Raw genomic sequence first — 126,891 nt, 5'->3', positions numbered from 1 at the left:
ATACACCTCTCACAGAAGGTTCAACATTATTTAAGTTTAACTACAACTGGGAAAAAGAAACCATTAGCTATCACAGAAAATAGGTTTCTAAAAATGATTATATTTGTATTATGAAAAATGTTATTTATTAGGATTCATATACGTTTTGCCAGTTCTTAATTCTGATTATTAAATTTGCTTTGTTCCCATTTACTGATCATTTACGGGTCCTTTTATCAAGGCGCGGTAGGGGGTTTAATGTGCGGAATACAGCGTGTTAAACCACCTGCCACGCTAGTCGCTAATGCCTCCATTGACGAGGCGTTAGTATTTTAGCTTGCCGCGGGGGTTAGCGCGTGATGAAATGTCCGACGGGCTAACATCCGTAGCGCACCTTGATAAAAGGAGCCCTTAATATACACCCTTTAAGCTCACCTCTATTTTGAGGGTAAGAAATTCATTTTACAAAGCTCAGGGGCTTTTTAACTAAGCTGCATTAGGTGCTAATGTAGAAAAATGGCCTAATACCTGATACACTAAAGCGTACTATATATATATTTTAACAATCTAGGGTGTAGGTGATGTATAAATTTTAAAAAATAAAATAATAAATAAATTTTTGCCCTCTGTATGCTAGGCACATGATAATTTTCTAAATTTTGTTCAAGGGGGTGTGTCAGAGATGGAAAATGGGCATAGATGCACTAATCCACTAATATGCTGATATCACTATTGTGCAAATTGCTTAGTATATTCATAATGTGGGAGCCCTTACCAACTCCTAAATAGGAGGCAGTAAATGCTTGCGTGGTAATTTATTATTTTTTTCTCTCCAATAGCTGTGCACTAAGGTTGCGTAAAACCCATTTCTTAGTGCAGCTTAGTAAAAGGAACATTCAGTTAGTAACATTAAAAATAATATTTACCAAATGCTGAAGGCAAGGCACAATATATAAAACCTTAAACTGCACTGTAATCAAAAATATAAAAACACCACAAATAAAGACAATTTGTACATCGGCAAACTAAGGGCTCCTTTTACGAAGCCGCGTTAGCGGCTTTATCGCATGCAACTTTTTAGCGCACGCTAACCCCCGCGTTAGCCGAAAAACCACCGCCTGCTCAAGAGGAGGCGGTAGCGGCTAGCGCAGCCGGCAAATTAGTGCGCGCTATTACGCATGTTAAACCTCTAATGCAGCTTCGTAAAAGGAGCCCTAAATTAAAACAGAAAGCTCAAAGCAACAATTCCAAGTACTCTGCATTAGAACATAAGAAGTTGCCTCCGCTGAGGCAGACCAGAGGTCCATCTCGCCCAGCGGTCCGCTCACGCGGCGGCCCATCAGGCCCACTGCCTGAGCAGTGGTCCCTGACTAGCTCTATAACCTATCTCTACTCCTATTCCTATACTTACCTCTACTCCTATCCCTACAACCCATATCTACACCTATCTATACCCCTCAATCCCTTTGTCCTCTAGGAACCTATCCAAACCTTCTTTGAAGCCCTGTACAGTGCTCCTGTCTACCACGGGCTCTGGAAGCACATTCCACGTATCCACCACCCTCTGGGTGAAAAAGAACTTCCTAGCGTTTGTTCTAAACCTGTCCCCTTTCAATTTCTCCGAGTGCCCCCTTGTACTTGTGGTTCCCCTTAGTTTGAAAAATCTGTCCCTGTCTACTTTCTCTATGCCTTTCAGGATCTTGAAGGTTTCTATCATGTCTCCCCTAAGTCTCCGCTTCTCCAGGGAGAACAGCCCCAACTTTTTTAGTCTGTCAGTATATGAGAGATTTTCCATACCCTTTATCAGCTTTGTTGCTCTTCTCTGGACTCTCTCAAGTACTGCCATGTCCTTCTTGAGGTACGGCGACCAGTACTGGACACAGTATTCAAGATGCGGCCGCACCATTGCACGATACAGTGGCAGGGTGACTTCCTTCGACCTAGTCGTGATACCCTTTTTAATGATACCCAACATTTTGTTTGCTTTCCTTGAGGCTGTGGCGCACTGCCACAATAAAAGCACTAAAATATTAAGTGGCTCATAATCGAAAGAGAAAAACGTCCAAAAACCGGCCTAAGTCGGCACTTGGACGAACATTTCTCAAAAACGTCCAAGTGCTGATAATAAAACCGGGTATTGGGACGTATTTCTAAACGACCTAGGCCTTAATAGTGCCGCTCAACGTCCAAAGCTAAACGCGGCGTTTCGGGAGGCGTGTCAAGGGCGGGAGTTGGGCAGGACATGGGCCGGCTTAGACTTAGTCGTACAGCATGTAAAACCGAAAGTTTAACAACAGAGCCTAGACGGAACTTGGACGTTGCGACTTAGACCATGTAAAACATGGTCTACGTCACAAAAACCCACCTAAACTCACCAGATAAGCACTTCAAACACATAACACAGACCCCCACACACTACCCCAGTGATCACCGACCCCCCCCCCCTAAAAATTATATTCACAACTTTAAATTTCAGCCTCCAGACCATCATCATCTGGCTGCCTGACATAGGAAAGCCTAGTCGTCCAGCCCAGAGGCAGCTTAAGTCATCTTGGGGGTGGGTTAGGGACCCATAGAGAAGAGGACTCATGCCCATAAGCCCCTGTAATCACTGCATTGATATTGAAACATGTGCACTGCCCTATACACCCTCTTTTTGACTGGCATATAAGTGGCTCCTGTAGCCATATGGGCTATTGGGGTGGTAGATAAGTGGGTCTAGGGGATTCTGGAAGTGGTTTGGGGGGCTCAGTAGTGAGGAGAAGCCATGGCATCCTTTTTGTGAAGTTCACAGCAGTACCCTGTAAGGTACCCCACTATTTAGGTGGCATGTCTGGGTGTTTAGTCCATCACTTTGCAGACCCCTCCCACGTCCAACAGGGCTTGTTCTAGGCGTTTTGGACCTGGACGGAAAGTTGGACAGAAATGTGGTATAAAGATGGACGATTTAGCGGCTTGGACGATCAGATCGGCAGGACGTATAATTAGACGATTTTTGAAAGTCAAAAAAAGTTGGACGTCTCTTTCGAAAATGTGTCTTAGGCTCTTTTTAACTTTGGACAACTTGCGAGATGGACTTAAATGGACTTAGACGTCCCTTTCGATTATGCCCCTCAAAGTGGTTGTTTTTTTTTTTTACACACTGCATAATTAAGCTGTGGAATCTGTTGCCAGAAGATGTGGTCAAGGTGACTAACATAGTAAAATTCAGTAGTGATTTAGATAAGTTCTTGGAGAAAAAGACTATAAAAATAATTAGCCAGGGAGACAAAAGAGTCATAAGACCATAACACTCATACTGGGTCATACAAATGGTCCATCTAGCCCAGTATCCTGTTTCCACGGTGGCCAATTCAGGTCACAAGTTCCTGGCAGAAACCCAAATAGTAGCAACATTCCATGCTACTGATCCCAGGGCATGCATTGGCTCCCCCCCATGTCTGTCTCAATAGCAGACCATAAATTTTTCCTTCAGGAACTTGTCCAAACCTTTTTAAAATCCAACTATGCTAACTGCTGTTACCATATCTTCTAGCTTAACTATTTTTTAAGTGAAAAAAACTTTTTGCTTCTGGAACAGTGCTGTCCGTCCCCTCCCACCCACCCACCCCCGACTTACTCAAATATCAAATACCTAAGCTGGTGAGGATCCCCAAGCACCATCAAAGACATTCCAACTCCTCCAGTGCAGCTCAAGTCAATTGCAGCTAAAGTGAACTGCCGGACACCAGAACCCAATGGATGCTCAGTTTTTGAGCTATGAGAAATAGATTCTGTTATGGGGCTATGGTGATGACTCAGACTGAAACCGTCAGAAACAGGATGATGGGTTTGATGGACTTTGGTGCCTTTTCGTATGCTCACTCTTCAAAAACCTGGCTAATATGTTTTAACAAAATTCCTAAATGCTAACCAGTTATGAGCTTCTTTAAGGAGATACTACAATATAAATCCATTTTATCACCAAAACAATGGTGCCTTCCCACTAATCCATTTTTTTTTTTAGTCCCAGGGTTTCAGACAGATTTTTGTCAACTGAACCCAGGTTCTCCGGAACACATACCGTCCATCATAAGTGACTTTTTACAATGTGGCCCATTATCTTTTAAGGCTTTAAAGCAGGGGTCTCAAAGTCCCTCCTTGAGGGCCGCAATCCAGTCGGGTTTTCAAGATTTCCCCAATGAATATGCATGAGATCTATGTGCATGCACTGCTTTCAATGCATATTCATTAGGGAAATCCTGAAAACCCGACTGGATTGCGGCCCTCAAGGAGGGACTTTGAGATCCCTGCTTTAAAGGGTACTGACAGTACCTTAAAGTGGGTTCAAAAATTAGTCAGTAGCTACTATAGACTTCAAAACTGGTTTGATATGCTTACAGAATTTTACATTATAGGTGAAGCAGGCCACAATATCTAATCTAATCTTATACACAATTTATTAATCGCACTATACCAAAAAGGTTAAAGGCAATTTATTTATTATTTTAAAATTTTTTATACCGTTTACAACTAAACGGTTTACAAAATTTACATACATAGGGCTCCTTTTATCGGACATTTCATCACGCGCTAACCCCTGTGACCGGCTAAAAAACTAACGCCTGCTCAATGCAGGTGTTAGTGGCTAGTGTGCCAGGCGGTTTAACGCACGGTATTATGCGCATTAAACCCCTACCGTAGCTTGATAAAAGGACCCCATAGTTTTAAAACAGAAACATAATAAAACAGACATAAAAACCAACCTTAAAAATCATGGCTATAAAATCATGGCATAACTTTGCATAATAACAATTATAAGCAGTTTATCAATTCTACCAGAGAAGAAAAATTATGTCTAGAAAAAGACATCTACAAATAACTGCGTTTTAAGTAGTTTTCTAAACATACCCTTTACATTCGAAGAGGCCGTCAAATCTACAGGAACATACAAAACCAATAATTTAAAATATCATCATAACAGGAATATTACAAGTCATAAAAAAGTTTTCAAATTTTTATGAAACCTTAAGTAATTGATATCCATCCTAATGTAAACAGGAAGATTATTCCAAATTGTAATGGCAGTGTGAGCAAAAGAGGAGTTGAGCTGTTGTTTATGGCTAACCCGTCTAATCTGTGGAAATGTAGTAATAAAGTACCACATAACCTGGTGGAAGAATAATGCAAATGAGAAGAAAGCATAATCAGATTATCTGAAGGGTCAGTCTGTAATATACGATGAGCTCTGCAAGCTGATTTAAGCTTAATTCGCCTCTCAACTGATAACCAATGAAGATTTTTATATGCTAATGCAACACTTTCATATCTTTTTAGACCAAAAATTAATATAACTGCAGTTTTCTGGCGTAACTGCAATTTTATGATCAGTTTTGGTGTTAAATTCCAATATAAAGAATTACAGTAATCAAGCTGAGGTAACACCAACATCTGAACCAACAGTGCAAAATGGTGTTCAAAAAAGCACGACTTCTGTTTCCTCATAATATATAAAATCTTCCTTCATAAATTAGAAATTTGTCTTCAAATGTAAGAGAAGAGTCTAAGAGAATGCCCAAAACTTTAGACGTTTTATCTACTTGCAGGGTTGTACTCTACTGATTATAGAGTAAGAAATGAAGGAACAGAAGATACGTAGTATTAACTGCAATTTCCAATTTGATTTTTAATGGAAATACATTTACACTTCTCCCTCCGTATTCGCGGTGGTTAGGGGCGGGACATAACTGCAAATAAGGAAAAACTGTGAATAACGCATAGTGCGTCAGAGTAGTGACCACCACTGCTGGCGCTAAAACCCACGCTATGTGTTAATAAAGGAGGGGGATAAGTATTTGTGGATCACTAATATTCCCCATAAGGAGTTCAATGTGATTTACAGGGTAAGAAGAGACTGGTCATATTCAGGAATTACAACTGTACATTTGGGCATACCTCAAAATTACAATCTTACATTAGTGGAAGAAACACTTTTAAAACAGAGAATAGTGATATCTCTGGAATCCAGTGGATTACAGGACCTGAGGCAACATGGATTTACTAGAGGCAGGTCTTGTCTGACAAATGTGATCAATTTCTTTGACTGGGTGACCAGACAATTGGATAGAGGGAGTGCACTATATGTGGTGTTTTTAGATTTTAGCAAAGCCCTCGACAGTGTTCCTTACAGATGTCTAATAAATGAGTGAAAACCAAAAAAAACTCTGTGGAGTGACGATGTTCCCAAATGGACTTTATTTGAAAATATCAAAGTTCCAAAGGTACACTGAAATCATCCACATAAAATAATTCCATCCACATAAAAGTAAAACATCCACATAAGAGCCTTAAAGGACCTAGTCCGCTAGGGATTCAGGACCCAACACGGTCCGTGTTTCGACAAAAAGTCTTCTTCAGGGGTCCCTGGGGGTCTTATAAAGGTGAGTATGTGGGAAACAATTGTGTGGTGAACCGGAAGTGAGACACTGCTAGCATTTGCAATATAGGCGCCAAAGTGACAGACTGGTTCAGGATGTTTCCAGTGGTATGCCTCACGGTTCAATTCTTGGGCCTGTTCTTATTAACGTTTTTGTAAGCAATATTGCTGAAGAGCTGTCGGGTAAGATTTGCCTTTTTGCAGATGATGCCAAGATTGGCAATAGAGTAGACATCCCTGATGGTGTGGATAACATGAGGAACTACTTAGTAAAGCTTGAAGAATGGTCTACAATTTGGCAGCTAAGATTTAATGCTAAGAAATGCAAGGTCATGCATTTGGACTGTAAAAACCCAGTATAGGGGGTGAAGAACTTTTGTACACAGAAGAGGAGCAGAATTTGGGAGTGATAGTATGTGGTGATCTTAAGATGGCTAAACTGGTTGAAAAGGCAATGGCGAAAGCTAGGAGGTGCTAGGGTGTATAAGAAGATATATGGCCAGTAGGAAAAGGGAGGTATTAATTCCCCTGTATAAGACTCTGGTGAGACCTCCTTTAGAATATTGTGTACAATTCTGGTGACTGAACCTTCAAAAAGATATAAACAAGATGGAGTCAGTCCAGAGGAAGGCTACTAAAATGATTGGTGGTCTTTGTCATAAGGAATACGGGGACAGACTTGAAGATTTCATTATGTATACTTGGAGGAAAGGCAGAGGAGGGGAGTTATGATAGAGACGTTTAAACACCTATGTGGCATAAATGAGCATGAGGCAAATCTCATTTGAAAGGAAGCTCTGGAATGAGAGGGCATAGGATGAATTTAAGAAGTGATAGGCTCAGGGGTAATCTAAGGAAATACTTTTTTACAGAAAGGATGTTAGATGTGTAGAATAGTCTCCCAGTAGAGTTGGTGCAGACAAAGACTGAATACAATAAGCATGGGGCAAGCACATGAGATCTCTTAGGGAGAGGAGGAGATAGTGGATGTTGTGGATGGGCAGACTGGATGGGCCATTTGGCCTTTACCTGCTATCAAGTTTTCGTTGGGTGGGATATTTATTGGGGACATAGCCTCATCTTCTGCTAAAAGGCATCATTTGGCTTGTGTGAGGTATTTTGAAAAATAGATAGGTTTTCAGCTCTTTGCAGAAGTTTTTGTAGAGGTCCTTAGTTGTGTTGGGAGAGAATTCCACCATTTTGCCGCTAGATATGGAAAGGTTATTGAACGTATTGTATTTGATGCCTCTGGGGTTTGGGAATCTCAGTTTAAGGTGGTTCCTTATCAGGTTGTGGTTCTTATTTGGAAGTAATTCTAGTAGGTTCATGAGAACTTGGTGGGCATTAACAAGAAACAAATGAGTCCATTTACAAAGCTGTAGTACCTAGTTCAGGCGTGGGCAACTCCGGTCCTCAAGGGCCATAATCCAGTCGGGTTTTCAGGATTTCCCCAATGAATATGCATACAATCTATTTGCATGCACTGCTTTCAATGCATATTCATTGGGGAAATCCTGAAAACCCAACTGGATTCCAGCCCTCACGGACCGGAGTTGCCCACCCATGACCTAGGGTTACCATATATTGCAAAGTAAAATCCCGGATGCATGGCCCCACTCTGTTCTGTTCCCAGCCCTGTCTTGTTCCACCTCCTGCCCCAGCTCCCCCTCCCCCCCCCCAACAAAGTCTCATCTCTTCATTCCCTACCTCCGGGTCAAGTCTGGAGGGCTTCTGAGCATGCACGGACCCATGCGATATCATCCGCACATGCTCAGAGGCCCTTCAGATGTGGCTGGAGTGTGGGATTTTCTACAACCAGGAAAAATTCTTAAAAGAGGACATGTCCAGGTTTTTCCTGATGCCAGGTAACCCTATGCACTATTGAGCAGTGCATGCTAAATGCCTGAGCCGCCCGTTCTATTCCTATGGGTAGCTCGGCATTTAGCTGTGTAGAAGCCCTGCAAAGTTTGCAAAGGGACAACGTTGTCACTGCATAAAGTGCATGGAGTCTAAAACAGCTCTCAGATGAGTACCTGGTGGGGGCTCAGAATGGTTTTACATGAATTTATTCAGGTACTCACGCATTTTCCTCTGTCTGTCCCAGTGGGCTCACAATCTACCTAATGCACCTGGGGCAATGGAGGGATTAAGTGACTTGCCCAGGGTCACAAGGAGCAGCGTGGGTTTGAACCCACAACCCCAGGGTGCTGAGGCTGTAGCTTTAACCACTGCGCCACACGTTAACCACTGCATCTCTACTCTGCCCTGCCATGTAGGATATCTGAGTTTGTCTTCTGAACTTGGGGAGTCAGGGGTGGTGGTGAACCTCTTTTTAGTTGGAAGGGCCTAACAAACATTATGAGCTTACTAGGAACAGAGAAAATACCTGTATAGAATATATAAACAGCTTTGGTTGTAGCCAATGATATCAAATCTTATTACCCTTCATTCTCCAGGGTCACCCTAGCTCGCTAGTTGCTAAAGCTATGCTAGGCAAATAGAAGGGTCCTTTTACTAAGACACGCTAGTCGATTTAGCGCACATAAACGCTAACGCGTCCATTATATTCTATGGATGCATTAGCGTTTAGCGCACACTAAAACAGCTAGCGTACCTTAGTGAAAGGACCCCCTAGTTGGAGCCATGGTCCTTGTGGCCTGCCTCATTCCCTGCTTATGCTGGGATTTGTACTCCTCAGGCCGTCCATGGATGTACAGCAGCACTATTTTCGTAGGCACTAAACCACTGTACTCATTTGAGAACCTAAGAGGTGCCAAGCTGGTTCTGTAAGGATGATACAAAAAACTGTAGAGTTAGCAAAGTGTGATCTGTTGCTTTTAGCAGGCCCCACATTTAAACACCACGAGTGCCTTCCTTCCCCCATCTTCTCCCTGACCCCCAAATCAACCTGACCCATTTTTTACCCTCTCTAGAAATGTCCAGAGGTCTTCTTTTGTAACCCTCCATCTATAACTCTTTTGCAATCCGCCTTGAACCGCAAGGTAATGGCGGAATAGAAATCTCTAATGTAATTTGCTCTGGCTTTTGCTGCATCAAAGTTGAAAGATTCAGCCAAGTTAGTAGGATATGATTAGATTTTGATATATTCATATTCTTTAACGTATGTAAGGAATACGTGTATTTGTTAGGTTTCTAAAAAAAAATTTCTCTGAGCCATATAGAACATTTGGATATCACAGCTTATAAAAAGAAAGAAACAAAATGGGAACTTCCAATTATATTTAATTGAAAAGCCCTCTTCCAGTGAGCTGCAATCACTTAGAGGTGCCTATCCGATCCCAAATATTAAAGCCTGTTCCATGTTATGCCTTTTCAGCAACAAGAGTTTAAGTAATTAATGCTTAGTATACACCTGTCTAGAAACATGTCCAAGTTATTATTATTTTTTTAATGATTACTAGCCTTGGCCCTGCTCTATGGCATCATATTTCACAGTTCAATTATAGGCTAAATGAAAAACATAAAAATCTTTCTTGAATTTGTTATATTCTGGTATTGTGCAGATGATTGCCCTAGTCTAGGGTCTGCTTGGTTAGAGGTTACTGTTTATTGTGCTACCAAAGAGCTCTCATAATGACAGGTATCAGACACCTGATGCATGGCCCCACCCTATGAGGTTCCTGATTGGTCCTCAGAGGATTCAAAGGGCTGCTGGGAGATCGGGAAGGCGGTCCTGACACTGTAATGGAAATTGAGAAGTGCTCTGGGAGGCTTAAGAAGGTGCACGTTTGATAGTCATTGAGGATGAAGGCTTTGCTACAAGTATGTGTTTTGTTTGTCTAAGGGGAAGCTTATGAGTAATATAGATTTGTGTCTTTGGTTTAGCTTCTTTGAGATAATAAGCCAATATATAACTATATTTGGCTGACTGTTTGGGGCCATGGCTTTAGCATATTGCAAACTACAGAGCAGAGCCTGGACTTATTTCCAAATAGGACTGAATTGCTACCTAAAGAGGTGTCTTACTAGAATGGCCTAGTTTGCTGTGCCATGCCCTGATCAGCCTGGGTCTGACATTTTGTGTCCCATCTTACCAAGGTGGGCTTGTAGATAAAATGCTTATCGCAAGCATTCAATTAATAATCTTGTTAGCTAGACTTTTACTATAGTCCATACTTTATGGGAAACATGAGACCCTGGTTAGGTGGCTTCATTGTGTAAAGCTCCCTAGTGGTAATGTGATACAATTAATTCAGTTAGATGTTTCAATAGGTTTTCCCTTCAATTCATACCAATATAGATATTAAACATTTTTATTTGTTGCAGCTTTAAAAAAATGTTGGACATACTTAGTTTTTTATTCTTTCACTCTTGATCATCAGCTATTTACCTTACCTCAAACTACATTTCTATATAAATGAATAGCAAAGCTAATTTACCATTCACATGTGATCAAATTTACACTGATCATAGCATTTTACTTAATGATGTTTCTGTGTAAACCTCAAACATGTAATACTTTTCAACTTAATACCAACTTGGTTCCAGAATTTCTAGAACCACAGACAAGTATTTGACTAGGTGACTCTTTTAAAATCAGAGTGTTTTTTGGTCCCAAAGTTCAATAAAATACAAAATGTGTGTGTATGCACACAAAACTAAATTATTCAAAGAAACAAAACCTGTCTTCTCACACAGAGCCTGCTAGTATGAGGATTACTGACCAGAAATAGCTCTGCACCACAGAACTTCTCAGAACTCTAAAATAAGAGATTGCTTTTAAGGCTTTAGACCTTCAGTTCTCAAAAACACATTTAGCTTTCAAAAATAATTTGATTCTCCAAACTTCACACAACTGTGCATACTGGTTAAGGTCTCGGCAGATTAATAACTGCAGTAATACACTCTAGCAGAAAAACAGCTGAATACTAAATTAAATAAACATTTCCTCTAAACATCAATATTGGGCAATCTGAGTTAAATTGGTGGTCTTATAAAGTGAAGGGATTAAAATTCTCCATTTCCCAGAACTTTTTTTTTTTTTTTGCAACAGGAATAACAAAAATCATGTTTAAATTCTAAAACGCACTTTACCAAGTTATTATCAATTATCCTTTGAAATTTAACTCCAAAAATTAATTTAGAAATCTTAATAAATCATGAGAACCAGCAGGTATCGGATAGTTCTTGACCCAGAACTCGCACACTTGGCTGTATCCTGTATTTCTTCATATTCACAGCCTTCTCATGACACACCTCAACAGCCCATAAGCAGGTTTAATTTGCAGCATTTCTAATGAAATCAAAAACTTGCAGAAATTTCAAAAATTAATTCCTTCCATACACACAAACTCTAGAGCTGACATACAATGTTTCACTCAGCAGCCACACACCATTTCATCACCAACTCCGTGTGCTGCCTTAAGCTGTCTGCTCTCCTCTAGCTCACAATAATGGTCCTGGGGCTCTTAATGAGAACTGCTATTAAGTGCAGCTTCCTGCCTCACTTGTCTTTTTTATCTACCTGCAGCTCCCAGGCTCTGTGCATGGGCCCAGCCTCTAGGCATCTCATCATTGGGAAATGATAAGTGCTTTAAATTTATTTGGTTTTCTTCCTGTTACACTTACTAAAAGCTATACTAGTTTATGGCAACTCAATAAGAATTCAACGAAGGATATGGCTAGTATTTGGAGTTTGTCTGTGCCTGTCATGAAAATGCTTTGTGCTTCATTTATGGGTTACTTGAAGGAAAAGCTCAAGAGTGGGGCTATCCTATATCACATCAAGAGATACTACTTTAGCAACACTGATTTAAGGAGCCTGAAATGCCACAAGGCCTAACCTTGGTTTTGTTTCTATTGGTAGCATCCTGCTTATAGGAAATACTTCTGTCATACCTGCTCTTCTGACTTGTTAAGCTCTGTAGGTCAGCATAAGAAATACAATGGGGTGGGTGTAACACTTGGCAGGCAGGAAAAAAAAAGTACTGGCCGAAAGAGTCCTAGATTTTTGTCCCTGACAGATTAACCAGTCAGTAGCCACTTTGTACCTTTTTTTTTTTTTGGGCGGGGGGAAGTGGATAGCCTCTATCCAAATGTATCACAAGAGCATCATAGAGGCACTAGCCTAGCCTTATTCTGGCTGATAACTGCTTATCTAAGCATTCTGCTGGCTTTTAACTACCACTATCTCTGTTCATCCCCAACACTTGTTCTTCTGTGCACAGAGCTTTACCTTTTTGCTGTCCATTGAATTTTTACTGTCCTGGCGCATGGCGTTGCATCCCTTAATAGTATACCTTAGCTGACAAAACTTTTGACCATGATTTCAGGTGGTATCATTTCTCCTAGTTGCTAAAAAGCAGTTCAAAAACCCATTCCTCTGATGCAATTCTAAATGCTTCATTTATCATTTCCCTTTGCCACCCATGCAGCTAACTTAGAATCTAGCTGATTACTGCTGGGGCCTTAAGTGCATTCAGTTTTCTTTCCTATATATGGAACAGCCAAAGGTCTCTGGAAATTTTAAGAAATTTCCAAGTTTATTAATTTTTTGATAAAATGCCAATCATAAATTCTAACAATTGGTCATCGAAATAATGCAGACTATATGACGAATCATAAATTCTATGCATTGTACAATAAAGGGGAAAAGTGAAAAAACAAATTAAAACAACAATTGGAAATCAGAGATTCAAGACTACTGTGGTTTAGCCTTGCATTATTTACCTGTTTAAGGGCTTGTTGCCCTTTCAGTGGACAAAACTGAAGAGGAACAATTGTATCTTCTAGAATAGATACTCCCGTGTAGCAAAATGTCTTGAGTTACTCCATCTTAAGACTAGTTTTTCTGGGTTCTAGGACCCTCACCTTAATGAACCATCTCCAATTGTGCTCCAGTACAAAACTAGAATAGCCTGTGCCAATCCCAGATCACTCACTAACGTCATGATCCCCCATTTGCAAGCACCAGATCAATACTGCTGATCATGCATGTTCCTCTAATAGTTCTCCGTATAGGGAATTGGAGCTCCTGCATCTGGGGTGTCCCAACATCTAGCAAATGTGAAATTGCTTATCAATGTGTCTTTCACAGCAACTTCATAAATTTCTTAAATTTTTAAGTCTTTGATCCTTCTTGCTCTAAGCATATAGTGGACTAATTTTCTATTCCCTCTTAGAGTGTAAACCCTATGGGGCTCATAATCGAAAGAGAAATACGTCCAAAAACCGGCCTAAGTCAGCACTTGGACAAACATTTCTCAAATACGTCCAAGTGCCAATACTAAAAATGGGTTTTGGATGTATTTCTAAACGGCCTAGGCCTTCATAGTGCCGCTGAACGACCAAAGCTAAACAGGGCGTTTCGGGAGGAGTGTCGAGGGTGGGAGTTGGGCGGGACATGGGCCGGCTTAGACTTAGTTATACAGCCCAGAATTGACAGAACATGGCCGTTGTGACTTAGACCATGTAAAACATGGTCTAAGTCACAAAAACCCACCTAAAGTCACCAGATAAGCACTAAAAACACATAACACACCCCCACACACTACCCCAGTGATCACCGACATCCCCACCCCATAAAAATATTAATCACACCTTTAAAATTCAGCCTCCAGACCATCATTACCTGGCCGCCTGGCATAGGAAAGCTTAGTCATCCGACAGAGGCAGCTTAAGTCATCTTGGGGGTGGGTTAGGGACCAATGGAGAGGAGAACCCATGCCCATAAGCCCCTGTAATCACTGCACTGATACTTAAACATGTGCACTCCCCTATACACCCCAAACCTTTTGTACTGCCATATAAGTAGCTCCATAAGGGCTATTGGGGTGGTAGATAAGTGGGTCTAGGGGATTCTGGAAGTGGTTTGGGGGGCTCACCATGGCTGGCACCCTTTTTGTGAAGTTCACAGCAGTGCCCTGTAAGGTACCCAACTATTTAGGTGGCATGTCTGGGTGTTCAGTCCATCACTTTGCAAAGCCCTCCCACGTCCAACAGGGCTTGTTCTAGGCATTTTGGACTTCGAAAAGTTGGATGAAAATGTGGTATAAAGACGGACGATTTAGCGGCTTGGCCGATCAGATCGGCAGGACGTATAACTTGACGATTTTCGAAACGAAGAAAAATTTGGACATTTTCCCAAAATGTCTTAAGCTCTTTTATACTTTGGATGACTTGCGAGTTGGACGCAAACGGACTTACACGTCCCTTTCGATTATGCCCCTCCACGTTTCTGTTGCTTAACTTTAAATATAGCACTATTCCTCTCCCCTGTTTTTCTTGAACAGATTACAGCTTAGTATTAACTATATCCCTATAACATAGCTGCCCTAGAAAAATAGAAACATGATGGCAGATAAAGGTGAAATGGCCCATCCAGTCTGCCCATCCACAGTAACCATTATATTTCCCTTCTAAGAGATCCCACATGCCTATCCCAGGCTTTCTTGAATTCAGACACTAAATCAGGAGCTTTATTTCCCATATTATGGTCACCGGTATTCCTTTTTTTTAGATCTATAAAAGTGAAGGCATTAAGGACCAGATTCTGTAAACAGCATCTAAATTGGCAGCGTCTACAAAAATGGCGCCAGCTGCATGCCAAATTATGGTGGACGCTACTTAAGAAAGACATCTGCAATGTACACTAGCGTTTTACTGACCTACATTGCAGGTGTCTAAATTCTTTAGTGAATCGTGCCTAACGGCACCCAAGTCTTGCTCCGCCCCCTAACCACACCCACAGACATAAGGCACCATTGGGCATCCTGCTGTAGATGCATTAACGTTACCTACATTGTAGACTGGCACCTTTTTTAATCTGTTTTAAACACGGTCAATTATCATGCCGATTAAAACAATTGTTAGGTAGTGGCAGGGCGCTTACTGCTGCCTACCTTAAGGTGGCATTTCTAGAATACGGCCCTAAGTGTTTAAAATTACTTACCAGAGGGTTTTGGCCATACACCTGTTGGTCCTAGTTTAAGGTTCTCAGGGTTCACCAGGCTGGTCTGGAAGAAGCTTCTCCCCCTTTTTCAAGAGATTCAATCCATCACTACTCCTTGAAAAAAACCTGTAGTCGAGGAAACCAAAATGCTCTCAACATGGTCCACAAAGCCAGGCATGTGTCTCCAGAATGGGAGCTTGTTTTCTACTTTTATAATATTTCGGCAGCATGGTCTATCCAGTCTACCTAGAAAGTGATCAGGGTTGCACCTTTACAACCCTCTCTTAATTAGAGTATTACCTGGTATTTTATGCAGACTTCACCCCTCCCAATTGTACTTGACAATTTGCTTAGAATGGAAAGACTCTATACTCTAATTCAGGGGTCTCAAAGACTCTCCTTGAGGGCCGCAATCCAATCGGGTTTTCAGGATTTCCCCAATGAATATGCTTTGAAAGCAGTGCATGCACATAGATCTCATGCATAGTCATTAGGGAAATCCTGAAAACCCAACTGGAGTATGGCTCTCGAGGACCGGAGTTCCCTACCCCTGCCCTATAGTACATGCACTGTTATAGATTTATCCCTTTAGTGCAGGGGTCTCAAAGTCCCTCCTTGAGGGCCGCAATCCAGTCGGGTTTTCAGGATTTCCCCAATGACTATGCATTGAAAACAGTGCATGCACATAGATCTTATGCATAGTCATTAGGGAAATCCTGAAAACCCGACTGGATTGTGGCCCTCAAGGAGGGACTTTGAGACCCCTGCTCTAATTCCATCCTTTAGCTCATGTCTTCAATTCCATCAGGTTGTGGGGATTTTTTTTTTTTTTGTCGCCATAGCTTTTCTTGGAGAGCTTTCCAGGCATCTATGTAAGAACATAAGAATAGCCTTACCGAGTTGGATCAATAATAATAATAATAATAATAATTTATTTCTTATATACCGCTATACCGTGAAGTTTGAAGCAGTCCTAGTCCAGTATCCTGCCTTCACAATGGCCAATCCACATCATAAGTACCTGGCAAAACTCATAGTAGCAACATTCCATGCTACAGATCCAGGGCAAGCATTTCAAGAGTAAAACTAAAAACACAAATGTATAATTGAAATCAAATAGGAAAATGAAAAAGGAGGGAGAAAAAAATCAAACTTAACAAAGGAATCTTGTTGGATAGTAAGGAGGTCTCGGGAAAAGTCTGTCCTCAATCTGGTTCAGGACTTAATTATGAAATTAAATGCTATAGGATTTTTCATTTGTTCAACTGTGAAATGTCATGCATGCAAGTTGTTTGCCAAGTGTCGCAACAGAAGAAAGGTAGAGAACTAAAGTGGGGGTGTCTCTTCTTGAGCAATAAAGTCTCTTTCTCTGTCAAGTTTAATTTTAATATACCGACCGTCGATGTGCACCTGGCCATTTTACAATGCTAAAAATGAAAGGTTAAAAAATTTTGTAGGGGGGGAGAGCAAGCACATGTGCAGATCACAACTACAGGCAAAATGGATGGTCTGCTCATGCATCTGGATTGCTCTGCAGCGATCCATAGGGTTGGTGTGGGGCGTATGTCCGATCAAATAATTTGCATGAAGACTGTTTTAGTGACTCGGTCGCCTGGCAAGACTCTGCCATGGATTGCCTAACAATGGCAAGCTTAGTGAATCTAGGCCTAAGTGACTTCTCGGGGTCACATGTGGACTGGTAGAGGAAATGAATACTTGTGGGGAAAAGCAAATAGTAATGTAATGTAATGTAATTTATTTCTTATATACCGCTACATCCGTTAGGTTCTAAGCGGTTTACAGAAAATATACATTAAGATTAGAAATAAGAAAGGTACTTGAAAAATTCCCTTACTGTCCCGAAGGCTCACAATCTAACTAAAGTACCTGGAGGGTAATAGAGAAGTGAAAAGTAGAGTTAGAGGAAAAATAAAAATAAAATAAACATTTTAACAAGACAGCATTGATCTAAATACTTTGGAAGGTAGAAGAGAGGAGAGAAAGGAATAGAAGCAGAAGGGGGAGCCGTTGAACAGTAGAATTCTGCAGCATCCACTATCTCCTCCTCTCCCTATTGGCTAAGGCTCTTAACATTTGCATATCTTCTTCCCATTGGCTAAGGCTCTTTGCCTGCATTGTGATGTCATAGAGCTTTATGGTTATAGAAACCTAGAAACATGATGGCAGATGAAGGCCAAATGGTCCATGTAATGTAATGTAATTTATTTCTTATATACCGCTACATCCGTTAGGTTCTAAGCGGTTTACAGAAAATATACATTAAGATTAGAAATAAGAAAGGTACTTGAAAAATTCCCTTACTGTCCCGAAGGCTCACAATCTAACTAAAGTACCTGGTCAAAAGCAGTAAAAACAAAACACAACCCCAGGTGAGTCTTGCATTCTTGAATTTGGGATAAAATCAACATGATTTCTGGAGCCAGGCACCCTGCAGGCTAGATCTAAACATAGTTAAAACAAAACACCTGCTACTAATTGGCCAACTGTGCTAAGGCAACTAGGGTTCACTTGATATCTCACATTAATTAATTTTGCTACTTTCTAGTACACAGCTTTAATACTTGTATTTCATTAACACTGTGCTCTATTAGAGTATTTCAAAGAGTAGTCCCTGGGGAGGGTGCCCAGAAGTCATGCAGAGGTGGTGGTAAAATGATTCTAGATATAATTTCGGAATCCTTATTTCTACCTATTGTAATGCCAAACAAATGGGAACACATCACCCCTTTCTATCTCAAACTTCATTGGCTACCGTTTGAATCCAGAGTCATATTCAAGTTTGCTTGCTTCTGCTACAAAACAGTACTCTGTTTATCCCCAGCCTACCTCAACCCACACTTCTACCTGACTTGCAACACTAAGAACTCCCGCAGAATTCATCTGTTCGCCTTCCCCTCACTGAAACTATGTCACCTCAAAAGGTTCTTCCACAAAACCTTCGCTTTTCAAGCGGCTAAACTGAACCCATGGCTAGCCCAAATGGTGCTCGAGGCCCCCACCTACCTCGACTTCAGAAAGCTACTTTTCCACGGACACAACCACTGATACCCTGTCCCCCACTACTCCCCCCCCCTCTACAATGCACTGAAATCCCCTCTCTCTCCTTCTTACTGTAATATCCCTTCCCACTACCCTCAACCTTTACTTCCCTTCTCCAGCTAACCTCAACGACATCATTCTATGTCAATTGTTCACTATTGTTCGTGCACTATTTGTAATCTCTGATATGTTTATAACTTTGATAAATTGCTGTGAACCGCCTAGAACTCCCTGGGTATGGCGGTATACAAGAATAAAGTTATTATTATTATTCTCTTATTTCAAGTTTCAAGTTTATTAGGATTTTATATACCGCCTATCAAGGTTATCTAGTGGTTCTACAATTGGGTACTCAAGCATTTTCCCTCTCTGTTCCGGTGGGCTCAATCTAGCGTACCTGGGGCTATGGAGGATTAAGTGACTTGACCAGGGTCACAAGGAGCAGTGCGCCACACACTCCTCCTCCTAATGATATACTGACCTCTAAGATACTTAACATATGTTTAAAAGGTTCTTTTATATACAGCTTCTCAAATATCACAATTCAAACAGATGAGATGTGGGTTTAAAATTTAGGGTAGAAGAACTCTGAACAGTTAAGTGGGAAGGAGTTCCAAAGTGAAGGAACAATGGTGAAGAATGCAGAATGTGGAGCTTCAATGTTTTCTCCTTTTCATCTCTAATATGCAGCATACACTGGCTTTTAGATTTACCTATGAACACCAGTTACTGCAATCTACTTCTAACAGGTCTCGCGCAGTGTCACCTCTCCCCCTTGCAATCTGTGTAAACAGGATGTCATATAGTTAAGGGGAACAGTTAATCAGCTGGCTGGGTTGGTGGGCAGAGAAGTAGGGTTAAGGATTGAAGGCTATATCAAAGATGGGTTTTCAATCTGCTTTTAGAGAAGGGGCTTGGTGGAAAAGCTCAGGTAATTTATTCCAGGCATAGGGGGCAGCTAGATGAAAAGGAACAAAGTCTGGAATTGGCAATGGAGGAGAAGGGTAACACTAAGAGCGGCTTATCTGAAGGAAGGAGTTCACTGGGAGGTCTATAAGAATAGAGGAGAGATTTGAGGGGCAGCAGAATAAACACACTTGTAGGTCTGCAATAGCTTGAACCGTATGGAGTGGCAGGTAGAGAGCCAGTGAAGTGATTTAAGGAGGTACAACATGAGTGTAGCGAGGTTGGTAGAAGTCATGCAGTAGAGGTTTTTTTGCACAGATTGCAAGGGGGAGAGGCAACATTGTGGGAGACTAGTTAGAAGTAGATTGCAGTAATGTTGAGTGTGGACAAGGGTCTGGGTAGTGTGCTCAGGAAGGGTTGAATTTTGGTGATATCGAAGACAGTCTTATTGTACTTGTCAAATCCTTTGTTGCCAGGAAATAATTTGTACATCATAGCTGCCCTTGGCTTTTAATTTGAGGTTCTTGGTAGGTCTTATGAGGCCTTGAGCTATACTTGCTCAGACGCTAGAACAAGAGGCTCCGAAATAAAAGGGTAACAATCTGAGGTTGGCTAATTTTCCCAGGGTTACAATGGTAACCCCCTAGGGATATGATGAAGAGATATCTTAAGGAAATATTAGAGGTCCCAGAAGAAGCTTTACCACCAATTTTGCAAGTTTATTATGTGCCAAGTAAAGTCCAAGGCAATCTAACTAAATAATTCAAGAACCAATGAATGTTACAAATTTATTGGAATCGTCGGACCAGGATTTGGCGACCCCAGCAACAATGATAGTGACTTGGATTTTGAGACTTTTCTTTAACAAACAAAATGTTCTTGGGATATAAGATTTAAATGTATCCCGATTTATCGAAGGAAATCCAAAAGCAGAGGAGAGAGAATGGCTTCATTTGAAGCCAGGAGTTATTTCGTTGGGGGTTACAGTCTTTCTAAGAAACCCAAATAAATGCATTATATAATAACTTTATTGTATACCACAATACCACAGCAGTTCAGAGTGGTTTACAAAGGAAGAGACTCTATAGACAGTGATGTTACAGAAAGACTTTCAAATTACATTAGCAAGCCAAGAGTAATCAAGGTTTATCCGGAAGCATTTCAGAGATACAACAAGGCAGTATATTATCAAACACTCAAGTATGTTTTTTTTGAGCCTTTTCAATTAACAACTTTCCTATCCTTGTCAAGGCTGGGGAAGGAAAAGAAAACCTAAGGCTCTTTAATTAGAAATGTGACACTCTTCCTCAGTTACCTAGTTAATTCTATTTAAATGTCATGGTTTTTTATGTCTCGCTATAGTTATTTTCTTGGATCTTTAAGAGGACTTGAGTTAAGGTATTTATTTTCTATATCTATCTATATAATTCTTTATTTGTTAAGGGAATTTTGTTCCTATGGCTTAAATCCTTGCTGTACAACTATTATGCTTGGTAATGTAACTAAAAATAAATAAAATACAAGGGTTGCATAAGATGATTCAGGTGGTGAGGGGCAGGGAGTGAATTACCATGTCTTTTTTTAGGTGTGGGGTTGGGAGGTACAGTATAACACTAAGGCACCTTTAAGTAGTTCATCCTATGTGAAAATTATGGAGTTTGAAACTGTCCCTAAAAGACATCCCTCTCTCTAAACTCATTTCCCCTCCAGTTAGAGGCTGCAAAATGAAAAAACACCACGAACACCTTCTCTCTCACCAAGCAGTCCTATGGGGCAAAGACCTAGACCAACTGCTTTCGCCCACTACATGCGGGGAATTCAGGAAATGCCTAAAAACATACCTGTTCCAGAAATACCTAAACAATTGACCCGCTCTCCCACTCCCTCCCCCCTCCCTATTCCACCTGAACTTACAGCACTGTTATAAATATAATCTGTTATCTTCATCTTATCGTAACTTTACGTTGCTATTTATCCCCAACAGGTCCTGTCGGACATCACCTACTAAAATGTACATATTACATTTTCGCTCAGCAAATTGTATTTCTATACTATTGCCTCCTGAGGTCTCTGATCTCTGTATTTCCTCTGAATATCTACTTATTGTATTTCGCTGAATGTCCAGCACTCTTGATTGTAAACCGCCTAGAAGTCGCAAGATTGTGGCGGTATAGAAGAATAAAGTTATTATTGTTATTAAATAAGATCTTGCTTTCTCTCTATCATACCTTGCTGGAATTATTTTTTTATTTTTTTGCATAAGAAAATGCATCTTTTGTCCAATAGCAGCAACTTTTTTTTTTTTTTTTTTTGCACATTAATCCGAGGGTCCTTAACACTAACATTGCATTTTGTTAAAGTACTGTCGCTTTATGGCTAGGACAGTCACTTTACAACATCTGGTTTCTGGCATCCAAATTAGCTACACATGAGCTAACTAAGCTTAAAGCCAGTACAAGCTGCAGCTTCCAGGAGCTCAGGAAACACTAGAGGGCACCATTGTTCTAATTTTCTACTTGGGAATATGCAAATCACTTAGTTTTTCTGCAGCTGAATAGAGAATTATTGCCTTAAAGGATTTGTACAGGTCCATAATGTAATGCAAAGAGTAAATTACAAAGAAGTGAATAACCATTTTTAGCTTGCAATGCAGTGGTTGGATAACATACATGTGAAGGTTTTTTTGTTTGTTTGTTTTTTAAATAGTGTTGTGCAAAGGCTGTTTTGTTTCTATGAAGAAACATTTAATCTCATCAGTGCTTGTGCCACCCATTGGACCAACACTTAGGCTGACGAAGAATACAAAATTGAGCTAAATTATCCATTTTATACGGCACCTACAAATTACATTAGCAACATTAGGAACTAAGGCTTAAGGAACTGGGCAGGCTTGCACGGCCTGTGTTCGTATATGGCCATTCAATTGAGGATGGGCTGGGGAGGGTTTCAATGGTTAAGATGGGCCGGAGTGAGCTTTGGAGACTCCAGTAGATGGAACCTAAGCACACTGCTGGGCAGGGCTCTGGGTTTCTGGCCCAGAAATATCTAAGAAAAAGGACCATTTAAACTAAATTTATGGAGCATGTATGGTTGGGCAAACTGGATGAACCACTCGGGTCTTCATCTGCCGTCATTTACTATGTTACTATCGTGTTTCTGTTTTAGGGAACTCCAGCCGGGTCAGGACCCAGAACTGCTCTGAAGGGGGTGTTAAGTCTAAGGCCCCTAATCCTTGGAAAGTGTAGCACCAACTGATCATGCTTGCAAAAAGATCAATCAGCAGATAATGGTATTAGGGATCTTATTCAAGATGATGCCCCTACTATATAAAATCTTAAAAATGACAACTTAACTTATTCTAGTTTCAAGGGGCAGTTTCTTTCCTGGTTTGTTTTACCCATCTCTTGCTCCTTTCCTCTTGTCACGCATTTTGTATGTAAATTTAGGAGCTCGACTACTGAACTTTCTTGATTTTTTATGGCATTCAATTTCTAATCCTATTTTCTGTCCCTGCACCATTAATCCCTTAGACCACCTTTCACAGTTTTTTGTTCCCCACCCCCCATTTATATTATCCTGGGATCCTCATGTGCCATCTTGAGTTTCTTGCATTTCAAATCATTCACATGATCACTATTCACATTTTGTTCAAATTTGTTTTTCTCATCTCGATTATCCTTTCCTGTTTTGGTAGTTTCAGTTTCCTGCACACACGATATATACCTTTCCCCACACAAACACCCACTCATCCTTCTTCACTAATCACATCCTTTTATTGGTTATCTGCATTCATGTCCACATCTTTAGTCTGTTCAGTTCTCCTTTTCCCCCTCTCTCCCTTTCATACCACTCCCACATCCAGTACGTGCCTTTGACGTCGTGCCCGGTTATCCTTTTACAACCTTCTGGTTTCCCGCGGCGTCTCTTATTTCAAGTTTATTAAAATTTTGATAAAATGCAATATCATATTTTCAATGCGTATAACAATAAAAAATTTTGGGGGGGAGGACAACATAAAGATTTAAACAGCCGGACTCACTCAGTGCATCTGTTCAAAAGGAGATTTTTTTCGTATCAGTTTCGAATGTGTTTGTTTAAAATTTTGCCGTTGACATCTTTAAGGCCGCTTGATAGTACTTTATACTTTGCATTTATAAGTTTGATAATTCGGGACTTCCTTTCCCGAATAATGCAGGCTTACTTCTGTTGGCTTAATTTTGTTTCACACCCACCTGTCATCCCACAGGTATGGATTAACCCTAATCGGAGCAGTCACTTTCAAATTAAAGGCTTTCCTCTCAATTTCTCTCGCAATTGGGGCCGTTGTATTTAAAGATAGCCTAGGCCCATGCACTGGCCATCCATTTTCATTTTTAACTAGACTACTCACACAGCATTTCTCTAACTCAAACCCACAGTTCATCTCCACAAAAGTTTTTCATTAATCTTTATTCTTCATGTCAAGACTTTTGATGACCACATGATTTCCGCATCACTCTACATGTGATAGATTGGACATCTCGGTAGGTATTTTACTTTTCCTACACTTCACTCATCCTCCTGGTGTGCCTCTTAACACATCTTGTACACGCACTTTTTCTAAATGCTCACATTCAGTTATCTTACAAATATTCCAGTTTTTGTAATACCACACTTGTTTTGGTCTCATTTCAGTTCTCTGCTTTCCTTTACTATCTATTTACGTCCCCCCCCCATCACCCACCACTCCTCAGTATTAACATCAATCTAATTTCATCTCATTTTATAATTTTTCTTGCTGGTTCAGGTCCATCTTCTTCTTCACACATTCTGTCAGTTTTTATGTTGACACCATTGTCCACTTTATCTTCATACATCACATACACTATTGGTGACACTAATTTCATGTCATTACATTTTACAGTTTTTCTTAATTCTTCAATAGGACCCCTGAGGAAGGAGTGTTCTCTGAAACACGGATTGTGTAGGGGCCACACCATGTATGTTAATAGATTTCTGTCCTTGTACACTTCCATCTGCAGTTTCTTTCTTGTTTTTGGTGTGTTAACTGTAGATTGTTTTTTTTTTTTCTTTGTGCTGTATTTACATGCATTATCAACTTAAATTCTAAGCATGGTAAAGAGAACTAAGTTTATTGTAATTCAATGCAAAAAGTAGTACCCCTTCCTCTAATCTAGATAAAACCTTTTCCCCCCAAAGTCTCATTGTATATTTAACCAAATTGGCACATGGTTATTCTTCAAGACCCAAAACTTTTGATTTACAAAGGTTCATGTACCACTTGGGCTTCAGAAAACAGGGGTGAGGTAGGGTATGGTCATTGGCTATTGCAACCAGTTAGATATATATCTCCTATCTAAAAAAATTCCAACAGCTGTAGAGCTAATAACTAACACTATCGTTGGTCACCTTGTAGTTCCAAACACATTAACTTAAACTGCTACAGTCAGCTGGAGCACCTAGTGAACACTCAGACCCACAACTTTATCCCAGTGAAATCACAGGGTAGCTGTGCAGAGAGACCATCATAGTGGTTCACAGTCTCACCCACCTTAACAACAAAACTTATGCTGCATCACTGTAAACACAAGAAATAACTTATCTTGCAATGGTGGGTAATAATCAATACAGCTACTCCGGGCACCATCTTGATTGCTTCAACTGCATACATACAACTGCATAATAAAGTCATAAGAGGCTTAAAGATCATACTGACACTTTAAAAAGCAGAGTAAGGTTTATTTCATGCAACTTACAAGTTTTGGGCTAAAAGCCCCCCCCCCCCCAAACACTCTTCACTTTAGCTTAAAATGCTACACAGCAGTAATTCAACAATGCAAAACCCAGCTTGAGGCTTACTGAAGGGTCCATGTTTAGTATAAACATGCATTCATAAGTCAGTGTACACTCTGGTGCAGAACATCTTATCCAAAGAGGTGTTGAACATTCAAACATCTTAATACCATTGTTTTAGTTAATGCAATGGTTCCTAAACCTGTCAGAGGTCACTCAAGTTTTCAGGATATCTGCAATAAATACTCATAAGATTGATTTTTTTGCACAGACCGATTCTACTGCTTGCAAACTTCTCTCATTCGGGCCCTGATGATCTAAAACTTACCATTAAAATCTTGTGGGTTGTAGTGCCGGCAAATTTTCCTGATTTTCAAAAAAGACAAGCGATGCTGCAAAAACTGTAAATGAGCTCCGCAGAGGTCCACAGAAATTTCATCCAGTCAGTTGGTGGAGAAAGCGATCGACATGCACAGAATGGTCCAGAGAGGCATGTGTGTGCTTGCACCAAGAAATAGGCATGCCTCATTGTAGTGTAATATGGACATACATCAAATGTCCAGGGGTAGGGAATGGGGGCTGCAATTCAGTTGGGTTTTTAGGATTTCCCCAATGAATTATGCATGAGATCTATTTGCATGCAAATTAATCTCGTGCATATTCACTTGGGAAATCCTGATCTATGCTACAGGTGGAAGAAAGGGGTGGAGAACTACCAGCAAACTTCTGGGGGACATATGCTACCCCATTTTTTAACTTCCTCTCGTACAATTGGCAGCCCAGACAGGCCAGTGTACACTTGATGCACATACAAGGTGCACCTTTAAACACACTTAATACACAACCGGCTCATCAAGATTTGCCAGTAATTTTGGAGCATTAAAGGTCAGTGTTTCATTTTATGCATCAGGCAATAAATATCTGGGTATGGCTTGGGGTGCTCCATTTTAATGACCCCATTGTACTAGATTTTACATAATATCAGAGGATAAGACTAAGCACGGAAAAGCCTGTGCAGAGCTATTACGTATATCGGAAGCTACAATGCTTTTGATGCTAAACTGCTTTAGTGTCAATCATTAAAGCCGCAGTAACAGAAACATAGAAAATGACGGCAGAAAAGGGCCATGGCCCATCTAGTCTGCCCATACTAATGACCCACCCCCTAACTTCCTCGATGAGATCCTACATGCCAATCCCATCTTTTCTTAAAATCTGGCACGCTGCTGGCCTCAATTACCTGTAGTGTAAGATTATTCCAGCCATCAACCACCCTTTCGGTGAAGAAATAATTTCTGGTGTCGCCATGAAATTTCCCTCCCCTGATTTTCAACAAATGCCCTCTTGTTGCAGTGAGTCCTTTAAGAAAAGCGATCTTCTTCCACCTCGATACGGCCCATGACGTATTTGAACGTCTATCATGTCTCCCCTCTCTCTGCGCTCCTCGAGTGAGTATAGCTGCAACTTACCCAGCTGTTCCTCATACGGGAGATCCTTGAGTCCTGAGACCATGCTGGTGGCCATTCGCTGAACCGACTGAACTCAGCACATTTTGATAATGGGGCCTCCAGAACTGTACACAATATTCCAGATGGGGTCTCACCATGGATCTGTACATCGGGGCCTCGGTGTGGATAGCCAGAAAAATCAAATAGGTGGAGTTCTCACAGGACAGGTTTGGCAACCATTCTGTTAATGGATAACCACCACCTTTCAAGGAATGCAATGCCATAAAACTAGTCTTGTCCCTCTCCCCAGCTCACCATTTTCCCAAAACCTGGGATGTATAAGCCTCTTCAGTCGGTAAATATTTTCAGAATCCTGCATGAACTTTCATAGTTAGCCATAAAAATGCCCTGGGCTAAGGATTAAAAAAAAAAAAAAATCCAGTAAAATACAGGACTTAAACCCCAAATCCTCTGCAAAAGTAGAGTTTAAAAGGATAATCTGAACAAATTATATGTTCCTTTGCTAAAACAAGAACTTTCAAAACAGGCACAAGAGAGATGAGGCCTATTCCCTTAACATATAATGTGATAAAGATCTTTAAAGTTACCTCTTTAAAACTCTGAATACAAAATTTAGCTAAAGTGTCGCATTAATATGATTCTGCAATGGAGCTAATTGTACATATAAAAGTACACCTACCTATCCATGGCATTCAACTAAGGACCAGCTAATTTGTTACTCTTAAGCATCATTAATACTACATTACAGCCCTTCAATCAATAAAACTGCTTTCATAGGTATTAAAGCAGCCTTAACTATTTTGGCTAGTATAACTTTTACTGGCCTACTATGAAATAGAACAAGTACATCGGAGAAATGGCAAGCTCTGCCGTAATCCCTTTGAAACAAATGTAACAAGTTACTAATCGCACATCATTCCCAATTACCACTGGATCAAGGAAGTGTTGAAATCCAACACTTGGTTATAGCCCTTGAACTCCCACTACATTAAAGAAGTGCAAAATATTGAATATTAGTTTTAAAAAAAGTTGAATATTGCAGCATTAGCCCTTTTCTGGAGTCTTTAATATACCAGGCAATTAAAGTTAGTTACAACGTAAGCATTAAAAAGCAAAACACAAAACTCTTTATTGTAGTGACTACAGCAATGGTGTGCTAAGCTAGCTTCTCTTCACCCCAAGAAGTAGTCCTTGATCAGAAAGGGATTTTTCACTCTCTGGAAACTCAGATCCATTAAAGCTTATTTCGATACATCGGCATTCAGAACCCTGGTCCAATCCCTCGTACTAAGTCTACTTGACTACTGTAACATTGCCTATTTAGCAATTTTCCAAAAGAACATGCAGCAGTCAAACTGATCTTTGGGCTGAGGAAGTTTGACCATGTGACACCCTACTACCGGCGGCTGCATTGGCTGCCAATGGAGGCGCGCGTAAAGTTTAAATTTGCCTGCTTCAAAGCATTACACGGACTTGCCCCTAAATATATAACTGACCTTTTCGTCTTCTCAGCCAACAGACACAAGAGAAGCTCACATTCCAACTTTGTTTCCCCCCCAGAGAGAGGTTGTAAACTGAAAAAACACCATGAACATCTTCTCTCGCACCAAGCAGCATCATGGGGTAAAGACCTAGAACAATTGCTTTCGCCCACTACTTATGAGGAATTTAGGAAACGTCTGAAAACACACCTGCTCCTAAAGTATCTAGACAACTGATCCTCTCTTCTCTCTCCCCTCTATAGCGATTAACTTGTTCTATTGATCACTCTCTCCTCAAAAATGGATTTCCTGTCCTATTAACCCTCTTTCTTCCTCCCCTCTTAAAGTCAATCAATTTGTACCTTTGCTTAATCTTTGTAAACCGCATAGAACTTCACGGTATTGCGGTATATAAGCTGTTATTATTATTACTTTTTAATACTGTTGGGAGTATCTCTCTATCAGAAAACTGCATCTAATCTACTTTATGTGAAAGCGAGAGCTACCAAAATGGAAAAATCTTGTGGTGGATTTAGCTGAATCAATCAAACCCCAGCTATCTCGGCAGAAGCACAAGATAAATACTCAAACTGAAATTATGAATATCAAAGTTGATTTACAACATTAAAAAAAAATTCAACATTGAATTCTTCCCAAGAAATGAAAGTTTTCTAAACAAATTACAGAAACACGGGTGAGATGTCAATTTAAGGAGACAATTGGAGTCTCTAGAAAATTTTTCCATAATAATCTTAGACTAATTTTCCTAGAGTTGCGGCAGTAACTCCTAGACACATGTTGAAACGTTACATGATGGAGGTGTGAGGAACTGTTACCACCATTCACCCAAGTGTATTTACCTATCAAAAGGGAAGAAAAATTAAGATGATCAACAATTACTTAATATTTCTACAATGTGGAATTCTCGGACAGGGAAGTGGCAACACCTTAGCACCAGATAAGAATTGGCTATTAAGACTTCTCTTTAAAAATAAAACAATTTCTTGGGTATAAAAAACAAATGTTTCCAGATCTGTCACAAGATACACAAACAATGACATGAATTCTTGCTGTTAAAGCCAGGTGTTCTGGTAAATAATGCTTAAGTTTCATATTTTCTATAATAACAGAAATCATCTTAAAATCAACAGTTCAAAGTAATATAAATAAAAAAAGGAAATATAAATTGGGAAATCTAAACATGTGTTAACTGTTTTAATCCACCATAATTGAGGGAGGAGAGTTAGAAAGAAATTGGAGAAAACATTAAGATAAATCCATAGAAAGCCAAATGAACATCCTGAAGTAGGCCTAAAATCTTAACGATGAGCTTATTCTTCCCTATTGGTAGGGGTACTTGCTGTCACAACACCTTGTTAAAGCCAGGTGTTGCTCTTGGGGTGACTCTTTTCCTTCATCACCCATGTAAATGTGTGATATTAAATGCAAAAATGTTTTTTCTTTGATCCCAGCCAACTGACAACCTTCTTGTCAGCGGCTCACCTGAAAAAAGGAAAATCAGGGGCAGGAAACTGCACAGTGACACTAGGCAGTTCTTCTTCACCGAAAGGGTGGTTGATCGCTGGAATAGTCTTCCACTTCAGGTTATTGAGGCCAGCAGCGTGCCAGATTTTAAGGCCAGATGGGACAGACATGTGGGATCTATCTGCAAAGATAGATAGGGAGGGTCATTGGAGTGGACAGACTTGATGGGCCGTGGCCCTTATCTGCCGTCTATTTCTATGTTTCTATGTTATATTCAATTATAAGCTTGTTAATTAGTAAATTGTTCAATTATGGGCTTTAAGTTAGGCACTTATAGAATTCCTCCTAAATGCCTAATGTGGTGCTTGGGAAAGTACAGGAAAAGAAAGCGACAGAGAGAGAGAACCTTTAATGTCAACGCAAGGCCTAGTCCCAACTCAGTCCTATGCTCCAATCAAATGAATAACCAAGCTAAAGTTTGGGCTCCAGCAATACCTACAGTACACTTAACCTTTTCCTATAGTGTGTCCCAGATGACGGGACATTCCAAAAATGTCATTGGCATCGTATGTCCCATACTAAAAGCCAGGAACACAAAATATTTGAATGTACAGACTTATGACTTATTTACATTGTTTACAATAGCTGTAAATGAGAACGGTGAATAATACAAAACTTTAGCTAATTTTCCACATAAAGCAAAATAATTCAACAAACCATTCAAAATGAACAGCGCTTGACTAGAGAAACCATGAACATAAGTGGTGAAAAGAGCAGTTGCCACATTAATAGGGTACATATGCTGCAACTTATAAGCATGAAACTCCACTCATTGACCAAAGTTGTCTCAAAGCAAACTGCTTTTGTGCACGCAGTACTTCTCTTCCCAAGGAGGTCCTGTTCAGCCATTTTCATCACAAAATGCTTCAACAGCTTGCCAACAAGGACTCCGGAAGAGCGTTTCAGTTTTTTTACCACTCTGGATACCTTTTTGGTACTTATACCTGTTTTTACATCATCTAACTCGCAACGTATGTTTTGTCCAGGAAGTCTAGTAAAACATTTAATTATCCCTGCAGGACAACTTAAGTCTAGGTCGGCCCCCATCCCACCCTAACCTCAAAATATGCCCCTTTCAGCTCTGGGCACAGTTTTTCAGAGGCTGAAAAGGTCCCTGCTGTGTAAAAAAAAAATAAAAAAAATTTATAGGCTCTTGGATGGCTTGTCTTATGTTCAAGTGTTGACTTGGGTGGGTTTTTAGACATGTTTAAGTTTTGATTATAAGCCCCATAGGCAACAATCTTTGGGAAGGTTGTACCAAAATTTGGACCCCAGTTCAATTACAAAAAATTGATAACTCAAAATCTAATAGATGCTGGCATTGCCATATTAATATTGGAACATTAGATCATCTGTTATATTTTTGTCCAATGATACTTAGTTTTTGGAGGTCTATATGGGGACAAATTAATCTTATATTAGTCATCTATTCCTTTGTCGTATGAAGTTACATTGTTACAGGTAAAGCCTGTGTTGGATAAATGTAAAAGTCATCTTTGAATTTTGACAGCAATAGCCATTCAAATGCTCACAAGAAATTGGAAATGTCACGATAGACTTAATTACACGTTCTGGTGGGCGAGTGTGTGCAGTACATATAAATATGAAAGAATGAAAGCGGAATGCATAGGTTTGACTAATAAATTTAATAAAATTGACTGCATTTGTTAACAAATAAGGATATTGTAAGTTTGTTTTTTTTCCCCTTAAGATTTCCTTACACATCTGGGGGGGGGGGGGGAAGTTGAGGGATATTTTGAAGGTTTGAAAATAAAAATAGGATTTAATGTATTAATAATTGAATGATAGGGGGAAAATGGTGGTTTCATTTTGTGTATTAAGGTGCATTTTATGCAAGCTTTCTTAATAATTTCTGTAATGCACTGCCATTATTTAAAATTCAATAAAGTTTGAAAATAAGGTTGTACCAAAAGCAGATAGAAACAGAAGGTTCTACTGTATATGTGATTTATGAACAGTTGTAAAGAATAGTCTTTTTAAAAAATGATTTACTTATAAAATCATAAGTGTTTGAGACCTGTACAAATGATAACAGAGCTCACAGGGATATGTCTGTCATTCTCTATACAGTAAAGTCTCTTCTGTTGAAGGGACAAAACAGAAGCTTGTTGGGTTGACTATTTGGCAACAGTTGTGTGTTTTCATGTCTCTCTATTCATCTTAAAAATCTGTTTGTCTGAGCCTGTCTGCAATGAGGGAGGGATGGGGGGGGGGGGAAAAAATCAAACTTATGTACCTATTTCAGATCTGATTTTGGTCTAGGCTTAAGATGATAAACGGATGGCCTGTAAGCCTAAATAGACTACCCCACAAATCGCAATTGGGCAGTAGAAGTATCTATTACCCAGGAGGAAATGGTGTAGATGTGAGCCATATCTAATTCTCTCTACTGTGACTTCAAGAGTTCAGCTGCAAAGGGAGCTGGGCAGTGGCTCTTCCAAATCAGCATGTGCCTCCTTGAAGGCTTCTTACCTTACACAATCAGTTGTACTCTGCACACTTGTATAGTTTGAAGTTAAGGCAGCATGGGTAGATTCAGTAGAAGTTTAAATATAGAACTAAGCACCCATCAGCACCATCAAAGAAACCATATGGTCAATGGTGCTGATCGTTACCGTCCTCCATAAGGACAAATATGACATTACCTTTTCATGTAGATAAAGCCTGTGCTTCAGTTGTGGAGATCATGAAAGGGCTATCTTCTGAAAATAAATCTCAGCACACCACTGTGCAAACCAAGCATGGGGCATCTTGGTTCTTCATTTTATGCACAGAATAAATCGGCCACAAGTAGTGTATGGGTTTGGTTAATGTAGCAGATGAGTTATCTCCATCTGCCAGAGCAGACTCATTCATTCCTGTGATAGAGCTTTCTGGACCTGTTTGTTTATATAAATTAGATAGTTCCAAGTCAAAGACATTGGAACTTTAGACCACTTACTTTACTATTGTCCCTTGATTCTGCAGTTTTGGAGATCTATTTTAAAACTATCAATCTCAGCTTCAGACTGAATATAGAGTGTTAGATTTTCACCCATTCAGGGTTCTTTCAAAGAGAGACATTTCTCTTATTCACATCACTGGCTTGAACCCATCCTCCCTACTTTCTAACATTAAGTATAAATTTTATTTCTTCAATGATTTACATTAAAACTGCTATTGAAGACCAAAGAGACTACATAGTTCATTCATATAAAGACTATTTAGATCTCACAGTTCATTTCAGAGACTCTGGACCGACAAAGTGCACTAGTGCAAAAGTGTACATCATTGAAGAAATAAAATTTATACTTAATGTTAGAAAAAAGGTAGGGAAGATGGGTTCAAGATGTGAATAAGAGAAATGTCTTTCTCTTTGAAAGAACCCTGAATGGGTGACAATCTAACACTCAATATTCTGAGGTTCTTGTCTATAAATAGACAAGAAAAGAGACTATATCCAGTGTCATTTTGGTGGTTCTATATTTTGTATTTATATGATATGTGGGCTATCAATATTCTAGGATTAAAGCTAAAGATGTAGCAATGAATTAAGAGTACACAGTAGATAGGCTGCAAGATACCAGTAGTTCATCATATTTTTAGGGTGAACTTAATTCAGACTAAAGCCTAGATTATGTTACAAGGCTAGTGTCCAAGATCTAGCAAAACTTTCTTGCAATTTGTGGTAAGAGGGTTCTGCTTCTTAGTGTAAAGACCTCAGTCTTTCTTGCCAGCTACTTTTATCGCCTTTCTGTTCTACCATAATTACTTTAAAACACTATTTAGTGCAGTGGACAACTTGCAAAATGTATTGAGCGGTGGTTTTTGGCATTATTAGATAGTGGTAAACAAGAACTTATTTCAGAAACCTATCATTCTGGTTAGCTTTTTCTTTTGTCATTTGGTCAATTATTGGAGGGATGTTAATGTGAATCAACAGGGAGGGGTGGAGCTCTTTCAACAAACTCCAGTTCTTTACTTTTAGGACATGCCATACTTTAGCGAGTTGATACTGGATAACAGTTCCACATTACTATTGCACTCTAAACGTCTCCATTTCAGCAACTAGACTATTAATTCCCAATAAGAACAGCCTTGGGTTCTATGTAAGTATTAGTATCTTTACTACTTTATAAACAACCTCTTGCAGAACCTAGGTTGGATTGCACACCAGGCAGGTATGGGACTGTTGAGTTATCAGCAAAAGAGACCACCATGGAAGGACCATGACTGGCACCAATTGGTGCTGGGGACTCCAGCTAGCTGCAAATAGAGGTTATGCTACTTGGACACCCAAAAGGCAGAGAAGAACATTTCAAAAGCTCTCCTCTAACCCACATGGGAGAAGTTAAAATGGGATGGAAATGCAGTAGCACATCTGTGTGGGTGGGGTGTCAAAATAACAGAAGTACAACCCAAGCAACATTTTAAAAAAGAATTTTACTATTAAAATCCCCTATTTCAGGAGTGAAATTTGGCTAAAAAAAAATATGGGACAAAAACTAAACAAGATGTCTGCTACTCTTAACATAATGGCAACATCTACTACTAATCATTCCTATAGCGCTACTAGACAGCACTGTACATCAAAATATAGAAGAGTCCCTGCTCACAAGAGCTTACAATCTATCAAGACAGACAAACTGATCAAAAAGGTGCATCAATACACAGTGCTCAGGTGGGGGAATTAGAGGAAACGATAAAGACAAATATTGGTGCTTAGAAGGGAGGTTGGAGTTTTCAATTGAAAGCATCTTGAAAAAAGTGGGCTTTGAGTCTGGCTTTGAATACTGCTCGAAACAGAGCATGGTGTACCGAGTCAGGCAGTTTGTCCCAGGCATACAGGATGGAGGCTGGAGATGGTCGTAGAAGAGAAGGGTACAGATAAGAGAGAACCAGAGGAGAGTGTGGGAAGAGAAATATTAGGAGCTGTGGCGCGACTATACATGTAGATCATTAAGAGGAGTTTGAACTGTAAGCAGAAATAGATAGGGAACCAATGAAGTGAAGGGTAATGTAGGCATAGAGACATTGGTGGAATTACGAGGTGGGCAGCAGAGTTCAGAACAGGTTGAAAGGGAATGAGACTGTTTAGTAGAAGGCGAGTGAGAAGCAGTTTGCAGTAGTCTAGGTGAGATGATGGGGCTATGTTTATTTTATTTATTCTTTTCAGGCAGAAGGAAACAAACAACAAACAAAAAAAAGAATATCCCATCAAGGGAAAATATAAGACCAGCCATAACATTATGATAAGTCAATATTAAAACTATCAATCTCAGCTTCAGACTGTTTACTCTTATACTAGTTGATGGCTGTAATCCTAATAGAAACACTACATATTTTGGCAATCTGCTATGCCATGTTAAAAATAAAGGTCCCCCTTTGATGAAGCTGCGTTAGGCTTTTTTTTTTTTTTTTTTTTTAAATCGCTGGCTAGGGTAGTATGAGCATCTGAGCTTTTACTGCCATGGCTGGCGATTAAAAAGCCTTAACGTGGCTTCATAAAAGGTTTGGGGGTGGAAGTTCCTTAAAACATGTGTATATTTTGACACGTGTAGCTATTATTCACCTCTACAATTCAACTTAGCAAGAGCATGATATAATGAATATACAAACACCCTAAATTATCACAGGACTGACTTTAAAAGATCCATGACATAGCCGAGTATATTACATGTGTAGTAAACTACTGCCAAGAAAAACCAGGGAGTAGCTGTTTTCCAAATAACCATGCAACAGGTGAATATTAGCTTCACCACTACTGCTTGCCAAGTAAGAGCTATTTAGAGCAAGATACAAACATCTTTGCAATAGTTGGAACCCAGCACTTTCCCTTGTGATTCTGGGCTTTTATCGCTAGAATAAGCTACAATGCCATGGAGCCTGCATTTCCATCCCATTTTAACTTCTCCCATGCAACTCAGCCCCTGCAGAAATGTTTGCCTTTTTGTGTCCAACCATCAGCCGCCATTTGTAATGCTAAGACCTTGTCCCTGTATCACAATTCAAAGCAGGAGCTCAAAAATCCAAACTTTGGTTTTGACAGAGTTCAGGCGAGTCTCTAATCTTTTCTAAAGTTCCAAAGTTAAGAATTTTTCTGAACTAGAACACATGCATGTTCCATACCAAATGCAAATTTTGTTTAAATTCTATTTATTGATGCAGTAAATGAGACAATGAGCTGGAATTCAGAGGAAGCAACTTTATTCAAAGTCCGGACACAGCCTGTGTTAGGTCAGAATGGTATTAATGCCCAAAGGGGGAAATTCTATAACTTAACTTGTATATTGGCTTCAAGTATGAGCTTTAACCACCTCGTAACTGAAAAAATTAATTGGGAGATAAGCACCTTCTAATGCTATAAAAAACGGGTGCCTTGGAAGGGAGCACCAAGGCTGGCGTGGGCAGCAGGTTTGCACTGTTGCTCATGCCAGCTAAGAGCTAGAGGTAACAGTGGGAGGGAAGTGAAGATTCATGCACAGCAGGGGAAGAGTGGAGGGCAGTGAAGATTCATGCACAGCAGGGGAAGAGTGGAGGGCAGTGAAGATTCATGCACAGCAGGGGAAGAGTGGAGGGCAGTGAAGATTCATGCACAGCAGGGGAAGAGTGGAGGGCAGAGAGGTGCAGCGCCACTGGGCTAGAGTAAGCTTCAACACCAACTCCAATAGTTGGAACCTAAGGACAGTGTCTATGGCCCAGAAAGACAATTTAATCATGAAATTTGTAATGTATGTAATTACAGGGTAGACTGGATGGCTCGTTCAGGTCTTTAGCTGCTGTCATTTACCATGTGTTGCTAGGTGCGATCCACTAAGGGATTTAGGCACGTATAATGTAGACCTTTAAAACCCTGGCCTAAGTTTGTTGGGCACCGCTAAGCGTGATTCTGTACTTGGCGCCTGAGCGTGATCGACATGCAATAAGCACCTATCTTTTTTGGGTGCCAATCTGGCCCAAAGTCTTCCTATGAGCATCCACACTCACTAATAAAACAAAAACCAGCAAGATCCAAAACAGTGCTTCATCATTCTGATCCCTGATGTAGGCATTTGCCGAAAACCGGGCTGTGTCACGGTCAGATTTTGCTCCACTTTGTTTCATCTCTACACTATGACCAGCTTCACGATCACTTGTATCTGCTGTTTCCCTCTGATCTGCTCGTTTAACTTCTAGGTAGAGAATGACATGGGGACTCATTTTCCCATCCTCATCTGCACAAGCCTCAAACACTTTAAAATCATAAGTGTTTGAGGCTTATGCAGTGTCAATCTCTATTGCCATGGTTTTCTACGAACTGAATTGACCCTTCCACAAAAGAAACAAGTTAAAGATACTTAAAACAAGTTACCTTGCTAATATGCAAGGAAAGTGATCAACTTTTTCACCCAACAGGTGCGGCCGATCTTGGGATAAATTGTACATACCAAAAGAAAATCTGAAGGGATTAACTCGAAGCCTAGTTTTTTGTTTTTTTTATTAAGAATTCAAAGGTATTTCACCAATAAATCATGTCAATATCATCTTTCCTAAGGCATTAATTTTAAAATCTGAACAAATGCAATAGTAAATACAAGATGCATAGAATATGCTGTAAGTCATGTTTAAATCTACTGAAGAGCATCTTAAACATATAACAATGTAGTAAGTACACAATGTAGCATCTTATTAGCAGCCTGTTAAAAAAAAAAAAAAAAGCACTATTTTGTATTTAACATGGAACTGCTCAGTCTAGGACAGAGAAGAAAAATAAAACCTCAAGAATGCAAAGAGCAACAGTGAGAGGTGAAGTATTGGTGCCCAGAGAATGGAGCAAAAAGTACACTAAGTGAGCCATCTCCTTTAATCACAATTATTGCCATTAAAAGGGTGCATGCTTGGTAACATGGAAGCTTTCTGAAAGAGGAAAAAAAAAAAATCCTTGTCTTCCATGTGTCAATTCTGCAAAACATCTGATCAGTCCTGGACACTAATCTGGGAGCTATTCCACCCATTCAAGGGGTATAATTCAGTACAAAACTATCTACATGCTTCAGACGTTTACAGACTGGAGGCCCTATTGACATCAGTAAGGTTATGGTTCCTTAGTTCTTTTAAATTGTGACCTAACAAAATTATCAAAATTCTGAAATCTCAAGCATGCATTCATTATACCAGACAGCAAGGAGCTACCTCGTGAACTTATTAAAAACGGTAGCTAGCACACTGCTTCAAATAACTTTTCCGTTAGATATTAAAAAATGCTTTCTTCTCAAAGTTTAGCAGCAGCAGCAAAGCATAATCTTAAGAGCTGCTGAAAAGAGTTAGTTTCTGGTAGGGAGTATATAACTCAAGGTGCTATATAAACAATGTCGACGGTAGAGGAAAACTTTCCAAAGGTTAAAAACTTCCAACCACAAACACCACTCCGCTCAATTGTCCACAAAGAATTCGAAGATAATATGGACCACGTGTTAATGTGGAATCATAGTTGACCAGCTTGGTATTCTGACTAAACAATGCCTAAGCAAGTATAAAAAAAGATAGCAACACACAACTTCCCTACACACCAGAATACGAATCTATTCTAATAGTCAATAGCAAAGGCAAACAATGTTCAATGTATAGCCCCCCCCAAATTAATTAGGAGCTATTTCAGAGTTAACATGTGAGCAGACTGAACATTTAGTGAAACTCCATTTTGAAACCATTGCTAACCTTTATGCAGGTAGAGCCACTGAACAAATGTTGTGTTGGCTGAACTTGTAGTAATATACACCAAGCCTTCAATTATATTTTTAGACTGCATAAGATGTTAAAGGATGAACTGTAAACAGTGCCTAAGGCTTGTAGATTCGCAAACAATCTTTTCAGTATGGCCCGCCCTTCCACTTGATCTCAATAGCAAAACCAAACACACTGGGGAGTCAACATACAAACACTGATAAAAAGCAAATCAGCCTTCTCCAACGCAAAGCATATTTCAGTACCAAGACAGCAGCCCTCATTGCAATAAGAAAGGAGGAGAACATTTTCCAATGTGCTCCTCTAGAAAAATACAAGAGAGCTGCAAATCGACAGCATATTGGCTCCTCTTGATCTGATCGTGTTCTTACTCCATCACATCAAACTTTCAAGCAGTGGTGGACAACACCATAATCTGTACTCCTTGTTATATCTGAACCCTTTTTTCAGAAAATACCCCTTTAGGTGCACCAATTCTACTGAAGGTAGGAAGCACTTCCGATTTAAAACACAGACCCCTTGGAGGCAAAACGAATGCTTTCTTTTGAGACACTCCTAGTAAGATTAACAGGAGCATAGATATCAGCTGCTCAGGAATCAGTTTTGCATACAGGTGTAATACAGTGAGCATTAAAAAACCAAACCATTTAGCTTTTTATTTTGGAGAAGGCATTCTTACTAGTAAACCAGATCCTGTGAGTTTAGAGGCAAGGTTGGTATGATCCTATTCTAACGCTTCTTTGAAATTAGAACAGCATTCCTAGAATCAACAGGAACCCCCCCCCCCCCCCAACTACAGGACCATCTTGTTTTCCTAAAGTTATAAATATTTAGAATTATCAAAGCCAAAGTTGATTCAGCCGTTACAAGCAATCGGGAGAAACGTTTTTGTTCCATCTAGAAGACTGGCATAAGACGGCTTTAAAAATTTGGTTCAGGACATCTTGTTCTATGTCCATAACCAACATCTAGTCTTACCCATCCACAAGCTGCTCTTAAATACTTTACATTTTCCCCCACAGATACTAAAAATACAAACACTTTTAGGCATTTCTTCAAAGTCAAAATTGTAACATTTGGTTAGCTGTAGACATTACAAAAGTGAATGTTGAGTTGCTGAGATTAGAAATTCCGATTTTCAACATCTTGGTTGGGACAAAAAGCTCAATATCTTAGAAGGAGGTGTTTGCACAGGACAGCACTTGAAACACAACCAAGATGGAGAATATACGAGTAAATATAGTCCATACAGCTTCTTTTTATCAACTGTTACTTGTAGTAACCTCAGGCGTTTCAACCCATGCTCCCACTAGGAGAATCGTTTCATTCAGTGTATAAAGCTTTTGTTATGCTTTTGGCCAGCTATTTTTCCGATTTGTTCCCATCATTTTGCTTTTATGGTAAAGAAAAGCTGTATCTTTAATAGAAGTAGGAAGAATGCTTGGCAAAGCTGAGCAGTTGCCATGTATGTCCAAAAATCAACAGAATAAGCCCAGCTGTCTGTTATGGACTCTAAATTTTTACCTGTAGCACCAAGTACATTGTAACCAATTTACAATAACCAATAGTAACATCAGACAAGCTGATCAATATTGGGCGTCAGCCTGCACAAGGTCTACTGTGCAATCTCGCAAATGAAAAAAAGACCCATGACTTACTCATGTGAGTCACATTATCCCAACTCAACAGCATAATCAAACAAAGCATTCTCAAAAGTACATTTTTTTTAAACATGAGCTCTGTCACTTTAAGCTGCTAAATTGCAGCTATTTGTGCCACCTTGCAGGAAAAAAAAAATATTTTAATCCAGACCAATAAGAATGTCTAAAGCAGGTTTCTTCTCGTTGTCGAGGCTTGTCAAAGTGGCAAGTCATTGCATCTTGTTAACTTGGAATAAAACAGTAACAATCTTCAGCATTCAATACTGCATCTTCACATCCTTGAACCCCTTTCTTGCAAGATCTGGAAAACATGAAATCATAAAATAATCTTCTAAATTAGATGGCTCTTGCTTAACTTCAAACATTGGACAGTCCAAAAACAAAAATATCAGCTAAAATGTTGTCTACTATACGGTTTAAAGCAAAATGTTATCCAACCTACAGCCCATGGGTCAAGTACTAAATTTAAGCCCATCATGATGGTCCCAATGTTTTGCATAGTAGCTTCAGCAACACAATATAATGTCCATTTTTGATAACATAGTAGTGGTGTGTCTCAAAAGTGGACTGTTGGTGATGATTAAGTTGGTCAAAATAAGGAGCTGCTCACCACACAGGTGTTGGGGTGGGCAAGGGGAAGAAGAGAAACCCAATTACTACTCATTGGGCAGGTTGGGGGATGTCTGTTCTGGCTGGAACTATTAGGGCCATGGCTTCTAAGATGGCCCTCAGACCAAATTTTTAAACCATGGGCAGGCAGAGTTAGGCAATGGAAATCACTCGATCATCTCTACTTAAGTTGTCCTTTATCTATTAATATTTTTCATTTTTTTTTTATTAGTGAGAAATATTCATCCTGTTTTCAAACATCTACTGTACCTGAAATCGAAAACTTTCACTACCTAACTGGAGAATGCCTTAGATCAGTGTTTCTCAACTCTGTTCTGGAGTCCCCCTTTGCCAGGTTTCCAGGGTATCCACAATGAAAATACATGAAAGAAATTTGCATATAATGGAGGCAGCGTATGTAAAATCAAGTCGATGCGTATTCATTGTGGATATCTTGAAAACCTGACTGGCAATGGGGTATTCCAGGACGGAGTTGAGAAACACTGCCTTAGATACATAAAAAATGAGAACGCTCGCTGACCATTGTTCATCCTATCCTTGTAGTAGCTTTGGCTAGGTGGATTTCAAAGTTAATTTGTGGTTTTTCCATGCAGATCAGAGTATGCATTTCTCAGTCTAAAGACAGCGGTACACTGGTGAAACTGTGCAGGACATTGGCATGCCTACAATTCTGCACCGATATCTGTGTGCAGGACCAATGTGTGCCGCCGGTTCTAGTGCTTTCATGCCTTACCGTTAGCGTTCTGAGGGGGTGCACTTAGGACTGGTCATGCTCCCATTGGGGGAGATTTGGGAGGGGGAACCCCCCCTAGTACACTGAAAACTTCCATTCTCTCGCTGGTCGGGAGTTTTCAGTGTAGTGGGAGCACGAGCAGTCCTAAGCGTAGTGGGGGGGGGGTTCCCCTCTCAGAACACCAACGGTAAGGCGTGAAAGTGGCGGAACTGGCAGTGTGCATTGGTCCTGCACACAGATGTCGGTGCACCAATGTCAGATGCGCTTTTGCCATGCCACGATTTTTAGCAAGTCTCACTATATCACAGAAATACTATTACATTATACGAGAGAGAGAAAATGAAGGAAAAAAAAAAAAGTTATTCAAATTATAGAGATTCAAGTAAAAACATAGTAAGCAGGACCGACCAGCATGTGCCAGTTAATATATATCCCTATTCATTAGTTCTTAGTACATGGAACTGGAGTGCAGTGACAGACCAGCCAGCCCATCTGGTCTACCTCCTGTTGCAAGGCTGTAAGCCCCACTTCATCAGTCTAAAATTCTTGGTCATTTAAAGGATCCTTTGTGCTTAACTCAAGCCCATTTACAGTAAATGTTGTTATAAAACGGTATACAATGATCTTGCATTTCAGAGCCTATCATAAAGAAATAAAAAAAAAAAAAAAAAATCCAAAAGGAAATATGGTAATACCTTTTTTATTGGACTGAACTCAATGCATTTTATGATGAACTATTGGAGGTAACCCTTCTTCAGATCAGAAATAAGCAAATGTTAACAAATATAAGTATATACAGTGGAACCTTGGTGTATGAACATAATTCATTCTAGAAGCATGCTCGTAAACCAATGAGTTTCCCCATAGGAAGTAAGGGAAACTGGTTTTGATTTGTTCCACCTCCTCCTCCTCCCCCCCTGAGGCTACTGGCACTTCTCTATCACCCCCCCCCCCCGCTCAAACCGGCATCGCACCCCCCACCTGCGAACGCCCCCTTGCTGGAAGCGGCATCTGCCTGCCCACCCACCCAAACAAGCTCCTTACCCCATCTGCTGCGTGCCGGTGCCAGTTAAGGAAAGATCTCGCCTCTTGCCTGGGCTGGGCCTTGAGCTTCTATGTATGCTCAAGGTCTTCTGGCTCTCGTTCTCTCTGAGATCAAAAGGAATTGAGGACCAAACTGCGTGCCCAATGTGGTAAGGAAGATAAATAAGGCTCCCAAATTTTCAGAAAAAGGTTCTTTTGTTTAAAGGATGAAAGTGATTCCTCCAAGCCCAATAGGAAGGGGGGTTAGCAGAAGCCCAAACTTGCAGGATCACTCGTTTAACCAACATCCCTGCCTTACGAACTAAAAGCCTGTGAAAGCGATTAGAAAGAGGGAAGGCCTCATACTTGTCTAGCGGGAATCCAGCAGGCGAGAACACCAAAGACACTCCAATGCAATACTTTAAATCAACATCCAAGCATCAGTTCTGATTATGGCTCGTTTATGGAGTGGCCTAGTGGTTAGAGCAGCTGCCTGAGGTTGTGAGTTTGATTCCCACTGCAGCTCCTTGAGACACTGGGCAAGTCACTTAATACTTCATTGCCCTGGGTACAAAAATAAATATTTGTCGGAAATATTTGATTGTGTAAGCCAGGAAAAGCAGTATATCAAGGCCCACCCCCTTTTACCCTTTGTAATTAAACCAGGCTATTCCAGTCTACAATTTTCAAAACAAGAACACATTAAAAGAATCATTGCAACTTGAGAAATGCCCATTACTTCAAAAACACAAACCAAAATTTTAGCTCCATTCTAAAAAGCTACCTCATTCTTTTATCATCGACAGAAGTAGCTTATGTTCACACGTATCATGAGATTGGCAACCTCTGCTGCATTAAGACAGAGGAGGCAAAATACTTACCCACACGCCTAAGCAAAAGTCCCCCAGCAGCCAGGCAAACATCATATTCCCAGCCCTGAACTTTGTGTAAATACTGGAGTAGTTCATTCTGAAAAACAGGTCTCAGCCTTCCCACTGCCCCCCCCTTTTGCTCCCAAAAAACCATGTTCCATGTGTCTAATTTATCATCTAGTCCTACCCAAAAGATGTGTGTCAAACAAAGTGATCACCTCTCAGTTAGATTTACTACAGTAAGAACATAAGAAGTTGCCTCCGCTGGGTCAGACCAGAGGTCCATCGTGCCCAGCAGTCCACACCTGCGGTGGCCCATCAGGCCCATGACCTGTAATGTGATCCTTCTCTAAGCCCTTTGATTCCTTTTATCCTTCTATCCATATTCTGCCTAAAACCTATCTCTACCTCTATCTGTATCCTTCAATCCCCCTATCGTTCAGGAATTTATCCAATCCTTCTTAGCACACGGCTCCTTTGCTTTCATGACTGCTTTAAAACAGTTACTTACAAGACTGCAAGATTTAACATACAAAAATGCTACTATACAACCATTAACAACTATTCTAAATACCAAAGGAATCTTAGAAATAGCAATAAAAAAACCCTTCCATCAAAACAAGAAAATCAGTTATGTCTATTACAGCAAACCACAAGCTCTACTTTTTAGGAAAAATGAGCTGTGTTAATGCTAGCTGAAGAGGGTTCATCTCTTTTCCACCATGCAGAAACATATAAACCAGGGGTGTCCAACCTGTGGCCCCAGTTGAGGGCGATGCAGTGTTTTCCTCTGCTGCCCTCAGGTGTTTACCGTCTTGCCGTCTCTCTCTCCTCTGTCTTGCTGCAGCATTTGCACAGCCCCAGAAACATTTTTTTTGGCCAATGCGGCCCAGGGAAGCCAAAAGGTTGGACCCCCCTGAATTCTAAACTTTTCAGAAGCTCATGTCACAATATCAATAGTGCTGTGCAGTAAATAGAACAGCTTTGGTGTTAAAATGTCTTGTTGCTGGAATCGAGAACTAGCAAAGATTCTCTGTTTAAACAAGCATATAAACGGCAAATAAACAATTAACTGTCCGCCCAACCACCTCATAAACCCAATCCTCCCTAACCTGAGAATACAGCAGACAGTCAAACCATCTCAGGTGGCTTATACCCTCTGAGCAATTAGCTTCCCCATTCCCCCTTCCGCACCATCACAATTCCAAAAATGGCCAGGCTGGCACACAATTATAATCTATCTACAGAGTGTTCAAAATTAGGCTTTGTTCCCTGGAGACAAGGATGGTAGGGATGGGCTCCAAATCTGCAAAAAAGATTTCTTACATTTAGGAGAACCCCAAGCTTCCCTTGCCTCCCAACCAATAAATGAATTTGATTTCTTCAGTGATAAAACACTGCAGGAAACTTATATCCATGACTGCAAAATACATTTTGGTGCCAGATCTATCCAACAGCAGCTGTTCAGGTGACCCCCCCCCCCCCCCAATCGTACAAAGATTCTCTATTCAAACACTGGCCCAGAAGCTTCCTCCGCTTCTGGGATTCCAGTTAAATCAGAACCAAGATTAGGATTTAGCACCATAAGCCTCCAATTGCAACCATCTGGGATTTCTTTTCATCATTTTCTCTCCCCTCTCAAACTCACCCACCACAGACCTTGTAATCCCTAGCCACTCATCTACCCCAGTCATCATGATGATCCTTGGCCTGAGATCATGTATTAAGGCTCCTTCTCTAGAAGATTTCTCAGGACATACCCGCCAATCGGGTTATCAGTATGTCCACCATGAGTAGTTATAACACCTCATTCAGGTGTATTAATTTGCATAAAATGAAGGAGGTAGTGCATGCAACTTTATCTCAAGCACACTCACTGACATCCTGATTGGCTGGGTGTGTCTCGAGGACTGCTAAAGAACCTTGGCCTTCAGTCCCAGTCCTTTGAGTGTTACCAAAGATCTAGAACATTGAAATAATGGGCTTTAATTCTGATTCGTAGCAGCTGCTGCTGCATGATAACTTCACTAGAGGTTTTGAATAATGCCTCTATCACATTATCATCCCCTGCAATCTAGAAGAGATGAGAAACCTGAGAATCAAATCCAGGTTCTCCACATGGTGTTGCCACTCACCCACCAGCCCAGCTCCCATATGAGTACATAAAATATGGTTTTCCTTCATGAAATTAGAAGATGATGTCTATCCCCACCCTCCAAAGCTGATTTCTTTAGGCATCTGCTGAACATCCAAGTAGGAAGCATTTACTTTTCTCCCCTCATAGAGGTGACATGGATTGCCTATCCAAGTATTTCTTAAGTGCTACTCTGGAGTAAGAGGACAGAGTTTGTTAATCACCCCAAATTAGATGAAGTCCAATAAGCAGGGCTGGTAAAATGCGTATATCAACCACTACAAGAGATGCACAAAAGGAGAAGGTTTCAAGCAAGGAGAAGCCTAATGTATTCTACAAGGTGAGTGGAGCTTATTTCAGGAAGCATATGGGGGTGCGGATATCCTAAGAACAATTGGATTGATTTGCAGGGCAACTTCTGCTCACCATTACATTAAAACTTAATCTGAGTCATTCATATTGTAATCCGTCTCTTCGTCCTCACTCTGTACCAGCATGCAAGTATAGAAGGGAGGGGGAAAAGAAGAACACTGCGGTTAAGTTAAAATAGCCATGGCAGCAAAACAAAACATTTCAACAAGTATCTCTCCCAGCAGATTCCTAAGAAAAATTTCTGTGCTGCAAATAAACTTAACTCTATAGGCAGAATTCAAGCATGGACAAAGGATTCATAGAAGTAACCAGAAACAATTATGACTATTTAGTGCTTTTACAAGACTTTGACTAGGAGTACAGTGTTATACCTTTCAAATTAAATGAGTTCATCTTGACTGCTGTGTAAATGAATCTTTTTCCCACAACTTCTTATCCAAAAGAGATATGAAGGACTTAACTAGTTTTATCATTGATAACAAATCCTTTGCCAGGAACCTTTTTGAAAACAGGGACTGGACATCCATTTTCCTGCTGCTTTAAACTCAAAGCACATCATCTTTGAGCCTCTACTAAGCTACCATTCAATGTAAATCCAAATGATTCCAGAGTTGTTTCAGTGGTGCTAAATACAGTTTTCAAATTACAAAAGGTTAACAGCATTTTTGCATAATGGAGTAGTTAAGAGTGGTTAGAGCACCGGACTAACAATTGGTGAAGCCCAGTTCAAATCTCACTGCTGCTCCTTGTAATCGTGGGCGAGTCACTTATCCCTTCATTGCCTCACATACTTATTAGATTTAAGCCCTCAGAGCAGGGAAATGTAACTTATCTTGAAATACATCCAAATAATATACAGTACTCCCCCGATATTCGCGGGGGTTCTATTCCATGAACCCCCGCGAATCGTGAAAAACCAAGGTTTTTCAATGGGGGAGAGGGCAGCGGGAGAGGCAGGAGAGAGCAGCCGGAGCACCGGCGAGTGCAGGAAATCACTCGCTGTATGCTCTGACCGCCTCTTCCTGCGCTAAGTTGAGACTTACCAATCAGGAGCTGCGTGTCAAAGCAGCTCCTGATTGGATAAGGCCCAACTTAGTGCAGGAAGAGGCGGTCGGAGCATACAGCAAGTGATTTCCTGCACTCGCCGGCGCTCCGGCTGCTCTCTCCTGCCTCTCCCACTGCCCTCTCTTTGTCGGCGGTTCGCAGTGGGAAAATACCGTGAATGACCGGGACCGCCGACCGCGAACGACTGGGAGAACACTGTATATAAAAAAAGTAGTGTCTCTAATTCTGGGGCTCTCATATGCAAAATCTGGTTACCAGCGAACAGGTCCCAAGACAGGCTGAAAAGGCAGCCAAAATAGCCTAGGGACGGAACTTATAAGTTTGATGTGTGCAAAGCCCAAAGATGACTGAATTTTCATAATGTCTCCCCACCAACTAAGAATATACAAAAGCACTATACTTCAGTACTATATTTCTAACACATCTCATCCTAATAAATCTGAATTAGAGAATGACACAGGGACAAATTTTTCCCCATGGGGACTCATTTTCCTGTCCCGTAACATTCATGCAAGCTCCATCCTCATCTGCACAAGCCTCAAACACTTTAATATCATAAGTGTTCAAGGCTTGTGTGGTTAAGGCAGAGCTTACAGGAATGGGACAGGGACAAAACTCATGGGGACAGGGAAATTGAGTTCCTGCAGGGATGGGGACAAATTTGTCCTCGTGTCATTCTCTAGTCTAAATTACTTTGAATCTTTTCACAGGGAGGACTAGAGGAGAAATATTGTGAAGCTGTGGCTCGCATCAACTTAAATCATGAAAAGGACTTGTGGGCCAGCATTCGCTCCCCTCGTTATGTACCTGACCCCTGGGATCACCACATTAAGGGTCCACATGCGTGGCAACCACAAGTTAGAAGGCTACAGAAATTACCTCCTTGGCTTTTAGTTGTTACAAACCAAGTTTAAGAATAGCCCAGAACTTTCCAAACAGGTTTGTGAATGCTACATTTGAGGTTGCAACCCTGGTGAGCGCTACATAAGATGTCATTGTCCTGCACCACCACTTGCACACTGGAGTCACAGCTGTCAAAATAGCACAGTAATCATCCCTTTCATTTTTCTACCTTTACTCCAGCTAAAGATCATCTTCACACAAATATATTTTTGCATTAGTGTTCAGTTTTGCAAACTTCTAGTCTAGAATATACCATTCATTTTTAAATCCATGTCATAGCTAAATCTTCCAGCATGAAGACAAAAGCAGTAAATTCTACTTCTGTTTGTTAAAACGCTGGCAAACATGGAACTGAAATAGATCTAGAAGTGAGAGACTGTTTTCGATACAAACATACCTTTGCTTTTTCACTGGGTTCACTGGTTGTGCCGTAGGGTGTATTGTGCAATTCCTTGGAGACAACGCATAAAAATTCAGCCTGATCTTCATTTCCATAATTATAGGAAGAGCCAATACTCACCAGCTAAAAAGATAAAATGAACAAGATTTTTATGATTATACAAACTCCACAACCAAAATCCCTCTCCTTAAGCTCTTGATTTCTTGGACATCCAACATTCATCCAAATACGAGTGTACTGTGCTCACTAAATGAACGTGGATGCAAAAGAGTGGAAGCAAATGTCAGCTTTGGACTAAAGATGTGAGCAGCCACCCACACCTACTAGGCCCCTCCACCACAAGCTGACAGAACTTCACAGACCAAACTCACCATTACAAACAGGTAATGATTTTGCAAGCAGGAATTTGAATGCACAAATCAGAACAGGGTGTAGATAACATCTCCTTCTAACAGATGGGACAATTTTTATTTTAAACAACACAAACGAAGAAGCACACATACATACACCCGTTAATACCTCTGCAAAATATGAGTTATTACCATCTTGCTGCTCTCCCAAAGCAGAAACAAAATGGCGGCCAGCTGGACTAGTCTTTTTTACTTGTACAAGTTCAACAGGAATTACTCTAATTATAAAACCATTTGAAACCAAATAATTTGGCATTTGCACAAATTCATTACTGCTACACTTTTGTCCCTGATCAGCAATTGTCTTCTTAACAGGTACAAACCAAAAGAGGCCCAAGTGTTTTGGGGAGTGAGCAATATCTACTCCCTTCCGATGCCTTCTCTTAGTTATGAACAATATTTTCAATAAAAAGGTCAGAGTTCAGATTTAGGCACAAAGTTTAAAGTGCAAATCATCATTACCACCAATAAGCTACAAAAAGAGGGATACTATTTGCTCAGCATCAAAAGTAAGACGTCCTTTGGAAAACTGATTTCATGTAGACTTTGGCTATTATAATAAAACCAGTTGCTTGTCATGTGTTTCCAAACATTTATGGCATCACTGCATGAATGCAGCTATATAAGTTTATTGAATCTGAAGAGCAGGCTACAGTTTTAAAATGTCTAAAACTGTATAACCAAAATTAGATCAAGACTTCAGAGCCATAAAGGTAGGGAGAAAGAAGGGCCTAGTGCTCGGAGACATGCCATTTAAAAAAGGCAGGATATTGTCTTTACTCAACAGAAATAAGCCTGCTCCCACCTTACTTTTTCTGTATCATGAGAATAACACAGACTTGTCAAAGCATGTTCTTTTTTCTAGTTAATATTATTATCTCTGAGAATCCTAAATTAGAGGATGTTGAGAAACCACCCTGTGAACAGTCCTGGCTAGTAAAGGTGCTTTCCAGTACTTACTATGAACAATGGCTGTCAACATTTACACTTCTCACATGTGGGATGGCTAAGACCCATCAGCTGAAGACTACAAGCCCAACACCAAAACCCATAACTGATGGATGATATCTGAACAAGCCAACGCAGGCCAATTTGTTGACTAGACATTCTCATCAGCCCAGTGTTTGGCCCTCAGGACTGCTATAAACTAGTTTCTCATTATGAAACACCAATAGCATGTATGCAAAACAATTTCAAAGGAAGTTAACACATTGGTTTTCTATAGCTTACAGGGCTATGTATCTCCATTATACTGGTAGCATTAATGATATGCCTTGGATATGAACAAATATGCTAATTTAAAGTATACTGGACATCAAAAAATGGCTTTATTGTAAAGTAATAGTTATTCAGCATTGTATTAGGCAGATAATCAACAAAAAAGAAACTCATGCTGTTACACTTTGAACAGAAGTAAATTACTCTATCAACATGGACAGGGAGATATCTAAGTGTTCTTAGTCTTGGCAATTTGCCAATGCTGAATCTGAGAAAAAATATCTAATCTGCATGTTTGTTAAAGCAAAAACTTAGACCTAAAATGCTGCACTGTATAAAGTGTTATCTTACAACTATGAATCCATTTCTATATTTTGGAAATCAGATGTTCCAGTATGTTAAATTAACATTATATGGAAGAGAATTAGTTAAAAGTTTCTAACCAAAGTAAATTTCATAAACAAAGGAAGTACAAAATGTACAAAATTTTTCATTTTTGGGAAATTAAATTATATTTATTGATCAAAATAGCCATGGTCCATCTAGCCCAGTGGCATGCTTCCCAACCGTGGCCAATCCAGGTCACAAGTACCTGGCAGAAACCTAAACAGCAGCAACATGTTACTGATCCCAGAGCAAGCTGTGGCTTCCCCCCATGTCTATCTCAATAGTGGACTTTTCCTCCAGGAACTTAAACAAACTTTTTTTTTTAAAGTCCAGATATGCTAACCGCTGTTACTACATCCTCTGGCAATGATGGCAGAATTCAATGTCTATTTGTCTTCGACAAATTCCGCTAACTCTGCCTTCCCTCCTTCCCTGCTCCCTCCCTACCTCGATATGGCCACTCTTATCCAATCTCGGTTTTGATCTAATGGCCCCTCAGGCCTCCATAGCATATGCCTTTTCACGGCCATATATTCAACATTGCTGTAATTGTAAAAACGCTGTAATATGTAACTTCACTGTAAATGTATGTAACTTCGCTGTTAATTTTCACTGCCATATATGTAACATTGCTGTAAATGTAACAACGCTGTAATATGTAACTTCGCTGTAAATGTACAGTCTCTTCTATTGTTAACCGCATTGAACTTCCATGGTATTGCGGTATACAAGAATAAAGTTATTATTATTATTCAGGTGCCAATTCAAGCTTGTCCATGTTGCACATATCCCATACCAAATAGCCAAAAATGTTGTCTGCCGTCTATAAAGCATGTTGTGTTTGTTGCAGAGGGGGGAGCAAGGGATATGTTGGAGGTATTGGTACAAGAGAACAGCTGGCTCAGTTCACATCAGACTGATCCATTGTTTATCTCTTTTTCATCCTGGACCTTTTTTTTGCTCCTACTCACCAGCTTGCTTCTGCTCCTTTGGGTTTTCAACTCAACTGAATCCAGCCAGCAGCAAGGCACCACCACCATACCACTTCAATTGAAAGTATCTGGGCTTCCTATAACCCCTTTAATCTATTTTTATCTAGATCAACCAGCCAGACTTCTGGCCCAGCAGCAAGCAAATGAGTTTGACATTAGTTCACAGCTACAATTCCCTCCCTTCCTGAGGTTACGGGTACTACCTCTGCAACAGCCCTGGAAACAGAAGCTGGACAGAGCAGGTCAAGCTATCAAACCAACCATGTGCACCTTCTTGGTAATTTTAGATTGGTTCAAATACAGTGAAAATAGAAGGCATTTCAAAATGCACTTCTATGAAGACTACCGAGTTTAAAACAAGCATGTACATGTACATTTTTGTTGACCGACATCAAAATTACGAGGTCACAGACCATCAAAATTCATCTATTGCCAACAGCAAGTTAGGCACCCAACCCAAGGTTAGTGTTAGGGGATGTAAACATGACACTTGCCCTGAGCCCCCCCAAACCTGCATGCAGCTGAAAGAGATGCATTTATCTACCTGGGGGCCCCTTTCAAATTTCTGCCCTGGGGCCCAGCATGTTTAACACATTCCCTCTTAACAACTTTCTCCTGGTCCTTTCAGCTACCAGCTCAATTTGAACTGGTCTTCTTGGGCTACAATACCATGAGCCTTCATTTAAATCTATACAGGGTTCACTTCTTCCTCAGCAATGCATTTTATACCCCTCCAGTTCACTTGAGAGCCTTATCTACATGCACTTTAAATCTGGTCAATAGGTGTTGCCACCGAGTGATGGCTGAGCTTCCTCCACATTTGCTGCTGTTCTAGAGGGCTAAATACTTGACCTGGGAAGCATGGGCCCTTTGTATGGTACTGCACAGCTTTAAGTTTTACATTCCAGTTAAAGCTGAGCCTTTGCTTATTATATCAGATACCCCAAAACAAGGATCACAATTTTGCATAGGAAAGAATTCATGGCTCATACTTGCCTCCCAAAAAAATCACCCAGGAAAATGTTAACTCTTACCACGACCTAACCACCAAAGGCTGTGTAGTATATCTATTACATATTACACTAAAATTCAAATACTGTAAAAGGAATATTGCACACTGAGTGTAAGACTCATTAGAACTCCTAATACCCATCTACTCCCATTTTTGTTGGAGAGGACTTGAATGTTGAAGGCCTCATATCTGTGGGCAAACAGGTCCCCTGCAGATTCCCTCTAGGAAAACAAAGGGTTTGTCATTGCCTACAGTTAAATAATTGTGAACAGCCATCCCAAGTACAATGCTTTCATGTGGAGGACCAGGCTGGCTGGCCCAATTGACTAAAGTAAAGAAACAAACAAAAAGGACCCTATGGTAGTCGACTAGTGGTAAAGAGGGGGAAATGAATGAAGGCCAAACACATCCACATCTGTACTCTGATTACCAGCAAAATACTGTTTCAGCAGTTCCAGATTTAAAAGTCATTCCTATGCCACTGCCTCTGCTAAAGATCTAAAGGCTGGTCCCTAAGTTTCTACAGAAGGAGAACAGCAGATATTAATCTAATTACTGCTTACAATTACTTCAAAATAAACTCATTGTCAGGTACTTGTATACAAAAAGTATAATATTCACACAAATGAGATTTCTGAACAGTATTTTTACATGACAAATGCAGGAGATGTTTCCCCCATCAAAAGAAAAAAAAGCTTGGGGCTCCTTTAATGAAGGCGCGTTAGGGCCTTAATAGCGCACGCTAGCTGCTACCGCCTTCTCTTGAGCAGGCGGTAGTTTTCCGGTGCGTGCGCTAAAAACGCTAGCGCACCTTCGTACAAGGAGCCCTTAGTGTTTTCCGAACACTAATTTAACATTACAGTGGTACCTCGGTTTACGAGTGCACCGGTTTGCGAGTGTTTTGCAAGACGAGCAAAACATTCGCAAAATCGGCGCCTCGGAAACCGAGCTTCGATTTGCGAGCGCCCCCCCCTGCGATCCGGCACCCCCCCTGCCGCCATCGGGCACCCCCCCGCCGCGACCTGAGGTCCCCCCAACCCACTCGAACCCTCTTCTTACTTTGCTGTAGCCTCCGCAGCGGCACCGGCACCAGCATGTCCTGTGCGTGGTGCCGGTGCCTGAAGATCTGCTTCCTGTGTTGGGCCTTGAGCATGTGCGCATGCTCAAGGCCTGAGAGTTCACGTCGAACGTGAACTCTCAAGGCCCAGCACAGGACAAGCACCACGCACAGGACATGCTGGTGCCGGTTCCGCTGCGGAGGCTACAGCAAAGTAAGAAGAGGGTTCGGGTGGGTGTTGGGGGGACCTCAGGTCACGGCGGGGGGGGGGGGGGGGAGCAATGTCGGTTCTCGTGGGGGGGGGGGGAGCAGCGCTGCTGGCCTCGGGGGTGGGGGGGTGGGAACCTATCAAAGCGAGTTTCCATTATTTCCTATGGGGAAACTCGCTTTGATAAACGAGCATTTTGGATTGCGAGCATGCTCCTGGAACGGATTATGCTCGTAATCCAAGGTACCACTGTATTTTAAAACAAAGCCAGAAACTCTAGCGACTGTGGAAGAGAAATAGTAGTTCAGCTGCTGAAAAAATTTATCCAATAAAAAAAAAAAAAAAGTAGACTGCATTTCAAGAAGTACATGTTGTAAAGCAGAATTTTGCAAGGCACGTGAAAATACAACACATCAAAAAAGGAAAACTGGCCCTTGGTGCTGACTTACACATTTGAAACATTACTAGACACAGAATTAAAACCACAGCCCCATGAGGAACCACAAATAAAGCAATGAATGAATTAAAAAAAAAAAAAAAAGCAGGAATGTGAGGCGGCCATGCATGTTAGTGTAAGAGAGCGGAGGGAATGGCGGGACACACCTCACTGCTGCATTTCTGGAAACTGGACTCCTCCCCTTTCACCTCCCTTGACACAATCAGCAGAAACTCTGACTGGTGGTCCCGCCCGTAGCCATACGGGGAACCTATACTGACCAGCTGCAACAATCAATCAGAATGAAAAAAAAAAAGGATATATATCTTCTCCATAATGCTAGAGCAAAATAAACATCAAATGTATTCTCTTAAAATAAATAAATGCACTCCATCGTATTTCAGTTCTTGTTTTAAAACCAGTTTATCAACGTTATGCAGTTCTCAGTAGACAAGTAAAACTTGGGATTTAACGCAGCAGTTTGCAGTGACATTCTGCTAAGTTACAGGATCAACCTTTACCTTATATTGACTCCTTAACGCCACGAGTGAGGCACCACTCTACTTACACTGTGGCGAGAAAGGGGAGAGCTGCTGGCTAGGTGGTTATAGATGCCAGCGTTACCGATTACTTCAACTAGATCTGTACTTGTGGATTTTACATCTGTTTAGCTGAGATTTCAAAAAGCATAATTGACTCATTTTATAAAGCACTGCCTAGGTATGAAGTGTGTTTTCTACACAGAACATGATTCATAGAAAATTGTGTGGATAAATATGTGTTTAGAAGTACATGTGCTGATGAGGACATGATGGGTAAGCGTTCAAAGGGATGTAGTTTGGAGGCCTTGCAAGGTAGACATGTATTTTATAAAATGCTTGTGTGCATGGAGTACAACCTCAGCTGTACCTGCCTTGGAGCATGTATAAATCTGTGAGGTGGCTTGGTTCTGTTGCTAGGGTTTACTGTAGCAGTCTATTCCAAAATTCCAAGAAAAGCACTTATATTCCTTTGTCTTTATGTAAGAGTCATGTTCTAGGGACTTTCTAAAGGTGCTCGATTATAAAAGTAAAAATTAGCTCCAATGTACACTTCTGAGACAGGAGTTTTCATTTCTAACTCAGTCCTGAATGAACAGAAATAAATTCATGTACAAAAATTATTTTAATTCTGACATATTTTCCAACTATGCTCAGGAGAATTAAAATGCACACTCAAATCACTTAAACCTTTACAGATAATAAATGCTGTCCGTATACAGCAGGGGTGTCAAAGTCCCTCCTCGAGGGCCGCAATCCAGTCGGGTTTTCAGGATTTCCCTAATGAATATGAATGAGATCTATTTGCATGCACTGCTTTCATTGTATGCTAATAGATCTCAAAAAACAAAAGGAATTGACCCCGAAATTTCCACAAAGAAGAAAATCCAGAGAAAACCAAAAAAAACTCTGTGAAGTGACGATGTTCTTAAATGCACTTTATTTGAAAGTGTCAAAGTTCCAAAGGTACACTGAAATCATCCACATAAAATAATTCCATCCACATGAAAGTAAAACATCCACATAAGAGCCTTAAAGGACCTAGTCCGCTAGGGATACGGGACCCAACACGGTCTGCGTTTCGACAAAAAGTCTTCTTCAGGGGTCCCTATAAAGGTGAGTACGTGGGAAACAATTGTGTGGTGAGCCGGATGTGTATCCCTAGCGGACTAGGTCCTTTAAGGCTCTTATGTGGATAATTTATTTTTATGTAGATGGATTTATTTTTATGTAGATGGAATTATTTTATGTGGATGATTTCAGTGTACCTTTGGAACTTTGACACTTCCAAATAAAGTCCATTTAGGAACATCGTCACTCCACAGAGTTTTTTTTTGTTTTCTATGCTAATAGATCTCATGCATATTCCTTGGGGAAATCCTGAAAACTCGACTGGATTGTGGCCCTCGAGGAGGGACTTTGATATCCCTGGTATACAGGATATGCACTAAGAAAATCAAAGCACACTGCAAATGATAGTTGCCTTAGCGATAGCTTATATTGGGGAATTTAAGCTGGTTAGAAAGTGTGGGTTAGAAAAATAAAAAAAAAAAAAGTGCCTTTCGTTGTTAGTACTAGTAAAGGGTTAGGTTTATAGATGAAAGAGCACAGATGAAAAAAATTGGATATTTATGAACAAAAATAAGATTTTAAGATGAATATCCATGGAAATTTTTGCCCACTATGCAGTTGTGTAAGCAGTAGAACTCTAGACGACTACACCTTTTTTTTTAACAGAAAATTAAGTTACGTTATAAATTATACAGATTTAGTGGAGCCTCGTGACATCAAACCACGTTCTTTATCTATTCTTGTTGTAAAAGATATGGAAAAGACTTGATGTCATTGTAACAACCCAATTTTTTATTTAAAGACAGAAAAACCCACCACCACCTATCCCTCCCCTTCCCCCAAGAATATCAACTGGTCCGTTTGGAGAAGGAATATGTATAAGATACAAGGAAGCCTCATTTTTGTCTATAGCGGACCTTTGGAATTTTTGGCCACTGGTACAAGAGCGGCTCATGGAAAAGACTCAAGAAAACTTAACATATTAAGTCTGCTTTTCATAATTCATGGCTGCCACAAATATCCCAGTGATTTTAAAACAAAATGCAATACCAGTACCTTTTGACACAAAATTTGCCAAGAAAAGCAATCGATGCTACTCGAAAACCTGCCCCTGATATTCAGTCTGCAGTGGTCAGTGGTTCTAAAGGCACTGGCTACCAGAGGCTGAAATCTAAGCTCGATATTCAGAGCTAAGACCATGTCTAGGCACCGACAAGGACTATCTGGGTCAGCCATGGAGCTGGAAATTATGTGGGATTTAGCTGATACTGAGTGCCAACATTCCCATAGGTAACTGGGCGAAGATAGGATCACACAAAAGGCAGGGGTCACTGGCAAGAGCCTTTCCTGCCTATTTTAACTCCTTTTAGTTAGGGGAGAGTGTGGCGCAGTGGTTAAAGCTACAACCTCAGCAACCCTGAGGTTGTAGGTTCAAACCCACGCTGCCCCAGGGATATTAGATTGTGAGCCCACCGGAACAGACAGGGAAAAATGCTTTGAGAACAGTTTACATGAACTCCCCTGGGAGAACGATATAGAAAATTCAATAAATAAATAGTATCTACACCTTATAAAAAATTCCATTGTATCAACAGGGCAACCAAGAGCTTAGGAGCTCTTATTTTATTCCCCCCCCTCAAATATTTTAACTTTAGCGATATCATCAAGATCTTCTGTTGCCACCCCAAGAGAGAGTCAAATACATACATTCAAATACTGGCTTCTGTCATGGATTAGTCACCTATTTAAATGCAATTGAGAACACATCAGCTTCCTTGTTTGTCAGATATCTCCAAGTCCTGGACCACTGGAGGGTGCTGGAAAACCTGCACCGCTAAATATTAGTAACTAAAAATAATTCAGAGTCCTTTCTCAAAATTAACAGGTGTCCAAGTGTTTCTAAGTTCAAGGCCACTCCAGATTCTTTGGGGTGAGAGGAATAACTGCTGATATAATCCTAGCTCCCTATTATGAATTCTAGCAGAGCTCGTTATATGGATATCCTTCAGATCGACTGACAAATTAATGCCCACATTTCATTCATTAGTTTGAAACAAATATGTGGAAAAAAGATCCCACCTTTTGCATTTTATTTAACAGACTTATATCCCGCCTAAAACCAAAACGGGTTTGCTGCTAGATTTCTTTCAGGGACCAGAAGAAAAATGTTAAGCTCAGGTAAATAAATCCCCTGTTGATCTCAAAAATGCTTTTTTTTTTAACTAAAAATTACAGTTGGACCTCTGATTAAATATCATTCAACAGAAATTAAGTTTCTACTGTTATTTCTTTTAAATAAATGATACTTTTGTTAATATCAAATGTGCTATGAAGTCTGATGTTGCCATGGAAAAAAAGGCAAAATATGTGTTAGCTGTGAATCGTGACTTATGAATATCATCTTTAAACATTTCCCTCTGTTCTGGAAAAACTAGTGATATCTATGGGATATCCAGATTAAAACCCCTCAGTCCTCCCTTAAATGTAGTAGTTCTGCAAGCCTTAGCTCTTGAGAAGGCAGGAAAATATGACATTAATAAGCAACTGTGCCAAACATAATTGTGTCAAATCTCTTTTCTGCATTAGGGTAATAACCAAAGTCAATTAAGTCCTTTCCTTAAATCAGAAGCACGATAACTTGGCAGAAAATACATGGCCATTAATGTTATGAGGCAGCCTAATGAGGGAGTTGTACCCTGGAATGAAGATTTCAGAAGGGATGCTTGGAAGAGATACAGAAGCCCTGGGAACATCGGAGAAGAGAGAGGAGGAAAACCAAGACAAACAAACTACATCTTTGGAAGGCGAGAACGGGTCCTTTGTGGTTAAAAAAACCCACTGAAATCACTATGGAGTCTCTTTGGGATTTAGTAATAAAATTGGGAAACACTTTGACTCCAACAAATTGTAGAAATGGAAAAGAAGATATGCAAACAAGAACAAGAATTAAATAAAATACAAGAGGATATAACCTTAATTAAAACAAAGTTGGGTAAAAACGAACTTGAAATAACTGAGGTTAAACAGGTACAAGAAATAGTGGTCAAAGATTATGTGAACATTAGGCGGAAGCTAGAAATGATTGAAAATGGCCAGCGAGCTAATAATTTAAGATTTCTAAATTTTCCTAGGGTTTTATCTATGACACCCAGGGAAATGTTAAAGAAATACTTTTTGGAAGTTTTCTCAGTTTCCGAGGAACTAATTCCACCTTTCTCCCAAGTATATTACTTGCCTGCTAGAAAAAAAATGGAACAGCAACTGGGCAATCAAAAACAGCAGGAACCACAATTGGATATCTCTATTTTATTGGAATCTTCTACAAAGGATTTGGTCACACCAGCAACATTGTTAGCTACTGTTGCTTTAGCACCAGATAAGAATTGGATTATGAAGATGTTCTTTAAAAATAGAACTAAAGAGTTCCTGGGACAAAAAGTACAGATTTTTCCAGACGTTACCAAAGAGACTCAAAAACGGAGAAGGCAGTTCTTGTTATTAAGATCAGGAGTAATTTCAGTGGGGGGAAAGTGTTTTTCTTAGATTTCCCTGTAAATGTATTGTTCTTCATGGTTTAGATAAATATGTTTTCTTTGAACCAATGCACCTAACAAATTTTGTGGCCTTGAAACGTCTTGAGAAAGAAGGAACAACTGGAATAACTGACTCATGATTAGAATACTCCCTCTGACTTCAGCCACTTTGTCTTGCTTCTTATTGATTTTTTTCCCCTTTTTAATTGATAATGTCACTCTTTGAAAGTCTTGGATCCAATAATTGGGGACTATAGATTGCTTAAGTGTAAGAGAATATGTTATATGTTTTCTTCTTATTTATGTTAAGGATTACAATCTTACTGTACAAGATATAATGCTTGATAATTTTTTTTGTAAAATGATAAATAATAATAATAAAAAGGAGCATTTATCTCGTTGGCCTGCTGTAAAATGCTCTTATGCTGGTTAGTAAAACCCAGAGTCTGTGATTAACCATCAGGATATCTGCAGATATTCATTTTTTTCCTCTTTATCCACAGTTTTGTTGTAAAACTCTATTTACTAAGAAAATGGCTGAAGATACAGGAGACCAGATGTTGACAGAGTCTACTAGACACAGACTTAAGCCAAGTCCAAAAACTGGTTACACAACTCATCTCAACTCATTAATCGTCTTCCACTTTCTTCAGCTGAATCTTGGAAGCTATGCATTTATTTAGACCTAAGTAATGGGCTGAGATCAGCTAGTCCTTAACCACATGCATTCTATTATAAAACGCCATTTTTATACAAAATAGCTGAAATGCCCATATACTAACTGTCATTACTAAATGAAGGAGCTCAAACCAAGACTTTACAGAAGCTTGGCAATACTCTTCCCTCCAAAGGTTGCAACTGAGAGACGAGCTAAGGTATCCTTGCTTTAATCAGTTCAGTTACCTGCTCAAACTTCCAACCATCAGACATTGTTGACACCATCTGGGTGAGCTCCTCCTCTTGACACTGAAGCACTCTGTAGACATGTTTCACTGGCACCTTCAGGTGAGAAAACAAAAAGGGAGATAGGTGATGTACTTATAGTGATGGTCTAAGATGAAGGTTCTTGGCCTACAGCATTTCTAAAAGGACACCTTCCATGTTCATCCGGGGACACTGTTACACACTGTCAAGTTATCTGTATTACTGAACAGTTCCAACATAGGTCTCTGTTTGGACTCTGCACCCTAAATTTTTGAATCTTATTTTATTAAAAATATGGCAAATGTCAAACCCAGCTGCTTTGCAAAGCCCTTTAGGTCAACTATATGAAAAAAAATCACATATATTTAAAAAACATAGGCAGGTAAGATTACTTCCTCAGTACTGTGGAGCAATGTTCATAAGAACAATGACCGGAGAGTCATTCAAAGCAATCATGGTCCAAAACAGTATAAAAAGAACACAAGTTCATATCTTAAGCACCAGAACATGGGTGACCTTCCTTTACTCCTCAGTCTTCCAGACCCATGCCTAAACCATTTAAGATAATAGCCCCTTCCCCATTAGGCCATAATACATTACATAGCATTCCCAGAACACTCCTAAAACCCAAATATAGAACTCAGTCTACAACAAAACTTCTGCATCTGCTATTGTCAAAGTTTCTATTGAAAAATGTGTTATATTTATAGTCTGAAATATCCTTAACATTTTAAAAGGCGACATAAGCTATTTGTGCATTTTGAGGTGAACAAACAGAGCAGGGGGAGTGTGTGGTGCAATGGTTAGAGCTACAGGCTCAGCACCCTGAGGTTGAGGGTTCAAAGCCCACGCGGCTCCTTGTGACCCTGGGAAAATAACTTAATCCCCCATTGCCCCAGGTACATTAGATAGTGTGTGAGCCCTCCGGGACAGAGAGGGAAAAATGCTTGAGTACCTGAATAAAAAGCACTTAGGCTATAAATGGTATATAAATAAACCACCATCTTTTTGTGTATGTGCAAACAAAGGCATACAGTAGGCAAAATAAAAGCGAGGATATCTTCCAAAAAACAGAAGCCAGCCCTGGGATCCATTCTTTGGACGAACTCATCTTAAAACATAAGATTCTAGATTAGTATTCAAGGACTGAGTTTAGAAGGGGTGATGTGAATGCTGGCTTAAGTGCACTGAATTATTTTTTTTTATCAAAGCCTTTTTCTCCGTGTGTATGAATGAGTTGATAGCTTCTCTTCTTTATCCTGAACAGACCTTCAGTTAACTTTCAGAAAGTTGTCCTCTTTGAATAACTAGAGACAAACCATTAGTTTTATGACTTTACTGTATTAAAAAAAAAAAAAAAATCCTAAAGGTCTGTGTTTAGATATTCCAAACAGAGTGATGTGAGGAAGAGACAGATTAACTTTCTTGGCAGGTTGCTGGTATAAGTTTAAAGCTATTTGTTCTAATTTGGAAATTTGCGAATGTATAAATCAAAGGTTCCTTTGCTTGCTGGAGTGCAGTTGTTGGGATTAACAAACAAAAATACAGGTTTAAATAGAGATTGGCAATGTACAAATTTTGCATTTCTTGGAAACATTTCCCTGTTTAAACACATCAACGTGGCTTTTAAATTTTTTTTTTTTAAAATACAGTAAAGTCATAAAACTAATGGTTTGTCTCTAGTTATTCAAAGAGGACAACTTTCTGAAAGTTATCTGAAGGTCTGTTCAGGATAAAGAAGGGAAGCTATCAACTCATTCATACACACGGAGAAAAAGGCTTTGATTAAAAAAAAAAAAAAAAAATTTTCAGAGCACTTAAACCAGCATTCACATCACCCCTTCTAAACTCAGGCCTTGAATACTAATCTAGAATCTTATGTTTTAAGATGAGTTAGTCCAAAGTGCTCTAGCGTAATGCTTCTTCTATCTGCTTCTTTCCAAAGTATGCCTGGGGATGCTTCACATCCCCAGATGACCTCTCACTTCATTACATTATTTACTGGATTTGAATGGCACTTGGCCAAGGTGCTTCAGAGTGTGATAAGATGAGTTACAGTAAAATGCAAGTACCAGCGGATAGATTAGAAAAAGACCAGGAGACAAAGTGAGCCTTAAACTTTGAGGGAAGGGGAAAGTATTTTGCATATCACCAGGGAAGTTTTTTATTTTTCTGTGGAATAGAGCACAAATGCAGGTAGCAGCTCATTTTGTACATGGATGAACAAAGAGGACAGTTACAGGACTAAAATTCTTCAAATGTGATTTGTAATACAGTGCTCTCATCAAGTATTAACTTTTAGGATTTGGGATAACATCCTTGCTCTCAAGCCTTTTATGATCAAGTGCACAGCATTTGCTTAGATTGCTGAATTACATACTGTTGGATTTATGACTGCTTTTAGATCCAAGCCTTTTTTTTCTTTTTATTTATACACTTATATACACAGTAGTCAAGCAAATTCCAATTGGAAGAAAAATCAGAAATGAGAATACACAAATCTCTGATTTTTGGTTTGAAAAAGTTCGACCATATCACTCCTTTTCTGTGTGAACTGCATTGGTTGCTGGTAGAGGCACATGTGACATTTAAGTTTGGTTTTATATGCTTCAGAGTACTATTTGGTCTTATACCTGAAGACCTAGTGGATTCATTTACATTTGCTGATGTAAAACGTTCTAGACCAGGGCTGCCCAAGTCCGGTCCTCGAGATCTACTGGCAGGCCAGGTTTTCAGGATATCCACAATGAATATGCATGAGAGAGTTTTGCATGCCAAGAAGGCAGTGCAGGCAAATCTCTCCAGTGTTCTCCCCAGGGCCTTACAGCTGGGCGCTGCGCCCGGCTGATTTAGATGACCGCCCAGCTAATCCTGCTGCTACCGCCGATGCTCCTTCCTGTGCTGACTCGCCGCCGAAAATTTTGTTTGACACCTGCCTTTTTTTTTTTTGCCAGCATGCTTTTACTTGCTTCGGGCCTTCCTCGTTGCCGGGACCTGCTTACTTTCTGTTTCCGCGAAGGCAGAACCCGGCAGCGAGGAAGGCCCGAAGCAAGTAAAAGCAGCAAGTTGTAAGCTTCCCTCCGGGGCTCTATCGTGTGCGTGCTGGCTTCCCTTCTCTTTCCCCCCCCCCCCCCGGAACGCTACTTCCGGTTTCGGAGGGAAGAGAAGGGAAGCCAGCATGCACATGATAGAGCCCCGGAGGGAAGCTTACAACTTGCTGCTTTTACTTGCTTCGGGCCTTCCTCGCTGCTGGGTCCTGCCTTCGCGGAAACAGAAAGTAGGCAGGATCCGGCAACGAGGAAGGCCCGAAGCAAGTAAAAGCAGCAAGTGTAGTGGTATACCATTTGAGAAAAACAAACGCACGGACATTGGTCCCGATTCTTCTTGCTCTTTTAAAGCTCCGATCCAAGCAACCTTGGTGTCTATTGTGGAAGATAAAGTGGTCAGCCGGGAAGAATGAAATCAAGAAAGTTCAAGTTTAGTCAAGCTGTGATTTGAACTTTATAGGCATTTGTTTTTCATCCTTTAACTGGCAGGCAGAAGGATGCTCCATTTATTAATCTTGCAAAGTCTGATACAGGAAAAGCTAGAAGTGCATCAGGATTTAAGGAGCTTGGGGTGTGCAAATCCACTTAATGCAGAAATTACAGTAAAACAAAATCACTTTTCTATTTCACTGCAGCTCTATGAGGTTCTTTTGCACTTAGCTATAGTCAAATGATGGATAGGAATATGTTTATTTCATTTAAGCTAAGGGAAAATAATATTTTTTCTGAGTATCCTTTAAATAATGGTTCACAAATTAATTCAACCTGTTTTAAGGCTGGGTTTTGTTTTTCACATTATTGCTTCTGTTTTTATAATCCTTAAAATAATAAGGGGCAATTCTCCAAGTGGGTTCTTTCTCGTAGGCACCCTGAGACTGTACAGGGAATGCCTATTCTATAGCAGTGAATGGGCTCCCAGGTTCCTTTACAGAATGGCAGCATATAGCCTTAGATTCATGCGCCTTACAGTTAAAGCAGCCATAGAGCTGACGTAACTAAGCATGTCCACTTGTGGGAGAAATGATTTTATTTTCAGTTTAGTGATCAAAATGTGTCTGTTTTGAGAATTTATATCTGCTGTCTATATTTTGCACTATGGCCCCCTTTTACTAAATCGCAATAGCGTTTTTTAGCACAGGGAGCCTATGAGCATCGAGAGCAGTGCAGGGCATTCAGCGCATCTCCCTGCGCTAAAAACCGCTATTGCGATTTAGTAAAAAGGGAGGGGGTATATTTGTCTATTTTTGTATAGTTGTCCTGAGGTGACATTGCATAAAATCATCTGTCTTGACCTCTTTGAAAACCTGCGGAATATAAATGATAATTAACATTTTCTCTGCGTACAGTGTGCTTTTTTATTTTATTGTTGGTAGATCATTTTAACTTGGTCATTTTAAAAGTAGCTCACAAGCCCAAAAAGTGTGGGCACCCTTGCTGTAGAGCCATTTCTTGTATGACTGGATCAGCTATATTTATCTTTTTTTTTTTTTTTAGTTGTTTAAATTCATGCAGAAATAAATGGCTAGATTGAACCTAATGACTTCATTAACGCCTTTACCTTTTTTTAACCTCTATACCATTTGAAAGAGGGCGAAAACTTCTTAAATTTAGTAAAAATATTCTGGCACAAGTATCAAACCTTAAAAAAGGAAGTCATATTGAGCATTGGAAAATAATAATAATAAACTAATAAAAATAGTACACATTTAGGGCTCTTTTTACTAAGTTACAATAGTGGTTTTAGCGTGCGCTTAGTGCGCGGAGAATTGCCACATGCGCAAGATGCTAACGCCAGCATTGAGCTGGCGTTAGTTTTCCCACATAGCACAGGGGTTTGCGCACGCTAAAAATGCTAGCGCACCTTAGTAAAAGAGGGGGTTAGTTTTCCCCACCACCAAATTTCCCCATCCTGCCCCCACCCGGCTACTTTTTCATGCCACCCAGCTGGAAAAAATTTCTGGGGAGAACACTGCTCTCTCATGCATATTCATTGTGGATATACTGAAAACCTGGCCTGCCAGTAGATCTCGAGGACCGGACTTGGGCAGCCCTGTTCTAGACGCTCTTTTCTCATTCTCATCCGTTAAAGCAGTGGTTCCCAACCCTGTCCTGGAGGAACACCAGGCCAATTGGGTTTTCAGGCTAGCCCTAATGAATATGCATGAAGCAAATTTGCATGCCTATCACTTCCATCATATGCAAATCTCTCTCATGCATATTCATTAGGGCTAGCCTGAAAACCCGATTGGCCTGGTGTTCCTCCAGGACAGGGTTGGGAATCACTGCGTTAAAGGATGTAAATTCCAAAAATATTATCAACGTCTTCTATCTTACCAGGCAGTGTCCTGGGATATGTATTCATACTGTTTCTCAAAAAGTTTTCTATATATGTATTTCTATACCGTTCTCCCAGGAGAGCTCAGAACGGTTTACATGAGTTTATTCAGGTACTCAACCATTTTTCCCTGTCTCTCCCAGTGAGCTCACAATCTTTCTAATGTACCTGGGGCAATGGAGGGATTAAGTGACTTGCCCAGGGTCACAAGGAGCAGCGTGGGTTTGAGCCCACAACCCCAGGATGCTGAGGCTATAGCTTTAACCACTGCGCCACTCTCCCCTCTGAATTCTCTATTTGTGACTTCTACCGTGTTTCCCCGAAAATAAGACCGTGTCATATTAATTTTGGGTCCAAAAAACGCATTAGGGCCGAAGCCGAGCTCGAGGCCTTCCCCGTCGGGGTATCGACGGCAAAGAGATCCGCCATACGGGCCTTGCGACGAGTAAGGGCCCGTTTCTGGAAGGTGGCACACTTAGGGCAGGATGCTGTCGGGTGATGGGGCCCCAAACACCTTAAGCAGCACCTGTGAGGGTCAGTGATGGACAAAAGCCTATCACACCTACCACACTTCTTAAATCCCGTTACGGGCCGGGACATGGGCCCAAAACAAGGCCGGGAACAAACGAGGTTCCTCGGCCACGGCTACCGGGAGCCCCCGGAGCGAACGGATGAAGTTAATTTTTTTTTTTTTTTTTTTAAAAAGAAGAAAACAAAGAAAGAAAACACAGAAAACGCAGCGACCGCGTCGAAATTCCGCACACAGCCGCGGCGACAGAAGGCAAATACGAGCACAATTTATCCACAGGGCTTCTGGCTCCGCGGATGAAAATGAACTGAGGACCACGAGGTGGAGATGCGCCCTCTAGTGGGCAAGAAGGCTAGCACATGCGTGGTGCAGTGTGCAAACTTGAAACTTCTAGCAAGTTTGCTTGAAAAGCTGTCCGCGCTGGGGCTCCGTAGATGACGTCACCCATGTGTGAGAATATCATGCCTGCTTGTCCTGGGATAAAACGCATTAGGGCTTATTTTCAGGAGATGTTTTATTTTTTTCATGTATAACAATTCTCTCTCCCTTCCTCTATTCCACCCCATTCCTTCATCTTTCTTTCTCCTCTCCCCCCCATGTGAGGCATCTTTCCTTCTCTCTCACCCATCTCCTTGTGCAGCATCTTTCTATCCCTCCCTCCCAATCCCCTGTGCAGCAGAACCCCACCAACCCTCCTACCATGAGACTGACATACCTCTACTCCAAGGCCTCCAAAAACAGGAGCGGTGGGATTGCTGCATCGATGAGTCAAATTTTTTCAGCAAATCAGGCAGCACTAGTGTCAGGGATGGAGTCGGGGACATTTGTGTGTGTGTGTAGGGGGGCTTTGGAGGTCGATCTTAATTAGGGTTTATTTTTGGGGTAGGACTTATATTAGAAGCATCTTTAAAAATCATGCTAGGGCTTATTTCCGGGATAGGTCTTATTTTCAGGAAAACAGGGTAGTACTTAACAGTTTAGGAAACACCTAAAAACATATTTGTTGACTAGATTTCTAGGTAATTAAAATATTCCTTCGAATGCATTTTTTCTCTTTTGTAAACTGCATGGAACTTTACGGTAATAACTAAGAATAAAACAAAAAAGTAGCATCTTTCAAATATGAGAGTGAGAAGTGGTGCGAATGAAATAGCTACAGGCCTACAGCCTCTGGGGTTGCAGCCACCTTCAGTACGCTAATACCCTCTCAAGCTACCTAGTAGTTCAAGATGGAAATTAATTACCAGCATATGACACCGAGAAGGAAATTTTAACATAGAGGTGGCACCAAGTCTCTTCCTTGGCTGCAAGACCAAAAAGTCGTTATGGCACTTTTGTAATACTTGAGCACAGGACAGGAAATATATGAACAGAGCCCAAAGCTATGAATATGACAAATATAAGAAAACTCCTAACAGATTCCAAGGCAAAAGTCACAAGAAAAGTAGTCCTACCTGTAATAATATCAAGGAAACTCTTCAGAAAGATAGTAACATCTAAAAGGACCAGAGGCAGCTTTTTCCCCTATTAGCTATGCTCTAGCCTCCTTATCTCTTCTCCATTGCCAGATATTGTGCTCTTACTGTAGGCGACAGAGTCTCAAATAGGAATCAAGAGAATCTCCTGGAAATATTTTTGAATTTACCACTACTACTATTTAACTTCTATAGTGCTGAAGGGCAAACGCAGCACTGTACATTTTTACATTAGGCAGTCTTTGCTCGGAAGAGCTTACAATCCAACTTGGACAGACAGACATGCCATTGAGGGGTTGGGGATGCAGAACCCAAGGAGAAGAGTTAGGAGTTGAAAGCAGTCTCAAAAGAGGTGAGCTTTTAACTTGGACATGAACACCGCCAGAGACAGAGCCTGCTGTAGGGATTCAGGTAGTTTGTTCCAAGCATATGGCGCAGCAAGACAAAGTTGATGGAGTCTGGAGTTGGCAGAGGAAGAGAAGGGTACAGATAGGAGGGACTTGCTAGTTGAGTGGAGTAGAGAGTTACGCGGGGACAGAAATCCCACCCATCCCCGCCCGGATCCTCTCCATCCCCATCTGTCCCCGTCAGGATCCTCTCCGTCCCCACCCATCCCCGTAAGGAGTTACCTCCATCCCCGCCCGTCCCCATTAAAAGCAGCAATTACTTTTGACGGGATCATCAATTCCACAGTTTCTTTTGTGTTTGCGCTGCTGTTTTCCTTTTTGTTTTCTGTTCAGATAATTAACTTATAAACCCTCTCTTTTACTAAGGCTGATGTGTCCATTATATTATATGGACGAACCCTGCTTCCAAAGCCTTCCATCCTCGTGGGAGTCCCGTGGGCCAGAGGGGGGTCCCCGTGGGAATCCCGTGGGTTAGGGAGGGATTCCCACGGGACACCCGCAGGACCTGCGGGATTCCCGCAATCCCCGTGCAGACCTCTAGAGTGGAGTTCGCAGGGGGGAACTTGGGGGGAGAGAAGTGAAGAGAGATAATGAGGGGCAGCTGAATGAATGTATTTGTAGGACAGTAATCAAAGATTACCATGAGATTGTAAGCAGACAAGACAGGGAGGATGAGAGTGTTGTTCACAGACAGAAAATGGGGGAAGCTTAATTGAATCTGTAGGCTGAAAGGTGGGCAAATGAACCTCTTGGGTGACATAGAAGGCAGAAGCAACCTTCAGTAGGAAGGAAGCGAAACCCCCCATCTGTGATCCTGAGGAAAGGCTCTATGCAGGAAAGAGGTTGCAATTTGCCGAGACTATTGCTACCAGAAATACTATCTTCATCTTTAGATCCAGAAGGGACGTCTCTTGGAAAGGCTCATGAATACAGAGGCTTAGAAAGGTCCTTCAAGATTAAGATTCCAGGACAGAAAAGGCTGGCACAATGGAGGTCACAATCTGAATGCCCCTTTCAAAAACCGTGTCACATCTGAATGAGATGCCAGCGATAAGCTATCCTTCTCGAGCTCAGACGCATGAGAGCCCTGCCACTTGAACTTTGAGAAATGGCACTACTAGGCCTTTTTCTAATCCAAGATGGCCACCGCCAGCGAATTTGCGCCAAAAATGGCTCTTGAGGGAGTGCCCTGAAGTTCAAATACGCAGGGAAAGGGATTTTGGAGAAGGAGAACCGTAGTTCTGACTCCAGAAACCCTTAAAATAACTTTTTCAGACCCTCCCTTAAACGGCTACTGCACCTTAGTAAAAGGACCCCTGAATTTTTGTTTTGGGATCCAAAGCAGTTACAATAATTTTTATTAGCTAGAGAAATAACATGATTATTGTTTACCTATATATAGAGGAGTAAAAATGGTTTAAATCCTGTTTTTGTGAATGGGAATATGGTCCATTTGGTAATGGACTAGTAGCCCATTTAATATTGCCTTTAATTTTCTTTAGATAAATAAGCATATTTTCTTAATAATGTGGGCTTGAAATTAATTTTTGATTTTGTAATGTTTATTATTGAGAAATGGTTGTATTTAGTCCTTTTCTTTGTGAAATTGTAATGACAATTTATACATTAAAAAAATAAATAAAATACTTAAAAAAAAAAAAATAAATCAAGAAAAGAACTTTATAAACAATCCAATATGTCACTGAGTCACCAATACTTTAAGAGCACTGCAAAAACAGGCAGTGGTGAAACTGCTCACCTGTGAGGTTTTGCTGTCTCTCTCTCTTATTCTGTCTTTTACAAGTTTTATTAATGATGTTATATTGTAGAATTCAGCTTCCTCCAACACTCCTGTGAAAATAAACACACCACCTTTTGATGTTTTACATTTTATCAAGTAAGCTATTGAAGAGAACCCCCTCTGGATCCTTCTCACGCAGCCAGTCACAACTTTTGATGCATCTGAATATATTTATTTACAGCAGAAAATCTAAATAATGTTTGAACTTCCTGTGGGGGATATGGCTGCATTAAAAGTTGTTCTTCAAAAGCCTGCAGCTCAATTTTTCAACCGCTAAAAAACATATCACTCCACACTTTCAACCACTTTAGAATATAATAGCACTGCAAACAAAATGCAAAACATCTGGTTCACAACTTACCTTCTTCTGCTAAGTCCTTGTTAATGACAAGTTTCCCATGTCTCAAATAATTGAGTACTGGCCCAAAGTAGGTCGGGTCTCGATCTATTAGATAAGCACCTGTTTCATCCTTAAAAAGAAAACAAGAAAATCAATCATTTGCAATGCATCTTCAAAACAATCAACCTTGTCCCCAGATATGCCTATACGGCAAGCTGTTTCTGTTCAAAATTAGTTTGCTGCCCACAACTCATCTAATCTGCTCCTTTCATGGTTTGTTTGCAAGATCAGCTGCACAAAATGTGGGTGATGGGATAAAAGCGCCTGAGACTTCAGCGCGCCGACATTGCAGCGCCGACAATTCGGCGCAAGACCCCAGCGCGCTGCCTAAAAACTTACTTTTAAAGAGCTCCGATGTGGGGTGTGAGTGGGGACCCCCCCCCACTTAATTTCATACTCTTCGCGCTGCCGTTGGGGGAGGTGCAATCCCCCACATTATGGAGGAAACTTAACTTTTTCCTAAAAAAAAAAATTATTCGGGAAAAAGTTGTTTACTCTATAATGGAGGGTTCCAGCCCCCTAACCCCCCCCCAGCGTCAGTGCATAGAGTATGAAGTAAACTGGGGGGGTTCCCCACTTACACCCCACGTCAGAGCTCTTTAAAAGTAACTTTTTAGGCGGCGTGCTGGGGTCTTGCGCCGAATTGCCTGCGCTGTAATGTTGGCGCGTCGAGCGAATGACTATGAACCCAAAGTGTGCCATTTGTGGTCTTCTGCTAGAAGGGCAAGCTCAGGCCTGGTTACTGGCTCAAAATGTATACCAATCTCTTATGAATATTTTACAGTAGAAATTCTAGAAACTGATATGTCAAGCTGGCAAGAAGTCTAAACATCTCATCTTTCTTCAGCCTAATTCAGTAATTATTAGATACTACTCAAACGGATGCCCTTGCCATGGCTGCCACAGCACCTGTGGGACCGCCCTACTGGTGCTAGAACATCAACTTGATCAATGATTACACACACCAAAATCAAAAGGACATGGAAAATCTTTCAAGAAACCTCCAAAACAAATCCAATGAAAATAAACAAGTTCTATAATACTGAGCTACGACCATGGTTATCAATTGGTTGTCAATCATGCAATTATATTATGGTAATGTATATAAATATTGGTCATTTCAAAAAGTTTGGTTTAAAACTAATTTGTATTATGCTCATGCTGTTAGTAAAAAGCAGTAAGAACTAGTTTCAGTAATCAGACTAGTATATTTTAATTACTACCACTCTCTTTATGTTCTTAATGCCGAGACTTTTTCATGCTTCTACAATTAGTTAGATCACAGTATGAATGTGAACTTTTCTTATATTCTTAGGTTTTCAGAGACAATTTACAAGTTTTCAAGCCATTTTTTATATTGCAGTTTGAATGTATCTTTTTCTTATATTTTATATTTCACTAAGCCCTCTTATGATGGTTGGAGTATAGTATGAATACTATTTTGTATTATACATTTCATTTTTGAAATATAAGTTTTACAAATCTCTATACATTCATTGTATTATAACGTTGTGTTCTTCTTTTGTATATCTTTTATGTAACTTTCATGGCTTATGACTGTTCTCATATCTTTTACAATTCAACACTTTTTTCTATGGCTTAATATGTTTTTAGAAAAAGTATGTCGTCTTCATCTTTTATGGCTTTTTAAAGTGACTATTATTGTATTTTATTTCTATTTGTTTAAATGTTTTTATCTGTTTGTAGACTCCTGAGGCAGGCCACACGGCCAAAACACGTACGTGTCGAGTCTTGAATGCAAATAATAATAATAGATTTTATACCGCCATAACCAAAAGTTCTAGGCGGTTTACACTAAAAAGAGCTGGACAATCAGCGAAGTACAATAATACAGTACAAGATACAAATATTTGTACTGTATTATTGTATTTCGCTGATTGTCCAGCTCTTTTTAGTGTAAACCGCCTAGAACTTTTGGTTATGGCGGTATAAAATCTATTATTATTATTTGCATTCAAGACTCGACACGTACGTGTTTCGGCCGTGTGGCCTGCCTCAGGAGTCTACAAACCGATAAAAACATTTAAACAAATAGAAATAAAATAAAATACACCACAGGTCAACTTCTCTGTTTCCTTTTCATACTATCAAGGCCTTCAGAGTATTAAGTGAATACCCAGCCCATATCAATGCTTGGTTTTTGTTTGCTTGTTTGCTTTTGCTTGATGCTGTTTGGTTGAGCAGGCTGCCTGCTCAACCAATCAAACTGCATTATGTAAAAAAGACATGCCCTCAGGAAATTTGGGTGGGTGGGGGGAATCAGAATCCCCAGCCCATAGCCAGGTCAAGAAATTAGTGCGCCCTGCCCCTTGGCCAGTTCCCTCCTCCCTCCTTTGACGTGAGCGGATGCCCAGATGTCATCGGAGCTTGCCTGCTGCCAACTTACACTACCCTAGCTGACTGCCGACTTCTTTCCTCTGCCTCCTGCCACTTAGTCTCACTCTTGAAGCAGCCCGATGTGACTCCACCTCTCCACTGACCCTCAGGAACTCACCAGTTATGGTTTAAAAATTTTTTAACCCTGCTTACAGTGGTTAACGTTGGCAAAAGATAAAAAATGGATTTGCAGGATCCTCTGGATTCACCCAGATCCTATATAAATTTTAAAATATGACTGTTTCCTGCCTCTGTCATAAGTATGTGGACTATTTTTGATTTAAAAAAAAATTATTTTAGATGTCAGTAAGGCCGTGCGTGAGTCTCCTGCAATTCCATTTCCTCAGTGTCCACCTTAAAAGCCTTCTCCTCTCATGGTGATGTCAGTTTGCATCACAGCGTCTGCCACTCCCCTCACCAGTATTCACTTTAAAAGCCGTCCTCTGCCCCCTCTTCCCCTCCTCCCCCTCCCATGTTTGATTTAAGTGCCCTGGATCTGTGTTTTTCTTTTACACGGGTCCTGTCTCTTTATTTTTGGCTTGCTGGAGTTAGGGGATGCAAACCTTACCCCATGCACCATGAAAATTTGATTGTTCTTGTGGGGATTAAAGGCTGACCACTGACTGCATCATTATACAAGGTATTTCTACTTCAGAGCAAAGTTTATTCTCCTAAAAGTAAACATGTGGTCGTTAACTGCCATTGTGAAATGTTTTAATTCAGGGATGGGCAATCACGGTCCTTGAGGGCCACAACCCAGTCAGGTTTTCAGGATTTCAAACAATGACTACGCATGAGATTGATTTGCATACAATGGAAAGCAGTCCATGCAAATTACAGGTTACAGAGCTTTCAAGAGTGAGATGGGTTGGGGGTTGCAAGGAATGAAAAAGAAGCAAATAGAGAAACTGAGGAGAGCAGGATAAGTGGAAGGGGTGAAGAGAGAGAAAATGAATTCTACTTTAATAGGAAATTCAGGATATTTAAAAATACACAACCCATAAGAACTGCACTAGTGGGTCAGGGCAATCAATGTCTGTCTAGCCCAGGCATGTCCATCTATGGCCCTGGGGCCAGAACCCAGCCCTCCATGTGTGGGGGATTTTTTTCCCCTCGGAAGTTTGGAAATTCTTGTGGTGCTTAAAGCAAGATTCAAAGGAACCAACTTCTGAAAATGATTGGGGGTGCTGAACTCAAAACTCACAACAAATGTCCCTTCCCTCAGCAAAGAAAAGCAAAATACATCCGGTAGTCTGTATCTAAAATGTCAAGCAGGGCATCATACTCTCTCTCTCACCTTACAGGCCATTTACAGCACTTTTCTCCAACCAGTCCCTCAGCCCATCATCTACATCACACTTTTTACCTTCAATTTTTTTCCCTTTCCCCTCGCTCCTTGTCCTCTTTCCCCCCATAGTTACTCCCTTTGCACAGACAAAATTTGATGTTTTATATTTAGGAGCAAGGAGTTTTATGGAGCGGAGCAGGAAGAGAGCGATTTATCTTTTTTAGTCTGTTCTGCTTCTCAATTCCCCTTGACCCAGCCCTCTATTTCCTTACACTCCCCAGCAAACTCCAATGCATTTTCTCCTTGGTTCATCACATCTACTGAATCCCCGGCTATAAATGTCACCATGCGTCACTGATGGCAAGACAGATTGGGACAGGCTAGAGTTAGCTTTGATGACGCCTCCAGCAGTAGGTCTGTGTCTGTAAGCAACAAGACAGATCAGGAGCAAGTATCTCGGGGGGAGGGGAAGACATCTTATAGTGGAAATTAGCAAGTAAAATGTAATGTACTGGATTGTTGGTTCAACATTGCCTTGATAATGAAAGTGACTGCTGGGCAGACTGGAAGGACCATGCAGGTCCATCTGCTATCATATACAGTGGTACCTTGGATTACGAGCATAATCCGTTCCAGGAGCATGCTCGTAATCCAAAATGCTCATTTATCAAAGCGAGTTTCCCCATAGGAAATAATGGAAACTCGCTTTGATACGTTCCCCCCCCCCAGGGCGCTGCTCTCCCCCCCCGCTCGCAAAGTCCCCCCTCCCGCGTGATCCGGCACCCCCCGTGAGAACAGGCACCCCCCGCCCGACCAACTTTAATTCACCCCCCCCCCCCGTCAGGCACCGGCACGAGAACCGCGAGAAGGAGAATTAGAAGGGCTTGAGCATGCGCAGATGCATGCTCAAAGCCGGCAGAGACAAGGAAGAAGATCTTCAAGCGGCACCGGCACTTGTGGGCTGCGTGCCGGTGCCAAAGGGGGGGGTGAGTTAAAGTTGGTCGGGCGGGGGGTTCCTGTTCTCGCGGGGGGGGGGGGTGTGCCGATTCGAGCGGGAGGGGGCCCTTTGCGAGCGGGGGGAGCAATGCCAGTTATCAGGGGGTGCTCGTAAATCGAGTCAACACTCGGTTTGCGAGACACGTTTTGCTTGTCTTGCAAAACACTCGCAAACCGGGTTACTCGCAAACCGAGGTTTGACTGTACTTTTTTTTTTAAATTCTTTATTTAAGTTTTAACTACAATTCACAAGAGTAATCTTGTTCCATGCAATACAGAGAAGGAAACAAATTTCACCAAAACAATATCTCAGATTTGAATAAAACATTTTATCCCTTCCTTAGACCACAATAAAAAGGGGTGTGATAATCAAATAATATTGGAGACATAAATTTAAGAATTAATTTCAAAGGAAAAGGCTTAGTGAAGCACGGCTACCTTCTAATTATATTCCATTCTACATCAATCCTTGGTAATCTTTTTAACTCTTAGGAACTCCTTTAAATGGTCTGAAGAAAAAAACAAAACATATTTGGTTCCCAAGTACCTTACCAAACATTTACAGGGATAAGCTAATAGGAATGTATCACCCAATTTAAGAGTTTCTTGACGTAAGGAAAGAAAGTCTTTCCTTCGCTCTTGAGTCACTTTGGAAAAATCTGGATAAATCCATATATGTTGTGCTCCAAATAATTTTTGAGAATTTTTAAAATATAATCTTAAGATCATATTTAAATCTTGCTCAAAAACAAAAGATATTAGAAGCGTAGTTCTCTCAGTATCTGGATTCAAGGTTTGTTCTAAAAGAGCAGTAGCATTAGCAAAATCAATCTGTTCCTCTTGTCCATTATTTTTCTCCCTATTCTTTTGAGGAATCTTTTTATTTGGCAAATAGTAAATCTTATTTAAAGGAGGAATATTGTCAGAAGAAATTCCCAAGTTCTCAATCAAATATCTTTTGAAGAAATCAATAGGCGGAATACCAAGTGAAATTGGGAAATGCAGAATACGAAGATTCAATCTCCTATTATAATTTTCAAATTGCTCCAATTTTCTGTGTATAGAGGAATTATCTTTAATTATTGCTATTTTAAACATTTGAAGCTGCTCTATATCTTCCTGTATCTGTTTGTTTTGGCTTGAGAAATCCAGTTTAACTGAGTCAATGGTTTTAGTTAAAGTATCAATCTTAGAGTTAATGTTTGTTACCTCCTCAGTATTTTTGACCATAGAAGCCTCCATACGTTGTAGAAGCAGCCAAATATCTCCCTGCTATCATATACTATGGGAAAATTTCCCTTATTTGGCAGACTGGTCCCTATGCAATGTATCCCAAAATGCACTGTGTGTTGGGGGGGGAGTACTTTTCTGCTGCAAAGCAGAGGATGAATGAATCCTTCCATGACTCCTTGGAGCTGGCTATAAAGTTTCTTGCATCTGTGTACTTCTCTGCATAGCACTGGGGTGGAGTAATTAATAATCTAGTTATTTATATTAAAAATGCTCTGCCTACCACATGAGCTAACTCCCATGCTGAACCTGTTTCTACATCATCCACCCATTAATGTGTGTTGTGTTCTAATCACATTATAGAAAGCACTGTAGTGGCACACAAGGGGGAGGGAGAGTTCTGCAAACCATTTTATTTTGAACAATTTACAGAAAAAAAGAGACACCAAAAAAAAAAAAAAAAAATCAAAAAGGGAAAAAAGATCCAGCACAACCAAACAAATAAATTATCTTCAAAAGTGAAGATTTTCATCAACACAATTTTTTTTACATCCATTAATTGAAATAGGCCCCCATAAAAATCGGTAATCTCACCCCTTGAAGGCATCATGGTTCAAAAACCTGCTTCAACTAAAGATCTCTGAACATGTGGGTTTATGAGCTGCGTTCACATCCTTCAGCTGACATTTCCGTTATCCACCATATTGAGGGTCTTCTCCAGAAAATGGAACAGTTTACAAATCATGCACCCTTCCAGTAGTTACTTATGCGACTTGATGTGGAGATTGAAAAGATATATGCAGAGGAGGATCAGAGCTCGGGCAGACACGCTCAGCATCATCACATGATCCCCCCATTATCCACTATTCTTAATATAGTTCCAACTCAACTGGTTTCTACACATTTCCAGTGCCCCCCCACTCATTTATCCAAAAAAGAAAGGGTAGTTTTATATTCCAATTCATTAGAAACAGAAATGATCATTTAATGTTGCATGTTTACAAAACGTGAACTACTTACTCATCAGCTATGTGAAACACATTAAAACTGGTTCTGCAAAGTTGTCAACTTTTTAAGACCAAACTTTAAACAGATCGGGTATGCAACAGCCTTCCAACAGAGGCAACAGGCATATACTAATCGTGATCTTAGAATTACAGGGTTCTAAGTGACAATTTTCAATATTTTTAACTCCGATGACTTCCGGGTTCTATCTGACATGTAGATGTTAGAACACTCATGAGGATTTAACCGTTCCTTCATTTCATAAGAAATTACCGTATTTTCACGCATATAACGCGCACGTTATACAAGATTTTACAAACTGAGCATAGCCATGCGCGTTATATGCGTGAGCGCGCTATACAATTGTTTTCTGTCTTGCTGGCGCCCTCCTCCCATCTTCCTGCAGCGTTCGCTGAAAGCCGCAGCAGCGGCTTCCGTGCACCTCCTGCGGCTGGGAAGCATTACACTTCTGGGTCAGCCACAAGAGGCACATAGGATCCGCTGTCCGCGGCTTTCAGCGAACGATGCAGGAAGATGGAGGAGGGTGCCAGCAAGACAGAAAACACCGCATCACAATAGAATGCGTTACAATAGAAAACCTGGGAAACAAAATGAGGAGCATGCGCGGTATATGTGTGGGTGCGCTAGACCAAAATTTTCTAACATAAATTCCTTGTTCCCGCGCGCTATACCCATGTGCGCGTTATATGCGTGAAAATACGGTACTGCGAGAATGACTTTCAGTACAGTTAGAACTATGTAATTCTAAGGTCACGTAATGGTAAGCTGAATCCAAGGCAGCAGTAGACAAGACAGGGGATCCTCTACAGTGGAGAAAATAAGGGTAAAGCACGCAGTTTTAGGATACTGTAACAAGAAGAGAAATTGGGAATCTAGTTGGGCCTTACATTTCCTAATGCAACACCACTCACTATTTCCTCCAAAAGGGGCGTGTGTTTGTATGCTATTAAAAATGTCTATATGTTACATTTCATGCGCTGCCTAATTAGAGGCCATATTGAATTTTTGGCAGAGAAAAGAGTAAAAGTTTCTTTCATCAGTAGATGTCTTAAATGCCGCTTTGCATTATTTATTCTAGTTCCATTCCTCATGCAAATGATATCCTGTTGGAACATGCACCTTAGTACATTGTGAAACGCATGGATGCTGTGTTTAAGGGATTGTTTCATTATCAGACAATATGATCAGTTTTTTTAAAAAAAGACTCCTTTGACAGTTAACATGAAAGATGCCAGAGATGCACATGATCAAAAAAGGTACAATAATCTGACAGTTGCTAGTGCCAAAATCACAGGAGGCCAAAGGAAAACAACAGATCATATGGCCTATCTAGTCAACACATCTACAACTGCTCAGCTCTGAAATCCCTTCTCCCCCTCATAGATCCTTTATGCTAATACCATGCTTTCTTGAATTCAGATGCTTTGATGGGAGCATTTTATGCACATCTATCATCCCTTTCTGTACAGAAAAACTTCCTTAGAGATTACCAAACGTCAACCTTTAAACCCTAATTCCAGAGCTTCCCTTCCACAGAAAGATCTGTCTCCCGTATATTTAAGATAGTTACCTTAAATGCCTTCAAGGTATATCCTTCCTATTCCATACTTCCTCCATGGTATACAAATTATGTTCAGTTTCATTTATATTATTTTGAGTCAGCTCAGACGCCAGCTATTAAAATGGTCATCTGCATTTATCATAACACACATAGGGTCAGATTTGAATACTAAAACATTTTAAATAAGGAATTACCGTATTTTCACGCATATAACGCGTGCGTTATACGTGTTTTTACAAACCGTGCATAGCCTTGCGCGGTATACGCGTGAGCGCGCTATATAAAATTTTTTTTTACATAGTTCCCCCCCCCCGACGCACCCCCACCCCGAAGGACCGCTCGCACGCACTCCCACCCGCACCCCCACCCTGAAGGACCACTCGCACCCCCACAGCCTCCCGACCCCCCCCATCATGTAGAAGCTCCTGCTGCTTCCTCTTCCGGCGGTTCGCCCTTTCTCTAACGTCAAGCCCTCTTGCCCCGCCGACTCCCCGACACGATCGGGGCAAGAGGGAGCTCAAGCCCTCTTGCCCCCCGACACGATCGGGGCAAAAGGGAGCCCAAGCCCTCTTGCCCCGCCGACTCAAGTTCAAGTTCAAGTTTCAAGTTTAATTATTCTTAATGAATCGCCTATTTTAAATCACTAAGCGATGTACAAAGCCTTAATACATACAGATTAATACCTTAACACATACAAATTAAATATTATCGGCAATATAAAATAAAAAATTTTTAAATACTAAACATACTTAATTACATACGTATATTAAAATGTTAGTTAGGGTATAGAGACATACTTGAATTGTGAGGATAAATAGGAAAGAAATTACAATAATTGGATAGGAAAGGAAGAGTAATAACAAAGGAAAAAACAAATAGGAAGGGGAAGTAAGTTTATAGATAAATAAAAAAGCATGATAAACTATTAAGAATCATATGCATCTTTAAAGAAGAATGTTTTTAGTGTTTTTTTAAAAATGGATAAATCTTTTAATTCCCTAATGTGTTGCGGTAAGAGATTCCAAGACTGAGGAGCAATAACAGAGAACATGTCGTTACGCCTAGTGCCAATTACCTTCAACGAGGGGACCGACAGGAGGTTGGAAGAAGATGAGCGAAGTGAACGAGTCGTGCTATAAGGGATTAACCATCTATTAATGAATTGTGGCTCGTTGAAAGTGATGGTTTTAAAAACTAAAAGTAATAGTTTAAACGTAATACGGTGAGTTACCGGTAACCAATGAGATCTGATAAGAAGGGGAGTAACATGATCGTATTTTTTTGCGTTGTAGATTAATTTCACAGCCGTATTCTGAATTAATTAACGACCGCCCCCCCCAAAGAACCTCCGACCGCACCCCCCAGCCGACCCGCGACACCCCTGGCCGACCCCCACGACACCCCCACCCCCCTTCCCCGTACCTTTGTGTAGTTGGCCAGACAGACAGGAGCCAAACCCGCCTGTCCGGCAGGCAGCCAACGACAGAATGAGGCCGGATTGGCCCATCCGTCCCAAAGCTCCGCCTACTGGTGGAGCCTAAGGCGCCTGGGCCAATCAGAATAGGCCCGGGAGCCTTAGGTCCCTCCTGGGGGCGGGGCCTTGGGCACATGGTCGGGTTGGGCCCATGAAGAGAAGAGAGATAGTTAGGGGCAGCTGAGTAAGTGCATTTGTAGATCAGTAAGAGGAGTCTGAATTGTAGGCTGGATGGGAAGCCAATGAAGTGACTTTAGGAGAGGGGTAACGTGAGTATAGTGGCTCCAAGTGAGCACGTGTAGATTGAAAAAAGGAGTGATCCCAGGACCATCAATCAATAGCAGGAAGGCTATGGAGGAGGAACCACCATTGCATATACTGAAGGTGCGATGGGAGATATAGGAAGAAAACCAGGAGGGCAGAACCTTGGAAACCCAACAAGGACAGCATATCAAGAAGTAGGCAATGATCAACAGTATCAAAGGCGGAAATCAGATCGAGAAGGATGAGGATAGAGTAGAGGCTTTTGGATCTGGCCAAGAACAGGCCATTGAAAACTTTCGTAAGGGCAGTTTCTGTGGAATGCAGCAGGCGAAAGCCTGAATGAAGTGGATCCAAAATAGCATGGGATGAGAGGAAGTAAAGGCATCGGCGGTGAACAGCATGTTCAAGTAACTTGGCTAAGAAGGGGAGGATGGAGATGGGGCGTTTCTGCAGCTAAATACACAAACCTCCACAACTCTGCAATTTTTTAGCACCAAATCTCAACTGCTAAATGCTAGATCTTCCCTTTTCATTCGATTCTTCATGTTATCCACACTTTCCAGGCAAGTCTTTCCTATTGCAGCTTTTGGTATCTATAAAAGAGGCAGTTTTTTCCTCTGTGAGTCCTTCAATCTCATTGCTTCCAAAAATGTTGAAAGAACTGGAGCAAGGACAGATCTCTACAGAATGTCACACAACTGGAGTTTAGATGGCCTTCTACAGTAGCATGCTATTCCTACTGAATGGCTGCCCTAGTGTTTTCTGGTTCTGTAACTTTTTAAAATGTAGAGAAATATTCTGATATGAATAATGCAGATGCTGTCCATTTCAGACACTATTAAGAATATGATTACTGATGCTGGCAAAAATCTATACGAAGAATGCTGTCTAGTGGTCAGAGTAATGAAATATTCAGTAGAAAGTCTGGAATTTAACCTCTTATGAGTTATCGATGAATCTGACCTCAAAAAGCTGATTCGTTTACTGTGCCTCAGTTTAAACCCATCTGTAATTCAAATTATGCACTGCCTTGCACTTTCAGATGGTTTTATGCATCTTAAGATATTAGAAAGAAAATCCTAACAAAAGATGGGACAGCACTTTAATGAACCAGTTTCTTCCTGCTATTTTGGGCTTCTGACTCAGTTGGGACAGGGGCTGGAACAGAGGAGGGCAAACTACAGCCCATAGGCCAAAACCAGCACTCCAGGTAGTATTATCTAGACTGATTTACAAACCCCCGGAAGGCTATTACTACTGTAACTCTGCAGCTGGCCTGGCAATTTTGATATTTCAAGGCCTTTACAGATGACATTTGATCTGCCAGTCTTAGCATATAAAAAGCCAGACATTCTGGGCCTCTGTTGATACGTCTCCATTGGAAGTGGTCCAAACACAAATCCGATTTTAAGTTTTGCAGGAATACTGTACATGATTGCAATATGGTATCAAACAAAAACTCTATCTCTACAAGTATTCCACTGGCGAGCCTTAAACTTTATCAAAGTTAAGCGTCAAGTAAGATTCAGCATACAAAGTTTCATCAAAATCTGTGTGGGAGAGGTGGGACACTTTTCTAAAATTAGGCTACTTAACATGGAATGATCCTCTCTTGATTCCAGCTGTTTAAAAAACTATGAACGGACGTCCCTGTTCTCAAGAACATTCTACTACTTATCACTTATATAGTGCTGAAAGGCATACGCAGCGCTGTACATTCTGACATTTATAGACAGTCCCTGCTCGGAAGAGCTTACAATCTAACTTGGACAGGCAGACATGACATAGGGCTGGGGATGCAGAACCCAAGGTGAAAGGAGTTAGGAGTTGAAAGCTCTTTCAAAGAGGTGGGCTTTTAACTGGGCCTTTTACACTGTCAGAGACAGAGCCCACCGTAGGGCTTGAGGCAGCTTGTTCCAAGCAAGGCAGAAGGGAGAGAGTCTGGAGTAGGCAGTTGAAAAGAAGGGCACAGATAGGAGGGACTTACCACAGCTGAGCGGAGCACGCAGGGGGGGAGGGGGGATCAGTGATGAGAGATAGTGAGAGGCACCTGAGTGAGTGCATTTGTAGGTCAGTAAGAGGAGTTTGAATTGTAGTCTGAAAAAGATGGGAAGCTAATAAAGTCTGAAACACCCTCTACCCTCTCGTTCACTCTTCTCATCTCATTCTATAGCTCCACTTTCCCTTCACATCACTTACTCTCTTACTTTCTCCCATTCCTTTCATTCACTCTCCCTCCTTCCCTCTCATTTATCCCCCTTTTGTCATCACTCCTCTTTTCCCTCCCTTTCCAATCACTCTCATTCAACTTGATAAAGAAAAACTCACCACCAGACCTTTTTCTTCAAGGCCACTATTCAAGCTATTGGTACTATCTATAATAATAAAATGGTAAGCGCGCATGCGCACTCTAAAGCCGTGCTCCCTGATCCGTTGCGATGTGGCCACAAGAGTGCGCATACGCGCTTACCACGCATCGGGCTTACCATCGCCCCAGCCAGCCGCTGATCGCTTCCTCAAGCGAAGTGAGGAGCCGGCCAGGGCGGCGCAAGGTCCTTGCCCGACCCCGGCAATGTCTATCTTCTGCCGTTGCTGCTCCGCGCAACCACGGCCTCCTCACCATCCTGCGAGCCCCGGCCTCGGCACTGAGTGTGCATGCACGCTAAGGCTAAGGCAAAGGCGGTGCGGAGCAGTGGCTTCCGGGAGGAGGCTGCGGTGGCTTGAGGCGCCTGCAGGCCGCGGCGGCCCTTCCCGGTCTCCTGAGCCACGTACTCATGCCCCAATTGCCGGCGGTGCTGTACATTGAATGTTCTGTGTCACAGGCTTTTGTGCTGAGCCGTCTTCAGGGCAGGACCAATTTGAGTTGTCCAACTCATGAAAAAGTTGGGACCCAGGACCCTGAAATCTTCACAAGATAAGTGTACTACAACAGGGGTTGATGGACAGGGAAAGAGGTGCTCATGGACAGGGGGGGGGGGAAGAAAAAGGAAGGAAGGTCTACTCCTGGACAGGGGGAACAGGAAAGAGGTGATGATGGACAGGGGGGAGGTAAAACAAAGGGAGAAGGGCTGCTGCTGGATAAGGGGAGCAGAGAAGGGGTGGTGGAGGACACAGGGGAGGTAAAAGGAAGGGAGAATGGACAGGGGGAGCAGGCAAGAGGTGGTGGTGAACAGCCAAGGAAAAAAAAAGACAGAAAGAAAGAAAGACAGAAATACAGAAAGCGGCTAAGGAGAGAGAGAGAGAGAAAAAAAGAAATAAAGACAGACACACACACATATTCTAGCACCCGTTAATGTAACAGGCTATAAGACTAGTTTATATATAAAAGAGCCTAAGTGCTCAAGGCCTGGCTAAGATGAAGCATACCAGCACCCCAATTCACAAGGAAGCTAATTCACCAGCTGCTCAAGGGTTTTAAGATCAAATTCACCAGCTTAAGTGAAAAGTACCCATTAAACACAATGGAATACATGGTAAACATGGTAAACATGAACCTTCTGTAATAATGCTATAAGTTGATTCAGTAAAGATGCAAAGGAATATTGCGTGGTCATCTATATCGTTATCAAAACATTAAACAGTAATTGAAGCAAGAGAGTGATGTACCGTATTTTCACGCATATAACGCGTGAGCGCGTTGTACAAAATTTTTTTTACATAGTTCCCCCCCCCCCCGATGTCCGATTCACCCCCCCCCCCGCAGGACCGCTCGCACCCCCACCCCGAAGGACCGCTCGCACGCGCTCCCACCCGCACCCGCATCCCCACCCTGAAGGACCGCTCGCACGCACTCCCACCCGCACCCGCACCCCCACCCTGAAGGACCGCTCGCACGCACTCCCGACACGATCGGGGCAAGAGGGAGCTCAAGTCCTCTTGCCTCCCCCGACACGATTGGGGCAAAAGGGAGCCCAAGCCCTCTTGCCCCGCCTACTGGTGGGGCCTAAGGCGCCTGAGCCAATCAGAATAGGCCCGGGAGCCTTAGGTCCCTCCTGGGGGCGGGGCCTTGGGCACATGGTCGGGTTGGGCCCATGTGCCTCAGGCCCCGCCCCCAGGAGGGACCTAAGGCTCCAGGGCCTATTCTGATTGGCCCAGGCACCTTAGGCCCCACCAGTAGGCTGAGCTTTGGGACGGATGGGCCAATCCGGCCTCATTCCGTCATTGGCTGCCTACCGGACAGGCGGGTTTGGCTCCCGTCTGTCCGGCCAACTACACAAAGGTACGGGGAAGGCGGGTGGGGGTGTCGTGGGGGTCGGCCAAGGGGGTCGCGGGTCGGCTGGGGGGGGCGGTCGGAGGTTCTTGGGGGGGGCGGTCGTTGGGGGGAGGGGGGTTTGCGTCGAGGGCAGGAGGGCCTGGGATCCCTCCTGCCCGTAATGTAGTGCGGGGTGGGGGTAGGGGGTCGCCGTGGCCAGGAGGGTTTGGGCTCCCTCCTGGCCCGATATTGTCGGGGAGTTGGGGAGTCGGCGGGGCAAGAGGGCTTGGGCTCCCTTTTGCCGCGATTGTGTCGGGCGGGGGGGGGGGGCAAGAGGGCTTGAGCTCCCTCTTGCCCCGATCGTGTCGGGGGTGCCGCGGTTGGCTGGGGTAAGAGGGCTTGAGCTCCCTCTTGCCCCGATCGTGTCGGGGGTGCCGCAGTTGGCTGGGGCAAGAGGACGGGAGTGCGTGCGAGCGGTCCTTCGGGGTGGGGGTGCGAGCGGTCCTGTGTTGGGGGGGATCAGGTTTTCAGGGTGGGGACAGGACTTCAAGGTGGAGAGGAGAGTCGGGGCGGGCGAAAGGAGAGTCGGGGCGGGCGAAAGGAGAGTCGGGCGGCGACGGGAGAGTCCATGCGCGGTATACGGGTGTGCGCGGTATATAAAAATATCTGTACATAGATTTGTGTTTTCCGCGCGCTATACCCGTGTGCGCGTTTTACACGGGTGCGCGTTATCTACGTGAAAATACGGTAATTGTATTAGTAAGCTTTGGGTATGTTCAGCGTTATGTTTGTGGTTTTATTCTACTTAGAGATCATTTTGTGTTTTGTGAACGAGGCAATAGATTGAAACAAATTTCATTCCTCAAGAGGAATTTACCTAGAAAATAATAAATGAAAAAAATAAAAAAATAAATAAAAATCAAACATTCTTCCCCTTCCCTGCTTTAAATTGAAATCCAATACAGAGCAGAAAATAGTTGTGCGCGCACAGGTCCTTCTGTTATGGAAAGAGTTGCTTAATCTGTTGCTTACAACTTACAGTGAAAAACTTAGCACATTACTAGCCCAGGGGAATACACCCTTTTCCATTTATAACTTAAACAATAATAATCATGTAAATGACAGTAATGATACTATTTTTCAGAGTGCTGCTCTTATAAACAGGCCTGATGTAATGCAGCTAAACACAGATGTGACCCAGGAGTACATTATAGCAGAGGATATCAGACATGAAGTTTGCGTAACTGAGACTAGCCCTACCTGCATACGTTCTGGTTCAGCAGGAACTTGTCCAACCTTGTCTTGAATCTCTAGAGGGTGTTTTCCCCTATTAAAGCCTCTGGAAGAGCGTTCCAGTTTTCTACCACTCTCTGGGTGAAGAAGAACTTCCTTACGTTCGTACGGAATCTATCCCCTTTCAATTTTAGAGAGTGACCTCTCGTTCTCCCTATCTTGGAGAGGGTGAACAACCTATCCTTATCTACCAAGTCTATTCCCTTCAGTACCTTGAATGTTTCGATCATGTCTCCTCTCAATTTCCTCTGTTTGAGGGAGAAGAGGCTGAGTTTCTCTAATCTTTCGCTGTACGGCAGCTCCTCCAGCCCCTTAACCTTAACCATCTTAGTCGCTCTTCTCTGGACTCATTCGAGTAGTACCCTTTCTTCATGAGTACCATGTCCTTCTTTAACAGACATTAGTGCATACTAAATGCTGAGAGTCTTGTTTTATACTTATAGGCCATATGGTGCTTAGCGCATGCTAATGTCTTTTAGACTTTACCAAAAGGGCCCTTTAATCTATCTTGGAGAATTCAGTTCAAGATCCCGGTGCTAGTGTTTAAAGCCATTCGAGATGTTCTGCCAAAGATAATCAGTGCTTTGGTGTCTACATACACGCCCTCTCGATCTCTTAGTTCGGAGTTGCAATATTTGGGACACCTTCATTGAAGTCTGTCACCAAAACTACAATACCTTTGAGAATTTTTAGTGTTGCTGGACCGCGTATGTGGAATGCTTTCCGTATTAATATGCGTCAGATTCCGGTGCTACTATCCTTTCGTAAGTCGTTGAAGGCTTATTTTTTTCAGGAAGCTTTTGGAAATGGAGATTTGTTCAATCATTAGATTTGCTCTCTTAAATATGATTTTAGTGATTTTAAGAAATTGTTTTATGTTTATTTATTGATTTGTGTATGCACTTTTGCAACCCAAAACAAAAATAAAGAGGAACTGGAGAAAAATATCCAACTCAATAAATTGCTAACCTCCAGTGTATGCGCTGGGAAAAATTGCTCAAAAGCTTGACCCCTAGTAGTTCTGAATATCAATTCTTAGTCAATCAATTCAATAAGTTTACATGTACTGGGGAAAACGCCTCAGAAGCTGCAGGGCAAAGGTTGCTCTGGAGCTATGAAGGGGAGCTTAAATAGCTCATTAGCTCCCCTCCAACGTTCTCTCATAGGCGAAACAACCCCTCAAATGTAGCTTTAAAAATTATTTTTCAAAAAAAAGTAAGCAACACTTATCTTTGTTTCAAACTGGAGTGAAAACTTCACGATGCGATGCGAGCTTTAGTGTAACTTCCTCACAGAATAAATAAATAGCTGACGATGGCCAACGTTTCATGATTCAAGGATCATTTCTTCACCTTCAAGGGAGATGGGTGGGTGGTGGAGAACAGCAACCACTGGGAATTTGTGAAAGGGTCATGTCTTAATCTCATAAGAAAAGCCTTACTGGGTCAGACCAATGGTCCATCAAGCCCAGTAGCCCGTTCTCACGGTGGCCAATCCAGGTCACTAGTATCTGACAAAAACCCAAGTACAACTTCTCTTGGTGAAGCAGCTGCATAGTCATCTGCAGCTGACCAATGCAGTATTAACATATTTAGCCTAATTAATTCCTTTTAAGAGATTCTGCCTGCCAGTGCTAAAACACCAGGAAAGGGAAAGCGACCTGTATACCATTTTTGTAGTTATACAACCACACTTCAAGCATTCTCTCTCTCTCTCTGTCCCGGTGGGCTCACAATCTCTCTAATGTACCTGGGGAAGTAGAGGATTAAGTGACTTGCCAGGGTCACAGGGTGCAGTGCAGGGTTTGAACTCACAACCTCAGGGTGCTGGGTCTGTAGCTCTAACCACTAAGAATGTTTCAACATAAGCCAAACTGTTCATTCCCTGAATTTTCCCCCGTCATTCGTGGATGTCACTAGATTACAGGTTCCCAATCTATGTACATTTCTCTCATGATATTTAAATGTTATGTGACATTTTCAGTGTTATTTATTCTCACTGCAATGTAAACTGGATTATTCCCTGAAAAGCTTTAGCAATAACAGGGATTCTAAATAGGTCACCAATATTAATTCTGACGCAGGGAGGGTCATTCTATGTAACTGTATAATTGCTAATTGTTGTAAATATTTTTTTTTTTAATATTTGTTTATTGCGAATGGCAAACGGTCCAGAGAAGCAAATACAACCATAGTATCTGCTTTCAAATGGTTGAACAGTTATGAAAGATGAGAATACAAATTTAAAAACATAGCAAGGGAATGTGAACACTGTTCAGTTCTAAAAAGCAGATTAGGTGATGGGCAATAGCTAGTGTTACTGAACCTGCATTAAAATAGCTATTGTGGTATCCAATGCCAATAAATAGCTATTGTAGAGAAGCCAGAACCATTAACCTTTGCAATGAGAAGGATAATCACTGGTTTAACCTCCAGATCACATATGTCAATCATCAATTATTTCTGTACAAAGTCCTTGCTAATCTGTGGTAAAACGATTAAGCTCTCCTCTAAATAAACTTGAACAAAAAGCCACGATGGTGAGGAGAGCGACTTGATTTTAAATTGCCAGTTTAACTGAAGGAGTTTTAACAGTTTTGGTTCCCACATCTCCTCTAATTGATCAGTGAAACCCTTGCACCCAATTCTTAAACCACATAATCACCTTGTTGCCTGACTAGTCACATGACATTCTACGACACACCCTCTTACCACTTCTCTCACCACAAACATTTCTCATGAAAATATGAAAGTGCGGAATCTTTTTGAAGAACCCTCGTATTACCAATAATTGTCCTAACTGCTTTCGCTCTGTCTAGAGAATTTCAATAAACGGCCTTAGAGTTCAAGACCTGGATCTGCACCCCGATTGACCTTTTCCCACACTCCTTGGGGGTATAGACAAGGGTTGCCATATTTCCTTTAAAAAAAAAAAAAAAAAAGACACCAGGCCCCACACCGTTCCACCCCCAGTCCTGCCCTGTTCCGCCTCAAGCTTCATCACGTTGCGCCCCAGCTCCACCCCCAGTTAAACATCCTGCCTCCTTCCCCGAGGTCTGGAAGGCCTCTGCGTATGCGCAGATGTCGATGCGATGATGTCACTTGCATGCATGCCGTGTGTATGACATCATCACATCGATGCCCATGCATGTACAGAAGGCATCCAGACGCAGCCCCGAGCTCAGGGACTTCCAAAACCCATACTGCCAGGTTTTAGAAATCTCTTTGGGCACCTGGAGAGTCTTCTAAAAAGCGGACATGTCCGGGTTTTCCCGGACGTCTGGTAACTCTAGTTAAGAACCCCTGGTTTAACTGTATTGAAACATTCTGCTGTCATCCCAACTAAGTTACATTTTAGGGATTCTAGTACTATTAAACTAAACTAAACTAAGCCTTAAGTTTATATACTGCATCATCTCCACGGAAGTGGAGCTCGACACAGTTTACAAAGCTTAAAAATATAGGAAGAGAGAGGAGAAAGATTTACAAGAGCATATAGAAAGAGGGGATGTAAACAGGAGAAGAGATGTTATATGTTAGAAAAAAGCCAGGTTTTCAGTTGTTTCCAGAATAGTTGGAGGGAGCCCAGGTTCCGCAGCGGGATAGTGAGATCGTTCCAAAGGCCCGTGATTTTGGAGAGGAGGGATCTTCCCAGTTTACCTGCGTGGAGGATGCTGTGTAGAGAGGGGAAGGATAGTTTAAAATTAGTTATCTCAACACTAACTGTAATGCAGTCCAATTTTCATTATGGCTTGCATGATCTCTAGAGTCATTCATGATATTATATTAAGAGGGCTGGGATTTGTTCTAAAAATCTGTTAAGAGAACAAGGCATAATTCAGGAAAATGCACCAATCTTCAAGTATGTTTGTCTTTAACATCTGGTTCAACAATAGAAACAGCTCCTCATATAATTGGGGGAATATTATTATTATTATTATTATTCTTTATTCTTATATACCGCCATACCCAGTGAGTTCTAGGCGGTTTACATCAATTAGCAAATGATCTGCATTGAATAGCAGATTTACAACAAAATTAGAGGTAGGTTTACAAAATTAGAAGCAGATTTACAGCATTGAATAGCAGATTTACAACAAAATTAGAAGTAGGTTTACAAAATTAGAAGCAGATTTACAGCATAATTAGAAGAATTTTTGACAGAAAATTGCAGGCCGAATTACGATAAATTACAGTGATTTGCCGCAGTCAGCCGTGAAGTTACAGCGATTCTTAACTGTCTGCACAGAGGGCAGGTTTACATCAATATTACAGAAATTGCAGGTTTGACCGAGCTAGGTAGGGGAGGTAGAGAGTGGGAGAGGGAGGGACTGGTGAAGGAGGAAGGGGGCAGCGGTGGGGTAAGTGTCCTGTGAGGTGAATGGGTTATTAAGGGTCGTGTTTGCTGAAAAGGTACGTTTTTAGTAGTTTTCTGAATGATAGGTAAGTGGGGGCCTCGAGTATCATCTGTGCTAGCCATGGGTTCGACTTGGCTGCTTGGAAGGCAAAAGTTCTATCCAGGAATCTTTTGAGAGGGCAGTGTTTAGGCGAAGGGAAGGCGAACAATTGAGTTCTCCGTGATGTCCTGTTGCTGCAGTAGAGGTTAAAGTGTGTGTTTATGTAACTTGGGGAGGAGCCGTTAACCGATTTGTAGCAGAAGCATGCAAATTTAAAGAGAATTCTAGATTCAAATGGTAGCCAGTGTAGTTGGTGATAGAAAGGGGTGACATGTTCCCATTTCTTTAGGCCAAAGATGAGGCGCACCGCGGTATTTTGGACTGTTTTTAGTCTCCTGGTAGTTTTCTTAGTGGCGTTAAGGTAGATGATATTGCAGTAGTCGAGGATGCTGAGGATGGAGGATTGTACAAGTAGGCGGAATGCATTGTCATAGAAGTGTTTTTTTATGGTGCGAAGTTTCCAAAGTATCGAGAAGCTTTTCCTAATTATGAGGTCGGTATGGTTATCTAGAGATAAGTTTTTGTCCAGCGTGACTCCCAGAATTTTTATGGTCGGATCAAGGGGGAAGGTCTTTCCTTTTAGTTGAATTGTGGTTTCCTTAATTTTATCTTTGGGGGAGGCTAGAAAAAATATTGTTTTGTCTGGGTTTAATTTCAGTCTGAATGAAAGCATCCAGAGTTCTATCTGGTTGAGAGTGTTTGAGATGTGGTCGAGTAGTTCTTGTGAAAAGTTGGTTAATGGAATGGTTATTGTGATATCGTCTGCATAAATGAAGAATTTGAGATTTAGGTTGTGTAGGAGTTTACCTAGTGAGGCAAGGTAAATGTTGAATAGGATGGGGGATAGGGGGGAGCCCTGTGGGACCCCGCAGGTGTTGTCCCAGCAGTATGAGAAAGAGTTATTCTTGAGTACCTTGTATGATCTATTTTGTAGGAACCCCTGAAACCAATTGAGGACCTGGTCTGAGATGCCTATGTGCGTTAGGCATTCCAGGAGAATGGTGTGGTCGACCAGGTCAAAAGCACTGCTCAGGTCGAGTTGTATGATCAGGGCACTTGAGCCTTGACTGAAGAGTGTGAGGAGGTGGTCGAGAAGGGAGGCTATGATGGTTTCAGTGCTGTGGTCCGCCCGAAATCCTGATTGGTTGTCACTTAGAATGTTGAATTTTTCAAGGTATGCGGAAAGTTCCGCTTTTACCAGCCCTTCCGCTATTTTGGTAAATAGGGGGATACTGGCGATCGGCCTATAGTTAGAAGGGGAGTTTGGTGGTTCTTTCTCATTTTTTAAAATTGGGGTGATCATTATTTGACCCTGCTCCGATGGGAAGTTACCTTTGGATAATAGGTAATTAACCCATGTCATCATTTTTGCTTTAAAATGGGGGGGGGCCGTTCTCATGATTTTTGGTGGGCATGTGTCCAGATGGCAGTAGGAGTGAGTATACTTGTTGTAGTAAGTATTGAAGGTTTGCCAATCGGTTACTGCGAACTGTTTCCAACTAAGGTCGACTTTGGCTCCCGGGTCTGGGTTTGGTGGATTCATGTCTGTGAGGATGGGGAAGAGCTCGAGGGGGTTGGGGCTGGCTGGTAGAGTTGTTCTTATTTTTTGGATCTTGGTATTGAAGAAGTCAGCCAGGGTGTTGGCGGTTAAGGTGGCTTCTTCGTGTAGGTTTGTGTAGGTTTCTATGTTGTAAAGATCATTGACCAATCTGAAGAGGTTATTGCTATTGGTTTTAGGATTACCGATTTTGTTGGAGTAGAATTTTTTTCTTTTTTCACTAGTGAGGGTTTTGTACTGTTTTAATTTTTGTCTCCATGCCAGTCTGTGTTCTAGCGTTCCGGTTTTTTGCCATGATCTTTCGGCTTTTCTGAGGTCCTTCTTGCATTGCAGCAGTTCAGAATCGAACCAGCCTTCTTGGTTGGGGGTTCTTATTCTGCGGGTTTTTTTGGGGGCAATCTCGTTTAGTATATTGGTACTATCTTGTATCCAGGAGGTCATGATTTGTTCCGTATCTTCTATTGGATTGGTGTTGATTTCGAAGTGGGACCAGAATTCCATTGGGTCAATCTTTCCTCTGGTATTGTGGGTTTTGACTGTTCTTGTTTTTTCGCTTTTAGGGGGTTTAAGTTGGCATCCAATGGTGAAGCTACATAGGCGGTGATCGGACCAAAGGGAGTCTGACCAGTTGCCTTGTTTCCAATAAAAAGTGGGATTGGTCTGTTCCTTGGAGGATAGAGTTACCAGGTCTAACTGATGTCCTCTTTGGTGGGTTTTGATCGGGGGGTGTTTGTCAAAGCCTAGTTGTGAGAGCAGTGACCAGAAGTCCGCGGTTTCAGGTTGGTCAGTTTGCTCGAGGTGTATGTTGATGTCCCCACACAGTAGGTTGTATGGGCTTGTTAGAGAATTGGTAAGAAGTAATTCAGCAAAGTCGTCTTTGGTCGTGGTCCATTTTTTGGGGGGTATGTAAAATAGAGTGATGGTTAGTGAGGAGGGCAGAGATGTTGATGCTAGGGCGATGGTTAGCATTTCGGAATTAGGTGATGAGGTTGTGTTAAGAACGGAAGCATTGAGATGGTCTCGGAAGATTATTGCTAGTCCTCCTCCTCTTCCCCATGTTCTGGCTAGGGAGAGTATCTTGAATTTTGGTGGTAGACAATCTTTAATAATGATGTCTTTGTCTGAAAGCAACCAGGTTTCTGTGAGAAGGACAAAGTCAGGGTTGTTTTCAGTTAGCCAGTCTTTGATTAGTGTGGATTTATTCCTCATAGATCTGATATTCAGGTAAAAGCCCTGCAGGGACTGGTGGTTGGTGTGATTGGGTGGGGAGTAGTGGGAGTACGCCAGTTTTTTTAGGGTTCTTAGTTTTTTTGGGTGGGACTTGGTCGGTTTGTAGTGGTGGGGGGGGGGTTGTTGGGCAAGTGGGCGTGTGGGTGGTCTTGTGTGGTGTGGAGAGTGTATGTAGTGGTTCTGGGTTTTACCGATCGGTGCAGCGTGATGTGGATGGGAATGGGGGATGCATTGGAGTTGTCTGCGTTGCAGAGCCTGGAAGAGAGCAAGAGGAGTGTAAGTAGAGCTACGCATTGTTGTGTATTTGGCTTGGCCATTGTGAGGGGCTCGTCCCAGCTGTGGTTGGAGACGTTGGGGTGTTTCCTGTGATTGAGAATACCCCCCCCCATAGAAAAATTTTGAAAACAAAATAATAAAAAAAAAAAATATTTAGGAGGCGCCAAGTTAGCAATGGTATTGTCAGCATGCTAGCTGACTAGTGCTTCCATGTACTCTCCAAAATGACTAAGTAATTCAAAAATAAATATAGGGTGAAAATCACTAATGTAGCCTAGGTTAGGCCATTTTTTTCTTCATCAAGGGTGTGTTAGAACTTAATGCAGCTTAGTAAAGGGGCCCCCCTTAAGAGATAAATTCAACACTTTTTATAGATGTTATTAGTGTTTTTGTTTACTCAAGCTTTCAGTTCGAAAGGGTGCAGAGAAGAGCAACTAAGATGGTTAAGGGGCTGGAGGAGTTGCCATACAGCGAAAAATTAGAGACAGAGGGGACATGATCGAAACATTCAAGGTACTGAAGGGAATACTTAGTGGATAAGGACAGGTTATTCACCCTCTCCAAGGTAGGGAGAATGAGAGGGCACTCTCTAAAGCTGAAAGGGGATAGATTCCGTACAAACGTAAGGAAGTTCTTCACCCAGAAAGTGGTAGAAAACTGGAACGCTCTTCTGGAGTCTATCATAGGGGAAAACACCCTCCAGGGATTCAAGACAAAGTTAAACAAGTTCCTGCTGAACCGGAACATACGCAGGTAGGGCTAGTCTCAGGGCGCTGGTCTTTGACCAGAGGGCCGCCGTGTGAGCGGACTGCTGGGCACAATGGACCACTGGTCTGACCTAGCGTAGTATTTGTGATTTATGCAATAAACTGCCTTGAATTGGGTTGTCTCTTAGATTGGTGGAATATAAAATTTATAAATAAATAAAATTCAAGTGTGCAGACTGTGAAGGCCATTACAAAAAAAAAAGCTTTCATCTTTCCTGTAAATGTTTCAGGGTTGACTGAAGTATTTTTGGATTGCATTCCTAAAATAAAAATCCTTTCTTTAGCTTCAGTACCTTGACTGACTGCAGGACATCAGCTTCTCTTACATGTTGATATTTAGTAGATTCTGTCCTTGCATTTCCAGTTATTTCCTTTGCCAGCAAAGCATTCTTCCCAACCTCTCTCCTCCCCCCCCTCCTTCCCCAACATATACACAAACATTACCCTCTTGCACATAAAATAAAAGGTTCTCTCGTACGATTGAGACCATAGTTCAATTTTTATTTGAATTATTCTAAAGCACTTTGTTCCAAAATGTTTGATGCTATCAAGGTTGTTTGTTCTGTTATTTTTGCACACTTTTGACTGTGACTGTTGTGATGAAGTTACAGAACAATATTTTTCTCCTGTGCAGGTCACTATGGTTTATGCAGTGCTGTATTGTGGACTTCTCCACTGGAGGTCAGCTAAACTTTTAAGCAAGTCATTTGCAGTGATCTGCAACTTCCATTCTGCAGATCTGATCAGTTCTCAGGCAGCCAGATATGCCTTTGACCCTCACTGAATGACCAGTGTCTTTATATTCTTTCTCCATGTTCAATTCATTATGAACTTACCAAGCAGAGAGCGTTTTTTTTGTGTCTCTCACCATCTCTTTGGAATTCTCTTCCATCCTCAGTGCGTCTTGAACTGACATATTTAGGATTTAGAACTCTATTGAAAACACATCTTTTCAAACAGGCTTTTTCTATTCAGTTAGACGGCTCCGATATGGTTAGGATTTACTAACACTGTAGCCTGCAATTTTATTTTTTTCTTTTAAATTTTATTTAAAAAAAAAACCCCACAAAAAAAACACAAAACTCTTTCTTCCTTTTTGGAACAGTCATTTTTACTGTATGTTTTATAAATTTTGTAAACTGCTCTGTTACTGTATAAGGAAGGACGGTATATTAAATAAAATAAACCATAAACCACCTTTCATTTCTTAATGTTTGACAGTTTAAATTGCTAACTGGAAACATTAAGAGTTTATTGCATTCCAGTGGCTTGTAGGAATGAATTTTCTTCATTTTACAAATGCTCGACGATTGCTTGGAGAAGCCCATGGTCATTCACGTTACAAGGGTCAGTGTTTGCTCAACTGTACAAATGTCTCCATCTAACTAACTGAAGACATAACCAGTCACTAATCTTTTTGGGTCATACATTTTAGGGAATAAAACCATAACGAAATTAACTGGAGGATGTCCAAACCTTTTTTTTTAAAATCTGTTACATAATATAAGTATTGTTATATGTTGCACTCTGAATCATTGTGAATGTTTTATGCTGTAAACCGCTTAGTTATAGGCCAGTGGTCTCAAACTCGCAGCCCAGGGGACACATGCGGCCCACCAGGTACTATTTTGAGGCCCTTGGCATTTTTATCATAATCACAAAAGTAAATAAAACAGTTTCTTGATCATATGTTTCTTTAGCTATAAATGACAATATTATAATTAAGATTTAGCCAAAAGGAAAAATTTATAAAAGGAGTTTTACTTCATGCAAAATTGTCATTTCTTTAATAAGACATTAACTATTTTTTTCTGAGGCCCTCCAAGTACTTACAAATCCAAAATGTGGCCCTGCAAAGGGATTGAGTTTGAGACCACTGTTATAGGCGGTTAAGAAATTTTAGAAATAAATATTCACTTTATTTTCCCTGCTAAAATCAGCAAATGGTAGATAACAAGAGATGAACAAGATTTGAATTTGAAGAGTTTTTGGTGTGTAGTTCAGTAGATTTTTTTTTTAAATTTATTTATAGGTTTTACAATTTGTTAAACAATAATGTATTGGTAATAAACAATTAAAAAGGAAACAAAACATATGAATTGTCAATTTCACAAAATTAACTAAGCTCACAGTTCACAGCTTGAGGAGAGAAAATCCTTCACCTCCAAGGGAAGTTGGTTTTCAAGAAATGTTCATTCACATTAGGAGATCATACAGTTGGATTAAATTAAATTTTCATCCTGGTTGATTAAGAAGTTCCATGGGGGAATCTGGAGCTTTACCAGCTGCTTTGCCCTCAAGAAAAAAGTTCAACTATCAGGGTCATAAAATTCAGTAGATTTTTTAAAGGTCCTAAAAACCTATCTTACTCCCCTCTCTCGGCAAAACAAACAGGGTACAACCACCAGATACCAAACAAGACACAAACCAGACAGATGACCAAGCTCCCTGCAAACAGGAAAAAGAGACACCCATACCAGAACCCGTAATATCAAGACTACAACACCAGATATAGCCAATCTTCTCTCCAAACCATATGCTATAATTATACATCTACATAAATACAAACCAAGTAATCTGCATCATGAACCCTATTAAAATAATGTAATCCTTGGATATGGTCAGGCTCTTCTAAACTGTAAAGAAAGATTAGGTTATTACCTCAGTAATCTTCTTTCCTGTAGATGTATCCTAGTGGTCCCGAATGCTAGGGTCTTGTATCTGAACCAGCAAGTTGCTTGCAGAAAACTGTTAATCATGTTTTCCAACTCCATCTCCTTCCCAGGAAGCTGCTCCTGCCCCCTCAGTTTGTACAAAAGCAATAAAGTAGCACTGTAATTAAAGTGCTAACAGGAAAGAAACACTGTTATACCCAAACTTGTGCAACCAGCACTATGTATGTATAGAGCTTGTAGCTACTCGCATGACCTGCTATTAAGCAGAGACAAACCATACATGAGAATATACCTATGCATCATCTTTCTTTACTTCTTCTTTTTTTTTTTTTTTAATCCTCTCAGCTCCTCAGAAATAGAAAATTCTTCAAATCCTAAGGCAGAAGGCAGGCAAAGCCTATATACAGGGTGGGGCTTCAGGACCACATCTACAAGAAAGATGATTACTGAGGTAAGAACCTAATCTTTCTTTCTGGGTTCTGAACCCTAGGGATGTACTAAAGAAGTCTCCAAAGTCTAGGGCAGGCCTGCTGAGCCTGCCTTTAAAACGGAGGACCCAAAAGTAGTATCTCTCCTGGCTGCTATATCTACCCTATAGAACCTGGTAAAGGTATGAAGGGTAGACCATGTAGCCGCTTTATAAATCTCCACAGATGAAAGAGCCCTACTCTCTACCCAAGAGGCAGCAACCCCTCTAGTGAAGTGTGTTTTCAATGCAATCAATGGCTGTTTACCACAGCTCACATACTCAGAGTAAAATGGTCATTTTAATCCATCTGGAAAAAATGAGGCTTTAGACGACGACCTCCCTTTCTTAGCATGACTGGTCAGAACAAAAAGGTTGTCCGACAGGCAAATCTCATTGGTAACTTGCTTGATGTCCAGCAAATGCAACATTCTATATTATTTCTTAAGACCTGGTAGGGCAAAAAAAAAAAATCAGGCAAATGGAGATTAGAGAATAACACAGTGATAAAATTCATCACCATTCTCGTCCCCACAGATAACCGCGGGAAACAATCCTGTGTCATTCTTTAGTGTTTATCTCAACCTCAGTCCTTCTCTCCACCAGCAATCTTCAATGCAAGGCTTGAGGGTCAGTGGCTGTGGCCACTCATACCCTGTTTTCCCTCTCTCTTTAAAGAATGCCACAAAGATGATTTCCCGTGGTTAGCCACGAGGACGGGGACAAATTCTGTCCCCATTTCATTCTCTACCCGCAATAAGCTCAACCAGAGCCGAGGGTCTGAGCAGCCAACTGATCATAGGGTCATCCCCTTGATCCAGGGCCACTATTATATCTTACGCACTCACACAGGCCTGCGATCCTGCATCTCCTGACAGGGAGGGCTTGTTTTGTGACAGTAAAGACATACAAATAGACTCATCATCATTGAAATCTCCCTCAGAAAGGCCCACTGGATTCTGGTCAGACTCTGAGACTGAGATAGGTGTGCCCTGGGAGTCTAAACCCCCTTGCGCGCCTCTTGGTGCAATGCCTGACTTCCTCTGGGGATCTCATCCATCCAGATAAGCTCTCCACATCAGATTAGCAAATTCTGGAGAAAATGTCATACGAGGCAGCACTGAGTCTACTTTAGATGACTCCAGCTTGCATCTTTTGGGCTCTGCGGCCTCCACACTCTTGCAGTAGGAAAGACTGCCATTCCAGGGCTCTGGAAGGAATTTACTCCCAACTGATGGACCCCTCCGACCGTTTCTCAGCTCTAGAGAGCAAAGGGAAGGCTAAGCCAACTATTCCCACCGCCTCCCCTTCACATGCTGCGAGGCACGTAGTGCAAAGGTGCTCATCCAGGGCAAACCTGCCATGAATTGGGGGTAAAGGAACCTGAGGACTCTACCCCAGACAATTTTGAGACAAAATGAGGAAATGAAAATTCTTGAGACTTTTTTTTTTGGGGGGGAGGGGGGGGTGAAATTCGGGAAATCCAATGTGACCACTATGGCAGCATTTTGGCACTATAAAATGGCTTAAAAATGCTTTAACTAAAATTTTTTTAAACCCAGTGATTTTAGAGGTGGAGAAACCTAAGGGAAGGGGCAGAACCCTGAAAAAAAGGATTTTTTTTTTTAAAGATCTCCCAATTTTCCCTATGGGCTGTAACAGCCTTATTCACTTTGACCTGTGCTGGAAATGTGCTGCAGCCTGCTTCAAACGGAATGCTTTGCCAACGCTGAATCTTTGGGCTGCCAGTCTCTGACTGGTGTCTGAGCCTCAAACCCCTGCGAACACAAAAAGTGGGGCGGCAAATCACAGCCAGCACCCTGAGGGCCCTGCTGAGCCCCCTATGGATGCCTGACAGCCTGCACTCAAGCCCCTGCAATGCAGTAGGCAAGCAATGCTACCAGGGGAACGGACTCTGAACTCCAAAAAGTTTTCTGTAGGCTGGCCAACGGGTACTACAGAGGGATTGGCCTGTCAGTTGCAGACCTCAGTCTGCTTCTTCTTCACGCAGAGAGAATTGAACCCTTGACAAGGGGAGCTCTGAGCACCGAAAGCCATTCAAAATTCACAAAGAAGACTGAAAAATAAAATAAAAGGAGTAGATCAAAAACACTCCTTCCGGTTCGCGAGCAAAAGGAAAACTTGAAGGAGGCAGCAGAGCCCTCTAGTGAAGGAGGAGTGGTTCCTTCTGCACGGCTCGCAAGCTGGGGATATTACTCGTTCACTCAGAATAAAACACCTATTGCATTAGAAATTGAACTGAACTCCTTCTGAAGTATATTAACGATCCATAAATTCTTAATGTAATTTAATTATATGCAGGTATTTTCTCTGTCCCTAGTGGGCTCACAATCTGTTTGTGTACCTGGAGCAATGGAGTTTTAAGTGATTTGCCCAGAATTACAAGAAACTGCAGTGGGAATTGAACTCAGTTCCCTAGGATCAAAGTCTGCTGCACTAACTATTAGGCTACTCCTTTGGTCACTGGTACACATAAAATCTGGTTGAGTAAAAAGGAGCTTAGATCTCTTTCCATCTGCTCCAGAGCCATAGTATGAAAACACAACACTATTGAAAAAAATAGCCACAGGGACATGAAGCAGCAGAGTGATCAAATTCTCTCAAGCTGCCATCTTAGCTCCCTATGTCTCAATACCAAATCTTTTCTAACACTATAAAGCTATATTATTTCCTGTAGCTTTCAAGAAAGCAGTTTAATTTTAGATAGGATGCAAAGGAAATGTTTTTATAAGCAGATGAGAGTAACATAAAATGTTAGATGCAAAATTTCAGAGCTTGCTCTTGTTTTAAACTAGCTGTCATAGCTGCATACCAGTGTCTTTTAAAATGAAACACACATAAGCTAAACCAAACTATCCACCCACACATCATCAGGACAGAAGGAAGGGACATCCAAAGCCCTGTGCAGGAGATGATTTTTAATGGCAGCCTGAAATTGTGCTTCTCGGATCAGCAGGAGACAGGAGTAAATCCCTTCCATCACTACAGCAACATCAGCAGGTTCACTGAAGTGCATATAGATTCATGCTGCATACAGGAACACTATTTTAAATAGAATTAACCAAATACACCAAGCTTTCAGAGACCAAAATGAAAAAAAGCCGACTTTTCCTCTCACCTCCACCCCTTCCATTACCAAAGGCTAGGAGGAAGTTGTGGTAGCAACAGCCTTGGGGTCTGCAAGTCTACAAACACCGAAGCCTGGCTCTTAGCAGATTCCTGTTCTAGTGAGGAACCTTTACCAACAGGAATGGGACTCTAGGTCACTTTTAGGGCAGAAACTGGAGGAAGGTCTAGAGGTCTGCTTGCAAGCAAATCCTCTTTTAGCATTAGGCAGACTTAGGGCTCCTTGTAGCATGGAGGCTAAAACAATTGAAGGGGCTACCATCTCATGGTGAATGACAAATCATTGTTTCTCACTTGTGGTAGACCAAAAGGGTTTACTCATGGCAGACCCCAGCGGCAGTCTTGTGTACCGCTGTGCAGAGGATTTAGGTTTGATTCCTAGGTTAGGTTTGCTATGCTCCAAATTGGCTGGGCTTGGGAAATGCTGCAGAGGCGATCCTCATAGCTTTGAAGGGCAGAAACAGTAATCATAGGCAGCATCTAATAGCCAGATTTAAAATTCATCACATCAGGAGTACACAAAGATCTGTAGTGTATGGCTCCCAAGTGAGGACTGTTATAATGACTGGATTAAAAGCATTTGGGAAGGATATAAAATTAAAGCAATTGGTTTTTGTTTTCTTGTAAATATCACATTTACCGTATTATGGCAAATGCAACTACATAAACAATGCAATTTCCAAAAGTAGTTGTATTTGTGAAGGGTTATGATGCCATAGCCTAGTAGAAGCTGGTTCTAACTGACCTGGAGGCCCAGACAGTGAGGAAAAAAAACCCCCAAGCCATAAATTGGGGGTCATGAAAGTTTAAACACACAGAAACCAGATTTCCACTTTACCATGTACGAAAACCAAAGCGTGAAAACAGCAAAGACCTACAAAGAGACATATATACGCTTGATGAACGGGCCACAAAATGGCAAAAGAGGTTCAACGTGGATAAGTGCAAGGTGATGCATGTCGGTAACAAAAATTGTATGCATGAATACAGGATGTCCGGAGCTATACTTGGAGAGAGCCCCCAGGAAAGAGACTTGGGGGTACCTTTAGACAAGTCAATAAAACTGTCCACACAATGTGCAGTGGTGGTGAAAAGGGCTAACAGAATGCTAGGAATGATTAAGAAGGGGATCACGAACAGTAGGAAAAAAATTCCTAGCTTCAGGAATTTCCGGATTTGTAGAGTTGGTTATTACATAGCTGATTAAGTGCAATTTTCAGCACTTAACTAACTGGCTATTGGTTACTGCATAAAGATAAAACTGACTTTTATGTTGTTCTATTTATACAGTGATCATGGCTGACTAAGTTCTGAATATTGGCACTTAACCCATCAAGTGCCAACTTTGCCCCCAGAATACCCCCCAAATAGCCGATTTTCATTTTGGTCCTAACCGGTTATTGTCAGCAACACTAACTGGTTAAGTGCTGCTCAAAATTAGTGATTAGCCCCGAATGGATGATTTAATTGGCCAGGAACCATTTCGGCCAGTTAAATCGCTTTCAATATCGACCCGATGGTCTTTATCTGCCTTAATTTTCTCTGTCTCTATGTTTAGAGAAAGATCTGAAAAGGTTATCATGCCTTTATACCAGGCCATGGTATGTCCCCACCTGGAATACTGCATCCAACACTGGTCGCCGTACATGAAAAAGGACATAGGTCCAGAGAAGAGCGACAAAAATGGTTAAGGGACTGGGGGAGTTGCCGTATAACGAGAGGCTAGAGAAACTGGGCTTCTTCTCCCTTGAGAAGAGAAGACCAAGACGGGACATGATTGAAACATTCAAGATATTGAAGGAAATCGACTTAGTAGAGAAAGAGAGACTGTTCACCCTCTTCAAGGCGAAGAGAACAAGAAGGCATTCGCTGAAGTTAGAAGGGAAAAGATTCTGTACAAACGTAAGGACCCAGCAGCGGCAATTCTTATGTTCTTATGAGATAAGGACATTGTCATTGGAGCCATATTACTAGAACAAGTTAAAACAAATACTATTGATCTGCCCATCAATAAACATGTTACAAAAGTTCACGGTGTTGCACATATGCAAACCTTTTGAAAATAATCTGTTAAGCTTTGAAAGATTACCAGTTATCAGTCGGTGCAGTTATAGGGGAATTTGCCTGGCATCAAACAACTCCTCCTCCTGCTATTGTGTACTAGATATTTGGAATATTTAAAAAAATAGACTAGAAGAACAGAGTCCCATTACACTTCTCCCTCCGTCTTCGCAGTTTCTGCACTCGTGATTTCGATTATTCACAGTTTTTAGCTTGTTGGCTCCTTCCCCCAAATTATGCCATCCATGAGTGCAGAAAAAAATTTTGGTGCATTTTTCCAAGCACTGATTCCCAGCGTGCGCAGAGAAAATTGCTGATTCCCAGCACTTTCTTCACCGTATTTTGCCTCTCCTTCAGGAACAGGCCAGGTCTCCCACCATGAAAAAGTTATTTGCATTTTTTCTGTGTTCGCGGGTCTGTTCATTCCCCAATCACCGTGAATATGGAGGGAGAAGTGTATACATTTTTAAAAAATACTCTTCTTCAATGTGATCTTTTGCCAGCTGATATGGGTCTAAATTAAACTAAACCTTAAGTTTATATACCGCATCCTCTCCATAAAGATAGAGCGCGGCACGGTTTACAGGAACTTTAATATAAGGAAGGAAAAACATAATAAGAATTAGTGATTATAAAGAGGGTAACGAGATTTGCATTTTTGAGAATAGCTCTTACTCTCATACCTAAGTCTGAAGGCTTGGATCTTTCTCGCCTGCCAAATTTTAGACCTATCGCTGGCAGTGTAGCACAGTGGTTAAAGCTACAGCCTCAGCACTCTGAGGTTGTGAGTTCAAACCCACGCTGCTCCTTGTGACCCTGGGCAAGTCACTTAATTCCCCACTGTCCCAGGTACATTAGATAAATTGTGAGCCCACCAGGAAAGACAGGAAAAAATGCTTGAATACCTGAATAAGTTAATGTAAACCATTTTGAGCTTCCTTGGGAGGACAGTATAGACAATTGAATAAATAGAGTGAAACGTTTCAGCCTCTGATAACCAGAACTGGTATTGTGACATCATAATTTCTCATTCCACCAATGCCTAAGAGCCAACCTCATCAGTGATGTCATAATGGCTTGATTGTCCTATACTTGGCTCACTTTTACTACATTTTGATTTCTAGAGTGGCACAGTGGTTAAAGCTACAGCCTCAGCACCCTGAGGTTGTGGGTTCAAATTCAAACCCACGCTGCTCCTTGTGACCCTGGGCAAATCACTTAATCCCCCCCATTGTCCCAGGTATATTAGATAAATTGTGAGCCTGCCAGGACAAACAGGGAAAAATGCTCGAGTACCTGAAAAAATTCATGCAAACTGTTCTGAGCTCCCCTGGGAAAACAGCATTGAAAATTGAATAAATAAATACATCAGTAAACTGTTAGAGAGGTTAGTTCACAATCATCTGTTTTTATAGCCAAATTTTCTTACTTACACTCTTCTTAATTTGGTTTATAGACTAAGCATGGTTAGTGCAGATGGGCCTTTATCTGCCGTCATGTTTCTATGAATGGTTACTGCTAACTACTTACTGAAGTCACACAATTTTGAGTTCAAGGACACCATTTGGTCCTGCTTCAATTTGACATTTCTGCTGCCTTCAATTCTATAGATCACGATCTTTTACTACTCAAGTTAAATGAATTAAGTACCGAGAGTTCCGTTTACAACTGGTTTAAAGAATTTTTGACCAATCGTAATTACTATGTTTGGAAGAGTGACAAATTCTCTCAGACTTGGAGGGCTACTTATGATGTTCTGCAGGGATCCCCTCTTCCATCCATGCTTTTTTAAAATGGTGTGTCTGTGTCTGGTGTGTGTGTGTAGGGGGAAGGGGAAGGCAGAGTAACCATGGAATCTAATCCCTTTCCAGAATTGTTAAAATCTTGTGTTTGTAATCTTCGTTTGCTGGAGCCCACTCACTAGGCATTCCCCTCGCAACATTCATGACATTATCTGCCTTGGCAGATTCCAGCCTTATATTATGCTGTCCTCGGCAAAGGAGCCATACAGCAATAAAAATGCTGGCTTCCGCTGCAGCTTCAAGTATATACAAAAAATTTTTTATTATAAGACACGCAAGTCAATGAGTGGACTTCCAGGTCTAGTGGCTAGTCCTTCAGTATAGCATCCCTCCATACACAGAAGCATAAACAGGCTAATTTCTTTCTGCTCCTTCACTAAGCACAACAAATGATGATATATGAGTATTTGCTTCTAGTACTGAATGGCATTTCTAAGATGGATGTGCAGATTATAACCACTCTTCAAAACATGACAAGTGAATGAAATTAGGACTGTGCAATTCTGACGAGCCTTCGTCCATGTTGCTTATTTTAGAAACTGTTCAATCATTTTGTCAGGAGAATCTAATATTACAATAACATTGTCAAAACAGGCAGTTGCGTATCACTTGAGAATTCAAATACTGGAAAACAATAGTTTTGACGAATGTTATAATTTAACAAAAGCAAACATCCAGCATCATCAACCCCCCATCCCCCCCAAAAAAAGGAGACGATTGTTCACATTCTGCATTAAAGATATTCAACTGGGGGGGAGGGAAGGGAATTTATGCTTTCTTCAGTAAAATGTGTTATCAATATCTTAAGGTATATTTTCACAAGCCAGCCCAGTTGTATTCATTTTTGGCTGAGAAGCAACCGTTCAGGCACCCCTACAGAGCCCGCAAATAAGGCCAAGGGACATTTTTGGTTTCTGGTGCTGATTGTCTGGTTATATTTTTTTCTTTTCCTGCTGAAGTCTTCTGTGGGTTTCCCCCAATTATAGAGGACTTGTATTGTTTTTGCATTGCCTATTTGTATTGTTGTCTTGACTTTCTTTTATTTCAAGCTTTTCTTGAGCCCCTTCACCTGGGCTTTGGCCCTCTCCGGGCTACAGAAAACTACCCTTGCTAGACTCTCCAATGACCTGCTCCTGGCTAGATCCAAAGGCCACTACTCCATGTTCATCCTCCTTGATATATCTGCAACGTTTAACACTGTAGATCACCGCCTACTCATTGATATGCTCTCCTCACTTGGATTTCAGGGCTCTGTTACCTCATGGTTTTCTTCCTTTCCAGTTGCACTTTTAGCGTATATATGCTCAGGAGGATCCGTCTCTGCTGCCATTCTGCTGTCAAGCATACATCCTGGGACCTCTTCTTTTCTCCATTTACAATTCTTCCCTTGGTGCACTAACTTACTCCCTTGACTTCCAGTACCATCTCTATGCTGACAATTTGCAAATCTACCTCTCTACACCCAAAACTTCTATGGCAATCCAGGCTCGAGTCTTGGCCTACCTGTCTGATATTACTACATGCCATCTAAAGTTAAACGTGGCCAAGCCCGTACTTTCTTCTTTCCTCCTAAACCTGCCTATCTTTTCCCTGCATTCTCTATTTTGGTGGATAATGCTCTTATCCTGTTTGTCTTGTCAGCTTGCAACCTCGGGGGTCATCTTTGACTTGTATCTCTCCTTTTCTTATGTAAGGGCAAGCATCTGTTCTTTCACTACCCTTCCCCTCACCCTGCTCTCCGGTATCTGCCCTCTCCTCCACTGCTGTCCTGCCAAGGGAACTCACGGCAGCCATTTTTCAGCAAGACTGCACAGGCAGGAGCATAAGAGGATCACTCCTGTCCCGACTCACCCTACTGCACCAACAGTGACTAAGGTAGGCCGGGGGTTGGGTAGGGGGGGAGCCTATGACGCTTTTTCCGAAGCAGGGATGAGCAATGATTTTACAGCTAGGACAGGACCCCACACCTCACCTCGGGGAAGAGTGATTACTCCTTTTCTGGCTCAGCTCACCACTAAACCACCAGGATATAAACCCTTGGTTTATATTTAGCATTTTTCCCCTAAAAATAAAAAGGGGGGGGGAAGGATATTCTTGATTTGTATTAGAGTTTATAAGGTAAGTTTTGTTAGTTGACTGAAGTACAGTAGCTAGTTAAATCTACTTAAATCTACTATACAACATTGGCAGATGAAAAAACCACTACAGGCAATTATACACTGACAAATATGTATGAAAACAAGTGAACTTCAAAGCGCTTTCTAAATTGCAGTGTTGAAGTAATTTTACGCAAACTCAAAAGTAAAGCATTCCAAAGAGAAGCTCATTTAAAAATATTAAGAAAGCCTGTCTAAGGAAAGAAGGAATTTCTAGTAGTAATCTGACAGCTGAATGAAAGTATCAAGTGCTCTATAGAATAAATCGGGGGAGGGGGGAGTTCAGAACCATGTAAGGGAGGGAGTGTATCCTTGTCATTTCTAGTCCCAAAACTCCCCCTCAACTTATACATGAGAGAGATTTATACACAAGTATACACAGTAATTATCATTCCTTTTTTCTATACAGGTGTGCTACTCGGTACTGTATTTAAACCTTAATAAGTAAATTTCAGAAAATACCATCTCATTTAAACAAACACCTTTTCTGAAAAGGAAGACTGGAAGCAATAATGTTTTCCAATTTGGCTGAACAACATTTTAATTAAATCTGATGCTTTGTTACTGGGACGTACTGCATCTAAGAGCTTGTTACTATATTCGACAAGTGTAAGGGGTGATTATATTCACACCAGGCATTCATTTTTGCTGATGTTCTACAAGCATCAACAGCCAATTTTAACAAGTTGGATACATTTTACAGCCATGTTTAAATTGATTTTGCTTTCTGAAACATTTGCAAGATAACCAATCAGTATACACATACAGAATGACCCCAGAACCCCAAAGATCTGAAAACAAGCCATAGGCTTGGAAAAAAGAAAAAGTGCTAACCAAATATTTCTGTTTTCAGTTCATGGGAGAAAAGTCTGGAGAAGGACCTTGGTTGACTGACCAAGGTATATGGGAATGGAGTAGATAGAAATCACTCCATTCCTGGCTAGATTATTGTAATGCTATTTATTTCAGCACCACAAAGATCTGTCTTTAAAGATTACAATTGATTCAGAATACCGCTGCGAAGTTGATCTTCGGAAAAAGCAAAATTTGACCATGTGACTGACTCCTTTGCTTTTGAGCCTTCACTGGCTCCCGGTTTATCTCATTTAAATTTAAATGTGCATGCATCACTTTCAAAATTTTACATGGTATATTTACTCCTCTTGTTCCTCCGCTAAGGAACGTTTATAGATTTTCCTATACAAGAGGTATTCAACAATTCAACTCTCCCTCCCTTCCAGAAAAGGGATTAAAGGAGACAAGAACTTGAGACAATTTAAAAGCCAAAGAATTGCTAAACTATGGAATTAACTCCCTTTAATTTTGAGAAGCCCTAGTCCTTTCCAATTCTTTTAAAATATTTTTATTTGCTAAACGCTTTGAAAATTAATCCTTCGTAATTTCCTGTTGTTTTTCCTTTAGTATTCCTTTTTCAATTATTGTTAACCAAGTCGAGCTTCCGCTGGTTGATGACCCAGTATGTAAAGCTAAGTTTTAGTTTAGAAAGTGTTTATGAAAAACTGGGAAAACTAAAAGTGGACAAATCCATGGAACTTGATGAGAGTATTGAGGGAACTCAGAGAAATTCTTGCAGGACCTCTTGCAGATTTTTTTCACCCTTTATTTGGCATTGTTGCTCAGAAGCAATATGTTTCTATGGTTCGTATGGGAGATATGCATCTCTAAATGCCTGTTACTTGGCACTGTTTGTGTTCAACATCAAGTTACATAAATCAGCCGTTTTCACCATCTGCCAATTAAAGGATTAATAAATCCTTGGAGAGAGAAGGAGGTTCCATGAGATTGGAGAAGAGCGAATGTGGTCCCTCTTCACAAAAGTGGTAACAGAGAATTTGGAAACTACAGGCCGGTAAACCTCATTTCAGTGGTTGGAAAGAATGGAAGCTCTGCTGAAGGGAAGAATAGTGAACTACCTGGAATCCAATGAGTTACAAGCTCAGAGACATGGTTTCACCAAGGGGAACTTGTGCTAAATGAATCTGATTGATTTCTTTGACTGGGTAACAGAAGAATTAGATAAGAAGATGTGATACTCGAGATACGACTATTCAATGGGAGGGATGTTATTGAATAAGAGTACCCAGGAAAGGGACTTGGGGGTAATGGTGGACATGACAATGAAGCCGATGACACAGTGTGCAGCGGCCGCTAAGAGAGCAAATAGAATGCTTGGTATAATCAAAAAGGGTATTACAGCCAGAACGAAAGAAGTTATCCTGCCGTTGTATCGGGCAATGGTGCGCCCGCATTTGGAGTACTGCGTCCAATATTGGTCGCCGTACCTAAAGAAGGATATGGCATTAGTCAAGAGGGTTCAGAGGAGAGCGACACGTCTGATAAAAGGTATGGAAAACCTGTCATACGCTGAAAGATTGGAGAAGCTGGGTCTCTTTTCCCTGGAGAAGAGGAGACTTAGAGGGGATATGATAGAGACTTATAAGATCATGAAGGGCATAGAGAGAGTTGAGAGGGACAGATTCTTCAAACTTTCAAAAAATAAAAGAACAAGAGGGCACTCGGAAAAGTTGATAGGGGACAGATTCAAAACAAATACTAGGAAGTTCTTTTTTACCCAACGTGTGGTGGACACCTGGAATGCGCTTCCAGAGGATGTTATAGGGCAGAGTACGGTACTGGGGTTTAAGAAGGGATTGGACAATTTCCTACTGGAAAAAGGGATAGAGGGGTACAGATAGAGGATTACTGCACAGGTCCTGGACCTGTTGGGCCATTGCATGAGCGGACTGCTGGGCACGATGGACCTCGTGTCTGACCCGGCAGAGGCATTTCTTATGTTCTTATGTGCACTAGCTGTAGTCTACCTGGATTTCAGCAAAGCCTTTGATACGGTTCCTCAAAGGAGGCTCATCAATAAACTTAGTAGGCTGAAGTTTAAGACCCAAAATTGTGACTTGGATTAGAACTGGTTGACGGACAGACAAAAGAGTGATGGTGGTGGAATTTGCGTGAAGAAAAGAAAGATGAGTAGTCGTGTGCCTCAGGGATTGGTATTGGGGCCTGTTCTGTTCAATATTTTTGGGAGTGATATGTGTAAAGGAAAAATGTGTCTTTTTGCAGATGACATGAAGATTTGCAAGAGTAGACATGCTGAGGGAATAGATAACATGAAAAGAAATCTGTGAATATTAGAAGAATGGACTAATGTCTGGCAGTTAAAATTTAATGCAAAGAAGTGCAGAGTGAAACACTTGGAGAGTAAAAATCTAAAAGAAGCTGTATATGCTTGGGGGTGAGATGATATGCATGGACAGGAAGAGGGACCTTGGTATGATAGCATCTGAGGATTTCAAGGCTGTGAAACAGTGTGACAAAACGGTGGCTGTAGTCAGAAAGATGCTGGGTTGCATACAGAGAGAAATCACCAGCAGAAAAGAGAAATGCTATCTCACCCAAGTCACCCCCACTTCATGCACAGAAGTTCGTCAAACCCTAAACTGTACTGTTCCCTTGGGTTTTTGCATTTCTTAGCATTAAATCTTAGCTGCCAAACTTTAGACCATTCAAGCTTCACTAGGTCCTTAGTCTATAATTATTAACTAAGTTGGGATCAGAAGAGGTCTTCTTAAGGAGGGGTTCACAGTTGCTAACTAAGACCATCAGGAGCATGTCCATCTACCAGCATTGGCTTTCCCTCTGAAGTCACTTCCTGGCCCTACAACCAGAAGTGATTACAGAGGGGAGCCAGGCCAGTGTGAACAGCAGGCCAGAGAAGTTGCTCGTGCTGACGAAGATTTAAAGAGGAAAGGGGATGGGGGAAGAGAGGGCGAAAAGCATGGCATTGGGGGGGGGGGGAGAGGAGGTGCTGACACCCTTATTACACCACTGCTTGAACTCTTTTGCCTTTATTTTTCTTGTTTGGAGATGATATTGTTTCCTTTTCCTCACATAAAGGTCGGTAGCCATTTTTATAGCTCCTATCAGCTTATACCACTGTCCTTCCATTCTATCAGCTCTGTCTTCAGGTTCTCCCCCCCATTTTATTAGAGTCAGCATGTTTGAAATCCAGGACTGAGTGTTGTGCGGCTGCCTTCCACTTTAGCTGTTTTATCAAACCAAACTTGTTTAACAACACTACTGCAGTTATCTAAATTGCAAGGTGTTGGCACATTTTGGGTAGGCTTACAATTTGCACTTTTTTGTGATAATAGAATAGGAACAAAACGTCCAGGCCAAGAAATAGGTCAAATTTGTCTAGAATTGTTTCAGTAACACAAGTGCTAAAAAGTGTCTAAATTGACCAGATGACCACTGGCGGGATGAAGTCTTGACCCTCTCCTTAATCCCCTAGTGGTCACCCCCACCCTTAAGTGAAAGTGACGGACCATACCAGGCTTTAAAATAGCAACAGATATAATGGGCATTCCTCTTATAGCTGTAAGGGGGGTCCCTGGTCTGTGCAGTGGACTATAGAAAAGGGAACCCAGGCCCAATAACTGGTACTCTTGTGGTAGAACATGTGAGTACCCCAAAAAAAACACAAAATACCTACTGTACCTACACATGACACTACACTTTTTGCTATTCCAGGTGGGCTCACAATATAAGGGGGTTTATGGTGAGATATATACCTGGGATCTTTTATGTAAAGTCCACTGCAGTGCCCCCTAGTCTGCCCCACTCTCTGCTGGGATGTTTGTGTGACCAGTCTAAGAATCTTGACTCCTGGCAACTAATGGTTTATTTTTGTGCATTTTTGCCTAAGTCTTTTTTTCCCCAAAAAAATGGTACCGAAATATGAACGCACTGAGCACACGAACATCTACAAAATAGCAATTTTTGAACCAAAAAGATAGCAATTTTTGAACCAGAAAAACATTTATGTTCGCCAATCGATTTTTGAACTTTTTCTGCAAAATGTCCTAAATCGGACTTAGATGTCGTATTGAAAATGCTCCTCTGTAACTACGTTAAAAAAAAAAGACTAGTTTAGCACACCAAGAGAAAGTCCATAACTTAAATGAAGTTTCCCTATTTACATTACTTCACACATTTCTTAAACAATGATGCAAATCTGGCCAAAGTATCAAACTATATTGTAATTTATTAAAATCATTTCTACTAAAGGCAGAAAGTAGTGTGGTTGCTGTGTCAGTCCAAAAGTACAGAAATAAAAAGGTTAATATATAAACACAAAAAGAAAAAGGCGAAACTTCTTAAATGGGAATAACGTTAACATATGTGATTATTTTTTAAGAGCTAACACTATCTTCCCCAGATCAGATGGGGAGGGGGGGGGGAGTTGCCTGTATTCAAATAAGCACATTTCATCATTAATCTGAAGGGAAACTAGGGGCAGGGGAGGAAGGTGGATGTGTGTTAAGAGACTGGCACAAGCCCCTGCAATACATTTTTCTGCAAACTGGCAGAACATATTGCAACCCCACAGTTAGCAATATAGGGCAGACATCCAACATTAAGGGAATCCCCTAATGTAGCACATATTATTCAATGCATTAAATGTGAAGGAAGAAGCCACACTGGTGAGACAGGCCAGAAGTTAAAGACCAGAATCGATTCACATAGATTTGGAGTGAAAGAGTAACCTTATGGTTAATGCTGTGGACTGTGACCCTGGGAAATTAAATTCAATTCCCACTTCAGCTCCTTGTGACCCTGGACAAGTCACCTAACCCTCTATTGCCCACTAGGGACAGGAAAAGTACATACATATAACGTGTACAGTGTTGCGTATATCTAGCAGTGCTACAGAAATGATTAGTTGATAAAACAATACTGATAATAAAGATCAAATAGCACAAAGCAGACCAAGGTAATGCCTCTACAGAGTGACATTTTTCAGGACCAGAGTGCTACACAAATTACACTTCTCCCTCGTCATTCGCGGGGGATACAGGCAGAGCCGGACCGCGAATACCAAAAAAACGCGATTATCTGGCTCTGACCCACCCCCACCTCCCTGCCACCTTCCTGGCCTTACCTGGTGGCCTAGAGGGCTTTCGGGGCAGGAGCGATCTTCCTACGCTCCTGCCCCGTGCAGATCACCATCAGGAAATGGCTGTAGGGAGTTCCCTACGTAGTCTCTGTGTTTCTGACTATTAACTAAAGGCATATTCATGGACGGGCCTGAGCCCATCCACCTTTGCCTCAGGCAGTCAGTAGCCACATACACCTTTTTGTAGCTAGCAAGAATCTATGCTCTGACCCAATCACCTAAAAAAATGAATGGCTGTTAGCAGCTCAGAATGCCATAGCTGTTGCAGGAATTGCAAGCACGTTTACAGAATTATATGGCGCAGGACCTGCTTACATTGGAAAGTTGGTCCTCAACCTGGCAGCTAGGCTTCAATGCTAAGAAATGTAAGGTCATGCACCTCGGAAGCGGAAATCATGCAGGACGTACTTCTTGAACGGAGAAACTTTAACTAGGACTTCAGCAGAACGAGATTTAGGAGTAATCATCAGTGCAGACATGAAAACTGCCAATCAAGTGGAGAAGGCTTCATCTAAGGCAAGGCAGATATTGGGTTGTATCAATAAAAGTTTCGTCAGCCGAAAGCCTGAAGTCATAATGCCGTTGTACAGGGCCACGGTGAGACCTCATCTGGAGTACTGTGTGCAATTCTGGAGGCCACATTACAGTAAAGATGTTCGCAGAATTGAATCGGTTCAACGGACGGCCACCTGATGATCTCGGGGCTCAAGGGTCTCTCGTATGAAGAGAGACTGAACAAATTGCACCTCTACACTCTCGAGGAACGTAGGGAGAGGGGAGACATGATCGAAACATCTAAGTACCTCACGGGATGTGTCGAAGTGGAAGATGATATTTTCTTTCTCAAGGGACCCTCGGCCACAAGAGGGCACCCGCTCAAACTCAGGGGCGGAAAATTTCATGGCGACACCAGAAAGTATTTCTTCACAGAGAGAGTGGTTGATCATTGGAACAAGCTTCCAGTGCAGGTGATCGAGGCAGACAGCGTGCCAGACTTTAAGAATAAATGGGATACCCATGTGGGATCCCTATGAGGGTCAAGATAAGGAAATTGGGTCATTAGGGCATAGACAGGGGGTGGGTAAGCAGAGTGGGCAGACTTGATGGGCTGTAGCCCTTTTCTGCCGTCATCTTCTATGTTCTATGTTTCTATGTTTAGCTCTCATGCATAAGAACATAAGAATTGCCGCTGCTGGGTCAGACCAGTGGTCCATCATGCCCAGCAGTCCGCTCACGCGACAGCCCTCTGGTCAAACACCAGCACCCTAACCGAGTCTAGCCCTACCAGCGCACGTTCTTGTTCAGCAGGAACTTGTCTAATTTTGTCTTGAATCCCTGGAGGGTGTTTTCCCCTATAACAGCCTCCGGAAGAGCGTTCCAGCTCTCTACCACTCTCTGGGTGAAGAAGAACTTTATGTTTGTATGGAATCTATCCTCTTTCAACTTTAGAGAGTGCCCTCTCATTCTCCCTACTTTGGAGAGGTGAACAACCTGTCCTTATCTACTAAGTCTATCCCATTCACTACCTTGAATGTTTCGATCATGTCTCCTCTCAATCTCCTCTGTTCGAGGGAGAAGAGGCACAGTTTCTCTAATCTCTCACTGTACGGCAACTCCTCCAGCCCCTTAACCATCTTAGTCATTCTTCTCTGGACCCTTTCAAGTAATACTGTGTCCTTTTTCATGTATGGCGACCAGAGCTGGACGCAGTACTCCAGGTGAGAGTGCACCATGGCCCGGTACATAATAACTATCTCCGATCTGTTCGTGATCCTCTTCTTAATCATTCCTAGCATTCTGTTCACCCTTTTCGCCACCTCCGCCACACATTGCGTGGATGGCTTCATCGACTTGTCGATCAGAACTCCCAAGTCCATTTCCTGGGAGGTCTCTCCAATTACCACCCCAGACATCCTGTATTCATGCATGAGATTTTTGTTACTGACATGCATCACTTTACACTTATCCACGTTGAACCTCATCTGCCATGTCGATGCCCATTCCTCGAACCTGATTATGTCACGTTGCAGATCTTCGCAATCCCCCTGTGTCTTCATTACTCTGAATAACTTCATATCGTCTGCAAATTTAATCACCTCGCTCATCGTACCTATGTCCAGATCGTTTATAAAGATGTTAAAGAGCACGGGTCCAAGCACCGAGCCCTGCGGCACCCCACTGGTCACGCTCTTCCAGTCCGAGTATTGTCCATTTACCCCCACTCTCTGTTTCCTATGCTCCAGCTATTTTTAATCCACGTGAGTATTTCACCCTCGATTCCATGGCTCATATACATGAGAACAAAGCATGCTCATGGTGCCGGAGTCAACAGTGGCACTTTGAACCACTGACAGTCCTGTTAAGTATCTAAGTAGCTTCTGGATTTCTACAGCTGGCAGGGCTTAGAAACTCCCACCAGGTAACATAAATTTAATTTGGACAAGGATGGGATACCTAGTGCCTACCCATTTTCACCTCTGGTCCTACTATTGCTTTTTAACCTATTTCTAGGCATTAAAAAGCAAGAAAGTATCCTGAATAATGATGAACTGAAAAAGTAAATTTTTAAAAAAACTTCTATTTGCTAATTTATGCATACTGAACATGTACAACATGCCATTAAAAACTGCCTCCTCAATATACTTCTAGTACTCTTCGCTATGACCAGTCTGGTCTCTAGAATAAGCTCTGTTGTTGTCTACTGTAACCTATTTGTTGTCATGACTAGTCTGTTTTCAAACGATTGTGAATGTCTACCTGTAACCCGTTCTGAGCTTCTGGGAGAATGGGATAGAAATCGAAATAAATAAATAAATAAATAAATCGATTATTGCAAGAAAATAAATAAATAACATTTCATTCCTTTAATGGGGAAGGAATGTGTCCAATATAAGAAATACTGGGACAGACTGAAGGTCCATCAAGCCCAGTATCCTGTTTCCAACAATGGCCAACCCAGGTCCCAAGTACCTGGCAGAAACCCAAAGAGTAGCAACATTCCAGAACTGAGATTGTGATGTCACAATGCCTCATTCCACCAACGTCTAAGAGCCAAACTCATCAGTGATGTCACAATGGCTTGATTGTCCTATACTTGGCTCACATAAGAGTTGCCATTCTGAGAAAGACCGAAGGTCCATCAAGCCCAGTATCCTGTTTCCAACAGTGGCCAACCAGCTAGATCCCAAGTAGTAAAACAGATTTTATGCTGCTTCTCCTAGGAATAAGCAGTGGATTTTCCCAAGCCAAACTCAATAATGGCCTATGGACTTCTCTTTTAAGAAATTATCCAAACCTTTTCTTTAAACCCAGCTAAGCTGATTTCACTACATTCTCCGGCAATGAATTCCAGAGTTTAATTATACATTATGTGAAGAAATATTTTCTCCTGTTTGTTTTAAATCTACTACTTAGTAGCTTCATCACATGTTCCCTAGTCCTAGTATTTTTGGAAAGAGTGAACAAGCAATTCACATCTACCCTTTCCACTCCACTCATTATTAATGTAAATCATGTTTTATTGATGCACAATCAGTAAATAAACAAAACAATGGTTCAACAAGATCGAGAATACCAAGAGTACAACAAACAGGTTTTTCAAAGAAACCCCCATCTCCCCCCCACCCGCTCCCAAATGCAACCACACCCCTCGCCCCAGAAACAACCCCCCCCACCCTGGGAACCCCTATCCAGTACCCCGAAACCACTCATTATTTTATAGACCTCTCTCATATCTATATTTCCAGATAGAAGCCATGATCTTTTCTTGTGGCAAAACATGGGAGGGGGAAGGGTACAACATACAGTTTCTTCCCTTCACTGCCATAACTCGCTCCTCTCACCTGCTTGGCCCAATTCTACCACCACATAAGCACCAAACATAAATCCAGTCTAGCCTGTGTTTTTGCACAAGTGACTTTAGCCTCCTGAAATACAAACTAAGGCCAGAACTTTCCATAAGCAAGACTTAGGCATATCACTGCGAGATTTAATTGTAACTATTTGCTATATAAGCATTTTAAAATTATCCACTCCTCAGCACGAACAAGCTCTTTAACCTAGAGCCTACATACGCTGAAGTAGCTCAACAGTGAAAGCTAAGACCGACATAAGCTAAGCAGCCTTGTGATTAATAAAACTTTGCTGCTAGAACAAGGTTTGCTGGGCTTTTTTGGTCGGCACCCGATTGTAAGGCTATATGTAGAAAGACCACAAGGGAAGTCTGTTTAAAACAGCAATGCAATTTTACACTGAAGCCACAATGGTATATAATGAAATTTGCAACACATTGTCTTATTTCTCTTTACTTTACCATCTGCACGTAACTTTACAATCAGGCTCATTACCAAAGAAAAACGGCAAAGGGCATCTTCCTATCCCTAGCGTGCAGTTTTATTTTCTAGGCTTTAACTGTAAACACAGCTGACACACACAGTGCAGAGAGCCACAAGTGGCAATACACTAGAATGAAAAAAAAAAAAATTGAAAATAAATCCTTAAAAATGAGCATTAAGAAGCCTCACAATTTATCGTCAGAAGACTAGTTTTTGCTGAAGGGGCCAACATCTTGAAAATGCATTTTCTGGTTCTTCCCTCCCATGTGTACTGCCGTTGTGGTATGTCTCAACTTCGTTCTCCTATAATGTCTTCTGGGCCACAGACATCAATAAGACTCCTGGCAATTTCATTTTTTTATGCAGCACACTCACAATGATCTTCTAGATGGACCACATCCCAGGGGCACACCCAACCAGTCAGATTTTCAAGTTATACACAATACAGGCAGTGCATGCAAATCTCATGTATAGTCATTGTGGATATCCTGAATGCCTGATTGGCTATGTGCCCCAAGGACTGGTTAGAAAAGCACCGATCTAGATCAGTGTTTCTCAACTCGGTCCTGGAGTACCCCCTTGTCAGTCAGGTTTTCAGAATGTCCACAATGAATATGCATAAACTTGATTTGCATACATTGCCTCCATTATATGCAAATTTCTTTCATACATATTCATTATGGATATCCTGAAAACCTGACTGACAAGGAGGTACTCCAGGACAGAGTTGAGAAACACTGATCTAGATCAGGGTCCTTCAACCACCGGTCCATGGACCAGTGCCGGTCCACAATAATTTCCTGCCGGTCCACAGGGCCGGCACGTGCATCAGGCCCAAAACAGTGTTCTTCAACCGCCGGTCCACGGTGCGATCGATGCGCCGTTATCTTCGAGCCAGCTCTCTCTTCCTCACTGATGAAGTGCACAAAGCCACGGGCAGTGGCTCCTATGTGCGTTCTGCGCCTGAAGCGGAAGCCTTCTCTCTGACATCGCAACATCAGAGGGAAGGCTTTCAGATGAAGCATTGGATGCGCAAGAGCCTGCAGCTTTGTGTACTTCATCAGTGAGGAAGAGGAAGCCGGCCTGAAGATAACACCGGGGGTGGCATAAAATGGCCAGGCAGGAGCAGGTCATAAAGTAAGGCATAGCATGGAGGGAGGGAGACAACAAAGGTAGGGGGGAATGATTTTATTTTTGAATTTAATGATTGAATTATGTCAAGTTTGAGAATTTACATTTGCTGTTAGTGTGCTTTGTGTAATTTAATTTTGTGGTTAACCATCATGCGTTGTTAATAAGATTATATTGTGTGATCTATAAAAAATGAAATGAAAAAATAGTGTTTCAATTAGTACTATTATGGGGGCGGGGTCTGGGTTGGAGATTGGGTAGAGATGGGCGGGGTCTGGCCCACAATTTAGCCCAGTGTTCTTCAACCGCCGGTCCGCAGACCGATGCCGGTCCACAAAATAATTATTTTATTTCTGCCGGTCTATAAAGGTGTATAAAGGTTGAAGAACACTGATCTAGAGGACCAACATTCTGCATGGCACAATGATAAATGCCACCGATGTTGGTGATTAAAGAATGGTTTACATGAATTTATTTAGGTACTCAAGCATTTTTCCCTGTCTGTCTCAGCAGGTTCATAATCTATCTAATGAACTTGGGGCAATGGGGGATTAAGTGACGTGCCCAGGGTCACAAGGAGCAGCGTGGTTTTGAACTCGCAACCTCAGGGTATTGAGGTTGTAGCTTTAACCACTGTGCCATACACTCTCCCTGGTGATGTCAAAACTTCAGGGATTTTTTTGATAGGTCAGTGGCACAGGTCTTTTCTAATCACTTTTATTAGTGTTCTCTTATGCTTTGTTGCATGCAAGAACCCTTTGTATTTTTGGCAACTTTCAATACACATCTAGTACAACATTTAACAAAAAAAAGCTAAATTGATAGGAGGTAAAAAAAATGATGTATGCCTACAGCATTTGCTTTCAAAAGAAAGCCTCTCGCACATAAAATTTAGATTTTCAGTTTAAGGGTAACTACTGCAGTTGGCATCATGCTTGTTGCAGGTTTCTGGGCCTCGCTGTGTCTTGTCAAGTAGAAACCGACGTTTCAGCCATCATGCTGTGGCTTTCTTCAGGGTATGCTGCAAGGTCTGCAATTTGTCTTTATATAGGACCATTGAAGTTTTGGGTCACTATTTAAATCTCACATTTGATATATTTAAATAAATATATTACAGAACAGTGGTTAAAGCCTGAGGTTGTGGGTTCAAACCCACGCTGCTCCTTGTGACGCTGGGCAAGTTACTTAATCCCCCCATTGCTCCAGGTACGTTAGCTAGATTGTGAGCCCGCCGGGACAGACAGGGAAAACTGCTTGAGTACCTGAATAAATGCATGTAAACCGTTCTGAGCTCCCCTGGGAGAACGGTATAGAAAATTGAATAAATAAATAAAATAAATAAATTTGCAGGGGCTGTGGGCATAGCTAGTGATATTCAACTGTCCTCGGTTTATCTGTAGATAGTGTTGGACTGAAGCAGGGACATTCTATCCAGATAATGCTTTTTGAAAAGTCTTACATAGGGCCATTAAACAGGCAGAGAATTTATAAGGTCCTTTCACTAAGCTATGGCAAAATGTAGCCTTAGCATATGGGGGAAAACCCACTTAAGGGGGTGCCAAGGCCATTTTTATGGCCTTGGTAAAAAGAGCCTTAATTTTTTTATATTAATGGCCATCTATTAGTGTTGCACTAAGGTTGTATTTTTTATTGACCATGCACTAATGTGGAAGGAGTGGACTCATGATTAGACTCCTGCCTCATTACCCTGAGGTTGTGGGTTCAATCCTCATGTCGCAAGTGCAAAGTGATTTATGTGGGAAAGAGGAACCCGAACTATAGCTATGTGATGCAGGGTTCCACTATTAGGAGTCACTGCCCAGGAAAAGGATCTAGGTGTCATTGTTGAGGATACATTGAAACCCTCAGTTCAACTTGCAGCAGCAGCTAAGCAAGCATATAGAATGTTAGGAATTATCAGGGAAGGAATGGACAATAAAGTTGAAAATACTATAATGCCCTTGTATTAATAATAATTTATTTATATACCGCCCTACCGCAAAGTTCTAGGCAGTTTACATACGTTAATAACTTTATATAAACAATGATTAAAAATACAGTACTCTAAATAGTACTAAAATTATACAATAAAAATGCTAAAATTATGCTATAATATTCTAAAATTATACAGTAAAATAAGATACAATTTGCTAAAATACAGTGAAAAACCTCGAAAACCTTCTGGTTTTAAGAGTAATATACTATTTGCCTGTCAGTATTCTGGAACATCAGTTTATAAATTTATCGAATAGATCCGTTTTTAGTAATTTCCTAAAGGACATATAAGAGTAAGCCTGGGAAATAGTAGTACTTAGCCATTGGTCCATTTACCTGCCTAAAAACCAAGCATTTTATAAAAAAAAATCTCTTATATCGACAAGGTACGGCCACACCTCGAATACTGTGTGCAGTTCTGGTCGCCATATCTCAAAAAAAGATATAGCAGAATTAGAAAAGGTACCAAGAAGGGCAACAAAGATGATAAAAGGGATAGGATGACTTCCCTATGAGGAAAGGCTAAAGTGGCTAGGGCTCTTCAGCTTAGAGAAGAGACAACTCAGGGGTAATAAGATAGAGGTCTAAAAAAAAATATTGAGTGGAAAGGGTAGATGTGAATCGCTTGTTTACTCTTTCCAAAAATACTAGGACTAGGGGGCATGCGATGAAGCTACTAAGTAGTAGATTTAAAACAAACCTTGTGAACAAAATATTTCTTCATGCATGTAATTAAACTCTGGAATTTGTTGCTCGAGAATGTGGTGAAATCAGTTAGCTTAGCAGGGTTTAAAAAAGGTTTGGATAATTTCCTAAAAGAGAAGTCCATAGACCATTATTGAGATGGCTCGGGGAAATCCACTGCTTATTCCTAGGATAACCAGCATAAAATCAGTTTACTACTTGGGATTTAGCTAGGTACTTGGGACGGCCACTGTTGGAAACAGGATGCTTGGCTTGACGGACCTTTGGTCCGTACTAGGATAGCAATTCTTAAGGTTTTATAATAGAAGAGGAAAATCCTTAGATGGTGGCAAATGAAGGTTCTTGGTTCTAGAATAACAGAAATGGCTCTGAACAAAGTGTAAGAAGACATTATAAGGCCACCTCCCAGTCTCAATAAAACAAACACCTTCTCTCTGGCACTCAGCAAGGCTTTACTTTTAAATCTGTACAGATGAAACTTCTCACACTACAATGTGAGTAGGATTACTCAGATCCTTTTTCTTGAGTTGGCTTCTATCCAAAACAAAGTAGGTAAAGCAGGAATGCTGAGCCAGTCCTGGTTGGTCCATTTTTGCTTTCTACTAGAAAAGTGTCCATTACATGCATTGCAACAGTAGGCTGGGCTCAGTGTTCCCTGCTAATATTAGCTCTCTCATTAGGACTAAATATGTTGATTTGAAAGTGGCACTACAAAGATAATAAGCACAGATGAGGAGTGGTCTGGTTACAGCAATGAGTTCAAAACACTCATTAGAAGTGAGTTCTTGGGTTGAAGACCTTTTTGGTCAATTCCCTGAAGCAGCAGTGTTACTTCTGCAAATGCTAACCATCATCAGGGATGGATCTTTAATCTGAAAGCTGTATATAAATGCTTTATTATAGAGAACAGATTTCATTTATATAATTATTATTTTTTCTTTTTTGAAAAGCTGAAGGAAGGTTTTCTTTTTGTCAGCGATTACAAAATTTTGAGCAAATGACAAGCTTTTAGTCATAAGCTTTGCTTAGCTCCAGGAGGCTTTTTCCTAATTTTAACGACCGTGTTAAAGTTATTGCTGCATTTGTTTTGTGGCCTCTTTTACAAAGCCGCACTAACAGCCCCGAAGCCCATAGAGATTTAAAGGGCTTCGGGGATGTTGCCACACGGCTTTGTAAAAGAGGCCGTAAGTGAAAAGAGTTATACCATCCCCCCTTTTTTACTAAACTGCGATAGTGGTTATTAGCGCAGGGAGCCGCACTGAATGCTCCACGCTGCTCCTTTTTTAATATTTGTACATTATCTGCAATTCCTTCTGGTGCGCTCCATCAGGGATCTAAATCTAATCCCCAAAAACATAAAATAATTGCTATCAATAACTATGACAGGAAATACAGATGTAAATATAGTAGTATATATATTCTGTCACTATTATGCTATTCAGTGTGTGATACAGTCTACACTTTCCTTTAAATTGTCTTCGGCTGCGACTCACAGCACAAAATTGCCAGCAAAGCTGAACTATTTTTACTATTAAAACAGATTTCTCAGGACAAGAGTGAGAAGGTTTCCTATAATTAAACCATAAAGGTTGGTACCAGATGTTACCATCAATAAGGGTTCTCTCCAAACCTGACCCATCTAGGGTATAGAAGACCTTTCAGGTAGCAACAAGTAACCCTGTCACTAAGTCACAAAACTAGCCCCCTACGCCTCGCCATTATATTTTAGTTCACTCAAAGCATAGCCTATGTTGCCTTGAATAGCATCATGGAATCACCATTTAATCAACAGGTGGATTTTGCCTCTCTCTTTTACACTTCCTAAACAAATGTTCCTAGCTATTAATTTACATTACAACCTATATTTGCATCTTCAGTTGAAATCCAACTCATATACAATCTCTAACAGAAGGGGCCAGTTTATGGGTACCCTGCAACAAATGCCAAACATTAAAATCCATTATTCTCTTATTTCATGTTGTTCACTAGCATTGGGATTATCTAGTAATGTACAGCAAAGTTTCTAACAGGATTTGCTCCTCAGAGCACATCATAACCACTAACCCCCTCTTTTACAAAACTGCAATAGCAGTTTCTAGCATGGGGAACTATCGCAGTTTTGTAAAAGGAGGCCTAAGTTCAGTATTTTTTAAATTGGTTTTTCAAATACAATCTACAAACATTTAAGAACTAGAAATCACTATAACATAAAGTAATTAGAAGACAATTATTTCAGAATATCCATCAAGCCCTCATCAAGGGAGAAGGAAAAAGAACCGAAAGGAAATCAGGATAATAAATCCTACTATTAAACGGTGTTGATATATTGAATTATATTCCATTCAAGATTGTATATTCTCATTATCTTTCAAAAACTGTTCTAAGTGGAATCCCACTATTGAAGTGGATCAAAAAAAAAATAAAAATCATGATTCTGGAAATTTAGTATACATTTACAGGGAAATTTAAGAAAAAAAAAAGTAGCCTTCAGGGCCAATACTCTGGGATTTAAGGCTAAAAAGGCTTTCTGCCTCAACTGAGTTGCCCTGGCTACATCAGGAAATATCATAACTTTAGCTCCACAGAAATTCTCATCTTTCTTTTTGAAATACAATTTCATAATCAAAGATTTATCTCACTCGTTAAGGCAAGTCATCAAAAGGGTTGATCTTGTTTGTATAACATCCTGAGGATCCTCTAAAAAAGGCAGTCAATTCTAATTCTGAAGATCCCAAACAAAATACCCCTTGTTCTCTTGGGAGCTTCTTTTTAGAGGAAAACTAACATTTTGAAAAAGAAAAAGCAGCATCATTTTCCATACCTAGAATCTCTCTGAAGGTATTTCCTCAAGAGGATCTCTGGTGAAAGCAGATATATAATAGGAAAATTAACAAATTTCAAGTTCCTAACTTTATCAGCCATCTCAAGTATTTCCATTTTGAAATGTATATTACAGGAATCGTTTATTGTTGAAGCTGAAACAGCTTGTAGAACTAAGACCTGAGATTGTACCAAGCTACAATGGTTATCTAATAAAGAAATAATAGAATCTACATTTACAATTTTTTTCTACTACTTCCTGTGAAAAGACCTTATTTTGAGATATAACAGATCTTAACATCCCTTCCATTAAGTACTGTATTTTTAATTCTTACAATCCTGGCTACAGACAGGATAAAACAGGAAGAGATTAGAATAAAATTTACCACTGTGGAATTTACGCCATGTTTATGAGCTGGTGGTGTCTGCAAAGTTCTTAAAGCAGGAAATCACTTTTTCAATTCCCCTCTCCCATGCTAACAGTCACAATCAGACACAGATTCCTAAAATGAAATTGTTTCTCATAAGGTAACAGCAAGCATGAATGTCACTTAAAAGTCAGAATAGGCTGGAAGACATTCTATTTCTCCATTGTGACCAAGGGATCATCATACATCTCCTCTTTGGTTGATGGTGGTCTATTTACTCTAATTTTTTACCAGGTGCCTACAGAATTGCTTTGAGTTCTATACTGATGCCTCATTTCTATTTTCTTTGCATTTCCACTTTTTATGTGTATCTTATTTTTCGCATGGGGTATATTGGGTGTCTGTTAATTTTAGATTTTGCACTAGTTAAATAATCTATTCATGTCTCATTGAGGACATACTACCATATAATCTAATAAAGAAATGCTGTAATGGTTGGAACAACAGTTAATCATACAAATTTGACACAACTGGTTTGCCATATCAATGGATACAATTACTATTTATCAGCTACGGAAGGTAAATAAGATGTAGCTTCTCTAGCAAGAGAATATAAGAACATAAGAATTGCTATACTGGGACAGACCAGTGGCCAACCCAGGTCTCAAATACATATCTAGATCCCAAGTAGTAAAACATATTTTATGCTGCTTATCCTAGGAATAAACAGTGGATTTCCCCAAGGTATCCTATGGACTTCGTTTAGGAAAATATCCAAACCTTTTTTTAAACCCTAAGCCGATTTCACCACATTTTCCGGCAATGAATTGCAGAGTTTATGTGAAGAAATATTTCCTCTGGTTGTTTTAAATCTACTTAGTAGTTTCATCGCATGTCTCCTAGTATTTTTGGAAAAAGAGTGAACAAGCAATTCACATCTACGCTTTCCACTCCACTCATTATTTTATAGACCTCTTATCATATCACCCCTGAGCCGTCTCTTCGCCAAGCTGAAGAGCCCTAGCCACTTTAGCCTTTCTTTATAGGCAAGTTGTTCCATTCCTGTTATCATTTTTACCACCCTTTTCTGTACTTATTCTAATTCCGTTATATCTTTTTTTGAGATATTGTGACCAGAACTGCACACAGTATTCGAGGTATGGCCTTACATGGGCATAATAACATTTTCATCTTTGTGTTCCATTTCTTTCCTGATAATTTCTAACATTCTATTTGCTTTCTTAGCAGAACACACAGTAACTTCAGGTTTTCTTATTTTAATTGATTACAGTTTTTGTTTTGATCAATCATATCAACATAAGGTAGCTGAAATAAAAATAGCATTCAGTAAGAGCAAGCCAGATGCTATTTTATGATTGCCAAAAACAAGATTATGTCACTGTACTGATAAAAAAAAAATTAAAAAGTCTGAATCAAATGAATCACCTGTATGAAAAGCAACCTTGCATCCTAAAATTACCATACTTAAGTGTTCACAATATTTTGTACATGGAAGTTGTGAATACAATGGTACTGGTAGTGCTACCTTCAAGTCCTATTTATTTAGGGCAGTGGTCTCCAATGTGTGGCTCCGGGACTGCATATAGATCTCCAACAGTTGGCTAAAATACTCTTCAAATTCTGTAAATGCATTTAATTTTAATCTTGCATTGATATAGTAACTACAAAATCTCTTAAGTGTGTTGTTACTCAGGTGCCTCATTTATGGAATTTTCTACTGTTGACAATCAAAAATAAAACAAGTTTTTAAAATATATCCATGCAGAATCAATTGTACAGTATTAATTTTTAATGTTTAATAAGAAGTCTGAACAAGCAGTTTACAAAAATAGTATGTGTAAGCTTGAAATCTTTTGGTGGCCTGCAGAACTGTCTCTTATTGATATTGCAGCCCTTTACATGAAAAAGGTTGGAGACCACTAATTTAGGGAAAGGTTTAAATCTGTTAGTCACCAAGGAAAAAGCAAAAATAAGGCTTTAAGGGTTGCAAAGGCTACAGGGTCAGACAAGATTGCAAAAGGAATATTAGTTTAAAATTTAACATCCACCACAAAATAGTAAAAGGAAATTAAATTAAAACAAAAAAATAACTATAATCAGTCATTACAATAAGAAAAGCAAATTTTAAAATGTAGTAGCATATTCTGTCACTACTATTCTAGTCAGTCTATGGTATAGTCTGTATATTTTTCAGCTGTGACTCTGAATACAAAATTGTCAACAAAGCTGTTGAACCTCTATGGAAATAGAATTTTGTACCAATCTTCATAGTTAATTATGGGAAACCTTTCTCAGACATGGGTCTTCCTCTAGCTCAGTTGTCTCAAACTCAAATCCTTTACAGGGCCACATTTTGGATTTGTAGGTACTTGGAGGGCCTCAGAAAAAAATAATGTCTTATTGAAGAAATAACAATTTTGCATGAGGTAAAACTCTTTATAGTTTATAAATCTTTCCTTTTAGCTAAGTCTTAATAATAATATTGTCATTTGTAGCTAAAGAGACAGATGATCAAGAAACTCTTTTATTTTACTTTTGTGATTATGATAAACATACCGAGGGCCGCAAGCAGCCCCCCAGCTCTTTCTCCTTCCCCATCCCAAATATGTATTCCAGCCCCTTAATCCTCTTTGTTTAGCCCTCTATCCATCCATCCCCCCCCTCCCCTCACCTTGTCCGAATCCAGGTCCGGGTCGGCCTGACATAGTCGATACAGGAACGACTTGGGATCTCGGCACAACGTTTGCCGGGTGGTGAGGAAATAGGTGCCCCCGACGTTCAGCCGGACCCACTTGGAGAAGCTCGCCGAGTGGGCCCCCCTCTCCCCGGGCGGCATGCCGGCACACCTACGGCAGAACGAGACCGTGAGCCCGCTGAAGTCGCAGCTCTTCTCGGCCATCGCAGCCCCTGCTTCTGCTCCCGAAGCCCTGCGCCGCACGCACAGGAAGTGGCTCGAGCTTCGCGAGCGTCCGTGCCCCCTCCGAGCGGGCGCCCAGCGCTCTCCTTCCGCTTCCTGTCTGCCTATGGAGGTCACGCGGCCAGCAGGGGGGCCAACCAGTGAAGCCCGAGGGGGCGGAGTCATATCCTGAGCCAGCCACTGGGGCTTGAGAAGGCGAGGCCTCGGCTTCAAAGCGTGATGGGTGGTTGGTGGGGTTTTTTTTTTCTTCCTCCCAGCGAAGGATTCGGGAAAACAAAGGGAAGCTGAAGGCGAAAGCTTGAGATTTGTCAAAACTAGAACGATTTAATGGTGTCAGAAGCAGCACCAGCGATTTTCTGCTGATGTTTTCTGAAACGATGGGTGGAGCCAATATAAAGCAGTTTTCCCAAATGATGTGGTTAGGTACTGAAGC

General features: G+C 41.1%; 1 protein-coding gene across 4 annotated transcripts; it reads right to left on the bottom strand.

The window, feature by feature from the left end:
* Positions 1-37,019: 37,019 nt before the first annotated feature.
* KCTD5 (potassium channel tetramerization domain containing 5) lies at positions 37,020-126,557 on the bottom strand. 4 transcript variants are annotated; one of them, XM_033914089.1, is made up of 7 exons: positions 126,213-126,557; positions 69,819-69,927; positions 69,416-69,507; positions 59,843-59,938; positions 53,964-54,080; positions 48,074-48,199; positions 37,020-40,245 (listed from the first exon to the last, which is right to left on the bottom strand). In XM_033914089.1, exons 1-7 carry the CDS (start codon positions 126,438-126,440, stop codon positions 40,216-40,218), a joined length of 798 nt encoding a protein of 265 aa, XP_033769980.1. In that variant the 5' UTR covers positions 126,441-126,557; the 3' UTR covers positions 37,020-40,215. The 4 variants fall into 4 exon arrangements, with proteins under 4 accessions (XP_033769980.1, XP_033769982.1, XP_033769979.1 ...); XM_033914088.1 differs by lacking the exon at positions 37,020-40,245 and adding an exon at positions 44,885-45,821; XM_033914091.1 differs by lacking the exon at positions 53,964-54,080.
* Between the last annotated feature and the right edge of the window lie 334 nt (positions 126,558-126,891).

The sequence above is a fragment of the Geotrypetes seraphini genome, chromosome 11 (genome assembly GCF_902459505.1).
Source record: "Geotrypetes seraphini chromosome 11, aGeoSer1.1, whole genome shotgun sequence".
Classification (NCBI taxonomy): Eukaryota; Metazoa; Chordata; class Amphibia; order Gymnophiona; family Dermophiidae; genus Geotrypetes; species Geotrypetes seraphini.
Note: the sequence above shows the minus strand (reverse complement) of the source record. Positions and strands in the feature narration are given on the sequence as shown.

Excerpts from the sequence above, each read along its gene's own strand:
- KCTD5 (XM_033914088.1), bottom strand. The coding sequence starts at position 126,440 with ATGGCCGAGAAGAGCTGCGACTTCAGCGGGCTCACGGTCTCGTTCTGC. Across the intron at positions 59,939-69,415 it reads GAGACAGCAAAACCTCACAG|GTGCCAGTGAAACATGTCTA; the intron begins GTGAGCAGTTTC and ends TCTCACCTGAAG. Across the intron at positions 54,081-59,842 it reads ATGGTTGGAAGTTTGAGCAG|CTGGTCAGTATAGGTTCCCC; the intron begins GTAACTGAACTG and ends TGATTGTTGCAG.